This window comes from Hyaena hyaena, unplaced genomic scaffold (genome assembly GCF_003009895.1).
Source record: "Hyaena hyaena isolate Hyena2069 unplaced genomic scaffold, ASM300989v1 scaffold_1410, whole genome shotgun sequence".
NCBI lineage: Eukaryota > Metazoa > Chordata > Mammalia > Carnivora > Hyaenidae > Hyaena > Hyaena hyaena.
In genome coordinates this window covers 233,217-362,785 of record NW_024082044.1, presented here as the reverse complement: position 1 = coordinate 362,785, position 129,569 = coordinate 233,217, and the positions used below count along the sequence as shown (strand labels likewise).

The window sequence follows — 129,569 nt, the reverse complement described above, 5'->3', positions numbered from 1 at the left end:
GATGGATGTGGGGGGGAGGAGGGATGGGCATGGAGGAGGGCACTTGTGGAGATGAGCACTGGGTGTTATGTGGAAACTAATTTGACAATAAACTATTTGTAAAAAAAAAAAAAAAAAAGAAATGGTCACATATACATGCCACATGGTCTAAGAATAATTGAAAGATCTTTCAATACATCTCAATTGGCACTGGATATTTTTGCATAATCTTAAAAAAATATTCAATCATGGTTTGTTGGAGCAAACAAAAGCCTATCACCAATTCAAATATAATATACCTTCTATTTACCTTTTCCTTTGGAATGTTCTGTGATGTTCCTTCATGTTTTCCCTACCACATATGCTATATTACAACACACTGTGACGTGCCCTTCATGGACGTAGCTGACCACTGCAGGCAGTCCTACAGCTAAAATCTACTATAATATACTTTCAGAAATGGTGGTAGCCTCCAATTTCTAATATCTTCCTTAGACTTTGACATCCCTCCTTCATCCCATTTTCCAAGGATTTTCCTCTCATACAGTCTTCAAAAAGTTTTACATAGCCCAACAGTGAATCTGAGGTCCCTAGAATGCTCACACTCTTCAACACTTGACTGTGCTCTTTACTTCCTGAGCTGTGGTGTTTGCTGTTAAATATTTTGTCTCTTTACTTTTGACACCTGAGCTTTGTTTGCACTTTTCCCATTTTTAATCACTTTTCTTGCCTATGAGACAGCTCCACAATGAAACTTTCTAGCTTCACAGTTATTCCTCATTGTCACCTGACTTTCATTTTATAAGCAAATTCCCTCTTCTCTTCATTGTTCTAATAGGAATTCGAATATCTTCAAATTGTTACCTGCCAACTCTCCCCATCCTTTTGGGTAAAAAAAATAATTCAGTTGTTGCTGTGGCTGCAGTTTCAAAAGGTATTCACTTTACCTTTCACATCTATTGTTATTTACTGCAGCATGTTACCAGTATTGATTGCATTAATCAGCTTGCCTCATTTTATGTCCAAATTATAGACTCCATTGGAATGTTGTACTTCAATCCCATATTCTGGCCAATGTATAAATAGTAAGCTTCATATATTTTAAGAAACACATACATGAAGATAGCTGTCTATGAAGCAGGAAGCAGCCTCCACCAGACACCAATCTGTCATTGTCTTGAATTTGAATTTTCCAGCCTCCAGAACTGTGAGAAACAAATATTTGTTTTTGAAGCCACCTAGTCTATGATATTTTCATTATATCAGCCTGGATGGACTGAGACAAGTGAGGTGGGGGTAAGCCAAGCAAGAAGACTTAGAGGAGAGTAGAAGTCCAAAATACTGGTGGGAAAGGTAGAAAGCATGATTAATACAGAAAGGGGTGCAGGTGGTTGTTGAAATCAGATATGAGGCAGACTTTAGAGAAAAAGTGAGAACAAGCAGTCAGAATCAAAGTGGAGAGTGCCAGTAGTCCTGAACACTACCAGCTAGCCTTTGCAGCCTTTGTTCATGATTGACTCCATTTTTAAAGACTAGGTGAAAGTTGGTACATGCCCTTCTCCCCTGGCCTTTCCTAGGCAGTAGGTCTTCAGACCACCCTGGGTTTGCCAGATCACACACACTGACATGACTGATGAATTGCTGAGATGAATGGTGGGCTGAGGCCCATATCAGTATCTGGAATCAGGTAATTGTAAGGCATTCTTGCTCTCTGTGGTAGTGAAGTCCACACTTGTATATTCTGCTTCTCTACCTTAGTCTCTAAGGGCTACACTGAGAATGGGGGGTAGGGGAGGAAGCAGAGTTTCTGAGGGGCAAATGTTATAAGGAATGCTGAAAGCCAAGGTAGATTCACAGGCACAGGATAGTGGAACGCCATTACTTCTGTTGGTTTTAAATAATTCCAAAGAGTAGTCCTCCATGTTTTGTCTGGGACAGGTTCTGTATTGGTCCTGGGAATGTAAGGTTTTTTTCATTCAGATTGTTTTTCTGATGTCCAGAGCCTTTAAGAATTAGCAATGAATTACTTCTTGACACAGAAAATGATGTCTTACAGATCTTAAGTAACTGATAACTTTTCTAGGTACCTTCCAGAGGTTGTGGTAATAATTGAGGTGCAGGAAAAAAAATAGAGAGGGAAGCTGTAGGGTTTTTTATATGGAGGAAAGTTGTAAACCATTATACATAAATTTGAGAATGTTGAGATACATGGAATGTCAGGTTCTATGTAGAAGGAATCATAATACATTTCACTGGGCCATTAGGATAAGGAGCAGAGGACGGATAGTTCTGGACAAGCAGGATTTTGAACTGTGTCTTCTAGATTCATGACATAAATTGATACATGGAATTAAATGTCAGACTTTATATTAATTGTAGGGGCAGGAATTTTCCTAAAGAACAGAGTACAGCTAACTGTTAGGTGCTCTGTGTTCTGCCATCTTGGTAAGGGTAACAGCCTTCATTGTGGCCATGGCAGGGGAGCAGGTCCATTGTGAAATCCTTCATAATAGCAGTCTATTAGTACCTGTCGATTAAGATCTATTATCCCCTTGGACGAAGGGATGGAACAGATTTGGTAGGCAGCTAGCTTAGCAGTTTCCATCATAAATGGATGCAGTTTTCAAGTTGAGAGTTCAGAATTATAATGATGTCTTCCAGGTAATCTTCAAAGCATTGGTTCCAACTTATTCACCTTTAGCAGAGAATCAATCAAGGTCTGGACTATTAGAGTTACCTGGGAAGTCTGTCCTAACCATGTATGCAACAAATGCTATCATAGATCTACTCACAGACCCAATATTCTTCCTGTGAGAGTTGGTTAGGATGGGTATGTATATATAGACAAATTCCCCCAGGTTGACTGACATGTGTCTATGTTGAGAAGTACCACACACACACGCACACGCACGCACATGCACATGCACAAAGAAAATGGCCGCACCTACTCAGGAAAATACCTGTCCATGTATTTAGACAGATGATTTCCAGTTGTCAGTCTCTGAAACCTATATGAGGACAGTCTTCAAGAGATAGCTCATGGCTTGAGCTTATAGTATATGGGAGCCATCCACATTTAGTTCAAGCTCTAGTTCTAGAGCCAGTAAAAGCACTGAGGCCACATTAAGAGCAGTGTAAAATAAAGGTCAATGAGGAAGGCGCCACTGCTTTTCAGACCCCCATTAGTAGGCAGCTGTGCACAGTGTCCCCAGCATGGGAGAGATCGGATTGGGTAGCAAACTCCATCCACGTAACCAGGGTCAGTTAATAAGAAAAAGAACTTTGAGATGGAAAACCACTCACGCCCTTAGCTCAATGGTTCTCAACTATGGCTGCCCAGTAGAATCCTCCAGAGAGCTTGAAAGTTTGTCAGTTCCCAGGCCTTCTGCCAGAACAACTCAATCAGAATCTCAGGAAGGGGAGATGCACTCTAGTTTCTAGATTCTAGAGAATCTCTAGTTTTGCTCCTTCTCCTTGGGTGCTTCTAAGGTACAGTGAGCATGTATAGCCTCTGCCTTAGCTCCTAACCTCAAAAGCAGAAACAGACACCACTCCGCCTCCTTAATTTACCTCTTTGGGCTCTGTGCCCATCAGCAATGCCATCTGCTGCCCCTCATGCCCATGTCCATGTCTTCTCATCCAGGCCTATTTCCCAGGTGCAGGTGGCAAAAGGGAGCAGCAGTGACTATCCAGATGGATGATGGAAAGCCCAGCCTCCCAGGAGGCTTGTGGCGCCAGCTGAGGAACCAGGCAGGGGGGGCTACCTGTGGTAATAGGACCTAAAGAGGAGTGAATTCACCTGGAAGAGACCAGGGCTGAGTGAGAAAGCTAAACCAGCAGCAGTGTAGGAAAGGAGGGTCAGGAAGTTTTGAGAACCTGAGAGGCACCCTAGAGGTGGAGATAGAGTCAGGAATTTAGAATCTGGAAAAATGAGAGTGAGCAGTAAAGCAAACATGTCTGGATCAAACATGGGAGCAAATGGGATGAGACTGGCCAGGGTTCCATGCAGTTTTCCTTAATACCATCTGCCATGTGTGGTTTACATTACAGGTGAGTCAGTTTAATTCAGAGAACTGGACATGGGGTAGTTACATACTGAACTACAGGCAATGCTACAAATGTACCCACGGGTTCCTCTAGCCCATCCATATTTACCTAAGCTTTCCGAAATGGTCTGAATACACCCCACTCTCCAGCAAGTTGCCTTCCACAGGACATCTTCCTTAGCCTTTTTCTTATCAGTCTACTGTAAATGTTATTTCATTTACTGGACTGTGAACCCCTGACAAACAACAATTTCATTTTGTTCATACAGTGTGCTTGACACACTGTAGGTGCTCAATAAATGTATATGAATGAGTACTGTAAAAACAAACCAAATGTCCAGTGTGCTAGGAACAAAGAACAGAAGCAGCCTGGAGAGTCACGGAAGGCTCTGACACAGAGGAAACAGGTGATTAAGGTCCTAATGAAGTGCTATCCTGGTAGAGTCAGAGAGAAAAGTAGAAGGAATAGCAGCATATCTAAGGATACAGAAGTGTAAGAAAGCTCAGCTAATTCAAGTGGCTTGTCATTACCAGTGTTACTGCTCCTCTTTCTCTCTTATTCTAAAGAACCTAAAGCTAGCAAGGCTTTTGGTATTTGACTCTACCCTATGTTGGCAAACTCTTATCAATTAGCATTAAAAAGAAAAAGAAAACCAAAGTGGAGGCATCACAATCCCAGACTTTAGCCTCTACTACAAAGCTGTCATCATCAAGACAGTATGGTATTGGCACAAAAACAGACACATAGACCAGTGGAATAGAATAGGGAACCCGGGGGGGGGGGGGGATGGGCATAGAGGAGGGCACTTTGGGGATGAGCACTGAGTGTTATGTAGAAACTAATTTGACAATAAACTATTTGTAAAAAAAAAAAAAAAAAATTTTTTAAAATAAAAAATAAATTTCTCCTCAAAAAAAAAAAAAAAAAAAAAGAATAGGGAACCCAGAATTGGACCCACAAATGTATGCTAATTAATCTTTGACAAAGCAGGAAAGAGTATCCAATGGAAAAAAAGTCTCTTTAACAAATGGTGCTGGGAGAACTGGACAGCAACATGCAGAAGAATGAAACTAGACCACTTTCTCACACCATACACAAAATTATACTCAAAATGGATGAAAGACCTAAATGTGAGATAGGAAACCATCAAAATCCTAGAAGAGAAAGCAGGTAACAACTTCTTTGACCTCAGCCGCAGCAATTTCTTGCTTGACACATCTCCAAAGGCAAAGGAATTAAAAGCAAAAATGAACTATTGGGACTTCATCAAGATAAAAAGCTTCTGCACAGCAAAGGAAACAATCAACAAAACTAAAAGGCAACCGACGGAATAGTAAACGATATTTGCAAATGACATATTGGATAAAGGGCTAGTATCCAAAATCTATAAAAAACTTACCAAACTCAACACATGAAAAACAAATAATCCGGTGAAGAAATGGGCAGAAGACATGAATAGACACTTTTCCAAAGAAGACATCCAGATGGCCAACAGACACATGAAAAGATGCTTAATATCACTCATCATCAGGAAAATACAAATCAAAACCACACTGACATACCACCTCACAACTGTCAGAGTGGCTAAAATTAACTCAGGTAACAACAGATGCTGGCGAGGATGTGGAGAAACGAGAACCCTCTTGCACTGTTGGTAGAACTGCAAACTGGTGCAGATGCTCTGGAAAACAGTGTGGAGGTTCCTCAAAAAAATTAAAAATAGAACTACCCTATGGCCCAGCAATAACACTATCGGGAATTTATCCAACAGATACAGGAATGCTGATGCATAGAGGCACATGTACCTCAATGTTTATAGTGGCAATTTCAATAATAGCCAAACCATGGAAGAGCCTAAATGTCCATCAAATGATAAATGGATACAGAAGATGTGATTTTTATATACAATGGAATACTACTTGGCAATGAGAAAGAATGAAATCATGCCATTTGCAGCAACATGGATGGAAATAGAAACTATTATGCTAAGTGAAATAAGTCAGTCAGAGAAAGACAGACATCATATGTTTTCACTCATATGTAGAACTTGAGAAGACCATGGAGGAAGGGAAGGGGAAAAAATAGTTGCAAACAGAGAGGAAGGGAAGCAAACCATAAGAGACTCTCAAATACAGAGAACAAACTGAGGGGAGATGGGAGGGGGCGGTGAGGGAGAGGGGAAAATGGGTGGTGGGCATTGAGGAGGGCACTTGTTAGGATGAGCACTGGGTGTTGTATGTAAGCAATAAGCCATATGAATCTACCCCCAAAACCAAGAGCACACTGTACACACTGTATGTGGCCAGTTTGACAATAAATCATATTAAAAAAATATCCTTCCCCAGAGGTGATCCAAGAAATTAAAATATTCTCGTTATTTACCCCTAAAACACATCTCATGACTGCATATTTTTACTGATATGATTTCCTGAGTCATATCTATACCCTGCTTATCTTTGGTTGCTCCCAATGCCAGCTAAAATCCTTCCTTGTTCTTAAATGAAAAATACTTTTCCTCCACTATTCAAAAGTAGGATGTTACTATAAAACCTATCCTAAGCCCGAAATGTTATAAAGAGAAGCAATCACCATTTTGTAAAAATGAAAATCCTCTTCTAATTTCCTTGAGTTGGCAAAAAAAAAAATCTTCCATAAAAGCAAAGTGGCATAACATGAACTTCAGAGTGGCAGGAAAAACCTGTCCAGGCCTGCAGATAACAGCATTCTTCCATTTCTTTCATGCCAAGTCCTAAACATATCTGTGAATGGGGCTGTTATATATCACAATCTCCACATCTACTCAATTTTCTCTTTGTCCAATACTTTCTAGGAGTTAGTGCTTCGGCAAGCTTAACAGAAGAATAGAAGGTTCAAGAAATTCTGATCCAATTTTCCTTGATTCACTCATTCATGCGTCAAATGTAAACAGAGCATCAACAGTGAACAAACACAGCCCTTGTGAGTTTACAGTTCCTTAAAGCCTAAATGTTTGGCAAATGCTTCAAGGTCAGACTTTTAAATACCTTATTAACACAGCTCTGAACATGTCTACAAATTCACCCAGTTTCACATGGGTCACTGCTCTTTCCCAATACATATTTTGCAAACACTGTCTGTATCACTGGCAATAGGGGTTTGAAAAGTTGCTCTAGTATTTGGAAGATAAATCCTCATACTGAAAGTATAAAAAAGATTCCTTTATTATTTGGAAGTCCCCAAACTACATCTACATGGTCATTTCCTTTATCATATGAACAAATTCCTAAACATCCTTAGTAGCAGTGGCAGCAGTGGCAAGAATTAAAAATAGTGTACCTGCTGTTTCATTGGGGGTTTGCAGTTTAACTGTTTTGTGCCCACCTATTTTTATGCTTTCATTGTACAATCGAGTGTGAGTTGTGTGCTCACTTACTCATTCATGCAAAAAGCATTTATCTGGAGATTATTTTGTACCCTCATGTGGTTAAGTTATACCTTGGATCTGTTCATTCATTTATTCATCATTCAACAGGCATTTATTAAAAAACCAACTCTGTTTCATTGCTCAATCTAGATGTGCTGGGAAGAACAGAAACAATAGCATTGTTGTTCCTCCCTTTGAAGAGCCAATAGTACATAGGGTTCATCACAGTTTGATTCATGAAGAAGGGCACCCTCTCTCCAGTTTCTCTCATTAGTGAAGCATGGAACAGCACAACAAATTTCCTGCAACTGGACCTTTCCTCTCTGTTCTTCCCTTCATAAAAAAATGCACATTAAAAAAAAAATCTTCCCCTTGTGTCTTCCCATTGACTTTACAGAAAGCAAACATGGTCTTCTTTTTTCACCTCTCTCTCTTTTCCTCTCCTCCACCCTCACACCAGGGAACCACATTCATGCCATTCTGGCAGGTGCACAGTTAATCCACAAAAGCACTTTTTATATTGGGCCTAAATGCTACTATAACCATTTGGTGAATGAGGAAATAGATACTGAAGTTAAGATACTGCCCCCAAATCGCACAAATCCATGATGAAATCAAGTCTAAGATCTAGATCTTTTTATAACATCATGCTAACTCCAATAATCTCCCTTGAATCAATCAATATTATTTTCCAAGAGCATATATGGCTAATTTTTGTAGAATCAATCTTATTTCAGTTTCCTTTATTCCTGGGCTTATGCCTATTCTTTCACCTAAAATATTTTTTCGAGGTGCCTTGGTGGCTCAATTGGTTAAGAGTCTGACTCTTGATTTTAGCTCAGGTCATGATCTTTCAGTTTGTGGGACTGAGCCCCATGTTGGGCACCACACACAGAGCATTGGGATTCTCTCTTCTTTTTGCCTCTCCCCCCATTTGTGAGCTCACTTGCTCTCGCTTTCTCTCAAAATAAACATTTAAAAAATAATAAAATATTTTTTTCTTTTGTGTGTGTGTGGGGGGGGAATATGGCAGACTAGAAAGATCCTAAACTTACCTCCTGATACAATTAGGTAACATCCACATGAGTGTAAATAATCCAGAAAATGACGAAAAGTCCTGCAGAACAGATTCTCCATCGCTAAGTGTAGAGAAGAGACCATGTCAAAGAGGGTAGGAAGAGTGGAAGCAAGGTTGGGTGCTAAATGGGCCCTCTGGAGTGTCCACAGGAGGGAGGGATATGATGGGCATGGTGAGGGCAGAGGAACAGACCCCACACCCAAGTACCCCAGGTACCTGCATGCAAAAGACAAATCCCCATAACATTTAGCTTTGAAATTCAGAGTTTGAAAACTTCACAAGTTCTTACAATCAGCAATCAGTGGGGATTAACATCTGGAACTTTAAAAGTCAGTGGGCGCAGCTCCTGGAGAGCCAGGAGGGCAACAGGAAACTGAATCCTGCCTTTAAAAAGACAGCACAATGAACAGCCTCTCAGAGATATAGCATAGACGCAGCAGTTCAAAAAACACATGGGGTATACCAGAAGAAGATTATTTGCTATCCACAGTGCAAGGCAGGGATCTTTGGGAGATTTCTCAATGAACAAAAGAGCAGCCCCCCAGCTTAGATACACAGACACCTGCAGGAACCAATCAATGTCAACACTCCACCTAGCTTGCTAACAGCCTGCCCTGCCCCATGTGCTTCCCAGGATCTTACCTCTCCAACACAGCTGGCCTCTGCAAGAATTTTCCCAGCTGAAGGTTCCCTCCCACAGCAGACCCACATGGACCTTGCTGGCACCGTTTGCCATATATGAAAAACCCACAGCTAATATCATCCTCAATGGTGAAAAACGAATCTTTTCCTCTAGGACGAGGAACAAGAGAAAGATGTCCACTCTCACCATTGTTTATTCAACATAGTACCCGAAGTCCTAGCCTCAGCCAAAAGACAAGAAATAAAAAGCATCCAAATTGGTAAGAAAGAAATAAAACTTTCAGTGTATAGATGACATGATACTATATTAGAAAACCCTAAAGGCTATACCAAAAAACAACTAGAACTGATAAATAAATTCAGTAAGGTCACAGGATAAAAAAATCAATATACCAAACTTGTTGCATTTCTATACACTAAATATGAAATAGTAGAAAGAGAAATTAACAAAACAATCCCATTTACAATTGCACCAAAAATAATTAAATACCTAGAAATAAACTTACCAACAGGTAAAAGACTGTACTCTGAAAACTTGGAAACACGATGAAAGAAAGAGATGACACAAACAAATGGAAATATATTCCATGCTCATGGATTAGAAGAACAAATATTATTAGAATGTCTATACTACCCAAAGAAATCTACAGATTTAAAACAATCCCTATCAAAATATCAAAAGCATTTCTCTGAACTAAAAACAATCCTAAAATTTATATGAAACCACAAAAGACTCTAAATAGCCAAAGCAATCTTGAAAGAGAAGAACAAAGTTGGAGGTACCACAATCCCAGATTTCAAGATATACTACAAAGGTATAGTAATCTTTGTACAGGTACAAACTAGACATGTAGATCATTAGAACAGATTAGAGAATGCAGAAATAAATCCATGATTAAATGGCCAACTAATCTTCAATAAAGGAGGCAAGAACGTACAATGGGAAAAAGACAGTCTCTTTGACAAACAGTTCTAGGAAAACTTAACAGCTACATGCAAAACATGAAACTGGACCACTTTCTTACACCATACACAAAAATAAGTTCAAAAGGCACTAAAGACCTAGATATGAGACCTGAAACCATAAAAATCCTAAAGACAGCATAGGCAGTAATTCTCCTGACATCAGCCATAGCAACACTTCTCTATATATGTCTCCTGAGGCAAGGGAAACAAAAGCAAAAATAAACTATTGGTTACATCAAAATAAAAAGCTTCCATACAACAAAGGAAATGATCAACGAAACTTCTCCCTATGGAATGGGAGACGATATTTGCAAATGACATATCCAATAAAAGATTAGTATCCAAAATATACAAAGAACTGATACAACTCAACACTCAAAAAAACACAAAAAATCCAATTAAAATGGGCAGAAGACATGAACAGACATCTCTCCAAAGTAGACATACAAATGGCAGACACATGAAAAGATGCTCAACTTCATCATCAGGGAAATCCAAATCAAACCCACAATGAGATACCACTTCATACCTGCCAGAATGGCTAAAATCAAAACCTAAACAAAACAAACAAACAAACAAACAAAAAACAAGTGTTGACAAGCATATGGAAAAAATAGAACCCTCCTACACTGCTGGTAGGAATGCAAACTGATGCAGGCACTGTGGAAAACAGTATGGATGTTCCTCAAAAAATTAAAAATAGAACTACCCTATGATCAAGGAATCACACTATTGGGTATTTAGTCAAAAAATACAGAACCAGTAATTAGAAAAGATATATGCACCCCTATTTATTTCAGCATTATTTCTAATAGTCAAGTTATGGAAGCAGCCCAAGATCCATCAAAAGATGAATGGATAAAGAAGAGGTGTGTATGTGTATGTATGTATGCATGTATGTATGTATGTATATTCAGCTATAAAAAAAAAAAGAATGAAATCTTGCCATTTGAAACAACATGGATGGGATGGATCTAAAGGATATAATGTCAAGTGACATGAGTCAGTCAGAGAAAGACAAAAACCGTATGATTTCACTCATATGCAGAATTAAACAAAATAAACAAAGAAAAAAAGAGTCACCTGGGTGGCTCAGTCGGTTAAGCGTCCGACTTCAGCTCAGGTCATGATCTCACGGTTCGTGGGTTCGAGCCCCGTGTCGGGCTCTGTGCTGACAGCTAGCTCAGATCCTGGAGCCTGTTTCAGATTCTGTGTCTCCCTCTCTCTCTGATCCTCCCCTGCTCACACTATCTCTCTCTCTCTTAGAAATAAATAACAACATTAAAAATTTAAAACAAAAAAACAAACAAAAAAGAGACAAACCAAAATAACAGACTGTTTTTTAGAGAAAGAGAGAGTATGCAAGCATTAGAGAGAGAGAGAAAGAGGGAGAGGAAGAATCCCAAGCAGTCTATACACTCAGTGCAGAGCCCAAACTGGGGCTCAATTCCATGACCCTGGATTCATGACCAGAGCTCAATTCAAGAGTTGGACACTTAACCAGCTGGGCCACCCAGACACCCCTAGGCTCTTAACTATAGAAGACAAACATAGTTAGCAGAAGAGAGGTGGATAGGGGAATGGGTAAATAGGTGAAGGGGAATAAGTGCATCATGAAGAGCACTATAAAATTGCTGAATCACTATATTGCACACCTGAAACATAGAACACTGTATTGTAACCATACTAGAATTGGAAGGAAAGAAGGAGGGAAGGAAAGAATGGAGAGAGGGAGGGAGGAAGGAGATTGATTCAAAAAGAATGTTACATCTTTTTTTAAAAACTTCACAGTTAACAAATGGCATTAAGTTAAAGCCAAACTGGCAGGTTTTCCTAACTAGGTTGACTTGTCGCTGATTCCACTAAAAATAGCTTGTTTGCATACAAAAGCCAATTTTTATCTATGTATGTATTTATTTATTATTTGTTTTGAGTATACTAGACACACAGAGCTACATTAGCCTCAGGTGTACAACATAGTGATTTAAGTTTAAAATGCTGAGGTAGCAAGCTTGGTTCTAAGGATGTGAAACGGGTGGTTTAATAAGTGATCTAGCTTCCTTTGTTTATGAATGGAGGTCGAGATAAGAATCTACAGACACTCTGGCTCTCTCAATCCTTTAAATCCAGACACTGCTGAAATGCACATTACAGAGATAGAGAGCATTAGGAACATAAACATGGATTTCCTCCAGCAACGACTGGTGTCTGAAGGAACAAAAAGACCAACATTTTGGTTAATTAACCTTCATGCTTCCCTAGAACTAGGAGTCTTGTAAGCAAAGACTTTGAGCTACTCACAGCTCGAAGAAGTAAATTATCAGAGCATCTTAGCTGTCCAGATTGGGATTCTAAGATTCCCTGTTTATGGAACTGAGCTGGTGACCGCCTGAGCACTTACGTTAATGGACTAAGACACAGGCACTGTGCTTGGATCAAAGGCAGAAAATTTGGTGCAAGGATGTTCAGGAGAAAGAAAAGATATGGATGAGGAGCACAGTGGAGAGGATTCTGTGGCCTACACCTCTCCTCCTAGATTTAGGAACAAGTTCTGAGCCTCAGTGGGGAAGGTGGTAAGACCCTAAGCTGAAGACACTGTGTTCGTGAAAGACTTTGTGGAACTCTGAGAACAACAGTGCCACTCTGAGGCCTGAGGGCCCCAACTGTGTGCAGAGCTGGGGAAAGGGGCATTCTCCAGTTTTATCACTGAGGAATAGCAGCACCCTGCAGAGGCCGGAGCAGAGCTACACAGCAGTGGTGTCTGCCTGCCCACCTGTTTGAGAGGTAAGCAGTGTTTTCGTGCAAGGCTGACAGCCAAAGCAATGGCCAGCTTCCCTCATCTAACCAGTTAGCAGGCTTCCATAAGGAAGACTGAGAAATCCATGTGGAAAACTCTTAGAACTTCCAAAACACACAGTGAGAGAAACGTGGCTGAGAATGAAGTCGCCTAATAGCGTACGGCTTCACTCGTATGTGGAATTTAAGATACAAAACAGATGAGCATAAGGGAAGGGAAGCAAAAATAATATATAAAAACAGGGAGGGAGACAAAACAGAAGAGGCTCTTAAATACGGAGAACAAACTGAGGTTTTGTTGGAGGGGTTGTGGGTGGGGGGATGGGCTACATGGGCAAAGGGCATTAAGGAGGACACTTGTTGCGAGGAGCACCGGGCGTTATACATAGGGAATGAATCACTGAAATCTACTCCTGAAATCATTATTGCACTTTATGCTAACTAACTGGGATGTAAATTGGAAATTAATTAATGAGTTAATTTAAAAAATGAGTGAAGTGAGGACTTAGACACAGACACTGCCCAGCCTGCCACCCTTGTCCTCCACTCTCCATCCCACAAAGCTGCTGCTGCTGCTGGACTTGGCTCCCATGAGAATACTGCTGACATCAGATGTACTTGTCTAGGAAACAGAAGGAAAAGACTTTATGTATCTTCTAAGGAGAGTCATGGCGCACAACCAGGAGACTCAAGCCAAGACCCCTGTCATCAAATTCAAGGGCCAAGACTTCAACTTCTTGCAGGATCATTGCCTAAGCAGAGGTCTGCTGTTTGAGGACAAGACCTTCCCTGCAGAGACTTCTTCCATAGGTCTACAGCTGCTCTAGGGAAAAGATCTCTCCAGCCTGAGGTGGAAACGGCCAAAGTGTGAGAGAACTCCACAGGAAATCATGTGTACTTAGAAGCCTTTACAATGGATAAAGGACCCGAATGTGAGACAGGAAACCATCAAAACCCTAGAGGAGAAAGCAGGAAACAACCTCCTTGACCTCAGCTGCACCAATTNAACTGCAGCAATTTCTTACCAGACACATCCCCAAAGGCAAGGGAATCAAGAGCAAAAATGAACTATCGGGACCTCATCAAGATTAAAAGCTTCTGCACAGCAAAGGAAACATTCAGTAAAACTAATAGGCAACCGATGGAATGGGAAAAGATAGTTGCAAAGGACATATCAGATAAAGAGTTAATATCAAAATCTATAAGGAACTCACCAAACTCCACACCCGAGAAACAAACCATCCAGTGAAGAAATGGGCAGAAGACAGGAACAGACACTTCTCCAACGAGGACATCCATATGGCCAACAGACACACGAAACAATGCTCAAAGTCACTCATCATTGGGGAAATACAAATCCAAACCACACTGAGATACCACCTCATGCCGGTCAGAGTGGCTAAAATGAACAAATCAGAGGACTCTAGATGCTGGCAAGGATGTGGAGAAACAGGCACCCTCCTATAGTACTGGTGGGAATGTAAACTGATGTAGCCCCTCTGGAAAACAGTGTGGAGGTTCCTCAAAGAGTTAACAAGAGAACTCCCCTATGACCCAAGAATAGCACTGCTATGAGTTTACCCAAGGGATACAGGAGTGCTGATGCATAGAGGCACACGTACCCCAATGTTCATAGCAGTACTTTCAACAATAGCCAAATCATGGAAAGAACCTAAATGTCCATCAACTGACAAATGGATCAAGAAGGTGTGATTCATCTATACAATGGAATACTACATGGCAATGAGAAACAATGAAATCTGGCCCTGTGTAGCAACATGGATGGACCTTGAGGGTGTTATGCTGAGCGAAATAAGTCAGGCAGAAAAGGACAGATACCATATGTTTACACATATAGGAGGATTAGGAGGAACTTAACAGAGGACCATGGGAGAGAAGAAGGGGGAAAATTGTTGGGGAGAGGGAGGGAGGCAAACCCTGAGAGACTCATGAATGCTGAGAACAAACTGAAGGCTGACGGGGGTGGGGGGAGGGAGGGTGATGGGCATGGAGGAGGGCATTTGTGGGGATGTGCACTGGGTGTTATATGGAAACCAGCTTGACAATAAACTTTTTTTTTAAAAAAAGAAAAAAAAATAAAGAAATGAGTGAAGTGGTCTACATCAGCAGTGGGTGCTACAAGTGGGCAAGGTACAGTATTCAGTATTGATGTCCGTGCTCACAGCTTGGTGAGGGCATATTCTGTAATGCCACCTTCACTTGTGGCCAAAGAGGATAACAGTAAAAGAAAACCCTCTCAGAGGCAGAGCCAGAGGCCTCGGAAATGATCGCCTAGCGACAGAAGCGAGGGCTTCCCAAGGTAACGCACAGGTGTCAGGCTTACACACCCAGCAGCTGCCCCGAGTCCTCTTCCGCTTTCTGGTGATAGGAAGTAACATGCTCATCTCACCACTGTCTACTGCCTGTGGAGGGAGGGAGATGATTTGCCATAGAGGGGTACATAGATCTGTCTCTAGATCAAGAGAAGCCAGTTCCAGAAATGATATAGACACCGATGAGATTTGAGTTTCAGGTCGTCACTGAGCAATAACTCCTTGAGGTAAGTACCTTTATTATCTGCACCCAGATCCATTCATCCTGAAATGCTCTCTGTGCAGATGAGGTGTTTCTCCTTCTAGTCAAGGCTAATTTCTACACTTGTGCTCTGGTTCCCTTGGTCAGCATCCTTTCCTCTCCATCTCCAAAACACTCCTGCGCCATTGATTTATCTTTTCTCAACATCTTCAAACTCTCAGACCCTCTCTACTGGTCATTAGCTTTGTCTCCTTTTGTATCTGTTGTTTAGTTTGGCCCCTAAAAAGTAATGTTCCCTAAATTTCTTTCAACTCATTTCTCACCTTACTCTTTTCAGTCTGGCTAATGCTTTACATTTACTCTCCATACTTTGATCACAATATCCTTAGTTGGTCACTCCCACATTCTTCTTTGTTACTATACTTGGCTAACTTAGGCACTTGGTAACACAATATTTTATTTTTGCATTTATGATTTTATATTTTTAGTTTGAAAACAAAGGAGAAGGAGGGGGGAGAGGGGAAGGAGGAAGAGAAGGAAGAGGAGAAGAGGAGGAGGAGGAGGAAGAGGAAGAGGAGGAGGAGGAAGAGGAGGAGGAGGAAGAAGAAGAAGAAATAATAATAGCAACACAGAGAGGTGAAGAAGAAGAAAAATAATAATAATAATAATGGCACAGAGAGGCAAAGAAATAATAATAATAATAATAATAATAATAATGGCAGCACAGAGAGGCTTATTAACTTGCTAAGCATCACAAAGCTAATGAATGCTGGAGGCAGCATTTTATTTGGGCAGTTTGGCTCTAGAGTTGTTTAGTACTTACATCAACTGGAGATTATAGCACACGCTGCTATAAATATTCTACATATTACATAGCCTATGTTTACCAACAAATGAAATAACTCCACTTGATGAGTAAAAGTGCATTACCACGTTTGTTTAGAGGCCTACAAGATTTCTGAAAAACTTTATAGAGAGCTGGGAGGAGCACCGAGGAAATGGTGACACAGAGCATCCCCTGTCATGATTAAGACTAAAACCAAAGGAAGAAAGCCAGATGCCCTGGTTGGAGCAGGACTGGAAGCTGCACATTCAGTGGGCCTCGTTGCCATCTCAGGATTTGTACCTCAGCACATCTCTGCAAGGAAGGGTGAGCATAGCCCCAACTTCCGGCCTATCTCTGTCCTTCAGAAGTAAAGTTAAGAGAATGTTCCAAAGGGCATCCCTGTAGCAACCTGAGCAGAAGGTGCTGCATGGAGGCACAACGAAGGCACACAAAACACTCGCAAAGCTGCAGGACGCTTCCTCTGGGACATCAGGCAGCACTGCTCTTGATACCGGAGTCTCACAGCCCCTTAAGAGATAACAGAGGGATGTCTCTCAAAATGCCATATTACCTTGATGACACTAGACCAGCTTCAAGACCTCTTCCTGCTCGAATAACCTTAGGATGTCCAGTTTCCATAATGCAAGATCACAAGCTCTGATTCAGCCAGAGTGCAACCTTTCATTGGACACCTGCTGACTCAGATGCCTTTGTGGCTCTCCAAACAGAAACTGCAAACAACATTTTGCTTTTGGTCACCCACCTCTAGGACTGCAGGAAAGGAAAAGACTTTGCCAGGAACTTCTCTATAAAGAAGACCAAACGGAAACAGATCCCTCATCATGGCACCTGTCTTTCCCACGGAGACAGGTGGACACTTGAGGCAGGCTTCTAGGGGAGCAGGGAGTCCCTGGAAGCAGCCTTCTGCAGTTCTTTTCACAGGCAACCAAGTTCAGGAGCTTTTATGGCAAGCTGCCAGCTCAAGGCTCTAATTAATTAAACCGCTCTTCTTGCCAGGGATATTGGCCATTTGACATCTCAGTTGGAGGCTGGAGCTCCCGAAGGTTCTGCTTTGGAAGAGCAGCTCTGCTGTTATCAAGTTTGATCTCCCCAGTGGGAAAACCCAAGTGCCCAGAGTTGCAATAATCATGTTAAGTGCCAGTTTCCTTTGCCAAAAAACAGTACACTCTTTTCTTTATCCCTCCCTTGGGGACAACACCCACTGAGTCATTTACTGGGTTCTCTGCTTATCTTGCAATTCCACACCAGCAGCAGCATTTTTTTTTTTTTTCAACATATGTAGGCAGTTCCACAAGCCTGCATGTTCTGTGGTTTTAAAGATCATTAAATTTAGGCTAACCCCAGAAGCAAGACAGAGCACATGAACTCCTACAACAATATTTAAAATGTTAGCAACAATGGAGAGTTACCCCAATAATTTCAATGGGGTAAGCAAGTCTTTGAGAAGACCACCCTCCAGGCCCTGACTCAAAGCATAGTTCTGGCCACCAAGCAGAGAGAACCCAGAAATGCATTTAGATGTTGTCCTGATGAGAGAAGAATGGGAGGGAAAGACTGACCAAATTAGTGGCTCTCCCAGGGAAAGTTATCACAACCTCTTCTCTGCTATCAAAGCATTTTGTTTATACAGTCATTATAGAACTTATAATGTTGTGATTTATCCCAGTATTGCCCAACCTCTAAACTATGAGTTCATTCATAACAGGGATTCATTTGTCTTTTAACCTCCAAATAATCATGAAAGACTTTCATATATATTAATTAATAAATTAAGTGGGTCTAGGTGAACCCAAACTACCTTCTCAGTCAGGGCCTAAAAAGGATTTAAATAAACGTGATGTGTCCATGGGGAGTAGGGGAGATGGGCACAGCTTATAATATATATAACTTGTTACCTGATACATTAGGCCAAGAAAAGAAAAAAGGAAGTAAGGGGGATGGGAGCAGAGAAAGCTAAATAGAGAAATGAGGAAAATGAAAAAGAAAAATAAATAAAAAAGATAAAGAAATTTGGGAAAGTTATTGAGATGCACAGGCTAGAAATTATGGTTGCAAAAATGCCTGGTGTGCATCATATCTACAAAGAGGAGACAAATATAGGCTAGTGGTCAAAAGGAACTCATATATTGACATTTAGAAAAGGAAATAGATATATATTTATTTGAGGGACAGGGATATTTTATATTTTATTCTGTACCTCCAAGCAAGTGTTAAGGGATGTTTACCTACCTGTGAATGTTCTAGCAGCTGGCATAAGAGGACATACCAAGAGTGGGTTCCCTCCATTCTTTTCTTTTCCACCTTGAGCCTTCTGTTGGGGGCTTTTGGTGGAATGATACTCTGCCAAGTTTATGAATTTACAAACACTATTAAATGTCTACTATGGACTCAAAATTGTGAAAGACTCTGGAGATACAGAAAAATGTATTCACTGTACTATTAGGAAGGCTTTATGTTTCATTTACTAAGAAATGCTTTGCTCCTACAGAGTTGAAACCCATAATAACATTGAACTTGAGTGCATTCTCATTATTAAGAATTAGAATAACTAAGAATTAGAGACCCATACAAGGGTATTTCTCCAGAGCAACTAGTTTACATTTTTGCAAATGTGCATTTTAGCCCAAGTCTATTGATGTACCTTCCCTGATGTTGCTGCTATTTTAGAGCAAAAAGATAAAGAGACTCAAAATACCAAGGCTCCAATTACTCTCTGCAAGCACAGGGGTGGAATAATGAACATTTCATACTGAGACACTGTTTTAAGAATTTTACATGGATCTACCTATTCAATCCTTACAACAATTCTACAGGCTTATGCCATGATTTGTCTCATTTTACACATAAGACAAGTGAGGTGCAAAGAGGCTGAGTAACCGTGGGCAGAGTTATAGAGCTGATGGATGATAGATCTGGGATTCCAGTTACAGAAATTGGTCCCCAGAGCCTGTGTTCTTAACCCCTGCGCTGCGTTGCATCTCAGAAGAGCGGCACTGGAAAAATGCAACAATAAAAACCAAAGTCAGATAAGAAATCAAAAAAGAATGCATGGAACCCAGAATCACCTATCATATCCCAAATATTGCAAATGAGTGCTAACAACGGTATCTTTGCTAGGAGAGTAAAGCTGGGGAGAGGCAAGGAGGCAAGAAAGGTGGAAGCAGTAAAGTGCTTCCCCTCTGTTCAAGGAGATACAACTGTACTTTCCATAAATTAGTGGCTTGTGTTGGCATATTGAAAAAGGGATAGAACTGTGCAAATGTTCATATATCATCCTTTACCCTGCAGAGAGCACTGCATCAAGTCAGCAAAAACAGCACTCTTCCAAAAATGAACCTTCCAGCTTCCAAAAAAAAATCTACTGAAAAAGTAAACGGGTGCCTGGGTGGCTCAGTCAATTAAGCATCCGACTTCGGTTCAGGTAATGATCTCGCGGTTTGTGGGTTCAAGCCCCATGTCGGGCTCTGTGCTGACAGCTCGAAGCATAGAGCCTGCTTCGGATTCTGTGTCTCCCTCTCTCTCTGCCCTGCCCCTACTTGAACTCTGTCTCTCCTCCTCTCTCTCAAAAATAAACATTAAAAAAAATTTTTTTAAGTAAATAGCATTTAAATTGACTGGAAATGATACCCTTCACTGTGACTGCTCCAGAACATGGGATTCTGTCTTTTAGGAGGTGGAGAGGGGAGGACAGAGGAATTTCCTTGATGCTGACAGGGTTGATTTTGTCTTATGCCCTTTCTCAGGGGCATGGGAAGAAGCCACCATGACCTACCAGCCCAGAAATTCTGCCAGGAAGCTGAGACTCTGGTGGCCAGCTTTGTGGAGGTCAATGAACGCTGTCTAAACATTAAGTCTTGGTCTTTTTAAGAGGAAGCCAGATACAATGTAGTTTCAAAAGGCTGAGGAACCAACTGTGCGTAAATATCTTAACTACTGATATTACTATCTTGGGCAGTGTTGACCCAAAAGACCTATTTATCAACATTGATGAAAAACTTGAATTTTCCAACATATGTTATATATTCTTAATCATCTCTTCCTGAAGGATAATTACCTTGCCTATGTGAGAGAAGCATCACTTACGTCTATTAAAAATAAAAATATCACACAGTGGACTAAGAGACAATATGGGTACATGCTCTGCACATTCACACATCATTAGTAATACTGGATGGGCCCAAGTCAAAGTCAAGGGTCGTAGAATAGTTAGCACAGTCAGTACAACTGCAAATAATCCCACAAATTATTACCACCAATATATAGGTTTCCTTCAGGTTCCCACTTATTCTAAAAACATTTTCATATATGATAAGGATACATTTCCTAAATATACTATTTTTTAAAATAGTTGACATTGATATGGGTTAAGATATCAGAAGTCCAGAGAGAGAGAACAGAGGGAGAGAGAGAAATGGAGCCCTACCCCACCTACGGTACAATACACCATCAAAATGGTACTGAATTTTTAAAATAAACTCTCTAATCAGAGGATCCTATTTGGTTATTATAGACGAGGATTGTGGCTGGGATTCTAGATTACCATATACAGATAAAAGTTACACCAGGATAAAGCAGGTCATTTTGATACCAAACTGGAAAACCTCTACATTTCATTTCCAAGTAATTTGTGAATGGAAATTTCTAACCTTTGACTCTTCCTTGGGATTCATTTTATCCCTTCCTTACCCCATCCATCATCCTCACCTGTCCATCACCCCTAACCTATCTCTGACCTGTACACTGGGGTGGGAGTCAGGGTCAGAGCCAAAAGCCTCTGAGAAGGGGTGAAGATATGTGTTTTTCCCATTATTTGAAAGTATTGGAAGTTCAATAGTCCAGTGGCAGAATGTCCCTATACAAAATTAGCTGAGTCTACATATCTGGGTCCAAATACCTTGCACAGAGAGATTTAAAAGTATCAAGACACAAAGATATAAATATCAATGAACATAGAACAAGTAGCAGGAGACATAGAACATGCTTGAGGCTCATTCTCTACCCCCCATGTGTCATGCCCCCATGTGTCTACTTTAGTTAAATAGTGTGGGATGGAGAGGTTATAGAAGAAAGAAATCATAAGATATAAATCACACCTATCTTGTAAGAGTCTGCTTTGACTTAATGCGTGCCCTAGAATAAGTCTCTTCATATCTTGGTATATTCATTTTTCCTCTATAACATGTTTAACAATAACAACAGCCTTGCAATAGGAGGCACTCAATAAATAATCATGAATGAATGGATGGATTTATATATCTATCTATATCTATATCTATATCTATATCTATATCTATATCTCCCCTAAATGCTTTTATGTTTTCCAAATTAAAGAGTGAACTGGTCTTTGGCTGAAAATAAGAACAAGGATTCTTACAACTCGATTAGGTAGTATTTAGGAAGTAGGATATTTGCTATTTTTCACTAAACACTTCAATTCACATACTGCTGCCCAGCTATCCACTAACACCTTATTTTAGTGCTGAAATTGCCTCAAAAATAAATCCTGAATGTAAGTATTCTTTTCTCAACTCCTAGGAAAAGAGGGGGGGGAAACTGCTTTTTTTTTTTTTTTAACAAAACAGTCCCAGGATATTACATTAATTGACAATCATATATTCAGCAAATCCATTCATTCAATAAAACTTTATTAGTTCTTACTACCAATGGATTATTATTAGTCCTAACAGAATCAGCTATTGTTCCTCTCCTCTAAGATAGGATAGTTTAGAGGGAAGCTGAATCCATAGATAAGTATTTAGAATCCAATGGCCAAAGGAAGTAGCAAAACACTAAAGTGATGGTTCTGGCACTAGACTGCCCGGATTCACATCCTGGCTCTAGCACCCACTCCTGGAATATCCTCATGCAAGATCTTTAATGTCAATAGGCTTGAAATTCTTTATCTGTAAATGATAGTAATAAGTTTATCTAATTCAGAGGGCTGTTATAAAAATCAAATGAGAGAATCCATGTAAAGCACTTCTCATAGGGTCGAGAATATGGTAAACATGTGACAAGCTTTGTGGTTGTTGTTAGGTGTTATACTTTGGTGTAAGTACAAAATTTTATAAACTCCGAAGGTAAAACCACTCATCTTTCCTGTAAAACCAAGAAAGTCTTTGAAAAGGAAATGATACTGTGAGAGGTCTCTCCAAGATTGCCTAGGGAATATGTGAAGTAGAAATGAGGAATGTTTATAGGAATCTAGGAGCATTGGTATATAATGGCTTGGAGAAATCTATTTCCTGCATGCAGTAAAATGAGAAGATAGGGCTAAAGAAGCTGGAAAAAAATCAGAAAAACATGTGATGGCACATAAATCAAATCAATAAAAATAGAAAGCCATTAAAAATGAGGTAGTCACTAGTATAAGAACCGTTGCTGGGAGGTTAAGTAAAATAAGGACTGAAAAGCATCCCTTGGGTTTATCAATATCCTAGGTCCTTGTTGGTGTTATTGCCAACTGATGGGTGTAGAAGCCAGGTTGCAGTGGGTTTAAGAAGGAGATAAAAATGGTAGAATGGTCTTCTTTAAAAGAAATTGTTGCAAAAGTAGGGAAAGAGGTGAGGAATTAGTGGGGAGTTATTGGGTTGAGGAAGTTTCTCTTCAGATGGGATAGATTTGAGCAAGCATGGTTAAGTGCTAGGAAGGAGACAGTTGAATGACAAGGAGGTGCTAAAGCACAGCATTAACCTTAGATAGATGGAGGGATGCATCCTGCTTAAAATAGCAGGGAAAATAGCAGGGAATGCCTCTCCATTCCTACTCTGTCAGTCATTCTATATACGCATATTCCTCCTATATTCATATTTCTATCCTAAAATGCTTTCCTGAATTATAAATCAACATACCCAGATGGCTGCTGGTCATCTTTGCTGGAAGATCTCACAAACACCACAAACCTGACATATACCAATCTGAACTGACCAACTTCCTCTCTGACCCTATTACCTAAGAAAATGGCATTGTCATTTGGCCATTACCCATGTCAGAAATCAAGAAATCATCCTTAGCTATTTCCTCTACTATCTAAAGCTATTATATCCTGTTGATTTTGTCACTCAAATGCCTATTGATCCTCATATTCTGACCCTACCCACTATCAACTCTTGCCTAGATTATAACCTTATACTTAAACTTCATATCTGAAATCTTGCTCCTTCTGTCCTTCAGCAGCCAAATGATCTTAAAATAAAAATCACATCAGGGCACATGGGTAGCCCAGTTAGTTAAGCATCTGACCCTTGATTTTGGCTCAGTTCCTGATCTCACACTTTGTGAGATCGAGCCCTGCATCGGATCTATATTGAGAGCACAGAGCTTGCTTAGGATTCTCTCTTTCCCTCTTTTTTTGCCCCTCCCCTGCTCACTCTCTCTTTCTCTCATTCTCTCTCTCAAAAATAAATAAACATTTAAAAAATAAAGTAAAAATCATATCAATCACATACACCTACCCTCCCAAGTCCAAAGTCTTTTAAAAATTTCTTGTTACTCTTAAAATAAATCCAAACTGTGGGTTTACAAGGCGCTCCATGATCAGGTTTTTTTTTTTTTTTTTTTTTTTTTTGTCTCACTGTGTACCATTCTCAATTTCAAGTTGTAATGTTCAGATATTCTGAACATTTTATAGTTCTCCGCTTCTCACCTCCAGACTTTCACACTTGCTATTTCTCTGCTTGTACTTTGTCTTTATGTGGCCAAATCCCATTTATTCTTTGGGTATCTGCATGAAGGCCACTTCTTCAGGAAAGTTTTCCCTGACTCCTAGATTCAGTTAGGTTCTCTTCGTATAAGACCTTGTAACCTTCCAACTGAAAAAAAGAATCCTGTCATCCATCACAATTTTACCTGTCCAACAACTACCTATACGTTCTATAAGGGAAAAGATCACACGTGACTTGTTCAACATGATATTCGTTTAAGTCACTTAGCAGATGCTAGGTGAACACTTGGTAACCAACTGCCTGGATGAATTAAAGTGGAGTCGCAGAGACTGACTATGCTACTTTGTGCATGACACAGGACTGAGAGAGGTAGTACATAGGTTGGATAACAGAACTGGATTATTTAATTATCTGGATTGATCAGAATTGTAAAAATGAATAAAATAAACATAACAGCCTATATTCATACTCAAAGACTCAATTATATAAATATAAAAGAGAGTCATGTTTTAACAGTAGTTCATGTGAAAACATCTTAAGAGCATGTGCAAGGTCTTCACACTTCACAAGGCCCACAGAGGGACATGGCTGATAAATAGAAACTGATGCCATCTTACGCTGTGGTACTAGACTATTAGTGCTACACTGAAGAAAGCCTACAGCTCGTTCTTGCATTGTAGCCCATGTCTCATGATGCACCCGGCAAGTATGTAAATAAAGCTTCTGAATGAAGAGTGAAGTCTCAAAGAGTTTTTGCCAAACTGACCACAACTGAAGAACAATACATAATTTTTGACATTAGTAACAAAGAGTATGCAAAATAACAAAGGATAACCTGGTCTAGAAATAATAATAATAATAATAATAATGCCTAATAGAGCATTGATTACAAAGCACTTTACATATATTACTCATCTATCATATGAAGTAGGTATAATTATTATCCCCATTCTACAGATGATAAAAGTGAGGCACAGATAGCTTATGTAACTAACCCATGGCCACATAAGTAGTAAGTGGCAGAGCCAAGTTTTGAAACCAGATAGCTCCTAGAAGCCCATGATTTTGAAAATAAATTACAACAATATTCTTCTAGAAATAAAGAAGGAAAATCATTAGCCCATGGATGAGGAAGAGAAGATTCAGAAGAAGGCATGTTAACTGGCTTCATACTTTAAAACTTAGTCAGAAATCAAAAGGAGACAGATACTGGCTCAGTATAATGAAGAAACCTCTAATAGCCTGATTTGTCTCACAAGTGAATGGTCAGAGTCATTGGGTTCCCTGTCAACAGAGTACTGAGGTAGAGGCTAAGTCCACCTTTATATGATATCAATGGGAGTCCCACTCTGCGAGAAAAGTGAGACTAGAGAATCCCTGAAGTCCCTTCATTTTCTAGGATCTATAATGTTAAGAATATGACATGGACCTTACTCTCAACAGCCCAGACCAAGACAAACACAGCAGAAGTCAATCAAGATAGAGATTTAATAGGCAACAAATAATTCTCAAGATAATGAAATGGATGGCGTTCAGAATAGTGGATCCTCACATCGCCTGTAAAGATGAATATCCCAGATACTTATTTCCATATTGAGTAAATTCATAAGTGGAAACAGCACAGCAAAACAATGTCATGGTATAAAACCCTAAGAAATGCCAAGTTACTAATATATGAGGCACAGGTCAACTCGTTATGCACCTGGCTTTCCATATCAATAGATAGTGTCAAAGAATTTATTTGAGTTGTTCAGACTGTGAAATTGCTTCTTTCCCCTCAAGAAAGAGAAGATCTAGTTAAACCTGAGATTAAAGAGGCAGATAAAAGTGCCCCCTGGCCTGCAAAGGTCAGGAATTAGACACGCTGCTACTGCTATAGCAGGCAGTCTCCAGACATGATCCATTACAGGAACGTTCTCCATCAGATGCTAGCAAAGCTAATCCTTTTGCAAAGCATGACAGCTTCTCAAACTTGACTGTGGTGAATCCAAACCAGATTTTTATGCTATATGATCAGCTCTCAAAATACAAAATCATTTTTATACTGTGTTGAGTTTATGTTTATTACATTTAAATTTGGCAATGAAGATATAGATGCCTGCAATGCAGCTTGTCCTGGACTCCCTTGATGCTCATCTTGCAGAATAAAATGTCAAATAATAGCAAGATAGAAATATATCCAGTCAGGGCTGCATTATAACAAAATGCTGTCAAGTGATAACAAAGTTTTCCACATCCTTAAAGAGAACCATACAAATTGCCATCTCCAAAGAAAGAGAGCTACAACATGTCACCAGAACATTCTTATTGATCCCATAGCTTTTCCACTGAATGTCATCAACTCGAAAGGCTTTTTAGTTACTCTGACAGCAGGTTAGAAGTCTCAGAGGCCAACTTACCTTTTTACAGTCAGATAAGGACTTTTCGCTGGCCAATGTGCTGAAAATGGTGGTCTACAAAACAGGAAAGTGGGTGACACATTAGAATCATCAAACTGTAATGATACTGACCCTGCCCTATTCATCTGCAATCCATGGTGGGCCCCACTTCTTATGACCCCATTGGGTTCTCTGGATTTTAAAAAATGCCTGGCCTTCACTGCTCCACTGCCACTTTACCCAAGTCGGAACATTCGTTATGGGCCGACAACAGTAGGGTGAGATAAGACTCTTACTTACCTTTATTTCACAAGCCAGGTAGCCACAGCACAATTTGGTTAATTGTCAAAAAATCACATACCTTGGGAAAAGGTGAGGAATCAAAGCCAAGAAGTCTGACTCTAGAACCCACCTTACCAAGCACATATGGTACTCTCTCTATCTTAAAGAGATATGTGCAAAATTTCAAAGGCCAAATCTTTCAGAGGAAACCTATTATGAGCTTGAGGGATGAGCTTCTCCCCATTTAAGAGATTTGAGAATCTGCACAGCAGTACCAGCTCTTGCTATCTCGTCTCTACTTTCTTCAGCACGTTTGTTCTCCCCGTGATCTACTTTTTTAGCTATATGTGTTTTTATCTTTCTGGCCTCATGAGCCACTAAAAATGCATTTTAGCATAACCAGTTGGGATTTACATGCAAGCTTGCTCCTTTTGGACTACCCTGTGAAGATAGTACCACATAATGGTACTGAAATATGTTTCAGTAAACCTTTCTCCTTTTTCTTTAATTACAAAATATATATTCATAATGAATCCATCTCCTTTCAAACCTATTCTCTTGAGTTATTCAATAATAAAAATTTGTCTTCATCTTTTTACACTTTCTGTTTATCCAAATACACATTACATTATATATAATTACACAAATTACATATTATTTATCTGTATTATGTTACATGTACACATATAGAGATGTCTTTCTTTCTTGAGATCTTATCATCCTACTTAAGAATATAATAGTATCAACGGGGCACCTGGTTAGCTCAGTCGGTTGAATGACTGACTCTTGATTTCAGCTCAGGCCATGATCCCAGGATCGTGGAATTGAGCTCCATGTTGAGCTCCACACTGAGTATGGAGCCTGCTTAAGATTTTCTCCTTCTGCCCCTTTCTCACTCACATATTTCTCACTCTCATATTACAAATAAAAATAAATAAAAGAAGATAATATCATCACCTTTCCAGGTCAGTCCATATAGATTGGTTCATTCTTCTCAATAGCCTCATCACATTCCATAATAGAGATATGCCATATTTATGTATGCTTTCTTTTATGGATGTATATTTGGTAATTTCCAGGTTTTGGTTCTTTTATTGTTGTTTTTGTTTACTTTTGTTTGCTGTTACAAATTATGCTGCAGTAAACATTCATATAGATATACATGTGAATGTATATACATATGTATACACACGTATACATATTTACACGGATCATTTAATATTGGTTGAGGAGTCAAAGAAAAAAGAAATGTAAAACAAATAAGGACTTTGGTATGGCTTAAAGATCCAATATACATAAACTTTATCACATTCTTTTCTTACATAACATAAAAATATCTCCCACCTCACCTATGATTTCGCTTTGTTTTGGGACAAGCCCTAAAGATAATTAAGATCCGAGCCAGCATGTACTCTGGCCCAAATAATGTGCAGCATTAAAAGATAGAAAACACAGATGTGGATACATATACAAAAAAGCATCCATCTTTAATGAAAAAAATAAGTTCAAATTTCAGACTGGTGTGATCTTGATACATGGTTTCCTGGAAGTTTTTGTGTTTTTATTTTGTTTGTGAAGGAAGGTATACAAAGTCATCTAGAAAGTTTGAATTAAAAGTGGAAAAAGAAAAGAAGGGAAGAATTTTAGTGGTAGAAGAGGAAAAGCAAAAGTCAAAAAAGAAGGACAAGAAGAAAGTTCACAAAAACAGACACAACAGAATGATTAAGAAAAAGAGAAAAACTGGCTCCCATAAAAAGAAACAGCCATCTTTGCTCAAAGAGAATGAGGGCATGTGACTCATTCTTCTTACCATAATTAAACCCACTGACCTAATTTCCACCCTGACAAATAGCAGCCCATGTTAACAGGACTGGATATACCCTGGAAGCTCCATGCCATCTTGTCCTTTGTGCTAACAGATGTATTTTAGCTCCTCTTGTTTCTGTATTCCTTGTGGATGGGAAGATTCTTGCTTGCCATTCAAAGATTGAGCCAGTAAGGAGAGAGAGGAAAGCCAAAGAAACAGATATCTCTCAACATGCTACACTGAACCACTCCACCTGTAATCTTCCCATCAAATGCCTTCATAATGATCCTCCTTCATTTTTATGTATTTGTATACATGAGCACTGCGTTATGAGAGAGGGCCCAATATCCACTCTCAGATGCCTGATCCTGGAAAGTAAAGACCCAACAAGACTTGGTCATTGCTATAGCCCCATTACCTAGCCCAGTGCCTGCCACAAAACAAGGTATCCAATAAATATGCACCGGATGGATGCAGGTGAAATTGCAGTCCCCATCCCAAACACTATTTTGGAAGCACAGTGTTGGAAAAGCAGCCTCACGTATAAAAACATTACAAAGTTAAACCTAGGGAGAGAGGAGAAAAAGAGCTAAAAGACTCCCAAATAGTTGTAAAATACATGTTCTATTTTGTATATTTCTATTGTCTATTGTCCACTTGGTTTGGCTATTGATTTTTCAATGTCAGGCCTATGAAAATTTTGGGCTGGATAATCCTTTGTTGTGAAGGTGGCGGCACTCTGTGCTATGCAGCGTCCCTGGCCTCTACCCACCAGATTTCAGTAGCACATCCCCCCAACCTCAGTCATGACCAACCAAAAAATGTCTCTAGACATTTCCAGGTGTCCCCTGGAGGGGGCAAATTCACCGCTAGTTGAGAAGCAGTGGTCTAAACTCAAAGATAGCTAGTCATTGAAATGACCCTGACTCCTGGCTAGGGTAACTTTTTTCCAGGAAAGAGAAGTTTAATGGTCAAATTCTGGAGAAGTCAAATTCTAGCTACTGAAGATTTCATGTGGGGGCAACTTGAGACACTCTAAATGCATTTTTAAGTAAGTTTAAGATATACCACTGGGGAGAATAAATTAAGGAACAAGTCTAAGAATTCAGACATTAGTACATTAGCCCCAGGGGAAATGATCTTCGAAATTAAACAATGCCATTCAACCTTCAAGAATAGTCTCAGGTGACCTGAGAATCATGTTTGGAGGAGAAATGAGAGTCAGAGATGGGTGAGACTGGCTTTACTAAAAAAAAATAATACAAGTAGCTCTAAATGTTACATTTATAGAAAGGAACCACTTGAGCTAAAGAACAAATGTACAGTGAAATCTCAGTACCTGGAATGAGTATGGAAGACGTAGGGCACGGGTCAATGAGAGTCTGTATCCTTAATTTGGCCATTTTCTAAGGGGATTTTACTTATACGCTCGGTTGGTCTCATTTTGTTCCCGTCTAAAGACTTTAACTGGCATTCCAGTTTCCTAATTACAGCTATTGTAAATGACTTTGGGTGGGCTTTCTAAACCTTCCAATAACATGTTCACTTTAATTACTGGAAATGAAAGGCTCAAAACATGGTGACTTACCCACACAGTGACCTTCTTGACTACTGCATCAATATTTTTGTACTAAAGAGGAAACCCCTAATGAGTCTCCTCCACCAAAGTGTGCATGGTGCTGCATTTGTCACAGGAGCACAAGCACAATGATGCACAACGACTTTTTAGAGCACTGACTTCTAACCCCGTTGGCAAGGTGGCCAGCATGGGGTGAACAGTATTATACGCAGAAGTTGTAGCAATTTGCCAAATGAATCTAGAAAGATGAGGTCCTACTGTTATCCATTTATATACGGATACCTGAAATCTCACTTATTAGAGCTCTGTTTTTCCAGTCAGGCTTTGGATCATCATAGACAAACTCTCAAGGGATGAGAGGGTGTAAGAGTCAATGCAAAGAGGGAAATTGAAATTTTCACATATTATAATTGTTGGTCTGTTATACCTTAGAGGGAATGGGTTCATTAGATTCTTTCTTACAAGCAGATTTTTGACTATCGGGTTTTTATTTTAAGTTTTCTATAAATTTCAAAAGCAGATTTTGATAGGAGAGAAATGAAGACTTATGTAATGAGGACATTGGACCCTCGTTGTGTTGGGATAAGACCTAAAAACATGGTCACATCAGGCTCCCTAAAAAGCAGGCTGTGAGATGGAGATTAGCACACAGGAGGTTTATTTAGAGGATGCTTCCACTTGCGGAAGGAAAGTGAAGGGTGTGGGGCCAAGTGGAGGATGAAGTTAGGTCCTGGTACAAACTCAACAGAGGTTTCAGTCCACCAAACGGCGACTCCTGAAATGGGGTAGACTGGTCCCCAGCTTGGGCAGAGCTAAGAGCTGCCCTGGAAAGGAGGCATGACCCCGGACAAGATGACTATTTTCAGCCCAGCGCAATTTCCTGAGAGGGCTGACAGCTGAGAGTAGTCAGCCAGCTGCTCCCCTAGCAACAGGGACATCTGTACAGAGCTCTGTGGTGTCCACTATAATATACTTTACTTTGACACACTTTGCCAAGGGCAGATACTGGTTGTGACTGACTTACTCTAGTTGAACATGATCCCTTATTAGAATTTAGAAGTTTGCTGATCTTTTATAATAGAATCGCTAGACAGATAAACCAATGGGCCACTTGCTCAGGAGTCTAGGCACTTAATTCTAGTATCCCTTCTTAAAAGACCTCCTTGTGATCTTAAGATGGATGGCTAGCTATAAGGTCTTGAATTCTTCATCATGAAATAAGGAAACACATATTCATGTTTTTTTAGGTCTTAAGAACCCTGGCTAATTTAAAGAAAATGTGCCTGATAATATCAATAGAAATCAATAAGTATACTGCCTACTTCTTCCCTCCATCCTCTGAGGAAAGAACATTTGACTGAATAACATGGTCAGTTCTTGATTACCTACAGAGGTAGAGAGAGCTTTACAGGTGATCCACAAAAGCATGACATAACATTTTATAAAATGTCTCTACATCTGATTTTGAGACATATTAAATAATGGTCAATTTAGAAGACTGAGGGGGCTCAACATGTCTTCCTTAAATTAACATTAACGACCATTTATAGAAATATCACAAATGGGCAGAAAGGCAAAAGCAACCCAGAAGGAAGAGTGACTTGTGATGGAAAACTGGCACTGATGAGGTCTCGGTGCAAGAACCCAAATGGAGAATCAGCAATTGAAGGCTCATCCAGTCCAGGCTACAAAACCAGACTCGGGAAAGGCAGCTGCTCACCCCATTCTTACTGGTGGGAGTCTCCGGTTTGCAAAATGAGCACTGAAAAGAGACTCCATTATGTTCTAACACCCCTTTTTAGGAGAGAGTTTACCTCTGAGAGTTATTACAATGTTGTCTCAGTCCCACCAAAGTAGGTTTAGAAAGAGAGACAGAAACAGACACACTCTAACTCTCCTGAGCCAATTTCTGCCATGTAATGTCTATAACTAAGATTTATATTTTAAAAACAGCAAACATATGACGCCAACTTGATTAAACTAGAACAAAGTCAGATGCAAGAGGATGGCCTAAGTATCAGATTATAAAAATTAAGCAACTCAGAAACTGAACTTCTGAAATAGATGGTAATGTTACAAAATATTCCAAGCACCAGTTGTTCCTTTATGTGTGTTTCCCACTCAGCCAGACACTACAAAACAGGCCAGCTAGTTTTGATAAATGGTCAAAAACAGTTGAAAGCTAAGCGCCATTTAAAGGAATGATGCTTGCATAAAGCATCTCCATTTGAAACCTGCCATTTGTACCACACAGACACACTGGATGACTCCTTACTGATAGATGTCAGGACTAGACCTACTCGTATTGCTAACAATTTGGAAGTCATTTACACATGAATTGATGGGTCCCCAAAGTACATACTGCTTGGATGCTTTCTTAGGCATTATAGTCGGCCAATTTTAGGATTTTTAGACAAAGTATAATTTCCATTTGGTCTTCATGCTTTAGTAATCTAGTATTGATACATGTATACTGAAAATACTGGCATGCCCCCAGGAAAAGTGTGGCATTCATATTTTTTAAGTGCATAATTATAAAACACAACCAGCTAAAGGAAAAAAAATTATACCCCTGAATAAATGATAAAATTACAGTGTTTTCTTGTACTCCATGAATACTGAAAATTTCAATTAACCGAGTGAAAAGCCATTGAATGTGCCAGCAGGATTTATATCCCAGACTAATGACCATCATCTGCATCCTATTTAGCTAATGAAGGTTTGGAACACTTGTGGATAATTAAGGGAAAGCTGATGGGAGGAAATTCGAACCATGGAAAGATCAAATCTATTTATGTCTGCATTTAAAACTAAACATATCTAATAGTTCATTCAATCAAGGCATAATGTCTGTTCATTTGGGATAAGATAGATGCTCTTAAGTTAAATAGGCAGGTTAGCTCCCAAAACACAAAATTCATTCCTCATTCATTCATTCAATACTTATTAAACACCTTCCATGTGCCTCTGCTCTTGTGGATCAACACAATAGCACCATGATTTCCCTAATGTTTTCCTCACCACCTTCCCTCCTCCAGCTTAATTAAGTTTATAGCTCTGGTGTTCACTTCAACCAAGTAACTACTGACCACCTGTCTGTCACGAAAACCACAGCATAGCTGAAATCCAGGGACATGATGGGAAAATACAGGGTGTACAATAGGGTGCATAGCTTTTCTGAGACCTGGCAAAGCATCTCAGGGGTGGAGCCCAGACTCATTAATAGGTAAGTGTTCATGTGAGGAAAACTAAAGACTGTTTGAGGGAAGACAACACTTGATATTCAGAAGGGGCCAAAACAAGAATCAAGCTCAGTGCAGCTTTATTGAATTTCACGGAATAGTTTACAGCCATCTCATTCAACTGCTACTATCCCACCTTAAAGCCCTCACTGGGTCCCCGCCATAATCTGACAAGTTTGTGTTTAACAAAGGTGATGCTTCCAGAACCTCCAGTCATAGGATCTACGTCAATGCTGAAAATGGAACACCCAGCAGGCGTTGTAGGAAGTCAACTAATGGTGGTAACTCAATCTTAGGTGCACGCATTTGTATTTTTCAGATCCCTTCCATGTCTGAAAGGAAAGCCATAGTAAGAAAAAATCAGCAAATTCAGAGCCTACACATACCCATTTGGGCATAACTTTAAGCCAGTGGGTCTCAAGTGTTAGTGGCATGAGAATCACCTGGAGGTGTTGTTAAACAGGTTGTATCTCCCAGAGGTTCTGATGTAGAGGGTATGGGGCAGGGCCCAAGAATTTGCATTTCTAACACATTCTCAGGTTAGATTGATGCTCCTGTTCTGGGAACTATTCCTTGAGAATCAGTGGTCTTAGCTTTATCCACAGCAAGTTAGCAACAATGATAACTATGCCTTTTATAAGCTTAGAAAAAGGAAAAAGTGTCTTTGAATTTCCATAAGTATAATTTTAATTAATGACAATAGCAATGTCTTCTGACATTTACATAAAACTTCATATCTCTAAAGCCCCTTGACACACAGTTTCACTTCAACTTCCAAACAACACTATAAGGCAGTGTTATTAACCAAGAAACAGAAAGGTTAAGTGACTTGCCCAGTTTTCTTAACTAGTAAGTAGTCAAACCAAGACTCAGGTCACTGGCCTTCAGAAATATTTCTGGGGTATAACTGTGCTATGAGAACTGTACTCTGGAATCATCAGAGTACAGTAAGAAATTCATTTAAAAACTAACAAAGTGAGGTTGCTCCAGCCTGACAGTATCAATGTCAAAAGTTTTTTACTAACAAACACTAATTTCTTACTCAGCATCATTTATAAAAACTAATGAGACTTTGCATTCATATTGAATTATATAAGAGGTTTTCTTAAGCTCCCTTAAAAGGGCTAGGTGGAACAGAAACAGAAAAATGTATATATGAAGTCCAAAAATAAAGTTAAGGTTGACAGCAACTGCAAACTCTAGAAAAAGAACACCATTGGGAGAAGATGTATTACATTTTTAGTACCAGTTCCCCCTCCCTACAGGGAGTGGGTATTTGATATTTCCACCAGGTTAGTACCTTTGGGGTAGATCACCAGTAGGAAGCTCTGAATATTCAGAGAAGAGGCGGAATGTCATGGCTTACAAATAACATAGAGGTAAAATGATCTGAGGCTGTTGTCCACAAATAGCCCCCAGCAGAATCACCATGAAGAAGCCAAACTACCTTGGCTGCACCCTCACACCCCTGACCATGGCCAGGAGGATCCTTTGAGACCAACAAGATGGTATGCTCTGGGGCAAAGGGAGGAGAAGCTGTCAGAACACATTTCATGCACTTCATGACAATATTTGAACATGGCCAATTAGTGCCAGGAGGAGAGAGCAGAACAACAAAGAGCCTCAATGAAGACACAACAAAATACAACAAATGACACCCACTGAGTCGTGTCCAGCTTCATTTCTCAAGGCTGCAGACCAAGTCTCCCTAAAGCCATCAGCTTAATATAACAAGTCCAAATGACCCTACTCAGGGTCATTCCATTGTTCTTCCCAGAGCAGAATATCCTTTTTTTTTTTTTTTAATAGTTTATTGTCAAATTAGTTTCTACATAACACTCAGTGCTCATCCCCAAAGTGCCCTCCTTCATGCCCATCCCCCCCTCCCCCCCACATCCATCAGTCCTCAGTTTTTGTCAGCATTCAAGAGTCTCTCATGGTTTGCCTCTCTCCCTTTCCCCCACCATTTCCGCCCTTCTTCTCCCCCTTGGTCCTCCGTCAAGTTCCTCCTAATCCTCCTATACGTGCACACATATGATATTTGTCCTTCTCTGCCTGACTTATTTCGCTCAGCATAACACCCTCAAGGTCCATCCATGTTGCTACACATGGCCAGATTTCATTGTTTCTCATTGCCATGTAGTATTCCATGGTATAGATAAACCACATCTTCTTGATCCATTCATCTGCTGATGGACACTTAGGCTCTTTCCATGTTTTAGCTATTGTGGAGAGTGCTGCTATGAACATTGGGGTACATGTCAGAGCAGAATATCCTAATCTGACCTGGTACCTGCTGAAGGGAAGAGAGATAGAAGGAACTGAGGCAAATGAGAGGAGCAGAATATTTTGGTATATTTTAACTTTAAAAGAATAGTAAGGGAAGTCTACACTAAAATTCTATGTCTATTAGCATCTATAATTTTTGAGTCAGTAGCTATAATACTTTAAATATCAAGAGTACATCAATTATTTTGAAATATGATTACTCAATATTAGGGAATTTAGATGCTTAAGATCCCTCCAAATCTGGACTATAATATCTATCGCCCTTATACAAACCACTTATAAGACTTGATCCACACTGCTTATCAGAGGCCAAGTCTTCATCAAGTTTGTACCCTATGCTTTAGCACAGTGATGAGTGTAAGGATGAGGACACAGCAGGGACTTTATAAATGTTTGCTGAACGTATAGTGAATGAGGTAATGGAGGCAAGAGGGAGGAAAAAGGAAGAAGCAGGGAAGGAGGAACAAAGTGATTGAGGAAGGGAAAGAAGGAAGAGTAATGCTAATGGGGGGACAATACACTATAGTGAGATAAGTGTTATCAGATGAATTGTGTCCCCCCAAAAGAGATGCTGATGTCCTAACTCCTGGTATCTATGAATGTGAATTTATTTGGAAATAGGGTCTTTACAGATGATCCAGTTAAGATAAAGCCATTAGGGTGAGTCCTAATCCAATATTACTGCTATCCTTATTAAAAAAAAAAAAAAAAGGTGGGGGGGAGGATTTGGACACAGACACACACAAAAGGATGAAAGGATGATGAGGTGAAGACCTTCATGTGATGATGGAGGCAGAGATTGAATGGATGCAGATGCAAACAAAGGAACACCAAGGATTCCTGGCCACCACTGGAAGCTAGAGAGAGTCCTGACCACCACCAGAAGCTAGGGAGAGGCAAGGAAGGATTCTACCCAGTCTCAGGGAGATCATGCCCTGTTGCCACTTTGACTTTGAACTTCCACCCACCAGAACCGTGAGACAATGAAATTCTGTTGTTTTAAGCCACCCAGTTTATGCTTTTTATGGTAACTCTAGCAATCTAATACCATAGTATGTACTAGGATCTCTATTCACTAATCATCTGTTACCGTGGTTGACAAGCTTTTCCTATAGGGGGACTGATAGTAAATATTCTAGTTTTTGTGAGCCATTAGGTCTCTGTCACAACTCAACTGCATCACTGTAGCATGAAAGTCATAGGCAATACATAAATTAATGTGTGGCTGTATTCCAACACTTTATTTTACATACACTGAAATGTGAATTCTATATAATTTTCATATGTCACAAAATATTATTCTTCTTCTACTTTTTTTTCCAACTATTTAAAAATGTGAAAACCACTTTTAGCTTGCAGGCTATACAAAAAAAGGCAGTGGGCCAGATTCATCCTGTAAGCTATTGTTTGTCTGCCTCAGGATATGGACCTAGGAATCAAAAACACCTACTTTAGTCCTGATTCCACTAATTACTATTTTCATAACTGTGATTAAAACACTGGCTTCCATCTTCAAGAGAACATAATAGACTTTACCATACCCACATAGAAGGTTATTATGCAGATGAAATGAAAATCATATACTTTAAAATACTTTGTACACATATCAGCATTGATACTTGGATATATTTATTCTGTCTTACTCTTCAGAAATAAATATTAACACTGAGGTCAGGGTGATGATCAACTGACTGAGTCATGGGACCAGGGCAAGGTAGAAACAGACATAGGCCCCTTCAATCACCCACATCTTCAGATGTATCAGGGAAGTGGACAAGGAGATGCATACCACACACAAAGCTATGAGCAAATGGGCTTTCTAAGGTAAATAACAAGTCCAAGGCAAATGTTCATCATTTTTTTGGTCTTATCTGACCCTGCATTATTGCTAAATCAAGAATTTCTTCTTCTAGGAAATGTTCTGGACTAGAATGGTCTGATGATAAGAGGTTGTACTGTAACTCAGTTCCCTAGATCATCATACTAAACAAACCTTCATCTTCCCCTAAAGCTCCTCTAGCCATCTTGAGCCCATATCTACAGTGCCAACAGCTGACAAAGCCATAAATATTACCCTGCATGCAGAATCGTCTTCACACTCACCACCATAAGGAATTGGAACATTGTCACTGTGCTCTGCAGGGACTGGACTTGAGTTGACAGCTCCAGATTTTCAGATCTGCCACTAGGTAAAGCCAAAGAGAGCACCAAGGAACAAAGAAATTCACAGGAGGAGATACCATTTTGCTCACACTGCATAGGTCTGTGGACTTCCCTGGAACTGAGTTATGCCCTTCCCTGGAACTGAGCTGGGAGTGTATCCTTCCAAATTACTAGCATAACTCACCATGGTCATGAATCCTTAGAAAGTAGGGATTTTTAGTCCAAATTAATTATTCCAATTATCCTTCATCTCTAACATTGTGCATTTCCTTGATGTAGAGGGAAGTGCTGTCACTAAACTTATTCTCATTTCCTGACTCCCATACTCACATTTGAGGTAAACAGAAGAGAATCTACATCCTCAGCCAACTACTGGCTGCTACCAACATCTATACTCTCATCTTCCTTGTTGCATTCCTCCTCATTCCCACCTCCACCCTAGCACATACCACCTGCCTTCCTAAGAACAGAGAAGAAAGCCATGGGTATTATGTATCTCTTAGCAACTTGGCACCTTCTTCTAAAAGATACTCACATAAAAGTATAGTGAGGCCAAAAGTGTCCCTCTGAGGAGAAAGGCTAGCTTAATGGAAAGAGAATGGGCCCAAATCCCAGCTCTGTCCCCTTGTTATGTGGACTGGGGTTCACTACTTAAGTTCTCTAAGCTTCAATTCCTTGTCTGTAAAATTGGTGAACAAGACCATTTACCTCAGAGTATTTTGCAAGAATTTAAGAGGATGTGTGCTCCGTAAAAAGTACCTATTATTATTATTTCTGAGAACTCTGGCAGAAGCTCTTTCTCCAGCCATACTTACTCTAGAGACTTCACAATTACCCACAGGCTATATCTTTGCCACTAAGCCCATTACGGTGAATGCGGAAGCAAGGTAAAAGTTACAAATTTACTGGAAGCCTGGGCTCTAGAAGAGCAAGTAGCTGGGAGCAGAGAGGAGGGATTGGCCTTTTCCTCCATTGAATGATCTTCAGGTTACTATAAGTTGGCAAATCTTCATGATCTTGGTTAAACTAGATGGATAATGATTTATATTATGAAGTAAACTCATCTAAAGCCTAGTTATAGGTGCTTGATGATATGAGTCCTTCCTTCAAATTTCACAGGAAAGATGGGGATGAAACTGGTACCAGCCTTGAGTAGTGAAGTAGAAGGTGCTCAACCCTTGGAGGGGTTCTGACGAATGAAGTGGTGGGAATATATTCTATCATAAGGCTTTAACACAATGTCTTTCCTTCTCTTTTTCATAGTAATTCTGTGTACTAATATATACCTAAATATATCTTAAAAAAAAAAAAAAAAGGAAAGAAAGTCAATGATGTTAATTTGTAATCCAAGCTGGAAAAAATACTAACATATAAATTTGGAGGGTGAGGTAGGAGGGGAGTGAGAAGGTCAAGAAAGACAGACATTTTCATAATTACTGACGATTACAAATCATTTAAATGGGCACATGACAAGCATGGAGGTTGCAGGGCCCAATGCGAAGGGTTCCTGTTTAAAAGCCTGACGCTGTCATTAATAAATAAGTGGTGATGCACCATTATCTCAGACACTGTGACAGTTTAAAAAAAAAAATCAATGGCTCCACAGCTTTACTGTGCACCAGAAACAAAAATAAAAGATCTAGCTTGCCATAAGCACATCTCATAATGAGACCACTGCCAGATGTGGCCCTTGTCCTCATTCGAAATTGCTGCAACTTCATTTCTTCAGAGAGTTTGAGCTGCACCTGCACAAGCTCCCCCAAAGTGAAAGGCTAATAAGAGATGATTAAAGTGTTCCCTAGGGCTTGAGGAAATCCCATGCTGCTTATTCTTTTTTTTTTTCATTTATTTCCAACTGCCCTGGGCCCATTTATTCAACAAACATTACGGAGCACTTATGTTGCAGGCATTAAGCTGGGTTCTGCTGGGAGGACATTGATGAATGAGATGTGACATGTGCCTTGGGAGATGACGAGCAAATCTGTGAAGCTTCCATATTCTTCGGAAAAGTTCTACTGAGTTGTTTCGATCATAGTTTGCTTCTCTCCCATGTCTTCCATCCTTCCTGTGTGATCTCTTTTTACTTTGTACCACTTCTGTACTTTGTACATATTTCTACAATAACTTTTGCCACACTATATTGCATTTATTTGATTATACCCCTTACCCCAGAGCAGTCTTTGGAAGCAGAGGCCAAGCCATATTCATGTTCCTATTCTAAATGTCACAATGGCCGGTACCTAGATTTTAATTTATTGAATATGAACATAATCCATCTACTTCTATGGCTTCAACTACTAGTATATGATGATCATTCTAAATATGGATGTTCATCCCGGACCCCCCTCCCAAGCTTCAGATTCATTATTTTATTAAATATCTTTGCCTATTGAATATCTGCACTGAAAGGTCCCACAGGCATCTCCAACTGGTCCAAAACTGAACACATTGCAGTCTCCTATTAAAAAATTGTCTCATAAAGCTCTTTTTAATAGCCTAAGACTAGTTACAGTTAGACACCAATTCTGTATAAAGATATTTGAAGCCACAGTTACAATTGAGAGTACCTAGGCAAAGGTGTGATTATAAGAAATAAGGAACTGGGACAAACCACTAGGGAGCACTGATATTTATTAAGATGAAGAGAAAGAACCAGCTAAAAAAATTAACAAATAGCAGTCAGGAAATTAGAAATGCCAGAATGTTGTCATAATATAGCACTTCCTAGAAGAAAGCTAGGAGATAGCACTTCCTCAAAGAAACTCTCCCTGATCTTCCAAATCAGAACCATTCTATGTGCTCTCATAACTGTCTACTTGTCTGCACCCCTCATAGAATATTCACTCCCCAAAAGCAAGAACTATGTCAGTGACAGCATATGGTACTGTGCATAACACATAAGTGGTGCTTAATAAATATTTGTTGAGTTTCTTGTGTTTTGCCACATATATAACTCATCAATTTCACGAGGGAAGATTCAAGAATTTGAGATAAAATGAAAAGCCTCATAGCTATCACTTGGCCTTCCTTCCCAGAGCAATCACTATAAAGAGAGACAGATGGGTTTGAATAGGTGAAAATAGGTTTTATCCAATGTTACCCAGATAACATATAATAGTATCATTACTTCCTTTAAGAAATGGAAAGTTAAATATATCATTTCAAAATCGCTTCCGCAAATAGTTTTCTCTCTTTCTTTTGTTTATGGTTTATTTATTTTGTAAGAGAGTGCATGCAGGCACAAATGTGCGGGAGTGGGCAGTCAGTGCAGCGCCTAATGCGGGGCTCAAACTCATGAACCATGAGATCATAACCTGAGCTGAAGTCTGACACTTAGCCAACTGAGCCACTCAGGTGCCCCTTGTAAATAGTATTCTCTTTAAGCCTAAGGAACTTTAAGTAATTGCGATCAACTCATCTCTTAGCAATCTTGAATTTTTTACTCTTATATCCTATACATGCTATAATCTAAGGTCCTCTATTTGGGAAATCATTGCAAAACAGGACAAAAGGTTATTTATCATCTTAAGAGCCCACGTTGCTGATATAAAAGGAGTATTTTGATGATAAATCCTTAGACAGATTAATGGAACAGTACCTCCAACAGATTGCTAATGTTTTGTTTTTAGATTTAGAAATGAGGAGAACTTGAAATAAAGAGGATTAGAAATGGAAAACATAAGTACAGGCTGTAGACAACAAATGGCCTCAGGACATGAGGTGAGGAATTAGAAGAGAATGTTTTTCAGCCATTTCTCAGAGTTGTGGGAAATTGAATTGAAAATTTAGCTACCCTAGGCTTAAGCAAACACAATGATGACCAGTAAACTGCCTTCTGTTCTCTTGTCCTTTTTGACTATACCAGTGAGTGCCATTTGCATACAAGGGATTGTCACAGCAAAGATCTTTGAAAGGAATTTGCTCTGTTTCTCAGTCTTGCCCCTTGGGCACTTAAGGAAGATCCACTAGATTCTTCCCATCAACAACATACAGATTGGATCTCCATGATTTTACAGACTTGTAAAATCTGATTGAAACCATATCCTAAAGTACATAAACCAGCTTTCTGTAAGTTAGAAACTTTTTTCTTAATTCAAGGTATAATGAAAACTACTTCCTAGAGTGGTCTGCCAGAAGTTGAAGGGATCCAAATGCCCTCAGTGAGTTGTCTTGTGTCCCGTGCTGCAGAGACACTGTCCACTCTAGGAAGCCCATGGAACAACAGACAGACAATCCATATCTCAGGGACATCAAGTATCACTCCATCCTTCTGATCACAAAGATTGAGGCTAGAACTCAGAAAAACCATTTCTATATTGTTTAATTGGATACCTCAACATTTTTAAAGGGCTCTCAGAAGAGAACTGTATGTGGATCAAAGAGGGCTGGGTTGTATGGGCTGCTAAAGAGAAGCTGTGCACCACAAAATAGCAATGTAATTAATATGGTTAAAAAAGTATAAGATTTGTAGCCAAAATACATAAAAATACACTGCTTTGATTAGTAACCCATTGTAGCAGTATGACTCTGTACAAGTTACTGTACATTCTGGGCCTGTTTGACTATAAAATGTAAAGTTTTCTTGACTGTGTAATGAAAACAAAAAACCCCACGTCACAGCATGATGAGGATTAAATGTGTTCATATATGCACTTAGCTCATATACACCCTTAGCTCAATAAATAAATATTGTGCTCTCTACCACTCTGAGACCTTCTCTTAAAAAAATCAGACTAGAAGAGGAAGCTTATCTATCAAACAACTTTTGACATAGCACTAAATTCTAGCAAGTTAAAATGGGTATACCATAATAGCAGATATGGTATTTTATCACATAAGGCATCACTGATTATAAGACATCACTAAAAAAGAAAAAATGCTGCTAATTATATGTTCCCATTGATTATATAAAGCATTACAACATTTAACATTGAGAAATGTTAAAATAAGAAAATATTAATGTTAAAATATGCACATGTTTTCATAAAATCAATGAAATAGAGTAAAGTGCCTAGGTTCCAGATAAGCTTGGAGATATAACAAAAACAAGAACCAGGAAACAGAAAATTCCATATTTCCTTCTGTAGCTTACTATCTTTATCTGGAGGAGAAAGAAATCATGATCATATAGGCCGAAGTGTCAATCAATTGCTCAGTTGGGAGTTCCTTTAAATACCAGTTTACCCAGTTTACACCAGTAACTAGATATGCGAAACAGCCTTTGAGGGAAAAGGCAAATGGAGGAAGTAAAGGGCATTTTAGATGGTTTTACCATTACTTTTTAAAATCATAATTTCCATCTTAGTGTTTCCTTATGTTTGAATTTAAGTATTTCAAGTATATAGTTCTGAATCTATAAGGAGAGACTACATGGTAGCTCTGTGGCTTGTAGGCTGACACTAACTTAGAGCTCTCCTTACCACTGTTAAGTAACCTATAGCGACATTTAGCGGTGGTTCCCTCAAATTACAACTAGGTGTCCCAAAGGGGCAGGACAATTGCTGGCACGGAATGACTAAGCAAAATTCTTCTTTATCTCAGTGTGAGTGATAACTTCATAATCTTGCCTGACAGGTTATTAAGAGGTCTTCGGGAGGTCTGCTAGAAGTGGTGGCCGTTAATATCATTACAATCTTATTTTGTATACAGTTTGGTATTTTCTGCATGTCCTTTATTTCATTAATAGAATTACAGAGCTAAAAGATACCCTAGGGTTTATCTAATCCAATTCTCTCATTTGCAGATTATAAAGCTGTGATCAGATATGCCAGCCCAAGATCATCCAGCTAGGTAGAGGCAGATCCAGGCCTTAAATCAGGCCTCCCAATTCTGAATGCATTATTCTCTCAATTAAATCACTTTGCTGTCCATAAAGTACAATTGAAGTATTGGCTGTGCATGTCTTTCAACAGTTATTCACTGAGCACTTAATATGTGGTCAAGTGTATTAAAATGATATTTACAGTTGTCAGAAAGTGTGAGATGAGTTAGGGACTGAAACAACAACAACAACAACAACAACAACAACAACAAAGTCAATAGGTGCTCTTGGGTGGCTCAGTCAGTTAAGCATCCCACTCTCAGTTTTGGCTCAGGCCATGATCTCAGGGTTTTGTGAGTTGGAGGCCTGCATCAGCCTCTGCACTAACAGTGCAGAACCTGCTTGGTATTCTCGCTCTCTCTCCCTCCCTCCTTCCTTCCCTCCCTCCCTCTCTCCCCTCTCCTACTCACACTGTATCTGTATCTCTCAAAATAAATAAATAAACTTAAAAAAATTCAATGAAAATTAGTAATTAACACTTATATGGCTCTGACTACCCAAAGAAGTGGGTATAGTTTTTATTCCCATTTTACAGTTGAAGAGATTGAAACAGAGAGTTTCAGGCAATCACTCTAAATAAATAAATAAATAAATAAATAAATAAATAAATGTATGTTATATAGAAAAGTAAATGCAATCATAACATCCTACATGGTTTAGCTATAAATGATAGTAACATAGGCTCAATAATATAAACCACAACTTTAGAACATAACCACACTCAGAAGCCAAGGGGCGAGTGTGTGTTGAAGAATGGGCCAGGGAGACAAACATAGGGGATATAAGAAAACTAAATCATCAGTTCCTAGAGCAGACATCAATGGAAACTACCTAAACTGAAAAATCAAGACAACAATAACAATATAAAATACAGATATTTGTATGGAGGTAAATCCAGATCAAAAATGTTGAAATAGTTGCCTATGGAGAGTAGGCTCAAAGGTGAGAAGCGGTTGGATAGAGCACTGCTGTTTTTAATTATAAGGTTTATATAAATACGTGATTTATTTAAAATATGTGGTATTTTAAAATAGATGTGCATTTATACTATACTAAAAAATAAAGCAAATTTTAAAACAAAGACATAATAAAGGCAAATCACTAAAAATATTGCTTCCAAATGTGTATAAAAAGACATTTCACAAGTATCTCTAAATTTTTCACACAATGATTTTATGTCACTTGTAAAAGATACATAACAACAACCAGACAGTCTGCTCAAATAAAGGCCTTATTCCTGTAATTAAAAGATTGGCAAATAATTACACATTGATATGTTTTAAATTGAAATAAAGTATTTGTGGATCTTTATGGATTGTTTTTTATGATTCTCCTCTTTAACTGAGTTCTTAAATAAACCAACCAGTGTCCCAAACCTGCTGGTATAGAAATAGTCAGTGCCAAGATATGTCATGCAGATCCCCTCATCAGAACCGAGGCATTCACTCCCCAGCTGCTGGGGATGTTGCCAGCTGACAGCTCTCAGTCAAGTCACCCTAGATCTAGTTATCGCCTTCAGCAAAAACGTGTCATCTAGTCCAAGGTCACCTTTTCCAATAAAGGTCAACATGGTGGGATAAAGACTTGACCTTTATGATTCAAGACGGAGCAACCTTGAGCTCTCCAGGAGAGCAGCAGAAGCCCGTGTTGGACCTTCCCAGTCCTGCTTCCATTCTGCCTCCCTTCCACAGGTCTGGTCCTATGCCACACTTCCCAGTAAATTTCCTGTACACAAATCTCGACGTCACAGTGTGGCTACAGGGAATCTGACATAAGATAGCCAAAGGAGAGCCATCTTGCTGTTCTACTAGGTACACTACCATCATAATTTTGGTTTCAAAGACTTTTAAGAAAAAGTCTCCTATCAACACCCAAAAAACAAAGAATCCAATTAAAAAATGGGCAGAAGACATAAATAGACACTTCTCCAAAAGACATTTGACAAGATGCTGAACAGCACTAATCATCAGGGAAATGCAAATCAAAACTACAATAAGATATCACCTCATACATGTCAGAATGGCTAAAATCAAAAACACAAGAAACAACAAGTATTAACAAGGATATAGAGAAAAAGGAACCCTCACGCACTGTTGGTAGGAATGCAAACTGGTGCAGCCACTGTGGAAAACACTATGGAGGGTCATCGTACAATTAAAACTGAATTCCCATATGATCCAGTAATTCTGCTACTGGGTATTTACCCAAAGAATATAAAAACACTAATTCAAAAAGATATATGCAACCCTGCTTATTGTAGCATTATTTACAATAGCCAAGTTACGGGAGCAACCCAATTGTCCATCAACATATGAAGGGATGAAGACGGTATGGTATATAGACACACACATATATATACTCACACAATAGAATATTATTTAGCCAAAACAAAGAATCTTGCCATTTGCAGGGTGCCTGAGTGGCTCAGTTGGTTAAGCATCTGACTTCAGCTCAGGTCATGATCTCATGGTCCAGGAGTTTGAGTCCTGTGTCTGGCTCTGTACTAACAGCTCAGAGCCTGGAGCTGCTTCAGATTCTGTGTCTCCCTCTCTCTCTGCCCCTTCCCCACTCATGCTCTGTCTCTGTCTCTCTCAAAAATAAACAAACACTAAAAAACCTTTTTGTAAACCTTGCCATTTGCAACAACATGGATGAAGTTGGAGAATAAAATGCTAAGCAAAATAAGTTAGTCAGAAAAAGATAAATACCATATGATTTCACTCATCTGTGGAATTTAAGAAACAAAACAAATGAGTAAAGGGAAAAAAGAGAGGGAGACAAAGACAAATCAAGAGACAGACTCTTAACTACAGAGAAAAAACTAGTGGCTACCAGAGGGGAGGGGAAGGTGTGTGTGAAATAGGTGATGGGGATTAAAGAGTACACTAACTCTGGGCTGCCTAGATGGCTCAGTTGGTTAAGTATTGGACTCTTGATTTTAGCTCAGGTCATGATCTCACAGTTCATGGGATCAAGCCCTGGGTCAGGCTCTGTGCTGACAGCATGGAGCCTGCTAGGATTCTCTCTCTCTCTTTCTGACCCTCCCCCACCATTTTCTCTCTCTCTGTCTCTTTCTCTCTCTCTCTTTCTCTCAAAATAAATTTAAAAATTAAAGAAAAGAGTATAGTTATCATGATGAGCACTGAATAATATATAGAATAGTTGAATCACTCACTATATTGCACATCTGAAACTAAATATAACATTGTATGTTAACTATACTAAAATTAAAATGAAACTTAATAAAGAAAAGTCCCTTGGCTCTTTTATCTTTTTATTTAACTGAGAGTTTTAGATGGTGAATGCCATGTACATTGATATTATCTCATTGTAATGATAAAATTTATCTTTAAGATAATTTAGTATTTGTTACTGTATCCACTGTATGTATCCACTGTATGTATGCAAAGTACACTGAAAAGTGAGGAGAGAGAAAGCAGAGAATATATAATGAATAAGTGAATGAATAAGATACTTTTCCTTGATGAGTTTATAATTTGGTAGAGATATCAAAATATACAATAATTGCTGTACCAACTAGAATGTAACAAAGAAATAAACAGTGCTATGGAAGCTCAGAGAGAATGTGATTTTGTTGGTTTTGTGTTTGGTTGGTGGCAGAGGAGTGACAAGAGAGGAGACAAATGAGGAAATGTTGCAATTTTCTGTTTCACTTACTCAAGATCAGCTAGCCTCTCAATGCTGGGTTGGAGTAGGACAGATGAAAAAGTTAGAAAAGGAATTTCAGACAGATGTAACAGACAAGAGTAAAGGCTCAGAGCAGTGTTGGGATATAGCTACTAACCCAGTTTGACTGGAGCACTGGATGTACAAGAAGGATTAATGAAGTGTTAGAGGGGGGAACCTACCTGTAAACATACTTCTTGTTCTGTCACACCCTCCAATTTAGACACCCTAAGAGAAGAACAGTGGCTTTAACCACAACTGAGATCATCACACACCTTTGGAGATGTCAAAAAGAATGCTGGTGATTGCCCTTTGGGCTCCTGGCCAGCTAGGCAGCCATGAGGCCCTGACTTACTACAAAGGCATCTGTTTTTCCATTGATCCGCCACAGTCATTCCAGAGGGATTCTCAGTCAAACCTCTTCCAAAGAGTTACTTTTAATATACTAGCACATTGTAGTTTACCAAAAAAATCAAAACAAAACAAAACCTCTAGCCTCTTCAGGGAGAAAAATGTTCTAAACCTTGTCAACTAAATTTCTACAAAGTTATCTTTTAGTATTTCTAGATTTTGGTTTTTTGCCATCATGAGATGATTTGTTTTAATAGAGCATACTTTGATGCTTTGTTATGTATATTTCTAAGTGCTTAAGTCCAATTTAAAGATGCCCATAATTTAACTGCACAAAAGCAGTTTAAATCTCTGGGGATGCATATGCTTATTAAATGCCCTTCTTATTTTGTAATTCTACTTACTTTGGTCTAAATTCATAGACTGTCATAAATCCATGTTCCAGTTTTTGTTTATGAGGTAATGAGATGGGTTGTACCCTCTAAAATTTCTGATGATTAGTGGTCTAATCTCAGCAATTAATTTTTTTTAATTTCATACCATGTTTTTAGTAGTCACAGCCATATTTATTAAATGAAGATGTCATATTTATAACTTTGAACTTTGGTACACCTCACACTTCCATAAATATATCCAAAAAAACCTGTTTTTATCTTAAAATAGACTTTTGAACATAAACTGCCTAGGGACCATTTCAGGCCATTGTATGGCAATGCTTTTAGCTGACCACTGCTCAATTCCAGAAGTGATAGCATGTTTGCCTCTGTCATAGTATCTTTCATGTACAATTATTTGAATATTTCATTTCTATTTTTTTTGCCCCATTTTGAACCAAAATGCAACAGAAATCAATTCATTCATATGCTAAAATTAATGACAAGAAATAAAGATCTCATCAAAATCATGATACAAAAGACAAAGAAAGAATGCCCACTGCAACTACTGTTCAATGTTATATTAAAAGCTAATGCAATATGAAAAGAAATTAGAACAATAAATATTGGAAACAAAGACTAAAATGTCACTGCAGATCGCATGATTGTCTGCCTTGAAAAATCAAAGTAGGAAAGTCAATAGATTCCTTATATCCCAGAAATTACATTAATAAATTCCTAAGAATAAACTTAACAAGAAATATGTCCAACCTATATAAACTACTAAACTTCAATGAAATTCATAAAAGAAGAATCAATGGAGATAAATATCATGTTTTTTGATTTTAAAAAAGCAAATTTTAGCTTTATCAAATGTGACAAACCCCAACATCAGTCAGGAAATGACGAGACATAAGCTTGTCAATTGTGTGGTCAATAGGAACGAAAATCATTAAAGAATGTAACATGAAATAAGATAAATAGATCAATGAAGACAGTATCTAAAAGGGTAGGAGTAATTAGGATTTTAGAATATATTTCAGCTCTCTAGCACTAGCTCTCTACCCCACTTCATGGCATCTTAAAAGTTTAAAGTCCACTGATCATCTTTCATGTACATTTTCAAGAATGCAGTCTGAAAATAGGTAATCATACTAAATCAGAGCTAATTGTATTTCAGTATAGCAGTGTAGGCAGATAGATATTCAAATGAGGGCATAATTTACAAGAGTACACCTATGTCATAAAGCTTATGGCTAGTTATTTAAAAATAAAAGCTATTGTTATTTGAAATGTAGAGCAAAATTCATTATCTCTGCTAGAAAGAACAGAATTTATAACTGGAGAAAAAATTAAGAAAGACACATGAGAGTCATGTCTTCATAGTACCACACCATGAAAACCTCAAATAAACAAGACAAAAATGAAGAACTAGAGAGAGAAAGCCAAATGTGAATGAATGATTAAATAAATATGCACTCAAGAGAGACACTAACCTATTAAAACATGGAACAAATAGCAAAAAGATTGGACCAGGCTGAGCCAGGCGATGGAGCCATCCAGCTGCCAACATTCCACGCCAACACTGCAAACTTTACTCTCTTGTTGGAAATCTCCTCCATTTCACCAAGGAAGGATCGAGAATTTTTAATTAATTACTTAAGTAAAGGGAGCAACCTGTTGTTGTTCAAGTTTTCTATCTTTACAGAGAAGTTCACCATGGAGGCAAGAAACTTGTTATAAGATGGTAGACTTGGTCATTAATTTCACATTTTCACATCTAGTTACTCCTACCAGATTCTTTATTCCTAGTACTTAGGAAGAGGTTTCCAAATCCCACCATCAGAAGTATATGTATGTCCTAAACTGCCCAAAGATACAGTTTAACTTCTTAAACTTAACTGAAAACAAAGGGAACACCATACCAATTCTCTCTTTAGAAATAACTGATAATTTCACTTAGAAAGTATAATAGAAGAGCAGATCAGATGAGCTGAATTCAAGTGAAATTATTAATAGAGAAATATATTAAAAAGTTATTCAATTAGAACTATAGAAAAGTTAATTATGAAAAGAAAAAACAAGATAAGTAAAATAGGAACTTTACATGTTCTCCAAAAGATGCACCTTAGCCTTGGATTACTATCAACTCTCACTGTCAGACTCTAGGCCAGTTTGTTCACAGGGGCTGGCCAAGAAGGCCTTCTTTGCTGCCAAGCTTCTCTGGCCAAATATCAGCATGGGGACATCCCTGTGTTGGTAATCTCTAGCCAATTTACCAGCAGTCCAGAAACTCCACATTCAGTCAAAATTGCTCATGTCTGCTCTCAACAGAAAGCCACAAGTTTACCATCTCAGCTATGCACTGGCAGATCTTCAATATAAAGTTCTCCGATATATGGTAGTGACCATGACCTACATCTTCAGAGCCCTCATAAGTCCCTAGTCTAAGAAAAGGTTTGGGTTTATTCCACAGCTCAGCATATGTCTGTCTGACTGCACAGTGGGACAGAAATCTTGCCAAATTACCTGGCAATCTTCACCCTGGCTTTCAGAAGACTAAAAACCATAGAACCACTTTAAGCAAACTGCCAAGACAATAAATTGATGTGTCTCCAAACAACTTCTTAACTCAGGATGAAAATAGACCTGGATAATTTCCCAATCTCTAGTAATTAAATACAATATATTAATAATTTTAAAATATGTGGGAGGAGTAAAAGACTCTAAAATCTCAAAGGTTGGTGGTGTAGAAACTATCAACCCATATGTATGTAACATTTGTTCATCAAGGAGATTATAAGAGTGATTGAGATTATTTTTTGTTCTGTATGAATCCAGAAACAATCAAAATTTCAATTTCTCTCAATTTCTTTCCCACTCGCCACACAGTGTCCAAAACAATGACTACATAAATAAGTACTCAATGAACATCAATATGTGTTGAATGAACAAATAAACAAATGTTGATCTCTAGAAGGAGCCCAAGGCTCTCCTCCATTTTCCTACTTCCACTCCAAGAAGAGCATGTGATGGCAATGGTAGACAAGGATAGGATTGGGTCATAAAGGGTGAAATCTGAGGTATAACAAAGGTTAAAGGTCTGCCTTCTAGCTGATGTGGTAATTTAGAATCCTAACTTCTTTTAGGATTCTCTCTCCTGCCTTCCTCCCTTTGGATTCCCAAGGCTTGCCTCGCAGCAGGAATACTATTCTTCTCCTCTTTCGTTTACTTATCTTCCTTCATCACCTTCACATCCCCTCTTTAGAAAGGCAAAAAGCAGTGTTAAACCCAGGATAAATGAGTTCTGTAAAAGCTGCCTTAATTCTTTTGTGCTCACCCAGCCAGAGGTATATCCTCTTTCCTTACTTCCCCCGACCACCAGGATGGATGCAATAGTACAAACTAAAACTCAAGGAGGCTGGGGAAGTAGTAGACCATGTTTTCAGTCAGATCTACTTTGGGAAAAAGTGTCAAACATACTCCCATCCAGTAGACCTGGAGATTACAAGACGGTTTGTGACCTAAAACCTCAGGGAATAACAAGGAGAATGCATTTGTATGTATGTATATATGTATCTTTACAGCTCCTTAATTTCTGATAAATGGCTGGTTAAGGATTTAAAGTGGTTGAACATTGTCAAAATCACCTTGATATAATCAACACATACATTTATAGATCATCAAGAATTGTTTTCAGAAATAGGATTAAACCATAACTGCCCCAAAGACTTCAAAGTGGTAAATACCATATAACATATGGGGTATTACTATAAGATTGTGCTGAGTAAGTAGGGGAGAAGGTAAAACCAGGCCCTCTGAGAGGCCTGAGAACATAACAATAGCACATATAGTCTGTGAACAAGCCCAGTAGTATAAAGTTCCTTCACAATAAGGAACTTCACAATGAGGTACCCTAGTCAGCTATAGGACTGACCCAAGTGAACTTCATTAGGAGTATGAGCAGAAGCTAGGAGAACTCCTCAGAAGACCTCAGTCTTAACTATAATTAAGCCATGTTCACACCTGCCTTGGTCAATTACCTTCCCTACATTGGCACACTTAACATTCACCATTGACAGCTAACATCAAATATTTTCATTATATCACTGCTGGCAAGTTATTTTGCACTGAAATAAGTTTTATAGGTGCCAAATTACTTAACCTCACTCCCTCCTTTAGAGAGGTCTGTTTTAAAAAGCCAAAGCTTATTAGGAGTCTAAGAGTAACTACTTTCTACCAGGGACTAAGTTGTATGAGAAAACAGGCCAGGCAGCTAGAAAAGAAGACATTCAGACCTCTAATCCAGTTGCTTTATAACGCCTTTCATTATTTTATTTAAATAGAATTCTGTAAACAGCAAAGTCATTTTCCAATGTGATTATAAAAGTGAAAATTTATACTCTTTTACATACTCTTAATTTGACTTTTCTCATCCTAGAGTTTGTTATAACTCGGGACTGCCTGCTCTACTTCAAAAATCCTAAACTGTTCTATCATGCTCTATGACCATTATCATCTCTCCATTCATCATTATTATTCCAGTTCTCCAAACAACTTCTGCTCTTTCAGTTGTCCAAAACTCCCAAATCCATATTTCCATGCATAGACTATTATTTCAAATTCCTATAAAATCCTCTTAGATCTTTTCACCTGGATGATTTACAGACATACAGACTCAGCATGTCTAAATTAAATATCACTTTTCTCCATTAGCCCTGCCTTCTCCTTGAACCCTGTGCTTCACATAACCAAACTACTTATTTATTTCCTGCTTTGCACTGTATAAAGGAGGCTATGGGCATTTTTAAGGCATTTTTGAGACACTATTTTAAATTGTTTTAGCCCTTTTCATTGCAGGTATGGGGGGGTTGCTTTGCTGGAGTTCATTGTTGTTTTTGTATATTTGTTTTTTTTTTAAGTGACAAAGTGGAGAGATTAACTTAAAAGCAGCTCAGACATATAACTGTGGAGACACTTTTTAAAAAATTTTTTAATGTTTATTTATTTTTGAGGGGGTTGGGGGAGACAGAGTGTGAGCGGGGAAGGGGCAAAGAGAGAGGGAGACACAGAATCCAAAGCAGGCTCCAGGATCTGAGCTGTCGGCACGGAGCCTGATTCGGGGCTCAAACTCACAAACCGCGAGATCATGACCTGGGCCAAAGTTGGACGCTCAACTGACTGAGCCACCCAGGTGCCTGAGCCCTTCTTAACATTAAAAAATAAAGACTTTTCAGATTCCTCTTCCTATATCCCTTTCCGGTACCAAGTTGAAAAGGAATGAGCAGGACCTCAAATAATATTAATAAAATTTTTTTAAACTTTGACCTATGTTTTTTAAATGAATGAATTTATTTCATTTTCACGACATACTCTATTTAATAAATATAGCTTATTATCCAGATAGGTATATATTTAAATAGATACAATTTATTATCGCTAGTGAGGCAAAGGAGGATTAAATAATTGCCTAAGCTCACAGAACCAATGAGTGTCAGAGCTGAGGTTCACATCCAGGCAGCCAGAATCCAGTGCCCATGTTGTTAACTGCCATATTCTGCTGACTCATGCTGTTAAGATACAGTACATGTTTTCCCTAAATGGAACCCATTATTCTTCCACATGAATGAAGCCAATCACACTAGGTCTTTATGTAATATACTTCAGTTAGCAGATATATACCTGAATCCCTATGATGATAAGAAGACTAGTCACTCCAAAGCCAACTGATCACTGAAACTTCCATAGATAAAGAAAATACTATCAAACTGAGGATTTAATTTCCTGCAACAATAGTATTTTATCCAAGAAATGAAAGAACAAGTAAATGGAGTCAAGAAACATGGTTTAAATAATTCAGAGGAAAAAGTAAAGACTTAAAGATACTAGTGAGAAAGACGCAAAGATTGAAGATTAGCATTAAATTTGGCAAATTATATGCAAACTATGCAAGACTGCAGAAAGACAAGGAGAGAGAAGTTGTGGTTATTTTCTCTTTCTTTAAGCCTTATCTAAACACCTTCAAAAAACAGTGAGGGTACTGAATGTGAATTTAACAATAGTATGATTTTCTAGCTACTTTCAGAAAACTGAATTAACTACATACTCAAAAAAAAGGAAATATGATAGAAAATGCTATCATTTTGGTCATTCTAAAATGGTATTTAAGTACCTTCTAGGACTCTTGATTTCCAGATGTCTGCCTTCATACAGTATATCATATCATACAGTATATCCCTTTTGCACTGGTACTGAAAAGCTCAAGTATCACTTACATCAAAAGTCAAGGATGTTACATCGGAATTGGTATCATACAGGTGAAAGACTCAATCTGACCATGAACATATTCTAATCCAAATGCCGATAACTGAATTATCACAAACTCTGAAACACAAGATAAAATACTTCCAAGATTTGGTTCTCTGAGGTCATTTGCACTGGTTAATTCCTTCACTTAAGCAGCAACTATTTTGATACCATATTATTCTGAATTTGAATGGAGAATATTATAATGAAAAGCCTAACTCTTCAACACATTCTGGTGACACAAAACAGCTATTTTCCTGCATTTTCTGTTGAATCTCTATGCCTTGAGATAAATGAAAAAGAGTGCTTCAAACTAAGAATAGGAAAGTAGATGCATAGAAAATATAATGAGCAAAGAGAAAGCCAATTAAAAGGGCCCCTGGAAATTTCTGCCAGCTAGTGCTTTAGAAAGAAAATTCACTACAGGATAGCAGAGATACAAAGATAAATAAAACATGATTTCTGCCTTCAATCTTCTCAGATTTTTAAACTTTTATCTGGATATGAAGTTTCATATTTATCAAAGTGCAAACCATCCTAAGAGAAGTCTGGCAATTGTCCATTAATCAAACTCTCCTCTTCCTAGAAAATGTAGCATGCCTTGTCCTTTGTTGGCAGAAAAGGGCAAGGGACATCTAGTCTCCTTTGTCACTTAAGTTCCCTTACATGGCTGGTAAGGAAGGAAACTAAATCCACTGGGTGACACCCATAAGCTACTGGCACTGGAGGAGACTTCATAGAATCTATTCAACTGTCCTATGGGTTAGATGAGGAAGCAGAAGGAAACCAAGACCAAGAGAAATTAAATGACTTTCTCAAAGTCCCATAGTTATTTACTGACAGTGGAATGGGACTGATACCTATTTTTTACTTATGCCAAAAAATTTTCATCCAAGGATTTCAATTATTTATCCTTTACTAGACTCATATTATCATAAATAGTTGGCTGCTAACTACATGTTCCATTAAAATTTGCAAGTAACATCTACTCATAGATGGCTTCCAGAGAGATCTTACCAAACATAATGCTAATCATGTTATTCCCCTGCTTTAAAAATCCTCTTATCTCCAAAGAATAAAAGTCAACACAGGACAAATACAGGTTCTTTCATGCATAACCCCCCAGCCTAGACTTCCAGATCTCCTACCTTAGACGTTATATTTCAAAAACGTCAAATTGCTTGTATTCCCGAAATGATAAAGATTGTTTGACACTGCTATGCTTTGCATAGGCTCCTCCTGTACTTGACATGCTCCTCTCCCACTTCTCCCATGCTTTCAAGAGCTTCTACTCATCCCTTAAAACACATCTCTTTCCTAATGACTATCCATTCTACCTTTCAAGATGGAATTAATCACAGCCTCCCTTGTATTTCCAACATTCCTCTGTTGTTAAATCAATTACATTGCTTAGGAATTACCCTCTCTCCATCTCTCTCTCTTATGGACTGTGACACCTCAAGGGGACAGCCTGTAGCCGTTTACATCCCCAGCTCCAAGCACATAAGAAGTACTCAATTAATATTTCTTGAATAAATAAATGGGATGAGACTAAAACAGGTGTCATTATTTCCATCTCTTTTTGTCTGTAACAGAGAGATCTAGTTCAAAATACAAATGACAACAATCAAGCTAAAGATTAACATTTGCAATTATTATCCATTTTAAATTAGCAGACAAATATTTAAGTCCTGATTGTGGAAAAGGGGTTGCAGCAAAGACAATAATCTATATACAACATGCATTGATTTAAGCAGTTTGTTTTGTTTTGTTTTGTTTTTGAAAGAAAAGCTTTCTTGAAACAGGTGACCTTTATTACCACTTTGCTTTAATTGCAAATACTTTTAGTACCTGATGCCTATTAATTTGTCATCCCTGCCAGGAGCAAAGCCAAGAAACCACAACAAAAGAAAAATAGACCTTTAAATGCCAGCAATAAAGAACTGGCTCTGAGTAACAATTACCTCAGGTAATGCAGGAACACTAAGTAGCCAGTACAGTTCACTAAATAAATTTCATTCTTAATTATGGAAAATAAGAAGTGTAAAATAAAAGCTTCATCATTCATTGTACATTATAGGAATCCAAAGGGAAGTATAGATTACTTCATTTTATTTTATGCAACAGTCAGTTTCACAGAGGCAATCTCACCCAGCAGAAAGGGCCCTGTCTGCATATTCATAAAAATCTGTGCACAATCAAGGGGCAGAGGATCCAGATACAATCTGTCAACAACTCTCTCCAGCCATTCCGGAGGTCACTCCAATGATAGCAAGTCAATGGAGCTAAAGAAATATTTAGCTAGTGTTCATTAGGCTCCATGCTGACGGCATGAAGCCTGCCTGGGATTCTCTCTCCACCCCACCCCTGCCCCTCCCCCATTCACTCTCTCACTCACTCTCTCAAAATAAATAAATAAACTTTAAAAAATTAAATTATGGGCGCCTGGATGGTTCAGTCAGCTAAGCGTCCGACTTCAGCTCAGGTCATGATCTCACAGTTCATGGGTTCGAGCCCCGCATCGGGCTCTTTGCTGACAACTAGCTCAGAGCCTGGAGCCTGTCTTTGGATTCCGTGTCTCCCTCTTTCTCTGACCCTCCTCTGCTCATGCTGTCACTCTCTGTCTCTCTCAAAAATAAATAAAACATTAAAAATTTTTTTAATTAAATTAAAAACCAAAAGAAGGGGAATGTGATTAATTGACTCTCTTAAACTCTAAATTTCTCAGAAGGGATTCCAACATGGACTAGGAATGGTGTTTGGAAGGGGGATGTTGTTTGGAATCAGTAGAATTCCTTCTGCTCTTATAGAAATCAAAAAGGTCACTGAAATAGCCAATGTTATCGGCACATACTTATTCCTCAGAAATAGTCTGAGACTTCTACTTGATGACAGACCACTAGAAAATCAAGCATCCTTCTTTTATTAAGAACTGACACTGTTTGCTTTAGGCAGCATTATTTAATGGGATTCACTGTCTCTAAATGCAGAAAACCGGATTCCTACCTTACCTAAACAGCCAGATGGCATTTATCAAGTAACCCTGTGCCCCACTTACTCTTTGCGTGAAATAAAGTAATAATGACAACATTTTACAACAGTGTTGGAGAACTGCTGATTGGGTGCTTAGTATTTATAAAATATTCATAATATGATAAATGCTTAAAAGGAATTTTCAACTTCTTAAAGTGGTCACATTATTACTAAAAAAAATGATTTGCTGTGTTCTCAGACTAAATTTGGGGAAACTATGATACATGCAATGGATCTAGACTATGCAAAGCAATCTTAAAATGAAGAATAAGGTCAGAGGACTTATAGTACCTGACTTCAAGACTATAAAGCTATGGTAATCAAGACAATACCTTATTCGCAGGAAAATCAACCGACTGATCACTGGAACAGAATAGAGACAAGAAACAAAAATATTCCTTTAATTTTTGATAAAGACAATCTAAGGGGGGAAAAAAACATCAGAGCAAATCTTGCTATAATAACCGGATATCCATATGCCAAAAAATGAACTTTGACCTCTACTTCACACCAAATACAGAAACTAATTTGAAACAGATTGCATGCTTATCATAAAAGTTAAGTAAAGCTTTTCATCAAAAGGTAGGAAATATTTTCAACACTGGGAGCTTAAAACTGGTGGGGTCCCTGGGTGACTCAGTTGGTTAAGTGTCCAACTTCGGCTCAGGTCATGATCTCACAGTTTGTGGGTTTGAGCCCCGCCTCAGGCTCTGTGCTGATAGCTAGCTCAGAGCCTGGAGCCTGCTTCAGATTCTGTGTGTCTCTCTCTCCCTCTCTGACCCTCCCCTGCTCATGCTGTCTCTCTCAGAAATAAATGAAAACGTTAAGAAAAAAAAAATTCTTTAACTGGCCATGGTGGGAGTATTTATACCATAGAATTAGCAGTTTAGCACTTATTGTTATGGGTGATCCTCCCCTCCTCACCCTCTTCTTCCTCTTCTTTTTCTTCTTGTTCCTCTTCTCCCTCTTCCTTTCTTCCTTCTTCTCCCCCTCTTTCTCTTCCTCCCCCTCCTTTTTGTCATTTTTCTTCTTTTTTGGAGAACCAGTTGATAAAGCATACTTTGGGGATGATTTATGGCAGGTTCTTATACAACTAAGTCTAAAACTCCTCTCTGACCTAGTGATTCCACCAAAAAAAAAAAAAAAAAAAAAAGGTCTCTACAGGAATGTTCATAGCAGTTTTATTCATAATAGCTCAAACCTACAAACAGCCTTCTTCATGTCTCTTCTACACAGGAGAATGGACAAACTATGATACAGTCATACATAGACAAGCTCTCAACAAGACAGACAAATGAACACTAACATGAATGAATCTCAAAAACATTATGTTGAGGGGCGCCTGGGTGGCTCAGTCAGTTGAGTGTCCAACTTCGGCTCAGGTCATGATCTCACGGTTCGTGGGTTTGAGCCCCGCGTCAGGCTCTGTGCTGACAGCTCAGAGTCTAGAGCCTGCTTCAGATTCTGTATCTCCTTCTCCCTGTGGCCCTCCCCTGCTCACGCTGTGTCTCTCTCTCAGAAGTAAATAAAACATTTAAAAAAAAAAATTGTGTTGAGTGCAAGAAGCCTTAAACAAGAGTATATGCTGGGTGATTACCTTTATATAAAGTTACAGTACAGGCAAACTAATCTAGATTTGGAAAAAAAAAAAAAACCCACAGTAATTGCCTCTGGGGGTGGAGGTGCAGGCAGGAATTGACTAGGAAGGAGCATGAGAGTACTTTGTGGGTCATGGTATTGTTCTGTAATTTAATAGGAATTTGGTTTAAACAAACACAAACATTTGTCAAAACTCAGTGAATATATACTTAAGATTTGAGCATTTCACTCTATGTATATCACCTCAAAAGAAGAATATGTAAACAAATAATGAATTATATGAATTACTTGCTGAAATGTTTAGGGGAAGTCATGGCTGCAACTGACTTCAAAGTTCATCACAAGAATAAGATCGAGGGATGGATAGAGAGGTTAGACTGATAGAGAGATGGATATAAATATGATGAAGAACTATGATGAAATATTAATGGGAGAATCTAAAACTTCTTTAACTGTTTTATGCATTTGAAAATTATCATAATAAAAGATTAGAGAAAATCAGTAAAAGATAAAATTTACAGTTCTTATTTACTGAGTATTTGCCATGGCCAGGTGCTATGCTAAAAGCTTTATAGGTATTATCTAATCTAATCCTCACAACCATTCTGTAAGTTTGATGCCGTTATCACTTCCATTTTTTTAGAGTAAACTAAGGTGTAAAGAAATAAAGGTACTTGCCCAAGGTCACACGGCAACTAAATGAGGAAGGACCCCAGTTCAGGCCTTCTCTTAACTACACATTATAGAAATTTCCTCTCTGTGTAGAAGAAACAGAAGGAGAAAAACAGAACAAAAAAATCAGAAAGGAAAGCAATCCCAATTGGTAACAAACAAGAGATAGCAATATTTAGGCAGAGTCCCTTCTTCACCACTTTTTAAGATTAAACTGGGAGCAGGGCTGGCTACATAATTTGTGGAGCTTGGTGCAAGGTAAACAAAAAATAATTCTTGCTCAAACATTACTAAGAACTTCAAGGTGACAACAGGGCTCCGAAGCAAGTACAGGGCTCTTCTGGGACCCCATCCTGTGTGACCACACAGCCGCACACCCACGCCGTCGGCACTGAATCCAAGAACAAAAAGTGCTCAATGTGAGTAGGATGACTACGAATTCCTCAACTCATTCAACAGCCCTTTCTGTGATTACATTTTTCCCTGTCCCCCTCCTGGAGTGTTTTTATACCCAAAAAGCAGAAAAGGCAAGTTCAAACCTTGGTGGTCATCGTGTCTAGATACTGAAGCTGCTGTAAGGCTCCACAAAAGACTGTTTTGTGTTCTGGCCAAAATTGAGACACTTTAGTCATAAAAAGTACTGATCTTCCTCTTCAACTGGTCATCACAGACTCAGTGGGGCAATGCTGATGGATCATCCGATAGGAGTAAACAGGTTTCAAAGAGGCAGGCTTTGTCACCAGCAGGATGAATCCGTTATCCATCATTCACGTCCAACTCCAAAACCCACTGGGCAGTCAGAGAATGTCTCCTCCATTTATGTAGCTGCCTTTTACCCTCAGGATTTCTAACCAAAGAGCTCATTTGTACTTTAGAAAAGGGAGACTATGGCACCAAGTGACACTAGTTAAAAAAAATAAAGCTCCCATCCGTTTTCAGGCTGCGACGACTCAGCAGCGGCTTAGTGGTTTCCTGCCTGGGCTGTCGCCGTAATCAGTAATTCTCAGACAGACATAAAACACAGTAGTTTTGCTATGGATAATGGGCTGCTCATCCACTGAAAAGACTTCTATATTTTTCTGTGCACTGTTCAAAATGCTTCATTTCGACTGGAATCAAAATGACAAATCCTTTTACATCAGAGTTTTGCTGGCTGCCCCGGGAAGCTGAAAAAATACTGTCACTGGAGAATAACAGGAGGATTTTAAGAAGCCCCAGCTAAGGAAAGATCCGACTGGCCTTCCTTCTCATTCTGCACCAGACACTGCAAGGGTTATTCAAATTAAAATGATCACCCCACCCATTAAGCTCCGATAACTCTACATTCAAGAATGATTCCCCAAATTACTAAAGAGTCCCTATTTAAGAAAGGCCACCAGAAGACGCAGCATAACAAGGGGTTGTTTTGAGGATTTCCAGAAAGCCCTTAATTTTAAAAGAGAGAAATCACTTAAATTGGGAATGGGGGAAATATGCTGATTCCCTAGCAATTTCTAGGGCTGCTGCCTCATTAAAGGCTAAGCCAGCCACTTTGCAAAATGCAGGAAGCCACATGCTTCCGTGATGACTGAGAGGTTCAGCTGCGTTCCTTTTGCAGTGTGAAAATACTCTGCATTTTTAGCAAGAAGAGATTCACCTCTCCTTTGCAGCCTTTGCCTTCAACACACCTCTAAGTATGTCAAGAAATTCCACCTCACAGGCATGGCTGGGCTGACCTGTTTGGATCAAAGTGTCTCATATCTTAGTAGGAGCTAAGAACAAGGATAGGTAAAATCAGCATGGGTTTTTAATTGGGAGACTCCGCCAGCATTAGGGCAACTGCATCCAGTGAATCAAACAAATCACGAGAATGAAGACTTGGGTGGATTTCCTGTCAGGTGTGTTTACAGCACAGATCAGTGCTCACCAGCCGTGGAGTGGCATGTTAGGATGGCTGGAGACACATAGACGTGTTTATAACTTCAGCTACCTCCCAGCAAAGCCAACCTCTCCCCCCAAATAAAATGGAAGAATGGATAATTCCGCAGGACTGGGTTGCAGTGGCTAATGTGTCTGACTGCACATAAACCAGTGGTTCACAACTCTTGCTTTTGGTTAGAGACTCAGTGATATCTTCGGAAACACACAACCTTTTTTTTCTTAATTTACTGATATTACTATTGTCAATTAATCTGATCTGGAAGGCAATGAGAATAGCATCAGTTTAATAAGATGGAGAAATATCTATTTTTTACATAAATATGTTGACTTCAGAGCACCTGAGTGGCTCAGTCAGTTGAGCATCTGACACTTCATTCCGGCTCAGGTCATGATCCCACAGTTGATGAGATGGGGCCTCGCATCAGGCTCTGCACTGACAGCATGAAGAGGGATTCTCTCTCTCTCCCCTCTCTGCCCCTCCCGTCCTCTCTCTCTCCTCTCTCTCTCTCTCTCTCTCTCTCTCAAAATAAATAAAGACTTTTAAATAAACTGATCCAGAATCCATATTTCTAATATTTTAAACATATCACCATATGCATCTCAGTTATTCTCCGACGTGCTAAATGGGGATGAGCTTTGAGATCAGCTCAACCAGGTTTGAATCCTGCCTCCATCAGTTAGCAGTTAGTGGTGAGATTCAAAGCAAGCAAGTACTTAAAAGGCCACAAACCATGGTTTTCCTCTTTGGTACAATGGGAGGGAATTATACTGTCTCTTTGGCATGCTGTAAAGTTTAAATAGGATAATGTATGTAAGACACCCAGTGTAGGCCTCACACATAGAAGGTGTTAAACACACATGTGTGTCCCTTCTCACTCCCTCCTTCCCTTACCCTCACAAGTTGTGGAGCTGCACTTGAACTGCCTGCACTTGCATGCTAATGACAGCCTGAAGGTAGCTTGAGAGCAGTTTTAACAATCTCAAGTTATTCTACTTGTTAGTAGTTACACTGAATAATATATACAACTTGTTCATCATTCAGAGGCTTTTGCATTGGAAAAATCACATTAGCAGCTTTGCATAACAAAAGGTTTAAATACGAAAGAAAGGTGGATCACTCAGCTCAAAATACAGTATGTCATACTTTTGCCTTTCAAATAAGTCCCAATGAAGGGTCCAACTGCCTTTCACCAATATTTAATGCATATTTTTCTCTGATAGATATTAATAAATTTGCAAGATTCCTCTTGAGAAAGAGTGAAGTGCTCAGTCCCCAAGGCCAGACAGCCTGCATGGGAATCTAGGCTCCTCCTCTCTGTGAAGTGCATGAACTTGACAAAGTTTTGACTCCTTTCTGGCCTTGGTTTTCACGACTGTAAATGGAGACAACTGCAGCAGTGTTATCTTAACAAGTTGTTGTTGGGTTATGTAAGTTTATGACGTAAATCACAAACGGACTGACCCAGAGTACGAGTGCAAATGCTACTGTTTTCAATCTATCTAACACATCAGCTGGTATTCTGGAGACCAGAACATTGGGCTGTTCTCTTCAAACAGAATGTGGCCATCATCTTCCTCAGAAAGTCAATGTCTCCATCTGATGCTCTACAGATCACTAGGAGGATAGAAGTAGGGAGCAGGGAGCGGAAAGTGAAACTGAAGATACCACATCCCCATCTCTCTCTCTCTCTCTCTCTCTCTCTGTTTCTCTCTCTCTCTCTCTCTCTCTCTCACACACACACACACACACACACACACACACATTTAGACCAAATGCCTCCTCCTAGAGGCATCTGTCTTTGAAGACAGAGAGACTAAGTGACCAACTCAAATTCCCTATTTGTTTCAACTTAAAGAGAAAAAAATATGAAGTACTTAAAATGGCCCCTTTACTAATGATGATTTCGAAAACTAAGTAACCAAATTCTAAAAGATCTCTTCTGATTTCTAGGTCAAAGTCGGGTGACTGAGAGCTGTACTCTCAAACTTTAATTTTACATGGGACTCCACTGCATTAAACACAGATTCTGATTAAGCAGATTGGGTGGACCTTGAGAGTCGCATTTCTAACAAGCTTGGGTGATACAGTGCTGCTGATCAGCAAAGCAAATTTTGAGGAGCCTGGATTCAAAGGCCCACTCCAATATAAGTCTGTTAGTCACATCTGCAAGTTTCTTTCCTAAGAGAAAACAACCAATAACCCATAGGAAACTGGCCTGTACAAATCTTTGGCTAGAAGGATGGCTTACTTTGGGCTCTCAATATCTGTATGGTGTGTAGCTCACTTCGTGAGAAGAGACTGCTAATGGGGCTTTAGCTCTTGAACTTGTTCATCAGCCAGTACTGATAGTCCATTTTCTAAAATCATAGTCATAGTCCATAGTCTAAATGTCTAGTCCATTTTCTAAAATACTGACTCAGTGACTCTTTTGTGTGCAACACTGCTCCAGGAACTCAGGATATAAGGTGTATTCAAAACAAAGGCCTTACTCTCACAGAACTTATAGTCTAGTGAGGGAGGCAATAAATAAGGAACCAAGTAAATAAACAGCATGCCAGGGAGTGATGATGCCACAGAGAAAAATAATGCAGAGCAGAGAGATGGCTGCCATAGTAGGGTACCTATTTAACCCATGATGGTCAGAAAAGGCCTCAATAGTAAGTTGGCATTTGTACAGACACCTTAAGGAAATGAGTGATGGAACTATGTTGGGTATGTTGGGGAAGAGCGTAAAAGACAGAGAATGGCAAGTTCAAAAACTGAAGCTGACAATAAAAGAGTGAGGGTCCTGGGGATTAGAAGCAAGGGGCAGAGCAGTAGATGATGTAATGATTTGAGTTGTGCTGCAGTATTACTTTGAGTTAAAATCACAGCAAAGTGAAAATAGGAACAAAATAATACTATAATAATTTTTCTAATTTATGATGAAAATTAACTTGTAACAAGGCAAACACTTAGTACCAGTGGGCTTTAGTTAGAACCCAATGGTAGATCACCCTCTCTACTAGAAAAACAGATAAGGCAGTGCCCTCCCACAGTGGTTACAAGAGGAAAAGTAATAAGGTCTTTAACATGAGAATGATAATTCTAAACAGTTAGGTAATTACTGAGGTACTTTGGAGTATGGGAAAGTGAGTGCTTTTGTCATTTGGTCAATGGGGTATTACAAATTAGTTTGTCTATCAAAATTATCCCTTCTAATGGATGCACCTGACTAAATGCATATCCATCCAAACGTGCACCTGGAGGATCGTGAACAGAAAGCTTGCTACGCAGCCAGCGCTTCTGCCGTCAGTTCCAATAAGCACAGATGTGTCCCTGAGTGAACGTTCAGATATTCATATTGGTGAGATCACATATTCAAAAAGTATGTGGATCACTGTTCCTGGAATCCATGTTCTCCCAGAAGACTCAGATGAATACCAATGTGGATATACCACAAATCACAAATGTATGCCAAGCCTGCACGCACCATTTCTGCATTGTGCTATCCTCTTCAGGGAATATCCTGCACCAAAAGGTGGGGCTCAGGGAGAGAAGAAGGAGCCCAGAGACACTGGCAGAGCTAGATCAACGGGTGGCCATAGTTACAGCCAAGTTCTGCGTACTACTTCTGTTGTGTGGAACTTGACCTTGATGCCGGGAATGAACCCACCACTGATCAGGCATTATCTCATCTATATACAGATAGATGTTCAAGGGTCTCCCATCTTAAAAAAACAAACAAACAAAAAATCCTCCTTATGTGGCTTCCCATCACAATTAAAATAAAACCCAAATTCCTTTCCATAACCTCGGAAGCCTACCTGACATGAACTTGGATCTTCCCACCTTTTTCCTCAGGTAGCTCATTCCAGCCACACCAGCCTCAGGGTCTTCCAAGAGCAAATCAAGAACATTCCTTCCTGAGGACTTTGGCAAGAACTGTTCCAACAGTCAGCAAAGCTTCCAACAAACATCCACCGGGCTCGTTCCCTTGTTCCATGTTCAAATGTCACCTCTTCAGAGAGGCCGTACTTGCCTCGCCATCTCGGATAGAACCCACATGATTCCATCACCCCATCCCTCATTGTTCCTCATGTCACTGGCACAAGGTATTATCAGATATTTGTTTAGTGCCTGTTTCCCCCATCAAATGTGGCCAGCTGTTGGTTCTAGAGCATCCTTAGGATCTAGAAACATCAGACACACATTAGTTATCCAGGAAGTAACTGCTGAGTGAACAACTGAATGAATAAATGGATACATTTAATTCCTTCATATACACTACAGTAGCTACACTGGATTTCTGTGTATATTTTATCAAAATAGTGACGGCAGGTCTATGTTCATTCTCCAGGCATACACTCCATTATTGAGTGATACATTTTTCAAACTAAAAGAGTGAGAGGAAAGATGATACAGCTACCAGTGCACAAAACAATGCACTGGAGGAAAGAAAAAGAAATAGAGCAGAACCAGTTCCCCAGGAACAAAGCCAAGATAGATAGATAATCTGAATGATAGACTACATGAGCAATATAAGAGGGTCACCAAGAGGGACCAGACAAATGAATACCCTGGTTGCAATAATGTTTTCCAGGTTGCAGAAATAACAACTTAGCAAGAGGAAGTGCTCAATGGATGTTAGACAGAGAGGCTAATGATAGTGAGGCTAGGAATTACTAGGTCAATCTTCATAATCTGCATAGCCCAGAACAGAAATCCAAGTAATTTTTTTCACAAGGACGATTACAGTACAAATACAATTTTTATGATCACTGGCTAAATATTCTTAACATCATTGATTCTTCTCAGAGGACCCCATGTTCCAGTTCTAAGTGACGACTTATATTCATTCAATCATAAGCTATTACATGATCATAAACGTGAATGCTCACAGGAGGCCGGCAGCCACTGTAAAGGAGGAAGTCTGGCTGGGACTGCCTGGAGATGGCCTGCCACATGCCTCCTGATGGGACAGCAGCAAATCTGGTTCAGCCAAGGTGAGCACCTGTGTTGTTGGGAGACCTGGAATTTCCAGGAGGATTTCTTGATTTTTATTGCTGGCAGTGAATTCAAACATTTTATAAAAGCCATGCAAATTAAACACATTTGCAGGCTTCAGTGTATGATCTCTGATAAATTATTCAAACATTAAAAACAACTGGAAGAACAGATACAATGCATCTACTTTCCAGCCATCTGACCAAATTCCATAAAAATATTTGCTGTCGACACAAACTCAGGTCTTCGTTAGTTATAAGTGAGGGAAACTTTGAGGGGAATCCGAGAGTCTCACATGAAATAGCAGGTAAGGGATTTATAAATGAGACATTAAGGACAAGATGATTTCATCTTTATCCACAGACTCTTAAGGTCTCAATCACATTTGAATGACTAATAATTCAGTTATCAGCTATTCATTAAATAATCACAAGATTCTGAACAACATATGAAGCACTTGAAAAGCAAAATAAAGATGTGGCTGGCCTACTTACTATCTAATCTGTTAGCCTGACTAAGAAACAAGCCTACAACAGATAAAACATATAAGTATTTGTGGTTTCACTATTTTCAAGTAACCCCTAAAGGGCCATAGCACGTGGAGATCCATCAGCTCACTGACAATGAACATGGTGAGTGGACCCAGCAATGGCCTAGCATGGGTATCTTACTCCAGTTTACTGCATTATAATCATACACAAAAAAATTTTTACTAAACATCTAAAAGAGGTTCGTTTAATTTTTCAGTCGTACATTATTTAAATAATCAAATTTAAATATCACTCCATTAACGGCGTATTGGGAGATTCGTAAAAGTATTAGCATTTTACTCATGAATGTGAAGGTGTAACTCACCTGTTTACACCCAGTGAAAGTAGCCTTTATCTTCATGAAGATCCCCAGGGCTGGGAGGCTTCCTCACCCTCCCAATTCTCAGTTTCCACCTGGCTTCACCATCTCAATGTGAATGTTAGTCCTGGCCTCTGCTTCCTGCTCAGTCTAGTCCTTCACATCACCCCTGCAAAATGAAGCCATCTCCTTCTTGACTTCCTGGCTCAGCCTGCAGGCCTGATGGGACACTGCATCAGTTTGGGTCTTGTTGCAGACAACAGACACTACTATAGCTTGCTTAAGCAAAAAAATATTTCATTGCCAGGTATTAGGCACTTGGCAAATTCAGTAGAAGCAATAGAGAACTAGACTAAGTCAAGCTTCCAAGAACAGCTCCCATAATCACACAGCCTCTGTTGTGATCTAGAAAGCTCCTGTCACCTGTGCTGAAGCACAGCCCATCAGAGACCTGCTGATGCAACCAAGCCTCCTGCACCAGCATGGGAGAGCCCGAGAGCTGCAGAAGCCAATGTCATCAGGAAGGTGACGCCTCACCCCTTGCCTCTTGCTCCTTTTCTACATCAGGTCACTTACTAGTGATCCCAGAGGAGGAATCCAGATCATACTTGGGAGAGAATTTCCAAAGTTTTAACTTTCTGGTCTCTTCCGTAGTGGAGAACATAGTAGAGGGAGCTTGGAATAGAGGTCCAAAATAGCAGTCTGCGGTAAACACTACAGATTCACTGCCAGGGATTATATTTCTGTGGTTCTCATTATAATTACTGTTTGTTTTTGGGTTTTGGTGAGAACCTTTGTATCTCTGAAGAGACAATCAGGGTAATCACCAGTAGAAAAATACTAGTGTATGGCATTGCAAATATAATGGGCATTTATAGGTCAAATAAGAGAAGGTATAGGACCACTTGAAGACTATCCTAGTAGCTTTCCTTGATAAAGTGGGCAAGTGGAATGTTCTATTCCCTGAGATGGTATACAGAAAATCCTTATGTCTAAGGGTAAAAAAAAATTGGAGGTACAGGGGCCTGGGAAAGAAGGGGAACCTTGGGTTCATAAAATGGTGGATTCCTAACCCTAATGTAAGAAATGATGAACCATGCAAGCTACTACCTTGATGTCAGCACTCACCATCCTGCCCATAACAGGAAAGGCCATTCATTAATTCCCATGGCCTTTACATGAGATGGGGATCCTTGCTGATGTCCCAAGACCTGGAAAAATGTCTATCCCCTCACTAGGGCATAGCATGCAGGTGCACACTGAGCTGATACTCCCATTCAAGTGATGAAATTCACATAGCCATGCTTATTAAGGCCATGGTATCAACTCTACCTGGTTCCACTGCTGCCCTAAAATGTTTCCAATATATTTCCGATAAGATACTCTTTTGGAATGCTTTCCATCCATCTTAATAGTCTTTTTTTTTTTAAATGTTTATTTATATTTGAGAGAGAGAGAGAGAGCAGGGGAGGGGCAGAGAGAAACAGAGACAGAATCTGAAGCAGGCTTCAGGATCTGAGCTGTCAGCATAGAGCCTGATATGGAGCTCAAACTCACGAACCATGAGATCATGACTTGAGCCAAAGCTGGACCACTAACTGACTGAGCCACCCAGGTGCCCCTCCATCTTAAAACCCTGTTCCCACTTCTGCCCCATTCCTCTCTTCACAAAGTCTTTCTTATATGAACTACTTCCTTCAACTTCCCTCCCCTCCCCCATTTTCTCTACCTCAGTTTCCTATACCTTCCTAGCTAGTGCCAATTTCTCCTTCCCTTCTAGTTCTTCTAGAGCATGGGTCAAGGCATGTTTTTATAAGCAAACTTTTACTGGAACACAGCCACACTCATTCTTTTATCTATCAGGTACAGCTGCTTTCACACTGTGATGGCAGAGTTGAGTAACAGCATCTGGCCCACAAAGCCTAAAATATTTGCTATCTAGCCCTGTACAGAAAAGTTTGCTGACCTCTGTTCTGGAGGATCTATCCCCTTCTACCTTCTGAAAATTCCTCTTTTCAATATCTCCTTTTCTCTCTGTATCTTCAACCTCTCTGCATCCATGATTTCCTTCTCTTCAACCTGCAACATTTATATCATTCAATCACTTCAACAAACCCCAGTTGGACACCTTCTAAGTGTCATGTATGAGACACAATCCCAGCCTTCAAGCCATTTATGGTCTAGTAGGGAAAGCAAATATGTAAGCAGCCAAGTTTTCCTGAGTATTTCAGAAGCCAAGAAGAAAGCCCAAGCAACATCCATTTCTACCTGGGGATTTCAGGAGAGTCAAACATATCAGAGAGCTCCAGAAGAACATACAAATAGCAAATAGTTCATAAAGGTGGTGAATCATCTTCACAAATCTTTAGTGTTCTAAAAAAAAAAAAACAACACACACACAACTTCTCTTACCATCCTTTGTCCTCTATCTACCATCCCACACTCTCCCCTTCCTCCCCATCCCACACTTTCTTCTTCCCTAATGGCTGAAATCCCTGACCTGCAAGCTACTCTGGAATTCCATGCAGCCTGCTTCCACGGGCACCACTCAGCTGAAGCTGCTCCCTCCAGGGTTACCAGGGCCCTCAGCCAATCTGTTTACCACCTCACCTCAATTCTCTTACTCACCCTTTGTGCAGTATTTGACTGCTGTTCCCTCTTACCTCATCCTCCTGCTTAAAAGCCTGCATGGGTCCACCTAAGTTTCAAATCCCTCAAACTATCATATAAAGCTTTTGACAATCTCTATGTGCCTTTCTGCCCCCAGAATGCCTTTCAAATCCATAAGCATTCCCCATTGTGTTGTATCTCCTTGGCTTTTCATGCTCTGCCCTTTGCTACCTTCCCTTATCCTTTATCTCTACCATCCAAACTCTTCCAAACTCCTACTTACTCTTTACAACCCAGTTTAAATACCATTTCCACTGTGACGGTTTCCCAGCTTGATCTGATTGGCTCTTCCCTCCTCCATCCTCTCTACTCTCAGAGCGCTTGGTACATAGCTCCATGGAGGGTTCAGGGCTCTAACACTAGCCTACAGGCATGACTCTCTCATTTTACTATGTGCAGGAATCATGGCTCATACCTTTTTAAATCCCAAGTACCTGGACTAAATCCACATGAAGCTACCCTAAATAAATGATTAGAGTAGCAGCCAGGCTTGGCAGTTCCAACCATGAAAAAAAAAAAATCCAAATTCCTAAATATATCCAGACAAGTTATTTTTCAGGCACACATCTCTTAAAATTCAATAAACTTTCAGAATATGCAAATGACAATAAAGTTTCCCTTCAGCACAGTAGAGTGACAGTTATAAGACAATGACATAAAAGTACTCCCTAAGGAACCATCACAGGATAGCATCAGATATTCAGGCTTGTCACTAGGAAGGGCACCACCTCAGTCATATTTTTTCCCAGCTTTAATAACAAAGATGGTACAGTTATCAGCATATTTTCATCATCATCTCTGTCTTTAGAACCCTGGGCAGAAACATATTTATTCTGAATGAATGTTTAGCATGTGACATGGGTTTTAGGCAAATAGGTACGAGAGATGTGGATTTATGGTCCCGAGTGGTTCCACCTTTCCCAGGATAGCAATGGAGATGCTTTATCCTTGAGTTTTCCCCATGTGAGCATCAGCCCCAGCCTAGCTCTGGAATACAGAATGAGCCACTTGCTCAAGTTCCAGTCAGAATCTGTCCCAGATGTTGGGACCCATCAAAGATTTCTGAGTCAACAGGGACCCCAAGACAGGAGGAAGAAAACACTCACACACATTAATATTCTCAAAGTGCCCACAGGCACAGTGTGCTGTAGAGAAGTTAGGAAGAATACGTGTCACTCTGCATGCTTCCCGGGACAACTCCAGGTAAATTAAGGCCCAAGCAAAGTGCATTGTCAAATTCTGTGGGGCAGAAAACCATTCATCCTCTCCAAATAAAAAAATGCTCCACTTTCTGACTCCTGCATGTATTCAGCTAGTCAAGTGTCAGCACAGAGCCTGGAACTCATAGGCTTTGCAGCTTTCACCGTGACGGCCACGTTTCCAAGCCTGTAGTTGCAGGAGAGGCAACATTTGTAATTGTCTTGTTGGCTGAGGGTAAAACAAATACACATTTAGATCACAACAGATAAATGCTTCCTCTGAATTAATCACACATGGGAGGCCAGGGCACACACTTCTATCAGGGAAATTGAATCTCACGGTAGCAAACCCACCCATGAAGACAACAAAACCCTTTAAAATAGAGGAAAATTTTAGGATATTCACAGTAGCCCTGAAGTGGGAGCTCTGTTATGGAAGATGTCCATAAAAAGGTAGCAAATAGATAAGGCTGGGAATGCCTGAACGTGCATGGCAACCTCCGGGGCTGAGCTGTGCCAGGAACCCTTCTCACCCCAGCCAGTGAGCTCACGCTGATTGCAGATTCCATGCAATTCATTTTAAAATGTATTTTGCAGACCCACTGTGTGCTTGGCAAAGACCATAAAACGTACTTCCATAGCCTACTGGCGGGAGAAAAAAGTGACAAGCGGTCTGGGTGAAAGCCCTTCACTATAGAAGCCATAAATAAAGTTTTCCTCTTTTCTTCTAACACATGAACCTGCAAGGTACACTGTTGTCATGGTCAGAGCAGAACTTGATAAGTTTAGGCCATGTTTGGTGGCAAGCAGGGAGGGAAGGAGAAAAGAAATTTTACAAAAGGCACATTCTGCACGCAGAATTACTGTGTAACACCAATACTGGCCATTGATAGTGGAAAGTAAGTGGAGCAATCCACTATTAAACAAACTCACTGAGAGGTGGGTAAGTATAGCAAAGGAGTCCAGGAGAATGTACAGAGCCTTCTACTTGAAGCTAGAGTCATAGTGTTTAACACTGGGTTTTCCCAGAAGTAAACAGGAAGGAGGCCTTTTATACTGGCACCTTCAGGAAGTGCTGCCTAAGACCACCCACAAGCAAAAGCTCCTTCTCCTGTGGGTCCTCTCCCCTTCCTTTGCTCTCCTTCCTTTCCCTTCCCTTCCCTTCTCTTCTCTCATAGGTCCAGTTCCCAGAAAACAGATTCTGAGAAGGGGAGTCCTGTGCAGGAAACTTCTGGAAGTGGGCTGAGGACCACAGCTGTTCAGGGTGCAGGAACCAGGTAGAACTGAGCAGAAGGAGAAGCTGAACTCAGTTGCAACCAAAGCCTCTGCTAACCCCGCTGGGAAATGCAAAGCTGGGATGGCTCTTCAGAGACTCTGCAATGGGTCTTGGTAACACCACCTTGACTAGGAGGGGTTTAACCTTGGAGTAGGCACCTCCCTGCAACCAAGGGTAATCTCTGGGAGAGGACCCAGCTATGAGCCCTCAGCAGGGAATACACTCCTGGCAGAAGACCAAGGAGGCCCATCTGAGCTCTATTTCCCTTCTCTTATTCTCTTATTCTCTGTACATTTCCCTCTCCTTCCCTTCTCTTCTTTCCCCATGGCCCTGAGTTCTTACACTGTTTTGTTCTCTTTGGTCTATGGGATAAACTTGTAATAACCCCATTCCATGCAGCTCCACTAGGAAGGAGTGAAAATCTCCAAAAGAATCACTTTTCACACTGTCGATATCTAACTTCTCTTAGCACATCTGCAGTAAGTTCTCAAGGGAAAAAAATTCCCTTTTATCTAAAGTCCACAGTACCAAACAGACATCCTATGTTACCCTAGCCTTAGTGTGTGCCATGGCTCCAGTAGGAGTTACTAATCTAAAAGTCTCTACCTCTTCCTCTAACTTAAGACATGAAACTACATATTCTCTTTGGGTTGCCCCCCCCCCCATCAGTTTTGTATGTGCTATGGTCATGGTTAAAGAAAAATGTTAACACAGTAAGCATCTTAATTGAATTGAAGTATGAAAAATGACAATATTTTTTTACTGTTTGTTTATTTTGAAAGAGAGAGAGTGCACATGTGCAGGCATAAGAGGGACAGAGAGGGGCTCTGTCAGCACAGAGCCCAACACGGGGCTCGATCCCATGAACTGGGAGCTTATGACTTGAGCTGAAGTCAAAAGTCAGGCACCAAATGAGTCCCCCAGGTGCCCGAAAAAGTAACATTATGATAATAGCTCTTATACATTAAGTACTACTACTCACTACTTCAAATATATGTGTCATTCAATATTTACAACAATTATATAGGATAAATATATTATCCGCATTTAGAAGGAAGGAACTGAGACCTAGAGAGGCCATGAACTTGCCTGAGATCACAGCGCAGGTAGTGCTAAAGGTCAGATGTAATAGAGATGGCCAACTCTCCACTAAAATCCATATTTTTCTCATCCATGATGATGCGTATTGAGTCTCTTTGAGAAAGCTGCCCAGCCAGAGACCACATGTCCTGCCCCCTTGTTCCCAGGTAAGGTCATGTGGCTAGTTCTAGTTAAATGAATGTGAACACAATGATGTGTGTTGTTTGTGCCCTCCTTATGCCCCCTTCCCTGTCTGCCCACCAACTACAGAAGGCTCTGAAGCCCCAGTGGAAAGTAGAGAAATGAGCTAGAAAGAGCCCAGGCTCCTGAATCACCAAGTAGAGGAAAGCCACCCCTCAATCATAGATACCACATTAGATATAATGAGTGATGACTAAAGTTCTGTTGTACAAAACCACTGAAGTTTAGGGGCTTACTTACTGTAGCAGCTATCATTACCTTAATTAGTACACAGGATGAAAGCTAGACCTCCCTTTATATATGCATTTATTCATTCAACTAAATGAATGGTAAAGTTTAAGTCTCCCCGTGAGGTATATACTAGAGATTGGGGATATAAAGATGTACATGACATAGTCTCTTCCTTCCATGGGCTCACGGCATAGTGAAGAAGAGAGATGATTCACAACACTGGGGAAACACTGCGGGGGAATAACTGGCTCTACTTGCCTGATTTACAGAGGTTCTTCCCTACGTGGACACCGAGACACTTGCATGGTAGTATTTTCACTTATCTTTTCTAAATTTATTATGTTAAGACAAATTTTTCCCAAATGGATATTCTGATAAACATATCATATTCTTATGAAGAAAAAAACTCCCTGAAATCAATGGTGGAGAAGGAAGTGGCTAGAATTTAAAGTTAGACAACATACTCCATATACTCAACAAGTTACAACGATTACTAGTAACTCTCCTAAAAATAATTTTTCGAGTGCTGGCCACTTTTGTCTTCAAAAACTATTTTGTAAGATGGCTAGATTAAGAAATAAGTAGAGGTGCAAGAAAAAGTGTTTTTGTCTTTTCTGGTCTCACATTAAATTAACGCAGTCTTCTGAAAGAAAGAAAACGAAGTAGAGCAAAAAAGACCAAACAAATATCTGTACATTCACGCATTCCTCAGACTCTGAAGCTGGCTCAGGACATTCCCTTGCATATTCTAACTCTGTTTCCTTTGGTAGGAAAATCCTTTTCTTGCCCTTCTGGAACTCAACCATCTTTCCATGCTTACCCTTCCCCCCACATCCGCTGACATACTGACCTCTCCATTCCCTAAGTATTTCAGCCTATGCCATCTTTTTCCCTCTTTTGAGCACCTTCACATTTACTATTTAGTAGAAATTAAGAACTTAATTGTTCCCTAAGAATTTTGCTTACTCATCCTCCAATGTGACTGAAAATGTCTTAAAGACATAAAACAAGACCTGATTATTTTTTCCTCCATGTGTCTAGAAACATAGTAAGTGCTTATGTAATCAAAAGGGAAATGTCTAATGAGCAACTGACTGACTCTTCCTTGATGATCTCCTGGGACCTTGTGGCAGGAAGGACTTTAAAGCCTTGAAGAGCTATTGGCTTTAGCAAACTTTATGCAACATGCAACCCAACAGGACACTGAGGAAAGAGCCAGGATTACGAGCAAGTCAATCTTAGTTCCACATCTGTCTCAAGCCTGCGTGACCTTGGGCACAGCACTTACATAGACATCTCTGAGCCTCAGTCTCTTGATTTTAGAAAGGGAAAAATAACACCTTCCTCTTAGAATCAAAAAAGGTTACATAGAAGAAACCCCTTCGAAAACTACTATAAGGGATTTCCTTTTGTGTTAAATCAGTGGGTAACAGAACCTGGCCATTCTTGTCCCAAGGAAGTCTCATAAGTATCTTAATATTGGTTAAAGAGGGATTACATCTTAGAACAAAACAACCCTCCCTTCTAAATCCATGCTTCTCCCAAAAGCAATCGAAGAAATAAATGAAAGATGTGATGCAGTTAACTCTGTGCCCTTTGCTTTCACAACCTAATTCCGCAAACTGCTGAAAAGGCACTTCTCCTCTAATGGAACCAGGAGGGCAATGGCAGACTGTCTGGTCACAAGCCCAAGCTTGAGCAATATGGAGTGGTGTCTCCTGTCATCACGCCGCTCATTAATTGTCCCATATAAGGCAAGTCATAGGGGGAGAGAGGGCTCTTCCAGCATGCAGGAGGGAGGCTATCGAGTGAGAGGAGCCCAATACCGGGGAGAGGCGGTCTCTTGCTGCTCAGTCAACAAGCTCCAGGCCTTACCAGGGGCTCAGGTCTCCCACTGAGAGCTTTATTTTTCTGTCAGCCGTGACTCCCCTCCTCTCATTAATGTGTGTCCTGGGGTCTTCTTTTCAGAAGCTGAGGCAGCATCCTTCAAGACAACTCTCCTAATTGGTGGAGGGGCACTGGGAGGTATGCACTCAAACAGAAGCAAATGTTTACCCAGTTCCTTTCCTCACGCCCTCATCCCAGCAATATTCACAAGACCTTGGGGCACGGTTTCCTTGAATGTTGTCAATACAGGCTGCCTCCCTTGCCCACGCCAGAGGCCTCCTTTGTCTATACCCACTGCATCCCTTTTTAATATACTGTCTCCATGGCCTCTTGGCCACCACAGATGACATTAGTAGCAGAGGCTCCAGGGGTGGGCTCCCAGGGATTGAACAGTGGGTCTGTGTTCCCACTTGAATTCAGTCAAGTCATTTCATCCTCTGCTTCCCAACCTGTGAAATAGAGGTAATGGTGTTTTCCACATAGGGTTATTATAAGGATTCAATGGAAAGCATTTCCAAGCACAGTCCCCGCCACGCAGTGAATGCTCCATAGCAATATCACCAACTGCCTTCTCTGACCGCCTATTACCTAGTTCCTGTTTGTGTCACTCCCACAAAACCACTCCCTTGGGAAACGATTTCACATCCTTCTCCCAAACTAATCCAGCCATTAGACTCTTCTTCTGATTCTCTCCATTACTTTAAACATGATGCATCAGTTCAATGACGCCAAAATACTGAGCACTTTTCCCAAAGGTTAAGATTGTACTTGGGATTTCTGTATAAAAACGCAGGGCACTACAGACCGCCTGGAAAATTCACAATTTCCTTCCATTGTATTCAAATCTTGGTGTGATCTGAAAATATGAATTTGTATGAAAAGAAAGGAAGAAATCCTCACACTATCAATGATGGGAAAAAAATGCTGCAATGTGATTTTCAGCCATAATCAATCACTTTCATGGTCTCCCCATCCACTTTCACAAATTAAAGAAAAAAAATATTTTCGTAAGATCAGTGTTTCAGCTTTTAGCAAGAGGGAAATTTAAGAGAAAATAAAAAGTCTTTCCATTCAGCAACTTATTTAGCCACCCCCAATTATTTTCCATTATAATTAAAGTGATTACTGCTGGATTTCAGTTTCAAGTCCGACCTCTCTCATTTTAAAAATCACCCTAATGCTCAAGGAAGTAAAAATCAGAAACAGAAGTTGAATCTCTGATCAGACTGAGACAGTTTTAATTTTGAACTAAATAGAGAAGTAAATGGCTTGCCAGAGAGAAGGAAGAATACATCTAAGTGTTTACAAAGGAAGATAATGATGAGAAGCAAATTAAAAATACCTAGCAAATCCAGCAGGCTAGGAGCACAGAAGGTAGGATGAAGCTGTGCCCAACCACTCCTCTCCTACAGCTGCAGGAAGAAAGTGGTCCACACTCAGAGACCAGACGTAAAGGGGAAAGCGGAGGTGAGGCGTGCCAATGAAGACGGGGAGATTAAGTGAAAGTCTGCAGACTGAACAAGAGGCAACATCCAAAAGACTGAAGGAAACTTCTCTAGAAAAACTGAACCACCCCCAGACAAACACCACAGATTCTGACATCTGAAGGTCCCCAACGAAAAACTCATGTCATTGTAATGACCTGCAACAAAGCCCTTCAGTTGAAAAGTCCAAAGAACAGACACAGCTTCCAATCAGCTTTCTAAAGATGCACTCATACACATGAATGGACAGCCACAGCCTCCAGGCATTTGAGGAAAATCTGCAATACTAAGTGAACAACCAAACAAATAATGAGGGGGAAAAAAAACTCAGAAGAAACTGCTACAATGCAGGAAAAAAATCAAAACTACAAAGACACTCTATTAATTATTCTCAGGGGATCTGAAACTCTTCTCCCCAAATGCCCAAGGGATATGACATACTCATGGCAAAGAAGTTCAAAAGCGCCTTCCTCTCCTCCAAGGGTACATATTAGCATCTCTACTGGTGCAGGAAGAGACGACAGCCAATGCAATGAGAACATATTATAAAAATAAACCTAAAACAGAAAATTCTTCTAGATATTAAAAATATTGCTAAAATTTAAAAATATAAAAACAGTAAAAGAACAGCAAGACTAGCTCAAGGAATTCACCCAGAAAATAGGATAAAGGTCAAAAAGATGATAAATAGGACAAAAAAAAAAATTCAGAAGGTAGAGGTTTCATCTAGCCACTAGGAGTTCCAAAAAGAGAGAACAGAGAAATGACTGATGAAGAAATTCCCAAAGATACAATTCAAAGAAATTTTCCAGAACTAGAAGACATGTATCTCTTGCTTAAAAGACACAGCAAAATGAGTGAACAAGAAACCTATACTGAAGATAGCATTGTAAAATTTGAGAATACCAGAGATAAAGAGATCGTAAAGGTTTGTAGCAAGGAAAAATTGGTCACAGGAAAAGGATCTGAAATAAGAAAAGCATCCATCTTCTCAAAAGCAACATTATAAGCTACAAGTCAACATAATAAAATTTCAAAGTTTCAAAAGTAAATAATTTGCAACCAAGGATGCTAGATTAAGCCCAGCTATCAAGTGTCAAAGTTAAGTAAATATTTTCAAATATCAAAGTCTCAGAAAATTGACCTCCAATAGCCTTTCAAGAAGCCAAGGAAGATTAAGAAACAAACTAAGAAAGAAAAATGACATACATCCTGGTCCCAGGAGAGAGAAGCAAAGTAAATTAGGCATAGGACAGCAGCACTGAGACAGGTCCAGGGAGCGACCACTCTGGGGTGGAGCACAGTTAACTGACATATTTTAAAAAAAAAAAAAAGGACAGACTATGACAGCTTGTTTGATAGGTTTGACTCTAAAAAAAATCTTAATGGGGTGCCTGGATGGCTCAGTCGGTTGAATGTCCAACTTCAGCTCAGGTCATGATCTCACAGTTCGTGGGTTCGAGCCCCACGTTGGGCTCTGTGCTGACAGCCAGCTCAGAGCCTGGAGCCTGCTTCACACTCTGTGTCTCCCTCTCTCTCTGACCCTCCCCTGCTCGCTCTCACTCTCTCTCTCTCTCTCTCTCCCAGAAATAAATAAAAATTTTTTAAAAAAGGAAAAATCCTAAGAAAGACATTTTACAAAGTTGCTGGAGGGTATGGGAAGAATTGAGCCAAAGATCCAAAGACAGTGAAGCAGATAAAAATAATGAATGAGGCAATTAAAGGTTATAAAATAAATAGGTGAAGGGGATTAAGAGAACACTTATGTTGTTGAGCCCTGAGTAGTATAGAGAATTGCTGAATCATGATATTGCACACCTGAAACTAACATAATACCTCATGTTAATTATAGTTCACTTTAAAAAAGAAAAGAAAAAAGGTTATAAAGTAAAGCAAATGGAATCATAGCCTATTCAACTCAGTAAAAAATATTATTTACCTGGTAAAAATAATAAAAACTAGGAATATGAAGTTAACCAAAACTTGTGAAATCACTGTCTTGTAAAGACATAGAAGACTGGGTATGAGACTGAAAATTCTGGCTTCATAAAAGGCACACAAAGAGGTGCAAACCATTAACCACCTCTGGAGAACAGCATCGAGGGAGGGCACAGATGACTGCTATTTTTTATACGTAAGCCTTTCAGCATGATTTGACTTTTAAAACTACATGCGTGTATTTCTGTGATAAATTTTTAAAGCAAAAAAACAGGATAAAATTACAATGCAGTTAACCCTGTGCCTTTTCTTTTCACGACTTAAATATTTCTAAAATACAATGGGGAAATAAAAAATAAACTTTTCTATTCATGGAAGCAAGCAACGCAATTGTACTAAACTTACTGTATTTAAAAGATTTGGTTATAAAGTATTAAATCTTCCCCCTCATCTATCCTTCTGGCCCACAAATTACCAAAATACAAAGCTCTTTGTGATCTGTCTTTTTTCTTTTCACATCATTACTACTCACTCATACGTGTAGGTGTTTAAAAGTGACTTAGAACACTGGGAATGCCTTTATGACACAGGATCACAATAAACCCATAGGAAACTTTCTCCCTATTACTCCAGTTTCCATTGCTAAAACATGAAAGAGATGCAGACATTTGTCCTCAACTATCTAGCATATGAGCCTAAGACTCTTAGCAGTGATATTTATGATTTTTATCATGCTATCATTCATTAGGATTAATTATTAACTCTGAGGGTTGTCATGTCATAAATAAACAAATACCAAGATCTATAAATTTTCTAATGTCATGAAGAATATGAAACTGGAAAGGACGCTCCGCAGAATTTATCAGAAGGATAAGGCGAAAGCAACAGGTAAATCAGGAGTCATAAGCCTCTTTTCTCCCTAGCATGCCGAAGGGATAGGACATGTTCTATTGTGACTCCAGCTCACTAGTGACCTCACCTCTCCCACAGGGGAGCACTATTAACATTTATCCCAGTGGAAGAAGAGCCATGGGTAGTTTGAAAAGAGTCCCCTAGGTGATCTAGCAGGGCGCTGTGTCCTGCTACCCCACTCACAGGCATGCTTCCTCTTCTCTCTTTCTCCTCCCCACTTTGCTACTTTCATCCAATGAAAATAACTGGTTTAGGGATCAAATTAAAACATAGGTAGATGTCAGGGCGCCTGGGTGGCTTAGTCGGTTAAGCGTCCGACTTTCGCTTAGGTCATGATCTCGCGGTTCGTGGGTTCGAGCCCCGTGTCGGGCTCTGTGTTGACTGCCAGCTCAGAGCCTGGAGCCTCTTTCAGAATCTGTTTCTCCCTCTCTCTCTAACCCTCCCCTGTTCACGCTGTCTCTCTCTCTCTCCTAGAAATAAATTTAAAAAATAAAAAAATAAAAATAAATAAAAAGTAGGTAGATGTCACCATAAAGCAAATGAGCTCCAAGCAACAAGGAGATAGAGTATTTATAACTTGCTTCCAACATCACTCAGACCCCCTTTTCCAAGTTTGCTGATTTTCTAGGCCTAATGCTGAGACGGGAATAATTTCAGAAAGAGGGAACATGGCGTGTCAGAGACAACTTCTGACAAACTTCCCATCACTAGGGACGCCCATATTTCCCTTCCCCAGTCCCCATCCAAACAGGGACTCAGCACATTCTTACTCCATTTCTTCCTCACATTTCCCATTACCTGCTTCCAAAACATACTTGTTTGTGTGCCTTGGTTAATTGAAATAGTAATAATAGTCAATTGACTAGACTCTTATTAACACTCAATATTTTATGGAAAAAAAAAGTTCACACATGTCATTTGAGATTCTGTCCATAACATTTTGATATGTGAAGAATATAACCATATGGAGAAAGGGTTTCAGACTCTCAAAGATTCCTATTCTAGCCCAGGGTAAATCACACACGATTTCACACGACTATTCATTTGTTCACCTGGTAAACAAAAAGAGCAAGGGGACATTTAGTTAGGTCTGAGGGCTCCTTCCCTTCAGACTTCCCTGACCCCCTCATCTTCATTGCTTCAGAGTAGCTGTGACTTTACTAGACCATGTTGACTTCCACTGTAGGATTCCATTTGAAACACTTTTGAAAATGGCACGGAAGGCTCCTTCCAGTTCCAGCCTTCTGGTAATGCTGTAGCACAGGCTCTGAGAGCTTCACCACAACACTATCTTATCTACCCATTCACTTCCCAGTTTAATATTTCCACTATGCTGACTGCATGGCCAATACACACGTCTACATTGGAGATATCAGGTCCAAATTCCTTAGAATACAATACAGGACATTTCCATTTGATCCAGTTGAACCTTCCCTTTCTCCTCACATTCTACCCCTCTCTAACTATTCCCTTCCCATCCCAACAACACATACCCATTTCTTTAGTACCTAAAGCTCCCGTCATTCCCAAGTTGTGCCATGTTTCCTCATGATTCAGTGCCTTTGCTGTGCTCTTTTCTCTACCCAGCATTCCTTCTGTCTACCAATGTCTCTTTTGAAAACTCCTATTCATCTTATAATGATCAACACAAATATCACTCCTCTAAGAAGCCTTTCTAGACTTCTTTAGGCAAAATGACTCTCTTTTTTGTATTAACTATAATAAAAGACATCAATTACCAAATATAGTTCACTATATATCTATTTTCTGTACCAGGCAGGGAGTTTCCAAAGGGCAGAAAATTATTCATATTTGTGTCTCTAAAAGAGAACCTGGCACAGTTCTGGAAAATTTTCCTACTGTTTCCTGAGTGACTGTGTGAACATGATAGAAGATAAGACAGCATAGCTAGTGTTAGTGTACTTCCTGGGTATAGTCTCTAGCCTAGCATCACATGCAAGGAGGAACCTGGCAAAAGATCTGTGATAGTAACTGTACAAACACACCTGGTACTCTGACATTCTTTTGGGCTCACCTCTGATCTCAGTCATTGGTTGGGGTAGATATCGTATGAGTTAGATTCGCTTTGTGGTGACCACCTCTCTCCTAGGGAAGATGCAACAGTGGATACATGACCCTCAAATCCAAGGATCCTATTGTATATTGCAGTACTTAGAAGGGGCCTATCTGTTAGAATATGAGAATGGCCTCATATTGGCTCAAATATGGCATCAGCCCATGACTACAACTGACAGGGTTGGGATGACATTCTCCAGGATTCATTATATGCACTGAAACAATACTGTGTACCCAAAGGGGGTGCTGTATACTCCCAAAGCTGGAAAACAAAGATCTGAGCACCAAGAAGCACAGGCTGACTCTTGTCATCATTCCCAGTGACACAACTGTTTAACTGGGATTTCTTGTTCTCCACAACTTTAACCTTTGCTAGAATAGAGGTCCTGGTTCTTGGAAGCCAATACGTCAAAACACTGACCTTGAAGCTGTAAATCCACCTGGCCACTCAGGCTCTTGATGCCACTAGATCATAGGCAAAGAACAGAGTTTCTATACTGGCAAAGAAACTGGCATGATAATCCTAAGGAGACAGAGTTGCTGCTACACCATGGGTAAAAGGAGGAGTAAGTCTGGATATCTTGGGATGCATTGTGGGGGGAGGGGGGTGTCTTCATGCTTCTATACCCACTGGTCACAGAGAATAGCCAATTGCAGGAAGTCAGTCAACCCAGGCTTAGGCACACACCCTCCCCCACCCCCAGGGGCGAGGGTCTGAGTCACCCACTGAGCAAGCATCCTCAGAAGTGCTGGTTGCGGAAGTCAAGAATGGATAGTGGAGGAGAGAGATGATGGATATCCATTGCAGCCTCAAAATCAGCTGCAGCAAAAGGGACTGTAGCTGGTTGCATTGATAAATCTTTTCTTAGAGGCAAGAACAGCCTAGTCTATAAAGTGTCAGTGACAGAATAGAATTCATGAAAAGGATCTGAGCAACACCAAGAGCGTGGTATAGCAGATAGGACACTTTGGGCACTGGGGTGAAAAGTGCCACTCGTGCCTCACTCACTGCCTACTAGCAGCATGCCCCTAGTGCGCATGATGGAGCCGGCTCCACACCGCTGCAGGGGCCTCAGTGGCATACCTGTATATTGGATTGTCCTCCATTTCTGCCTCATGCCCCCCACTCCCTCACTCCTGCCTGCTGGGATCATCTCCAAAATAAACTATCTTCACCCAAGTCCTCGTTTCAGGCTATATTTTCAGAGGAATCTAAGGGAATACCCTGATCATGTTAAAAGTGGCATTTTCAAACTAGCTTTATAACCCTGCATTGTCTCCCCAGTAGACTAGCTATTTAGGAAAATATTCCAGGGGCGCCTGAGCAGCTCAGTCAGCTAAGGCTCCAACTCTGGCTCAGGTCATGATCTCACAGTTCATGAGTTCAATCCCTGCATCAGGCTCTGCGTTGACAGTGTAGAGCCTGCTTGAGATTTTTCTCTCTCTCTCCGTCTCTCAGATAAACATTTAAAAAATATATAATCCAGAGCACTTCATTTCTTCCAAAGTACATTTATGAGTAATAGGAAAAGTGACAGAGGAATTGTTATTCTTATTCTCTTTTTCATTTTTTAAACAACTAAGGGACCTGAGACTTGGAGAGATCATATGTCTTCCCACTGCCAAAGGGTTTACAAGTGGTGGAGACAGGGTGCTGTGTATTGATACCTATAGTAGCTGCTGTGGCTGTCCATACAGAGCTCCTTTGTAGGTCAGTTTACCCATCCCGCAGAGGCTGCAGTGTTGCTACTAGGAGCTCACAGCTACAACCTTTCTCCAGAGGATGCCCTTTGTGGAGGTTATGTACCTAGACCCCACACAGGGGCCACCACAGTGAATGACTGAATGAACCAAAGCTCAGCCACCCTGTCTCAACATGGGACTTCTCTGTGGTGTCATTCATGCTCCAGAGTTCCCCCGGCAATCAGGTCACGGCTAGAGGTGAGCTGAAACACATCTATGCTTATCCTCTCCCCGCTGCCCTGCCCTGTTCCTCACTTCTTAAAGAGCCCTTGCTCAATACATCACTTGCCCATTCTTGCCTCTAGCGACCCTCACCTAAGGCAAGATTTGTGTTTGATGATTGCTAGTCCAGTGGATTCCCCACTGCAGAACTCCACATGGTTAGAGAAGTGATAGCCCCTTACTTATCATGACATACTTGTTAATGCTGGATAGATACTTTCCCTGTCTTAGGAAAGGAAATGAATCATATAAATTCATTTCCCAGCCTATCTTGTAGTATGCTAATAAGAAGAGTGTCTGTCTCGCAGAAGGACAAAGATATTGTATTTTTAGGGACAAACTTTTAAATAATTCAATCACTATCTTATAGCAGTTTCATTTTATACTACATTATATCATTTGCTAATTATGAAATGTTACTAATCTAAGGTGGACAATAAAGAAACTCACAGGTCAATGTAATTAACTTGTCTCATTTTATAGCAGTATATAAAATAAACCATCAGCTCAGAAGGACCTGCCCAGAAAATGAGAAGACTATTATCTCCATTTTTCCACATTATTCTCTTCTTTAAGGTCTAAGATGAGGTAAATTTCAGGGACTTTAATTTTCTGAAAATTCTCACAAAGACAATGGTTCATTCTGTTGGCAATCATCCCTGAGAACTGGTAACCGTATAACTCAAGGTCTAATTAGAAATCAGAAACCACCTATATACTTGCAGCAGAGACCTTAATAACAGAGAATTGATGGCACAGGAATGGAAGAGAGGCTGAGAAACCCCAACAGAAAAGCCAGACAGCACAGAGACTTGAAATAGCAGAAAGCCACAACCAGCCCTAAAGCTGGAGGAATCACAAAAGGAGGCAGGACTTGGGGTTTCCTGGAGGAGTGGGGGTCCTGTCTTCTACCACCCTCTAACCCTCCAAAGCTCCCCATTGGTTGACCCTTGCCAAAGACCAACAGACAAGGAAGAGCCTGGGAATCAATCCAGCTTGGCAGGTTCGATCCCCTATCACAGGGAGGAAAGCGGACGATGAGCAAGGAAGGTACACACAGACAACAGTTCCAGGGCCAGCACATTGACATGCACACATCACAACAGAGCTCTTCCAAAACAATCAAAGGCCCCCATGTGAGAAGCAGCTCGTCAAGATCATCGCCTGGAATTCTAACACAGAGAACAAAACAAGAGGGAATATAGTCTTTGATTTTTTAGCTAATGAAATTATTCATCAAAACCCCAGGGAAAGCCTTCCAATTCAGTTTTGTAGCAGCCCTTACATATATTTCAGAAACCTTCTCACTAGCATCCTGTGCAACAGCTTTGGGAACAGACCAGGCAGCTTTACAAATGTAACTGGTTTGTTGCTGTTTTAGTCATCTAGCCTTCAAGTCCTTCTATAAAATGTAAATACTTGATGCCTGTCTTCTACTCGGGCTTAAGCTTAAGGGATTACTGAATTTAAAAATATGTTTATACATTTTAGGATGAGAATCATAGTATTCAAGCTAAGTATTATAATTAATGCTTGCAATAAGACTCATCACTAAAATAAAAGAAAATTTGATTCAAGCATAAAACCTTTGAAGCAAAAAATTAAATTTAACAAAGAAAATCTATTGTGCAAACTGAACAAGCACTCAATAATGTAATAAATCCAATGATTTTTTCAATTATTTTTTTCATGCTCTTTTTTTATTTCAAAGTAATATAATCAGAAACCGAAGTATAATCAGAAGCTATACTATGAGTGAGTGGGATTTGTGGAAAGCAGAAAACTTGGAAAATGCCAAAAATGTCATAATCCCACCAGCACATATACTGTTAGCATATTCCTATTCAAGTCACGAATCATTTATTGAGAGCCCCAAATGGGAGGCATTATCAAGAGCTGTGTGCTAGACAATGGATGATATCAATTTGATTACAAATCTAAATCAGGACCACAATTTTCACCTGTTCATAGCACAGAGGCGTGATGGGAAAGAGAAGTAGGAAAAAGAATGCATTTGTTACTCTTCCCACCATCTTCAGGGACTCAGGAGTCTGGGTCCATGGAAAGCTTGCACTACTCAAAATATCACAGAACATAAACCAATTTTCTGGATTCCCAATCATTTCCTATCCCCAGTTAGAATCACATTTCATAGATTCCATAAATAGCTCCTTAAGAGAAGGAAATCCCAAAGGAATGAGAACAAAAGTTCCATTAAAGAACATTTTTCTCACCTTCTTGCTTCAGTCTACAGACTCGTCCTTAAAAATGTTTAAATCTAGGGTGCTTGGGTCAGACTTTGGCTCACGCCATGATCTCACAATTCATGAGTTCCAGCCCCACATCAGGCTCTCTGCTGTGAGCACAGAATCCTCTTTGTATTTTCTGCTCCCCCTCTCTCTCTGCCCCCCCCACTAGCATTCTCTCTCAAAAAAATAAAATAAAATAAAAATAAACATTTTAAAAACTATTTAAATCTAGCAAAATTAAACTCTTGCTGCTGAACCTGTAAGACCCAACAGGGGCCCCTCAAACCTAGAATCTGTGTCACACAATTTAGCACCAAATAATTGTATACTGTTTCCATTTGATACTTTTATATTTGTTGTTCTCAGTTTCCATCAAGGTTGTAAACTAAGTAGCCAATGTAAGACCTCACATTTCCCTGCTATCCAACAGCCCAACTCACCCACCAAGCACCTAGCACATGCTCAGTAAGTACTTTTCATAAATATGGCACAGAAAGTGAGGAAGGAAGCCCTTGACCTTCCCAAAGCCAAAGCCAAAGCAAAGGCTTTGAAAGCCAAGAAACCGGTGCTGAAAAGTGTCCACAGTCACACAAAAAAAGAAGATCCACATGTCATCTACATTGTGAAGGCCCAAGACACTGCATCTCCAAAGGCAACTCAAATATCTTCAAAAGAGCACCCCCTGGTGAAACTTGACCATTATGCCAGTTCCCCGCCAACCCCCCCTCCCCCCGACTACTGAGTCAGCCATGAAGAAAATAAAAGACAAAAACACGCTTGTGTTCATTGTAGATGTCAAGGCCAACAAGCACCAGATCAAACAGGTTGTGAAGAAGCCCTACGATGTTGATGTGGCCAAGGTCAACACCCTAATCAGAACCAATGGAGAGAAGAAGGCATATGTTTGGTCAGCTCCTGACTATGATGCTTTGGATGTTGCCAACAAATTGGGATCATCTAAACTGAATCCAAGTGGCTAAATCTAAAGTTTTTCACCATTAAACAAAAAAGTACTATTCATATATTTAAGTCTGATTTCAAAATAAAACCCAAACTCTTAGATAAAAAATTGCAAATTACATTCTGGAACACATTTCACCAGATACTGACACAGCTTTCTCTCTCATTTCATTCAGCCTCATGCTCATATTAAAGCCCCTCAGAGAAGCCTTCTTTGACTATGTAATAGAGGACTTCCTCCTGCTTTCTATCACCTTATCCTGATTTCTTTCTCTTCTTAGTACTGTGACAACCTGATGTACTGTTGAATATATTCCCCACTAGAATGTGAGCTCCACAGTCTTTCTTAGGCCTTATATCCAGGGCCTATAACAGAACCTGGTTCACTCAGTAAATAAGTATGGAACTAAATTCATTTGTGAATGAATTAAATTTGTACCTATATACACACACGGACATGAATACATATAATTAGTTTAGCAAAGGTTTAACTACAATACAAACTTTTACTTTTTAATTTTTATTTAGACTTTATACAGGAAAGCCAAATAAATTTGACTCCATTAACTGACCAGTGCAAAAAGTCCACATACCAGAAATGTATAAAGTAAACCATTCATCCACTCTAAAGGGAAGCATCCTGAAGAGCTTGGGGCATAGTTTGGAATCTTCTATATATCTATACAAGCCTAATAAATGATAACTAATGAGTAAAATGTTGTAAAATTTTAATCCTTTTAAATAGAATCTGTTGAAATTTAATCTTTTGTAGATATAAAGGATTCTAAGAAAAAGAATCATTTTTTTAATCTTTAGATTTTAAATATTTACTCATGAAGTCTGTTTCCCTACCTGTAAAAGGGGACTAAAAAAATAACCCATGGGATTGATACATGATTAAATCACAAAATATATTCTAAAGTGTTTAGCATACTGTCTCCATGTTAAAATTTAAAAATAGGTGATAGTAAAAAGGTAAATAAGTTCAGGAAGCAATGAAAACCCAAGAGAAGGACATACCTATGACAGTGGAAGACAAAGAAGCTGCTTGGCAATGATGACATCAAGTTTTGAAGGATTGCCAGGCATCAGTCAAACCTAGGGACTGCAGGCTGAAGGTCATCATTAGGTTGAAGGAAGAGCATATTCCTGATACAAGAATTTTAACAGCTGGCAACCTGAGAGAGGGAACCATGTTTGCAGAGACACCTTGAAGGGCTACTCTGCAAAGGGAAGGTGAAATCACAAGGCAAGGAGACTCCAAACAAGGTGGAAGATGAACGACAGGTGAAGCAAAACTGCAAGTGGGCAGAGAAGAGAGAGAGCTGATGTGTGAGAAAACAGAAAACCTGGCAACACAGTGAAAACCCTGTTTATAATTAGTTCAGTCTACAATCGAGCTCCACATAGAACCACAAAATATTGTCGAGCTCCACAGAACCACAAAATGCTGTCATCTGGCTTTGATTATTCAATAAATTTCCCAGGAAGAAAGCTGTTGTTTACGTCTTATAAAGACAGGACATCAATAATTTGGAATTTTGCAAGAGTCAGTCACTAGATTAGTTTCCTTTTGCTGCTGTAAGAAATCACCACAAACTTAGTGGCTTAAAACAATACATATTTATTAGCTGATAATTTTAGGGATCAGAAGTCTGAAATGGGTCATCGAGCCTATGTACTTTCTGAAGGTTTTGGAGAGAATCTCTTTTTTACTTTTCTGACTTCCAGAGGCTACCCAAAGTCCCTGGCTCATGGCCCTGAACCACTCCCACCTCCTCTTCCATTGTCACATCTTCTCAGATTCTGACCCTCCTGTCTCTCTCATATAAGGGCCTCTGTGACCACATTGCCCACCAAGATAATACAGTAAAACCTCTCCATGTCAAGACCCTTAGCTTAATCACATCCACAAAATCCTTTATACCATGTAAGGTAACATATTCAGTTTCTAGAAACTGGGACATGAGCATCCTTGGAAAGGCTATTACTCTGTTTACCACAGTTACCATTTTGGAAAATGTCACTGACGATAACATTGTCTGTGGGTTTTGAGTGGCTAATGTCAAAGCCCTGTATCGACTGCATTATTCACCAGCCCATTCTCAATGACTCTAAAAAGAGGTAAACATATCTGACAGCTTTTTATGTGCCTGGTGCAGTCTTGCCCAAGAATTTACATTTGCTTTATTTATTAATTCACTTTCCTTTTATCTCCTTAGACAATTAGAGCATTTTGTTTAAAGTATGTGTAAATAGGTTATACTGTCCATACAAATAGTAAAGGAGTCATTACAAAATGTTAAATATTTACTGCCAAAGGGAGTTGTTGGATTTGGTAGGTCTGAGAGCCCCTGAGTTAGAGGGTTAAGCACTGTTTTTAGTGCACTGAGTGCTCCTGGAAAATCCACCAGCTGTAGCACAAGTCTGGCTGCAGCTGAAGGTAATATTCCATCAAAATTATGCCACTAAAGTAAGCAGATGTGCTTACAGCATACTGCGAATTTAACTGAAGCTCTTTCTTACCTCTCAGATACCGGACCCTTCTTGGCCAGCCCTTTTGGCTCCTGACCCTCTACCTTCAGTCCTGGGGGCATGGAGAATCTGACTGGAGAGTCAGTGAAGGATCACAGACCACGGGAGTCTTTACAGTTTCGTAATACATCACAGAAGGAAAAACACGGCTCCACTGATGAGCACCCTTACATTAAAGTATAATGACAGCGAGAGGAGGCAACATGGCCAGGAAAAAGGGTGAAAACAGAGAAAGGACAGGAAGACAGGACAACTGAGGCTGGGAAGAGAGACCCATGAAACTGGGAATTAGGGCCTGTCGGGCTGTTTCAGGTTATGGGAAACACTTGAGACTATGTATTAAGCTACGGATGTGTAGAGAATTATGGGGAAGAACACACAGTAAGGAAGCCGAAAACAGGCTGGAGTGACCTCAGACAAGCTCCCAGAGATGGAAGCAGCATTTTACTACTGTTCTAGCGCTGAATTACGTGGGTCTGCTTCAGTGGCGGGAAGCCCTGGCTCTCGATTCTGAGCTTGAACTTCATGCAGAAACACAGTCTCTGCCTCTTCACTCTTGCTGCTACAATAGTCCATTGTCCTGATCTCACGGTCTTTAGGTTTCTGACTCTCCCTGTGTGCATACATATTTCCTGATCTCTCTCTGCCCCCTACCTCCTCCCTTTCTCTTCTCTCCCCGCCTTCCCCCCCCCCCCCGCCCACTTCTCTCCTAACACTGGCTGGGAAACAAATCATCTAGCATAGGAAAACCAATAAGCTATATCTTCCCATCAAATTAATTCAGCTCCTCCAAGCCAGTCTATATGTGGCTGTTCTGAGGTCACAAACCTAGCCTTATCCAGTAGGAATGCCAGGATAGTAGAGTCACTTGAACATCACCAGAACTTGCTGATCTAACTGTGGGCTGAGCCATCCCATAGTACTGTGGACACAGCAGTTTCTGGACACAAGTTGCCTGGATCCTGGCTCTATCAGTTATTAACTCTAACCTGAGTAAGTCACTCAACATCTTTAAGCCTCAGTTTTCCCTGTAAAATGGGAAGAAGGATGGGAAATAATAGAATTTATCTCATAAAGTTGTTCTGTATATTAAACTTTTTTTTTAAAGCATGAAACGTACTTAGCTCCATACCTGGCATAGGGTAAGTATTCCTAAATGCTGGCCAAATTTTAGCCTGTTGGCCAACAAGACCATTTTATACATCATCAATTTTGTTGGCATTAATTTTATTTATAAAATATTAAATTTTTTAAATCATGTATGAAAGCACTTATGATTGCTAAGTTTTTTGGCGCCCCCTTAAGCTTTGTATCTTCCTCACTCATCACATCCTAAGTCCAGACCTGGTTATGGCAGTGATTCTGTTGTCCGGGAACCATCAGCTCAGGCAGAAGCCCCCAAGAATCCTATCATTTGCATATTAATGTCTAGATTTTCCTTGCTCCTCCTCCTTTTGTGACCCATCATCTTTCTCCCTCCTGTTTTATCCCTATATTGGTTTGTCTTGTGATCAGGTTTTTGATTCTTGAGAATATTTTTGTTCCAACATTCATGTTTTAAATAATGTTTGGACTTGGACTTTCATCATTATGTAGGAAGCTGGGATATTCATGTATCAGAATCCTATCTTTGGTTCCATTTTAAAGGATAATTATTCTTAGCTTAAACAGAATGCACAACTACTGTTCTGTTAAGTCAAGGATCTGATGTGAAATGCAAGACTTATGAAACTGAATTTTCTTTAACCAAAAAGTCTTAAATATCATAATACATAAGAAAATCCGTTTAAACCAAAAAAAAATAAAATTATTCTTTACTAAAGGCTAGCATGTTAGTAAAAAAAATTGAACTCTCATTAGTTGCTAAATAGAATACATTTGCAAGAAGACACATTGGGGTTGATCTTAAATAACATATCTATATAAGGACTTAAAATGCCTCAAACAGAAGTAGCACGATATCCAATAGAATAGAGGTTAAAAATACAAATATCTCTCAGGGTCATGGAAATAGTAAAAAGCACAAGTTGGACAGTATCGGGATGACAATGGGAAAAAGTGAGGAATGTGGTGAAGTGGTGCCTTGCCCTGTTCAGAAGAGAGTGGCTGCTCAGCTAGGGTTGATTATTGTCGTTGGAAATCATGCTAACTTTTCAGATATTCCAATATTTCAGGACAAGCCCCCAACCCAGGTATTTATGTAAAAACACTCACATTTAAAAATATTGGCTCAGTATTTTTAAAAATCACTCAAATGGAGTTCCAGTTCAAGATAGTGTTACAGAGTCTGGTCTAGATCACCCGGCAGAAGAACCAAGCGGCCCTCGGAGATCTTGGAGGGCAGGAGGTTCAATTTACACTGATGGGCTCAGAGGAGATCATTCTCCAGAGGTCTGAGCCCAGAGCATTACCAGAGGTAACAATTTATAGCCTGTTACTTCCACATTCCTCACTAATCATGGACAGGTGTTTTTTGTTTTTTTTAACATTTTTATTTATTATTGAGAGACAGAGAAAGAGCATGAGCATGGGAAGGGCAGAGAGAGGGGGAGACACAGAATACGAAGCAAGTTCCAGGCTCTGGGCTGTCAGCACAGAGCCTGATGTGGGGATCGAACTCACAAACCGCAAGATCATGACCTGAGCCGAAGTTGAACACTTAGACTGGGAGCCACCCAGGTGTTTTCTTATTAGTCCTGTTGGCCATCTGACAACAGATTTTCCTTATCATTCCCCCCTTTGGTGCCCCCTTTAAACAGATCTACTGTGTATTAGAGGGCACCATCTTCATTATGTACTGGTTCTTTTCCTTAGTTCCCTGACTTTGCTTGTGACTATTCCTGACTGGTTTACAAAGTCTCCAAAGAAGATGCAGGTTCCCTTTCTCTTGGCAGAGAAGAGGTCAAGCGTCCATCTGTTCTGGAGGGCATTTCCTTCCAGGGAATGGATTTGGCTCTGTAGAGACACTAGGGAGTCAGCCGCTTGTTGGTCCCACAGAAGAGCCTATGCCTCCTATGCCAGTCCCTATCCCCGTGGCTATTTCTGCCCCGATGAGTACAAGTAACAACACTGCTCGTTTAGCCTGAACCTTAAGGCTGAAGGTTAATCTAAGCACAATCTCTTTTTCTTAAAGTGTGAGGCACATACATCACTACAAACACTTCCCCAAAATGGCATTAGCAACCTTACAGGCAGGCAACCCAACAGATCGAAAGAGGTTACACCACATTTAAGCTTTTAAACTCCTTAGATTCTTCTACTGAAGGTGCCCTGCTCTTCCAAATGGGGCCCAGGTTAGAGGCAATCCATACCAACAGGACATCCTATTCATAAGAGGAGGGTGAATGCAAACAGGAACCTCTTGCTGTCTCCCCAGCTTTCTGGGGTAACCTATGCCAACCCGATGGCAAAGAGTAAGGACAGTCTATCTTATCAAAACAGTGATTCCTCAAACTTCTGTTGTGTGTAGACCAGCCAGCTTCCAGGGTGTGGCTGGAGCAGGGCTGAAGATCCTAAGAATCTAGCACTCTCCAAAAGGTCACTTTGAGTAGGTTCGTCGGACTTGGGTCAGTCTTCCAAGTTTGGGGCTCCTCAAGATTGGCCCTCTTGACTCTGGAATGGCGACGTCCGGCGGGAACGGCAGAGTGGAGCCGCCTGAGGCAAAGGAACGGGAGACTGACAAAATTCAGGCAGGGTGCACTCCTCCTCGCAATTCCTTGTTCTGTCACCGCTGCCGTTTTCCCAAACCAGCAGCAGCAACGGGCCAGCGTGGTTGGGTTTCCCAGCCAGAGAATCAAATGTTACAGAATCTGGTCTGGATCATCCGGCCGAAGAACCGAGCAGCACTTGGAGATCTTGGAAGGCAGCAGGTTTATTTTACACCAGTGAGCTCAGAGGAGATCATTCTCCAGAGGTTTGAGCTCAGAGCAGCAGCAGAGGGAATAATTTATAGCCTGTTACTTCCGTATTCCTCATTAATCAGGGACAGGTGTTTTCTTATTAGTCCTGTCGGCCATCTCACAACAGATTTTCCTTATCAATAGCAACATAGGAAGATTCTAAACTCACCTCCTCAATGGAACACAACATTCACACCTATTAATAGAACAATTCCTTCTGAAGAAGAACTGAGGGCTTGACTGAACAGCTACCGAACAACCCAAAGACAAAGAGAATGGCAAGAGGGACAGAGACATTATAACAAAGAGAACCCCACCCCTCCTACCATGGCAATGAGGAGAGATAGTAGTGAGAGACCAGGAATAGACCCCTCTGTCCTTAGGCACAGGAAAAAAAAAAAAAAGGAAAAAACCCAACAACCATGATTTGAAGGAGCAACAATCACATCAAAGAGACAACACAAACTCTGGTAAGTAATGGAGGAGCTGCAGGAAAGTTCTCCAGGTCAAAGGGACTGGAGAACAACATGGTTTATGTTCCTACCCTGCCTTAAAAGCCTAGACAAGAGCACGTCCTGACACCATAACAGGTGGGTCCAGTCCTCTCAGTGAGCTTACAGCTTCAGCGAACCTGGGGTCCACAAGCCTATACCAGCCCTAAACAATCCCAGGCACAGAGAAAAGCCATGGTTTAAAAGGGTCAAGGAACTGTTGGAACACACTCGTCCGTTCCACCTCAAAAGTCCAAACTAGAGCAGGATCTGGCCACCATAAGGGGCAGGTTACAGATGCCATAATTTCAGGGTCCTGAGGCCATAACTGGTGGGTCAGATTGCCACAGAAAGCTTGCAACTTCAGCAAGCCAAGTCCACAAGCCCACAGCAGATGCACTGTGGTGCTGGGGCACAGAAAACAAGCCATGGTTTTATGGGACTTTGTGGGTTCTTTTAGTTTCTACTTTTTAATTTTTTTTAATTTTAATTTTTTTTTTCTTTTTGGTTTTGTACTTTTCTTGTTCTCCTTTTTCTTTTACTATCTTTTTACTTTTTTTTTTTTCTTTACTCTTTCTATAAAAAGCCATGGTTCAAAACAGTAACTAGCCTATATGGCCACAGCTCCACCCAGCCAGCAAATGTCACCAAGCACACACAGTCTGCTTAGGTGACTATACATGAGACCATTCCTTCAACTTTAAGAGAAGAAACTGTTGGGGAGCCTGGGTGGCTCTGCCTGTTAAGCATCCAACTTCAGCTCAGGTCACGATCTCACGATTTATAAGTTTGAGCTCCGCATCAGGCTCTGTGCTGACAACTTAGAGCCTGGAGCCTGCTTCAGATTCTATGTCTCCCTCTCTCTCTGCCCCTCCCCTGCTTGTGCTCTGTCTGTGTCTCTCTCTCAAAAACAAATAAACAGTAAAAAATTTTTTGTAAAAGAGAGAAGAAACTGTTTCACTTAATCCATTGAAACAAACACGTAAAGTCAAGCAAAATAGGGAAACAGAGAAATATGCCCCAAAGGAAAGAACAAGAAAAAAACTCAGAAAAAGAACTAAATGAAACAGAGATAAGCAATATACCTGATAAAGAATTTAAAGTAATAATTTAAAGATACTTACTTGGCTAGACAAAAGAATGAAAGAACTCAGTGAGATCTTCAATAAAGAGATAGAAAATATTAAAAAGAACCAATGAGAGGTGAAAATGCAATAAATGAAATAAAAAACAACACTGGAGGGAATTAACAGTAGATTAGAGGATGCAGAAGAACATATCAATCATCTGGAAAACAGAGTAATGAAAGGCACACAAGCTGAATAGCAAAAAGAGAAAAAAAATTTTAAATGAGGATACATTAAGGGATCTCTTGGATAATATTAAGCAAACAAACATTCACATTATAGGGATTCCAGAAGAAGAAGAAGAAAGAGGGAGAAATGGAGGATAGGAAACTTATTTGAAGAAAGAATAACTGAAAACTTCCCAACCTAGGTGAAAAATAGACATCTAAGTCCAAGAAACACAGAGGCTTCCAAACAAGACTCCCAATCCAAGGAGATACACCATGGCACATAATAATTAAAATGTCAAAGGTTCAGAAAAAGAGAGAATCTTAGAAGCAACAAGAGACAAACATTTACCTAGATGGGAACACCCATAAGGCTAACAGCTGATTTCTTGGCAGAAACTTTGCAAGCCAGAAGGGAGTGGCATGATATGGTCAAAGTGCTGAACCAGAAAAACCTACAACCAAAATTACTTTATCCAGCAAGGTTATCATTCAGATTTAAAGTAGGATAAAGAGTTTCCCAGATAAACAAAAGATAAAGGAGTTTATCACTACTAAACCAGCATTACAAGAATGTTAAAGGGACTTCTTAAAGGGGAAAAGAAATGGCCATAATTTAACATAAGAAAAATATGAATAAAAAGATATAAAATATGACGATATATACATAAAATGTGGAGAAGGGAGTGAAAAGGGAAGAGAAAGGTAAAAAGAAAGAAAGAAGATTTGTTCCCTATTTCTGTTTTTTTAAGAATGTGTTTGCACTTAAACGATCATCAGTGTGCACCAGTATTTACTTAGGATGTTATATATGAACCTCACAGTAACTACAAACCCAAAACCTATGACAGATACACAAAAAATAAAGAGAAAAGGGGCACCTGGGTGACTCAGTCAGTTGGGCAGCTGACTTCAGCCCAGGTCATGATCCTGTGATTTGTGGGTTTGAGCCCCCTGTCAGGCTCTGTACTGACAGCTCAGAGCCTGGAGCCTGCTTCTGATTCTGTGTCTTCCTCTCTCTCTCTGCTCCTCCTCCACTCACACTCTGTCTCTCTCAAAAATAAATAAACATTACTAAAAGTTTTTTTAAACAAATAAATAAAGAGAAAGAAAGTCAAACAAAACAGTATAGATACTTGATCACAAAGAAAGAGATCAGGACAAGAAGAAAGGAATAAAGGACTAAAAAAAAACAGAAAACAAATTTTTTAAATAGCAATATGTACATACCTATCAACAATTACTTTGATTGTAAATGGCCTAACTACTCCAATCAAAAGACATACAGCAATAAAATGGATTAAAAAACAATATGCTGCCTACAAGAGACTAACCTGAGACCTAAGGGCACAGACAGAAAGGGATAGAAAAACATTAACCATGCAAACAGAAGGGAGGAAAAAAAAGCCAGGGTAGTAAAACTTATATCAGGCAAAATAGACTTTAAATGTTATAACAAGAGATAAAAATGAGCATCACATAATAATAAAGGTATCAATCCAACAAGAGGATATAACAGTTGTAATATCTATGCATCCACCACTGGGGCAACTAAATACATAAAGCAGATATTAACAGACATAAAGAGAGAAAATGATGGTAATAATCATACAGTAGGAGACTTTAACATTCCACTTACATCAATGGATAGATTATCCAGACAGAAAAGCAGTAAGGAAACAATGTATTTGAATGACCCATTTGACCAGATGAGCATAACAGATATTTAGAGAACATTCTATCCAAAACAACAGAATACACATTCTTTCCAAGAGTACATGGAAAATTCTCCAGAACAGATCACATAAAACAAGCCTCAATAAATTTAAGAAGACTAAATTATACTATGCCATTTTTTCTGAACACAATAGTATTAAACTATAAATAAATCACAAGAACAAAATTGGAAAACCTTGAATAGCCAAAGCAATCCTAAGAAAGAACAAAGCTGGGGATATCACAATTACAGATTTGAAGATATACTACAAACCTGCTGTAATCAAAACAGAATTGTACTGGCACAAAAATAGACACAGATCAATAGAACAAAATAGAGACCCCAGAAATAAACCCACATTTATATGGTCAATTAATCTATGACAAAGGAGGCAAGAATATACAATGGGGAAAAGACAGTATCTTCAGTAAATGGTGCTAGAAAACTGGGCATCTACCTGTAAAGGAATGAAACTGAAATACTTTTTAACACCATACACAAAAATAAACTGAAAATGGATAAAATGGACCTAAATGTGAACATGAAACCATACAAAACTCTAGAGGAAAACACAAGCAGTAATTTCTCTGACATGAGTCATAGCAACATTTTTCTAGAAATATCTCCTGTGGCAAGGGAAACCAAAGCAAAAATAAACTATTGGGACTATATTAAAAAAATAATGATAAGAAAAAAAGCTTTTGCACTGCAAAGAAAACTATCAGTAAAACACAAAGGCAATCTACTGCATGAGGGAAGATATTTGCAAATGATAAATGATATATCTGATAAGGGGTTAATATCCAAAATATATAAAGAACTTCTACAACCCAATACCAAAAGCCAAACAACCTGGTTTAAAAATGGGCAGAGGATGTGAACAGACATTTTTCCAAAGAGGACACACAGATGACCAACAAAAACATGAAAAGATGCTCAACATCACTAATTATCAGGGAAATCCAAGTCAAAACCACAATGAAATATCACCTCCACCTGTTAGAATAGCTAAAATCAAAATAACAAGAAATAACAAGTGTTAGGCTGTGGATAGAGGAAACCCTGATACACCATTCATGGGAATAGAAGCTGGTGCAGCCACTGTGAAAAATAGTATGAAGGTACCTCAAAAATTTAAAAATAGAAATACTATATCATCCAATAAATCCACTATTGGGTATTTGCCCACGGAAAACCAAAATACTAACTCAAAAAGATACATGCTCCCTTATGTTTATTGCAGCATTATTTACAGTAGCCGAGATATGGAAGCAACCTAAGTGTCCACCAATAGATGAATGGATAAGGAAGACATGGTGTACATATACAATAGAATATTACTATTGTATATAAAAAAGGATTAGACTGTACTATTTGCAACAACATGGATGGACCTAGAAATCCATGCTAAGTGAAATAAGTCAGACTGAGAATGACAAATACCATACAATTCCACTCATAAATGGAATCTTAAAAAATGAATAAACAAAAAGCAGAATCAGAACTATAAATACAGAGAATTTATGGTTACCAGAGGGGAGGCAGGTAGAGGGTTGGGCAAAATAGGTGAAAGAGAGAGGGAGATACAGGCTTCCAGTTATGGAATGGGTAAGTCATGGGAATAAAAAGCAGAGCATAAGGAATACAGTCAAAGATAATGTGATAGAAATGTAATGGGACAGGTGATAGCTATGTTTGTGGTGAGCATAGCATAATGTATAAACTTATCAAATCACTAAATCGTACACTTGAAACTAATATAATGTGTCAACTATGCTCAAATAAAAAATAAATCACTCAAATGGGCAAAACTGGGGCACCTGCACGGCTCAGTCGGTTAAGCGTCCGACTTTGGCTCACCTCATAATCTCACGGTTCATGCGTTCGAGCCCTGCGTTGGGCTCTGTGCTGACAGCTAGCTCAGAGCCTGGAGCCTGCTTCAGATTCTGTATCTCCCTCTCTCTCTGACCCTCCCCTGCTCATGCTCGCTCGCTCACTCTCTCTCTCTCTCTCAGAAATAAATAAATAAAACATTAAAAAAAATTTTTAAACAAATGGGCAAAACATACTAAGCTGTTAATGTCGAATCTCTGCATAGAGATTATCTATGAATGAAAGTAATGTATTTTCATTTTTTTCCTTCTGAAATCCTACCTAAAGCATTTCTGAAGCATGGAAGATTTTAATTCACGCAAAGTGAAATACCTTCTTTTACTTAAACTAAAATAAAAGGCCAATTAGAGAAAGCTATGGACACAAAATCAAAGTTTTGACTTCAGAACAGTCTGACAGAAGGGTATCTAGATCAATTCTGAGTTGAAGTGCCATGAATTTTTCAGAGCTTGTATTCCTTCAATTACAAGAAAAATTGCATTGTCTCTTTCAAAATAAATAAATAAATAAACATTTAACAAAGAGAGAAGAAATTGCATTGTATTTGGATTGCTTTATGGACCCTTGGTGACATTTCCGTATAACCTCACCTAGTCTCCTCCTACTACCAGGTTTAAGCTCACTAGCTTTCCTTGTAGACAGATTGTCATTCTGAAACACTGGATTGAATTCAGGCTAGAAAAGCCCATTAGAGAACCAGTTTGAAGAAATACCACAGGAGGATTGGGTAGTGACCATATATAATATTTAATAAGGAGAGCTGTACTCAGAGGCATTATTACTTTTCATTTACTCCAGATATATATGGTGGATACTTTGAGCAATCCAGCTCAGGTCTCACTCCCACAGAATTTATACAAATATATTTGCACTTCGATGAAAGGGATTCTTAAAACTGTTGGCCTACACCACCCTTGAAGCCAACTTGGAGATACTAGGCTTTAACTTAAGTAAGTCTGAGTAAGTGTTCTGTCTTTGGAATGTCTCAGGGTATTGGAAAACTAAGGGAGAGAAGACAGGAATGAAGGAGAACTTTGACCTGAGCCCCAGGACAATGAGATACAGAGGGACTACAGGCTCTGTCATTAGACTTAGGTTAGACTTAGGTTGCTCTCCACCAAAGCAAGGGAAAAGAAAAGAACTAAGATGAAAAGTGAAATGACTCAAATGACTTCAATACCCATTTAATAAATGCCATCACATGAAAAACCTATGACACTCTTCCAGAGCCTCAGCCTAGCTCCTATTTTCCAAATACCATTCAATATAACCCAAGTTCAGAAGGGGAAAAAAGCACTGGACAGACAGTCCCCTGGAGCTCATGGCAATAGAATTTGACCTACATTCCTGAAATGTAGTTTGCCCTTCCGGGTTTTTTAAGGAAACAATTCACAAATGAGATAACTGTAAAAGTTACTGTCAGTGTATCTGACACACAGCCATTGATCCTTTGAACAATACTTGTCTGAAACACTTCCCTCTTTCTAGAAAGGTAAAATAGCATTTTTTAAAGACCAGAACATAGAAATGCTAATTCAGGTGTCTTTTATTTTTATTTTCATTTTTCTGGAAAAAATAGTAGACTCTCCTAGAATTCCCCATTGTTGGGAGTCTGTAGAGATGATCTCCATCTCCTCTAAATTCATCTTGCTTGTTTTGTCATTTTTTATTTGGGCTGCATCCTCCAGAAAGCCACTTGGTATCTTTCATAGACCACGGAAAGATAACACAGATGAAAGATAATATGGACTCCATTTTGGGAATTCTGACTTCCTTCCCATCTCCTGTCAGGACCTTCAAGGAGAATTGCCACTATCAGAAAGCAGTGACTTTTAATTTCCCTTAAGCTAGATTCAGTGTTCAGATCCTCGCAGCTAGGTAAAAGGCCCAAACGTCTCTCTCTGATGCCGGTGGGAACACATGAGCAGACAGAATTTTAACTCTTGGGTGTTCATCTTCTGGTTTCTACTTAACATGCCCAAATCTAGCTGCTTCTTTAAAAATCTCTGTGAACTATTGTTACATAGTGCATCTCTCTTTCTTCTCTTTCTTGGAAGACTCTTTTTACAGTCTTCCAAGTGGGGCATAAATCCTTCTCAGAGACTCTAGAGGCTCCATGCATGAAATACATAGCCAACAACAGGAAGGACACTTGAGAAAATATACAAGTTGAAGCAGGTACTTAAAGACAATCGAGCAAAGGCTGTGAGTCATTTTGGGGAAGAAAAGCAAAAAGAAAAATTGATCCAGCAATAACACTCCTTGGTATTTACCCAAATGAACAGAAGACGCACGTTCGCATGAAAACCCACACATGAATGTTTATAGAAGCTTTTTTTCATAATTGCCAAACCTTGGAAGTGACCAAGATGTCCTTCAGTAGATAAGTGGATAAACGAACTGTGCTATGTCCAGACAATGGACTACTGTTCAGCACTAAAATGAAATAAGCTATCAAGCCGTGAAAAGACATGGAAGAACATTAAATGCTCATTATAAAGTGAAAGAAGCCACTCTGAAAAGGCTACATATGGTATGATTCCAACAGTATGATATTCTGGAAAGGGCAAAACAGTGGAGACTAAAAAGATCAGTGGCTGCCAGTGGCTGGGGATGGAAACTAGAACAGGTGCAACACAGAGGACTTTTAGGGCAGGGAAACTATTCTGTAGAACACTATAATGGCATAAACACATCATCCGCTGTGTACAAAGACTGTACAATACCAAGAGTGGACCCTAATGTACACTATGGACTTTGGGTGATAATGAAGCATCAGTGTGGGTTCATCTATCATAACAAATGTACCACGCCGTGCATGAGGGGCGGGGACTGAATGGAGGGCGCAGAAGGGCAAAAGAACACTGCTGATGGAGCATAAAGATAGAATTAGAAAATGAAAATTATACCACAGGAAATTTTCAAGAGCTTTTTTTAGTCTTTAGCAGAAAAACCTAAAAGCTACTTCTCCAGGGACCTGAGACTAACACTGGGCTCCATTACTGTCCATAACATGGTTTCCTTAAATATATTCAGGTTTACTCAGATGTAAACATTTAGAAATGTTTATAGATACTAGGTGCCATAGAGAAAGAGGTAGAGGAAAGCTACAAATACTAACAAAACACAATTTTTGCCTGGAGGAGAGTTATAGTTCTGTGGGAAAGAGGGACATTATGCTCCTAAATAAGGAGGCAGGTGGGGAGTGGGGTGGGAGGAAGAGATGATCATGGGCTGAGTGACAAAATGCCAACCTCGATGCTCCAAATTAGAGTCCTGACTCATCACCCACTGTATACATTTGTGACCCTAGGTCATCTAATCAGTTAATATTTCCTCCAGACTCCATCTTTCAGGTAAACGATGTAATTTTAGAAGCAAGGATAGGATCTACCAACCCAAAATTGTTCCCTGCTTGCTAATGCCAGAAATTCTACCCCTTCAACTCCATTTCATTAGCTCTGTCACCTATTAAAATGGAAATACTCTTAGGAGAGATTAGAATTTAAACCATATAATTCAAGTGTAACTTACTGTGAATTTATAAGATCTGAAAAGATGGTTTTAATAGAAGAAAGGATATATGTAGTAAAGTCAAGATCCCTGAATACCAGAGAAATGTTTGGGCAGCAGACAAAATATTTAAAACACTCTGTTAACCATAGGCTTTGGCAGTTCAATTTTCTTTCTGATTAAAACTGAATGAAGACGGTGCAACCACGGAATGTTTGCAAAGCAACCAGAACAGTGATTGTATGCTATTTCTACTACTAATATTGTTATTAATCTTGAAAAGATAATTGGGGAGTAGAAAGCACATTTTGTGGGAAGGAGACAAAAGAGCCTTCTATTTATTTCTGCCTTGCTCACTGACATTCCACACTGGGGTAACAGAATATTCACTTGCCAAATGAATGGCTACCATGCTAGTCTCCAGGTGAGCTTCCCCTTCAAGTTTTGACCAAAGGTCATATATAAAGCCCTTCCCTTATCAGGATATCAGGATATTTGGCACTTTAAGCAGACAGAAAGTAAATACAGACAGGAAAAAAAACATAACAACAACCTGATTGTTACGGGAGAGGTTCCTGATCCTATCTCAGCTGCTTCCAGGGCTCTGAGGCCTTGCCTCTTCTAGGTCTTGTCTCCCAATCTATCAATCATGCAGGACAGAAGGGCCCAGACAGCATCAGAGCACCAGGCCTGGAGCCCTTAACTCACATCCCTGCACACAAACATCATACGACTTCCCACCAGAGGCCCAAAAGCTTTCCAGTGCTGCTGCCCCCCGGCATCTCCCACTCAGTCCCTGAGTCTGCTCTGAGACTTGCCTCTTCCCCAGTTATTGAATGACTGTCCTTTAGAAAAGGCAGTTGCTCTCCCTAACACCGCTCTACCACCACACAAACTCTGTTGGGTACTAGTCAACTATGCAGTAGGTCCAGAAGGTATTTTACCCACATGATAGCACGATAGCAAGAAAGATATACACACACACACTCACACCTATCAAGAACAAGGAGTGAGAATAAGCATCTGAGTTGATGCATCACATGCCCCCCAGATTGGAAGAAACAGTCTCTAGGTTTGGGTCTGTTCATCTATTTCTATCACTCCTGGTTGCCACTCCTGGATAATGCTGGGTGCAATTAGGAACCCAATGAATAAATGCTGTATTAAAGAATGAATAAATAAATTCAGTGATTTCCCCCATCTCTTAAAGTCTGAACTGAAAGACTAATTCAGTACGCTGTTGCACCTCTAATAAATTCTGATTTTTAAGGACACGATCATCAATAAAGCCTCCACTGGTCAAGCTCCAGCATTAAATTCTCTCTGTTCTTTTTTTGACATAAACACTTAGATATGCCAACCTGGAGCAATAATCAACTAAATGACAAACCACTGGAGACAGGATCGCCCCAGGGCAAGAGCAATCCCTTCAAAACTACACATAGAGTCACTGAGGCAAAATGAGGTCCCTATACTCAAAATAAGAGAAATTGCCATGTTTAGCACGAGCTAATATTAGGAACCTACTATGTACTGGAAATACAATAAGCACATCATTTAGATTATTTAATCCCTAGAACAACCCCAGAAGTTGGGAATTATAATTCTCATTTTGTAGATTTTTTTTTCAAATATTTATTTATTTTTGATAAAGAGAGAGAGCATGAGGGGCACGTGGGTGGCTCAGTCAGTTAAGCATCAGGCTTCAGCTCAGGTCATGATCTTGTGGTTTGCTGGTTCAAGCCCTGCAACAGGCTCTGTGCTGATAGCTAGCTCAGAGCCTGGAGCCTGTCTTCGGATTCTGTGTCTCCCTTTCTTTCTGTCCCTCTCCTGCTCACGCTGTCTCTCTCTCTCTCAAAAATAAATCAAACATTAAAAAATTAAAAAGAGAGAGAGAAAGAGAGAAATTGAGAGTGCACAAGTAGGGGAGGGGCAGAGAGAGAATCCCAAGCAGGATTCTGCCCACACTGTCAGTGCAGAGCCCGACATGGGGCTCAGACTCAAGAACCATGAGATCGTGACCTGAGCTGAAGCTGGATGTTTAACCAACTGAGCCACCCAGGCGCCCCTCATCTTGTGGATTTTAAAAATAAGACTTGAAGTGTTTTTGCCCATGGTCACTTGTTCAAGAAGTTAAGAGCATAAACTTTGGAGCCACGCTGGCTCAGTTTAATTTCTGACCTGCCTTATTCTAGATGGGTGTGTTAGTACATTTGGGCGGCCATAACAAAATGCCACAGGCTGGGTAGCTTTTGAACAACAGAAATTTACTTCTCATGGTTCTGGAGGCTGGGAGCCTGACACAGGGTGCCCGCATGCTAAGGTGAGGGTTGCACACACACCTCACTGTGTGGAGGGGCTAAGGAAGCTCTGTGGGGTCTCTCCTATAAGAGCATCAATCCTACTCACGAGGGCAGAGCCCTCGAGACCCATGCACTTCCTGAAGGTCCCACATCCTAATATCATCACCTGTAGGGGTTCAGATTTGAACCTGGGGGGTACAACAAATATTCAGACCACAACACTGGGCAAACAGAGCTTAACACATCTCTGCCTCAGTGTCCTCACCTACAAAAGGGAACCAATAATGACACCAGTTGCTAAATTATCCCTAGGACCCCCTCATCTCCAAACCCATCTTTCTGTACCCTGGTTTGTGATCTAGGCCTGGGACTCTGAGAAACACACTCCTGCCAAGTCAGCTGGCTTCTTGTTAGTTCTGCCAGTGGGAATCACTGGAGGGGATGCAGAGGGAGAGAAGCGCGAAGGAACTTGCTCCCTCAGCTGTGCTTCCTCCGGGCCTCACCCCTGCAGCATTACCCTCTGTGCTCGCTGCAGAGCCACTGAATCCAGTCAGCCTGCACCTGCAGACTCTGCCTCACAGCATGCTGGCCAGCACCCTCTCCTCAGAGGTCTGACCTTCAATTCTGTGGGGCCTTTCCTCTAAGGATCTAAGAAGTTTTCATAATCTCTTCTCATTCCCTCAGCCCTGGGGGTGATAACCTGCTTCTTAGAATTGCTCCTCACCCCCATCCCTATAGGCTTCTTTGGTTTAATTTATTTAAACTTTTTATTTTAATGTTTTATTTATTTCTAGGAGAGAGAGAGAGAGACAGCGTGAGCAGGGGAGGGTCAGAGAGAGAGGGAGTCACAGACTCTGAAACAGGCTCCAGGCTCTGAGCTGGCAGTCAGCACAGAGCCCGACGTGGGGCTCGAACCCACAAACCGCGATATCATGACCTAAGTGAAAGTCGGACGCTCAACCGACTAAGCCACCCAGGTGCCCCTATTTAAACTTTTTTTTAATTAACTTTTTTTTTTTTTTTTTTTCTTTTGAGACAGAGACAGAGCACGAGCTGGGGAGGGGCAGAGACGGAGGGAGACACAGAATGTGAAGCAGGCTCCAGGCTCTGAGCTGTCAGCACAGAGCCCGATGTGGGGCTCGAACCCATGGGCGGCGAGATCATGACCTGAGCCGAAGTCAGACGCTTACCGACTGAGCCACCCAGACACGCCTATTTAAACTTTTTTAAATGTTTATTTACTTTTGAGAGAGAGAGAGGGAGCAAGCAGGGGTGGGGCAGAGAGAGAGGGAGACATAGAATCCAAAGTAGGCTCCAGGCTCTGTTCTGTCAGCACAGAGCCCGACGCAGGGCTGGAACCCACGAACTGTGAGATCATGCCTTGAACCAAAGTCAGAAGTTTAACTGACTGAGCCACTCAGGTGCCCCTTTTTTAATTTATTTAAATTCAAGTCAGTTAACATATCATGTAGTAATGGTTTCAAGAGTAGAACCCAGTGATTCATCCCCTACATATACTACCCAGTGCTCATCACAAGTGCCCTCCTTAATGTTCATCACCCATTTGCCCTATCCCCTCACCCATCTCCCCTTCCAGCAACCCTCAGTCTGTTCTCTGTATTTAAGAGTCTCTTATGGTTTGCCTCCCTCTCTGTTTTTCTTCTTATTTTTCTTTCCTTCCCCTAAGTTTTTTACTCCTTCTATTACCTGGTTAACAACTTTACAACCAGTGAACAGTTCTTCATATTAAATTTTCTCTGTTCAAATTATTGGTACAATTTTATTCTGCAAACAGACCCTGGGGATACAAGAATGCCTATGTCAGAGGGCTTTAGAGAGTATTAAATAAGATGATTGCTGTGAAGTGCTCCTAACTGTACCCGGAGCACAGTGTTTGCTCTATCAGTGTGAGCTGTTATTAGCTGGTAAGTGTTGAGCCTCGGCTGGAACCCATGTCTGCCTATCTTCTTCCCAAGCAACATGATGTTCTGCTAATAAAAACAGTTACGATGTACTTAGGCACTGAATTTAGTGCTTTCACAGATGTTACCTCTTTTAATCTCCTTAAGCACCTCTGAAATGCTTTGCATTCTTGAAGTGTTTTTTCTCTAACAATTGACATCAAGAAAGGTATTCTGAGTTAGTTCCTCTATTATCCTAAAAGGTTAGGCAATTACTCCAACAGGTTCAAACATCAACATTAGAATAATAATTTTTTAACATGGACTTCTCCAAATTCTAATAAATCTGTTGATATCATTGCCCTATGTATCACTAGGATTTAACATAATTTAAATATATGTAATGTGTGTGTCTATCTGAGGATTAAGATTTTGGAATTTCAAATTATCTATTGTTTTGATCTAAAGTATCAACGGAATAATAACAGGATTTAAAAATTAAGTGCCTATTTTGTGCTAGGCACTAGGATATAAGTGTTTTCGCATATGCTCTCATTTTATCCTTAAAATATACTACACTACTAGGTACAATCATCTTCTTTGTACAAATATGTCCAAGGTCACACATAGCTAGTAAAGTAACAGAAACAGGGATTGAAATCAATTCTTTCTAATTCACAACTCATGTTTTAGCCAATCCACCACAGGTCATAGGTGAGGGTCATTCTCCATAGCAGATCCTGAGAGAATAAAGTTAGGTGGACTCATGAACGGAGACAGAAACAAATTCCTTCACTTTGAAGGGCTTAAGAAATAAGAGAACAGAATCTGGCATATTATCTTCTGACCTTGCTTTCAGAATTGCTTGTAAGCCATAAGAAATTCTCAGCTTCTGTCACTGGGTTTTGAGAATATCTCTCATTCCATTTCATTTCAAGGATTTCTTCTCCCATTTCAGTTTTGCTATGGTAGAAGCAAAGTAAACAAAGATCCCCAAATACCTTGTTTTGGGGAGTATCCTTACTTTCCAAAAAGAAATCATTGTCCTTGGGGAAAAAAAATAAAAGCATCCACTAAAATAATTATTTTTTAAAGGAACAATGCAGAGGGGAAGAAGACATACCTTTTGCTTCGTGCTTGACTTGAGGCCGACTTGGGAGTGGCTTTTGGACTAGAGGAAAAATGAGAAAGAAATCTATGAAGAACACAGTAAAACAGCCGGGCTTATTACAAGTTTTAAGGTAAAATCCTCTTCCTTATCCTTCCTACAGACTACAAGTTGAAGAACGGAAGCAAAGCATAGGCACCCGTGTTGGATTTTACATACTGAACAGAAGGCTGTGGAAGTTCTGGAGCTGAGAATGTGAAGGTGTACGTACACTTTGTCAGTGCCTTGCTCACAGTGACCGACTCAGCATCTTTCCTAGAGGACACTACAGAAACCACAAAGTGCAGCACGTGAGGAAATAGCCCCGGCTGTAAGAAGGCAAAGGGGAAAAGGCGGGGGAATGAAAGAAAGAAAAGATGTAAAAGAAAGATGAGGAGCGGAAGGGCACAAATGCTCTATAAAATGGAAAAAGACTTTCACTTAGGTCATGATCTCGCGGTTCGTGGGTTCGAGCCCCGCGTCGGGCTCTGTGCTGACTGCCAGCTCAGAGCCTGGAGCCTGTTTCAGTCTGTGACTCCCTCTCTCTCTGACCCTCCCCTGCTCACGCTGTCTCTCTCTCTCTCTCTCTCTCTCCTGGAAATAAATAAAACATTAAAAAATAATAAATAAAAAAAATAAAATGGAAAAAGACAAAATAGGAGCAGAATGAGAAAAAAAAGTAGATTGGCAGATTTCCAAGTGCATTTCTAGAGGGCAGAGTTTACTGTCTGCTAATTTAAATACATTTTCATTACACTGAAACAAAACTCTCACAAACATTTTTTAGAGAAGGCTTATTGTTTTCCAGTTGGTTCATGATTATCTAACCTTATTTGGAATTAGGAAAGGTAAAACAAGCATTAATCTATGCACAAGAATACTTTTGTATGGAATACCAATAGAATTTTTCCCCTAATGAGAAAAAAGCAAAAGTCAACCTTATGTTTAGCATTCAGATAGTGAATATATTTACCTCTAAGCGTACCATGAATCAAAGTTAACTCTAAACCAATTACCACAATATAGCTAGAAAAATGTCTAATTTGGTAGTCCTCAAACTGCTGGATCTCAGGATCCTTCACATTCTTAGAAATTATTGAGGCTCCCAAAGAACCTTTGTCTATTGGGTTATATGCATAGGTATTCACTGTATTAGAAATTGGAACTGAAAAATTTTTTTAAATATGTATTTATCAATTCATTTTAAAGTAGCAATGAAAAACCCATTATGTGTTAAATAAATAAAATATATTTATGTATTCAAAGTCTATCCCTGATTACAGAAAAATTAGTCAGAAAATTGCATGTCTTTATATTTTTGCAAATCTCTAATGTTTGGTTTAAACAGAAGACAACTAGATCCTCATATTTGCCTCTGCATTTAATCTACTTTGATACGAATATATTTTTGGTTAAAGTAAATAAAGAAACTTCAGCCTCACTCAGATATGTAGTTCAAAAAGGAAAGAACATTTGTAATAATCTTTTCAGATAATTGTGAGTATTCTTCTCTGATAATACACAAAAACTTGACAATTACAGTTTCTTAAAGGTTGGTTACAATGAGAATCTGAAATCGTATAACGAACTGCTATGTAAAAAATTTGCTGGTCTGTCTTGCACTTTTTTAAATTTTTTTAATGTTTATTTATTTTTGATAGAGAGAGTGCAAATGGGGGAGGGGCAGAGAGAGAGGGAGACACAGAATCTGAAGCAGGCTCCAGGCTCTAAGCTGACAGCACAGAGTCCAACCTGGGCTTGAACCCACGAACCGCGAGATTATGACCTGAGCTGAAGGTGGATGCTTAACCGACTGAGCCACCCAGATGCCCCTATCTTGCACTTTGAATAGATATTTCACCCACACATAATTTTGTAGCATCATGCATTGTTCATTTGGAAAACAGTGATTCCATGAATTACATAGGTTTCCCAAATATTGACATATTTCCTTACATAATATGAAAAAAAATCACATTTGTTAATCACCAACCTCAGTAGAAAATCTTCAAATGTTGATATGCTATGAAGCTCACAGTAACAGATACACATTTTCCAAAATTCCAATTTTCACTTGAAAGCTTGAATTCTATCATGGGCAACAAACACTGTCAAGTCGCTTTTCATGAAGTGACAGGCTCACTTCATTCATTTTTGTGAACATGTCTGCCAGTCACACAAATCTGAATATAACCACAGTTCATCACTCATTCTTTGGAGTTAAAATGGTGTTTCATGGGGGGGGGGGGGTGGCTAGTTTGGCTCACAATTCAATCATACAAGTGCATTTCTTCAAAACAGCCACTGAAAGTTTGTATGCAGCAGAGTGCTTTTATCATACTAAAAAAAGGTATATTCAAAGGTTGAAATTTAGCAAACCTAATAATTTTTGCTATCACAACGAGGGCATTTTTAAGTGAAAGTGGCATTTTATTTCCTGCAATGCAAATGCACTGTGGTGAAATTATATAATGACTACTAGGACAGCTTGGTGCTACTGCCTTAATTCCTGCTGAAGCACCAGCTGTTCTGGCCACCACTGCTCTGGCACAATCAGTGCAGATGTCATCCAGTTTAAAAAGAAAAAAAAAAAAGGAAAGATCTTAATATGACTTATGAGGAGAGTTTGGCTTCTCAGATTTCCTTCAAGAACCACCATTCTTAGTCATCTAAGCAGTTGAGTCTATAGTAATTAGACTCTCCCACACTCAAAGAAATGGAGCTAAGAAAGAACAGAGCCAATGAAAAGCAAGTTGTCATTGTCCCTTCCTCCTTCCTCCTGTCTTAGAGGAGACAAAGAGACCAGTGAGGAATAAGCATCCCTTCAATGGACAGTAGCCAGAATGGGGAGGGAATTTGATCATAAATCTCCAGTGTTCATCTTGCACTTATTTACATAGTGTTTTGAAATCTATCTAGACTCTTATGGGCTGAATTGCTTCCCCCCAATTCATATGTTGAAGTCCTAAGTCTCAGTGCCTCAGAATGTGACTGTATTTGGAGATAGGGCCATTAAAGAGGTAAATTAGATAAAAAGAGGTTGAGTGGGTGGGCCCTAATCCAATATGATTGGTGTACTTTTAAGAATATGAGATTAAGACACAGACAACATGCATCAACAGAGGAAACCATGCAAAGACAAGGAAGATGGCCATCTACAAGCCAAGGAAAGAGATCTTACCAGAAACCAGCCCTTGCTAACACCCTGATCTTGAACTCCTAGCCTCCAGGACTGTGAGAAAATAAATTTGTGTTCTTTAAGCCACTCTGTTTATGGTATTTTATTACAGCAGCCCAATAAACTAATATTACATAGACCCTGACGAATCCACTTCAAAGAAGTCAAGAATCTAACATGTGGAGGTTGAGCAAAACCAAATCTGGAATAAAAAGAAGCCATTAACATCACATTCATTGTCAACCACATACATCCTGAGGCAGAATGTCTGCATCAGTGGTTCCCAAACTTCAGAGTTCATAAAGATCATTTGGGGGGCTGTTAACTGCAATTTGCCAAACCCCAACTCCAGAAAGTCTAAATCAGAAATTCTGGGTGGTCCCCAGGAATGTGCATGTTAATGAGCACCCCAGGGAATTCAAGAAGATATATGGTACACAAACTACAATTTGAGGAAGACTTGCCTGCCAAGGACAGCAGTAACTTGGGATGAGAAGTAAGAAAATACAGAAACTGGCACAAATTCCCTCTCACTTTCTCTTTGAAGAATCCAAATACATGAATCTCTTTTTCTTTTCCCTTTTAAACGCCTGGTGCTAAAATTCTTAACTTGGTTGAACCAGTGTGTGGGCAAGGATAATTGAAACAGGCTGAATGTTGGTAAATTACTCTCAAACAAGTCCAAAAGTAGCTTTGCAACAGTTCTTCAAAACCTTTCCAATTTAAAAACATAAGCAAACAAATCCTGAGTTTGTTTATATATTTAGAAATTTAGAAATTGGGTTTCTATATCATATGAAATGCAATTCACATCCATGGATTCAGACTTTGTACTCAACTCAGCCATGAGAATAAACCTGAGGTAAAGGACAAGACTTCCATTTATAAAGGGGATTAAAATATGTGATGGTTAATTTTATGTGTCAATTTGACAGGGTTAAGGGATGTCCAGATAGCTGGTAAAATATTATTTCTGGGTCTATCCGTGTGGGTGTTTCTGGAAGAGATTAGCATTTCATTCAGTTGACTGAGTAAAGAGATCCACCCTCACCAGTGGATCTTCCAATCCCTTGGGCACCCAATGGAGCACAAAGGAGAAGGAAGGACAAATTATCTCTCTCTTTTCTTCTGTTGGGATGTCCATCTTTTCCTGTCTTCAGACACAGACCTCTGGACTCCAGAACTTATACCACTGACGCCCCAGTTCTTAGGTCTTCAGACTCTAACTGAATTATATCACCAACTTTTTTGGTTTCCCAGCTTGCAGATAACAGACTGTGGGACTTTTTGACCTCCAAAAACTGCATGAGACAAGTCCTTTAATAAATCTCTGTCTCTCTCTCTGTGTCTCTGTCTGTCTGTCTCTCTCTCTCTCTCTCTATGTGTGTGTGTGTGTGTGTGTGTGTGTGTGTGTGTGTGTGTGTGTGTGTGTATCCTACTAATTCTATTTCTCTGGAGAACCTTGACTATACAAAAGCCAATCCAATTCCAGGGAAATAACATTTTCATTTGACATTAACTGAGTTCTTGGGTCTCTCCTGATAAATGTCTTATCTAGACAGAATGGAGGTTGGGACTTGTAAAAGTTCACCTGCATTGTACATATCATACTATACATTCAGTCCCCCATTTACAAACCTTCTAAAAATTTCTTTCATTAGTTAAGTATTAAGGATTTAGAGCTTATTTTCCCCATAGAAATAATTCTATAGGCTACAACACAAAGGCCTATTTAATGTTGGATGTAACTTAGATGCTATACAATTTCAATAAAAAATAGTATACTATTTTGTAACAGGTATACAAAGCAGAAAAATGATAAAGTCAATTAAGAAACCATTTTGTTTTTCCCATTAACAGTATCAGAAAAACTGAATGAATCAAAAAGCATATTTAATTTGAAGAGGACAGAGACTAAGGTAGAAATTCTGGAATTCTGAAGAGGCCTTGTTAGAAATTTCAAGATATGGGGGTGCCTGGCTGGCTCAGTCAGTTAAGTGTCTGACTTCAGCTCAGGTCATGATCTCATGGCTCCTGAGTTCGAGCCCTGCATTGGGCTCTGTGCTGACAGCTCAGAGCCTGGAGACTGCTTCAGATTCTGTGTCTCCCTCTCTCTCTGCCCCTTCCTTGCTCATGTTCTGTCTCCCTCTGTCCCTCAATAATAAATAAACATTAAATAAATAAATAAACAAACAAATAAATAAATAAATTTCAAGACACGTTATTTACTGCTAATATGTCTGATGCCTTCACCTTCCCCTCCCAAGCAGACAGTTTTGCTTTTCTTGATGCAAGTGCATCCTAGCATTACTCTGATCTTTACCGCTACAAATAAGGTCACTCAAGACTAAAAAGTGGTGAGCAACAGGAAAACAAAGTAGGGTGTCAAGCAGCCTCTGTAGCAGAGGACACTGAGCCCAGGCCAGCTGTCACTAGGGACTACTTACTGCCTATTTTCACCTGTACTCCAGCTTGAGAAATGCAGAAACAGGGGAAGATCATCAAAAGAGGGAGGTGGGGGGGATTGTTCTCCTCAAACACTTGAGGGAGAAATAGAAAAGAGAGAATAGAGCAAGGAAGAAAACTAAAGAAGAAACAAAATAGAAATAATAGCAGACATCAGCAAATCATGTTTGTGCACACTTACAATGTGTTCTGACCATACCATCCAACTTACATTGTTTTTTTTAAAAATATTTATTTATTTATTTCTAGGAGAGAGAGAGAGAGACAGCGTGAGCAGGTGAGGGTCAGAGAGAGAGGGAGTCACAGACTCTGAAACAGGCTCTAGGCTCTGAGCTGGCAGTCAGCACAGAGCCCGACGCGGGGCTCGAACCCACGAGCTGCGAGATCATGACCTAAGCGAAAGTCGGACGCTTAACCAACTAAGCCACCCAGGCGCCCCTCAACTTACATTGTTTTATGTGACGCTCGTAACATGGCTAAGAGATGAGTATAACTGTATTATGATCTCAATTTTACAGATCAGAAGACGGAGGCACTGAAAGCAAAATAATTTGCCCAAAGTCATACTGCTGGTAAGTGGTAGAATCAAGACTTGAACCTGTCTGCCTGATTCATGGTCTTAAACACTCTACCATTTATATGAGAAAATTGCCCTAGGAAGAATGAGCAGAGTTCAGAGTAATGAAAATCACAGAATACACAGAAACTGTATTGCATGCATAGCTGCTTCAAGAGGATGAAAGGATGTTATGGAAAAGAGATGGTGGATCAGAAATTTACCCAAGTCAAACCTGAGTTGGCATCAGTGGACAAAGACCCCAAGATTGTGTTTTGGAGCCAGCAAATGACCAGAAGGGAAGGAGGGAAGAGAAGCTTTGTGGTGAGGCAGGTTGGAGGAGGGTGATTATGTAACTGGCACCACAGATGCAAGACACAGTCACAAGTTAGGTGTGCCTAAATTGGGGACTGCCTGCACAGTATTTTATCGTAGACTACAAGACATCTAAATGAAAATAGCCTACCTAATAAGGCTAACCCTCCACACCCATATACACAGCTATACACACACACACACACACACACACACACGCACACACACAAGAGGCTACCACAGAAAAAATCTTTATAAAGGAAATCCAGGATTTTCTTCTACCATCCAATTACACCAGCCTATCCTGGAATTCTGACCTTCACTCGTGTAAGTCAGTGGTAATTAAAACAGTGTGTTCTATAAAGTTACTCCAAAGTTGAAAACAGCAAGAGGTGAATGTGACTATGTTTTCCAGACCTATTTATGAAAATGAGTATTCTGACATCTAAGTTCGCAGTTGTGACTGAGTACATTGTGTGCAGGACTTTAATGGAAAACAAAAGAGAATTTAAATGATCTCTCCCAGCAGACATGACCCATTTCCCTGCCCACACTGGAAAGGGGGCTCCTATGCAGGATTCCTCTGCTACATCTAGCAGAGTAAGCAAATGTTTCAGTTTGCCGTACCCACATTAAGAATTCAATTTAAACCCCAGGATAAAACTGACAAGGGAGCACTCTTAAATATGGACTCTGGTCTGAGTTCTCTTAATTGGAGCTGCAGGGTAATTTAATGGGATCACTCTGCAAATGGGGTGCTCAGCAACCCTATAACTCACGGGAGTGCCAGCCTGCTCTCTTAGCAGGCTGTACTCAGAAGTGTCACCCCATGTTCAGAGGCTGGAACAAAGGACACCTCTGAGTTGATCTGACACTAAGAAAGCCTACTTCATGTCCTTGTCTGTGCTTGCTTCGCAGAACAACACAAGACAGAGTGGCTGAAACAGAAAGTTTCCAGCAATAAGAACGTCTGCCGCTAACGATTTGTCCAGTGTTAATGGTGTAGACAAGACTGCACAGTCTTGAAAGAAGATAATACCCCGACCTTCAGGTTGTTTTACTATTTGATCATCTTTGGAAGAAATCACAAGGACGGTTTAATTCAAAAGGCCCAGGGCATTGAGAACTGTGGTTCTTTCAAAAGGTCAGGATACCACCTCCTTGGCCAAAGGTGAGGGGAAAGTATCTGACTCTGCAACGTAAATTTAAGGAGGCTTTCCTTTTAGAGAGCTATCTGTATAAGTGACTGAGCAAAATTCCTCTCTGGTCACTGAGCTGCTGCTCTGATTTTGTCCTCCTTCCACACCTTGGGGCACTTGACAGCTGTAGACCCAATCCCGTCTATTGGGAAACTGGACAATCTAATTTGGGAGCAATTGTGGGTCAGTATCAGTTGCTGTGGACATCTGCTGTTATAGTTTGCCCTTCTTATAATACTATAAGGCTGTATTAGTCAGGCTCCCAGCAGGAAACAGGGGGCACCCTGAAGAGGGTTTAACGAAAGGATGTTCTACAAAGGTGTAGACAGGATTAAGGGAAACCAGTAAAATGGGGACTCACTCCAGGCTAACAGTAGCAGCAAGTGATTATCACTACTGTCCCCACAGGGCCCACGGGAGGGTTTACACCAGCAGTGAGAGCTGCAGATGTCAGAGAAGGCTCTCTGCTGAAGCCCAGGACTGCCAGACTGCAGTCCAGCCAGCAAGGACCCAGACGACTTAGCCCCTTCCCCTCCCATCACCTGTTGCCACTGTCCATTGGCCAAACCCAGTGGAAACCAGAGGACAAGGGAGTGAGCATCTGTAGGGGCAGCCTCCCTGGGAGGAGCAGGAAAAAGCTGTCCAGAGTGGATCCTGAGGGACTGTGGGACATCTCCAGTACTAGCACTTCAGTCTTTTGTTAGGAGACATCACTTCCACATTCCTCTCCCTTTGTAATTAGTAAATACTTTGCGATGACCCGGCATACATATCATTCCTTATAGTCATCAACTTTCAATTTGTGTCAGTTTGAATTTATGCTTCCCAGGTTTTACTCAGAGAGCATTAACCTGTTACTGTCATTGTTTATTTTGAAGCACAAATTGTCCCATGTGTGGCCAGTGGGAGCCCTTTACACTGCTCCTGAGTCCTTTTGACATATGTCTCTCAGTCTTCAGCCCTCCCCTGCTTTCATGCACAAAATGTTCCAGGCTCAGATTGTGTCTTCCCTGCCCCAGCCCTTCACTCAACCATTTTCCCAGGAATCCCGGGCTTCTTTTAGTGAAGAATGGTATCTAGAAACATAGAGACATAGACACATACATAGATACACACACACCACTACTGCATATACACACACATTTACATTTACATTTATCTCTACATCTATCTATGTATCTACATCTACCTACTGATCATAGAGAAAGAGAGTAAAAACTAAAATTTCAATCCAATCTGACAGAGTTGCCTTTAATTTTCTCCCTTTCATATCTGTAACACCTTTCTCTCACAGTGAGAACCTGGCTCCCCTGTGACAGCCCTTCCCACTAGGCCTGGGCTCAGACACCTCTTCCCAAGCCATTCCACCCCACAGGGAGAGCCTCCTCACCTTTCTCCAGCTCTCACACCTTGTTCTGGGATATCTCCTTTCATGGGCACCCTCCTCACCCCATGTGGGCTCCATGCCAGGCCCTCCATTGTGGGCATTCTCTTCACCCTTCCTGATCTCCAACAACTTGCACTGACTGAACACTCCCCTCACTTCACACAGGCTTTGACCCAAAGCACTGAATGGCCCTCCTACTAGGATGCACTGCCAAGATCACCCCCTGCTGGAATGCTCTCCTTAACCAACACGGGCTTCATCACTCCCACGTGGGCACCCTCCTCACCCCAGCTGGCCTCGAACACCCTGCTCTGTGCCACCACAGCTTCCCACCCCTTCCCCCAGCAAAGACTCTCAGCTTGCTCGACCCCACTTAATGGATTTTTGGATGGAATAGTTCAGAAGAGAGAGGAAAAGAAGGGGGAAAAAAGGAAAACAAAGGAAGAACAGGAGGGTTAAGTTGATAGAATAGAAACCAAGTGGCATTAGTGGCTGTGTTACCACCATCATGAAGAACTGCCTAAGGATGATGACAATACAAGGGCAAAACAGGGTCAAGAGTTGCTAAGAGACAGATTTCCAACACCAAGGCTAGACCCACCATTAGAACATCTGGGTCGAGCCATGCCTGAAGTCAGGTAGACTACCAGATTTTCCACTTGTAAAGCAATACATTAAATTCTGTGCTCAAGCTAGGTTGAGTTGAGATCTCTGTCACTGGCAATTAGAAAAATCCTAACAAGTAGGGGCGCCTGGGTGGCTCAGTCGGTTAAACGTCCAGCTTCGGCTCAGGTCATGATTTCACGGTTCGTGGGTTCAAGCCCCGCGTCAGGCTCTGTGCTGACAGCTAGCTCAGAGCCTGGAGCCTGTTTCAGATTCTGTGTCTCCCTCTCTCTCTGACCCTTCCCTGCTCACGCTGTCTCTCTCTCTCAGAAATAAACATTAAAAAAACTTTTTTAAAGAAAAAAAAAGAAAAATCTTAATAAGTAAAGTTACTCTAGTTATAAATCCAATCCTTCTCTTGTGGTGCCATAATTCTAATAACTGACCAGGCTTTTATAATATACCTAATAATAAGTGCCTATCATGTATTCCAGCTAAAATGACTAGATTTTCACCTTAATAACCTGGCAACATACCCACCATACTGTGAGTGAGATCACGTTATTGTCTCCCTACCCTTCAAGCACCACCTGGCCGCCAGTATGGACTCCAAAAGTATTTGTTGACTCTGGCATGAGCCTACACCTTGCTCTTTACAGATCACACTACAAACTGAAGTCATGTCTCTTAATCTGAACCTAGTATCTGGAAGTCTATGCCCTTAGAAGTCTCACCGACATCCTAAAGTAAACCACCTGCTTGCATACTTGACCTGTTACACATTCTCCTGATAATCATGGTGAAAACTAACACTGGTGCACTCTTTTAAGTCCCATGGGCTTTATATATGGTATCTCATTTAATCCTCACAAGAAGCCAAAAGTATAGGTACTATAATTGTCACTCCCATATTAAAAAGAAAACCAAAGCTCAAAGAGGTTAACTGATTTGCCCAAAGGCACTCATCTAGTCAGTGTCTGTACCAGGATTTGAACTCAGCCTGTCTTCAAAGATGCCTACCTTTTCTTCTTTATATTATCTCTGATTTTTTTAAATTTTCAATTATAGTAAAATACACATAACATAAAATTTACCATACCACCCATTTTTAAGTGTTCAGTTCAATAATGTTAACTGCATTCACAGTGTTGTTCAACCAATCTCCAGAACTTTGTCATCCTGCAAATCTGAAACTCTGTACCCATTAAACAAGTCCCCATTCCCTATCTCCTCTAGGCCCTGGCAGCCACGATTCTACTTTCTGTCTCTGAATTTTACTCATCAAGGAACCTCATGTAAATGAAGTCCTACAGTATTTGTCTTTTCATTACCACCTTATTTCATTTACCATGATGTCCTTGAGGTTCATCTGTATTGTAGCATATATTGGGATTTCCTTCCTCCCTAAGGCTGAATAATAGTCCGTGGTATGTATACACCACATTTTGCTTATCCATTCATCCACTGAGAGATACTTGGGCTGCTTTCAAAAGCTGCCCTTCTCAACCACTACATTTAATCATCTCCCATATGCTTTGCTGTCTGCCTTCTACATTCAGACCCTCTTCTAGGAGTGTCCTGTGATCACTTGGATTCCCTGGTCTGCCCGTCTGCCTTGTTCTCTCTTCCCACAGCCAGCTGGTGCCTCTACTAGGCAGCCCCCTTAGCACCTGTTCAGCCCCGGGATGGGGGGGAGGGGGAGCTTTAGCTCCAGGTTCCAGTTTCTCCCTGTCTATTCTGGTTGCTGTGGCTCACTCCTCCACACCAGCCCTCTCATGAACCATGTCAGCTACAGAGAACAGGATTTCTAAGGAGTGGTACTCCCTGGCATACAAATTACTTGGGAGATGAATCCTTCCTATCTCTTTCGAACATCCCTTTTAGCATGCCGCTGACTGATGCTGGGAAGCTCCAATTACTATTAATAACTCTACAGTAGAGAGGGGAAGAAGGAGCTGTGCTCAAAATAAAACAATGATGAACCCAGTGCACGAATAAGGCCGAGACAAATGATTATAATGTATTCTGGATCCGTATGTCTCCAAAGCTAATTAAGGTGTAGAATTCTCATACTGAGCATTCTTTGAAAATGCAGCACCACAAGGAAAACACTAATAAAGACCAGATATTTTTTACATGATAAATTCCAAGGCGAAGGCTGTGTCTTACAAGGACTTTTCTTATAGCTCTCTGAAGGCACATAGTAGGCCCTTATTCATCCATTTGACACGTTTTCAAGTTTCCACTCTGAAACAGCCATAGGCTTAGTGGAGAGGATACAGTCGTGAATCAGACAAAGGCCTGCCTTCTGGGAGGAACTCAGACAAGTAAACAAGGCGCTACTATAGTGCAACGACTCTATTGATTCCTGTATTCAAGCAGTTATAAAGCCAACAAAAATCCAGAAGAAGGAGCTCCTTTGTCAGTATGCAGCCCTCTATTAGCTACCTTGTACCTCGAGAAAAACACATGATGCAGGAGAGGCAATCATTCTATTTGCCACCACAAAAGAAGAAGAGGATTGAGATTACTTAAAGAGTACTTAGAAATTCACCTTGTCCCCCCACCCCCACCCCGCCCTCAACCCACTCTCCATCCTACACCCTTGAGAGCACTTTATTTTTTCTCTGTGGTTCCAGGATCTCCTCTTCGTCTGCACCTTCAGCCCACTGAACAAGAACAGCACAGCCCTCAAGTGGCAGAAGTGGTGCCTGATGGCCCTGTGGGGTCTTTTCGTCTCCTCTCTTCAGGATTCAGAGGGCCGAGACACGAACGAGCACACAGAGAACTCTCCTAGTTTATCAGACTGAAGGGTCCACATATGGCCTCAAACAGCCATGCACCCCCAACTTCCACAAGCTGTAACTGAACCTACTATCCATGCACCCCCACATTCCACAAGCAGTTACTGAGCCTCCTATGTGACAGATCTGTTAGGGACATGGTGCTGGACAGAGTCAGTATAATTTTTACAGGCTTATATGTGTTGTGAAATCACCATTTAGCCCTTGCCTAAACCCCAAGCTTGTAAAGTATAACCCCTCTAGAGTTTGACAAATCTTGAAATTATTTTCTTCACGCTGAACGATGTTTTGATTTTTACGTGTTTCATTTGGTATTTATCTTATTAGATGGCTTAGGCTGATTTTTCCCTCCAAATTGCTAACTAGTCATTTCAACAATATTTACAGGATTAAAAAAATCTGACCTTTTCCACTGTTTTTATGTTATCTCTAAAATCATATAGTTTAAAAAAAATTTTTTTATGTGAAAGAGACATGGTTTTGTGAAATACTTCCCAATGCCTTTATTTTGGGATAATCCAGTGTCTTTTCCTACTGTCTCTGGGAAGGAAGGAGGGAAAGGTATATTTAAGGCTTTTTCCACCGCGAGCTCTAAGGGAGACTGAGAGCAGGGTGATACTGGTTATAGGCATTTTTTATATACGCATTAAATGAAACACACACACAGACGTCAAACTCATCTGTGGACGAGTACAAAAATATTTTAACCATTATATCATTTTGTGCTTTAAGATATGATAGAAATATGGGGCGCCTGGGTGGCTTAGTCAGTTAAGTGTCTGACTTTAGTTCAGGTCATGATCTCACAGTTTGTGGGTTCGAGCCCCACATCGGGCTCTGTGCTGACAGCTCAGAGCCTGAAGCCTGCTTCAGATTTTGTGTCTCCATCTCTCTCTGCCCCTCCCCCGCTTGCTCTTGCTCTCTCTCTCTCAAAAATAAATAAACATTAAAACAAGTTTTTAAAATAAAATAATATCTGATAGAAATAGCCTCTCAAATATACTTTTATTGAATCTCCTTTGTAAGTTTCATTTATTCTCTCAGATAAACTCTTCCATCCCAATCAGATTTTAATTGCTATTGTATTAAGTCTATAAATCACTGCAATTTGAGGAAATCTTTACATGATCTAGTCTCCCCATCTGGGAGATATTTACTTTTAATGAACTCAGACAATTGTGCTTCCAAAAGTCACTCTTCAATTCCAGAAGCTCTGAACATAGCCACCCTGACCTGCCTCCATGCACAGCAGCATCACAAACACACTTGACTGATTCCAGCAGCAAAATCAGAGTCTAAATGAACAAAGAAGATGTGGTGTGTGAGCATGTGCACATACAAACATACACACTGTAATACTATTTGGCCATAAAAAAGGAGATCCTGCCATTTGCAACAACAAGGATAGACCTTGAGGGTATTATGCTATGTGAAAGAAGTCCTACACAGAAAGACAAATACTCACTATTTGTCTCACTAAACATTCTCACTACTATATGTGGAACCTAAACAAAAGGAAACAAAACAAAATAAAAGCCCAAGCTCACAGATACAGAGAATAGATTAGTGGTTGCCCCAGTCTGGGGGGGAATGGGTGAAGGTGGTTCAAAAGTACAAACTTCCAGGGGCACCTGGGTGGCTCCATTTGTTAAGTGTATGACTCTGTTTGTTTGTTTGTTTGTTTGTTTGTTTTTGAGAGAGAGAGAAAGAGAGAGAGCATGCAAGCAGGGGAGAGTCAGAGAGAGAGAAGAGGGAGACAGAATCTGAAGCAGGCTCCAGGCTCTGAGCTGTCAGCACGTGGCCTGACTCAGGGTTCCAACTCACAGACTGCAAGATCATGACCTGAGCCGAAGTCAGACACTTAACAGACTGTGCCACCCAGGTGCCCCAAACATCTGGCTCTTGATTTCAGCTCAGTTCATACCCTCAATGTTCATGAGTTCAAGCCCCATGTCAGGCTCTGTGCTGTTGGCATAGAGCTTGCTCAGGATTCTCTCTCTTCCTCTCTCTCTGCCCCTCCCCTGTTCACATGCACATTCTCTCTCAAAATAAATAAACTTTAAAAAAAGAAAGAAAGAAAGAGTATAAACTCCCAACTATAAAATAAATAATTCATGGCAATGTAATATACAGCATAATGACTATAGTTAATAATACTGTATTGCAGATTTGAAGGTTACTTAGAGAGCAGAAGACACACAGTAGGCACTTACTCACTGAAAGTTTTCATCACAAGAAAAAAATTTGGTAACATGTATGGTGATACATGTTAGCTAGGCTTATTGCAGTGAGTATTTCAAAATATATATGAATATGTAATTATTATGCTTTACACCTGAAATAAATATAGTGTTATTTGTCAATTATATCTCAACAAAAATATATCTTAGTGCTGGGTACTCAATCAATCAAAAATATTGACCAATACTAGACCATCCTTTGCTGGAATCTAGGCAGTAAAAGAAACATTAAGCAAAATACTTAAAATATAAAATAAAAGCTACACTGAAAATAAAATTATGGAGTTTCACTAGAAAATAGTTCCCTTAGCCCTCTCAATCATTGGCCAACAACTACTAAGGTGATTCCTAAAGTTAGGAGCTAAAGATAGAGTTCTCACCTTCAAGAGTCTTCTATTTTAGTTGGGCAGGTGTTCAGTATGCTCAGAATGAAAAAACCATAGAAGATAGCACATATTATCACATATCAAATACGCAGTACCTATAGGAAGTGCTAACATAGTAAAGAGGGCTGAGACCATTGGTCAGAAGACACAAGTTTAAGACTTGGGGAGCCTGAATAGTAGAGTCCCACTTAGCCAGATAAAAAGCCCAATACAATATCAGACATACAGGTAGTCAGTAACTTCCAAATAAACAAGGATGGTCTTACCAAGCAAGGACAGTGCCACTGACCAGGGCAGAGGAGGAGCAATAAATGTAAACAGTTTCCCTGGGGAACAGCAAGTCAACCAAATTCTAGGTAAGGTTATAGACAATAGATGGAAGGGGTGGACAAAGTAGGGCAGTTTCAAATGTAAGGGCTCATGGATAATCTTACCTACACTTTCTACTAGGGGGTCACAACTTTCTGACTGTGTTATTGCTGTTGTTTGATTCAATTTCATAAGCATTTACAGAGTACCTATACACTTCAGGCATTGTGCACTCAGAATGTAAACGTGGGAAGATATTCCCTCTGAACTCAAAGATTTCCTAGTGCAATGGTCATACATACAAGTAAATTACTGCCTGTGTGGCATGTATTCTAACAGAAAGGCAAACTCCTAGAAAGGGAATACTAAGGGAGAAGGTGTGGGAAGTCTCCTGGGAGGTAGTGGTGCTTAGGCTGAGTCTGGAAGATAAACGGACATTGTTAACCACTGGAAGAAGGCTGGGAATCTCAGGAAGAGATATGAAAAAGTATAAGACTATGACTTTGTGACTGCACAGGGATGCTATGTCTGAAAGGTAGAGCTTGAAGGGCAGGGGGTGCCTACATGGGACCAGAGATACAGGTAGGGTTCTAGCTATTATTCAAAAGAGCCTCGACTTTGCCCCATAGGCAGTGTGGAGCCATTGGAGACTTTTACATAAGTAGGAATCACATAATTGGATTTGTTTTGGGGAAGAAAACTCTGGCAGGGTTAGAAACATCTATCTGGAGAGGAGTTAGAAGAGTTGGTAGGATTTTACTCATGTGCTTTTTTATTGCTAACATTAGTAGTTATGTGGTTTTTGAGCTACAGCAAGTACCCTAAACTCATTCTTTTCATAGCTCTGGATTGAAAAGAGTTAGGCACCTTGGACAAGTCATTTCTCCTCTGTCACCCCTAGTTTCTTCACTGCAAAATGGAGAAGCTGTACAAGATGATCTCTAAGCTCCCGATGGCAATAATTCTTCAGGCCCTCTCAGGCTCAAAGAAAGACTGACTATATAAAAAAATCAGTCAATAGTCTTCACCTTGATTCCCATGGAAAGTGAACTAATTTAAATGAATATGCTATCAAATTTATCACAGATTTGCTTTTAAGTTTTACCCAAGTTATAGGGAGGCTTAAAATTCCCAGAACATTCTGTCGATGCACTGCATGGGTTCGCATGGACTTTAAATTAAACTGCATTTATGAAAACTCTGTGATCTCTTTGGATTAAATACTGTATTTCAATCCTAAGAATTATGCCAGTGCACAGAGTGCACCCAGAGGAACATTCGCTCTCCAATCACTTATGCAATTTCCCAGTCGTAGCTCAGCCCAGTTTTATTAAAATCTGTATTAGAGCAACTCAGTTATGATTAAATATTCTTCCTACTTTTTCAAGGAGAAAAGAATGCAGCCAACTCTTGATAGTCTGTGTCAACTGGGGACATGGATCACAGGGATAAATTAAATCCATAAATAATCCACAACCTTCATTTAAGCCAAGAGCTCCAATCTCCTTCTTCAACAAATGTTTTCCAAGAGCTGCTAACAAAGTATTCAGATGGACTTAGCTGAGACTCCTGTGCAGGATCAGCTCTAGGTGAAGTTGGGAGGTGACCACCTACTACTCTGTATCCCAGAACCCCCACTGCCACCTTGCCCTCTACCCCACTCATCATAATTTTCCCAAACACCAAATTGCAGTTTTCATTTTACCTGACCATTCTGCAGCTCCTGACAGTGCTAAGCCCTCTGTTCTCCTGAATCTCTTCCCTTGGCCTCCACCTCTACTCTCCCCTTGTTCTCTTACTTCATCAATCATGCCATTTGGGGACATCTTGTATGTCTCACTGGCTTCCCAGTTCCTATTTCTGTGAGATGGAGTTCCAATCCTTGATTACCCATTATCTAATCTCCTTTTTCTTAGCCTTTCCTGAATGGATTTCTACTCCCCTTACAACAGTTAAAATAAAATAAAGGCTGCAGGAAAGGAAGTATAAAAATGCTGAAGACAAACTTTCCAGTTCCATAATTGAGCCTACAGCTAAATCTGTATATAAGAAAATGATGGCAAATCATTCCTTCTCCTTTTCCTGAATCCCACTCCATATCTGCCTGCTATGAACCCATAAGTCAGGCTGCGAATCCTAGAGCCGTGGATAAATTACATCCTTGAAATAAGTAAGCTTTTCTGGGGTACCTGGGAAAGCAACTATTATTTCTAAAATTTCTGTGGGACAGTGAATTCTAAGATGATTCACTCAACAAGTATTTACTGGTTACCTACTGTGTGCAAGACATGGGCAAGGAACTTGCTTATGAGTAATTGTCTCTGTTCAATGGACTTTACATGTGGGATGGGGAGTGAGAAATACATAAGCAAACAGATAAACAAATAAAATAATTACAAATTTGTATTATGTATTATAATGGAAATAAGAAACTGAGAAAGAAAATGACAAGAGAAACCTGTGAGGCAAGGACCCTATGAAGAAGTGACAGTTGAGCCAAGACCTACAGGCTGGAAGATGGGGAGCTATGTGAATACTGGGCACTCAGAGATGCAGCAGAGCCCTAAGGCAGAGAGTACACAGTGTGTTCAACAAGCAGATCAGTGCTGGCTAAAGAACAGAAACCGAGTGGCTGAAGAAGGAGGCAGAAGGCATATTATACAAGACTTTGTAACCCATTATGTGGATTTTGGATTTTGCTCCAAGTACAATGGGAAGGTATTGATGAATTATAATCAGGGAGCAAAAACAGTCTGATAATTTTTTTTAATCATTCCTGTCTCAGGGTGGATAATAGATAGGAGGATACACAAGTCAAAGAAAAGAGGCCAGTTAGCATACTATGCAGTAGTTCAGGTAAACAAAAGAATGTCTCATACTAATAAAATAGCAATAGGGCCACCTGGGTGGGTTGGTTGCTTAAGCATCCAAGAGATCAGGTCATGATCTCACAGTTCATGGGTTTGAGCCCTGCATCAGGCTCTGCACTGACGGCAAGGAGCCTGAAGCCTGCTTCAGATTCTGTCTCCCTCTCTCTCTCTCTCTCTGTCCCTCCCCCACTTGTGTTCTCTCTCTCCAAAATAAATAAATAAATAAACATTTAAAAAACAAAAGAAAAAGAAAATGTCCATGGTGGATAAAGCAGATGGACTGAAGATATTTCAGAATCAGTAGGACTTGCTTGTACGTATGTGTCAACAGAACTTGCTTGTAAAATGAGTGTGTAGTGTATCAGGAGCAATTCAGAGTTCCAGCCTGAACACTTGTGGAAATTGGGGAAACTCGAGATGGGGGGACAGGTTCAGAGAAGAAACTGTAGAGTTCCATTTAGGATACAGACTTTTGAAATGTTTGTGAGGCATCTCAGAGGAGAAGTCAAGCAGGCAGATTGTCTTTTGAATGTAATGTTTGGTAAATCAATAAGTACTTACCTTAATGCTTAGTTATTTCACATATTTTTCTATAAAAGATATTTCCACCTTCATGTTCCTTTTTGTTTTTCATGTCTTCTTTTGTGACACTTACTCAACAAAGGGGGTTCAAAAATGTGGGGACTAATTCCATTTCTCATTCCACAGGCATATATTATACCAGTCTAAAGGATGATTGTAATAAAAAGAAATAAGGCCCTGGATAGCCTCTATATTATTTATAAATGAATAAAATATAAGAAATACAAAGTTCCAGACACAATGCTGAGCTTGTCTATAGAGAACCCTCTGCAGAGATTTCACAAACATAGATTATATATATGCAGGGCACCATTATTTGTCTACGACACAGGTTGTCAATACTGAATGCTGACTTGAAATTATAAAAGCATATAACAGATCTATGACTATCTTAGGGCAGCCTTCTTATCCAAGGAAGGGATCCTTATAGTATAGTCACTGAAACCTGACTTCCCATTCTTGACAACAGTTTGTGGAATCAGCCATATAGAAACACCAAGATGAAGAGAGGTGGTCACCAACAGCATTATACAAAACCAGCACAAGTATGCTTAAGAGGCTGTGCCTGTGAATAGAAATTTTGTAAATAAAATCCAGCTTTCCTCTTGACTCATATTTTGCCTTATCTTTGGGTCTGAATGATCTCCAATTGAGAGTGGCTCCTAACTCTTCACATCTATGTTCCTTTCTCCCTAGTCATTTTGAATTAATTAATGCCATATAAATGCATACTTTAATGCCTAGGGAATAACTCTACGTAAAAAATTATACTGTGAATTTTTTCTTTAAATTACAAGATTCTTTGGAATGTAGATATTGATCTGCTGATTTTCCTGTTTAATTAGTTTGAGAATATAAAATGAATCTCAAATGATAAAACCTATGTTTCCTTAAAACGACAAATGACATGAAATACTATGGCCAGTAGTGCTCCCATTGCTTTGGTTTCCACCCCCCACCCCCAACTCTCAAAACGATAGAAATACACAGGACTGTAGACTCCCAAAGTATCTAGTAACAACAACCCCATGTTCTTGAGGGGTCTTTTCCTAAGTCAGAGTCATCCCTACATACTTCAGAAGAAGGGATCAGAGACCCCCAAAGTAAAATAAATTCCTGCTGGCCTGAAATACAAACCCTGCTCTGCTACCTACTCTTATAAAACTTAAATTTGGATTTCTCAAACCATAAGCCTCAATATCAGGAGACCTTGACTCCCACCTACCTGCAGTTTCTTAGGACCAATAAATGTCTCACTTCCTATAAATTCTGCTTGTTGATCTATTCCAAAGGCCTAAAAGATGATTCTACTTTTCCTGGATTAAAAATACTTTGACTTGGCTTTGGGGTCACAACTGTCCTTCATTCTTCTCCATTTAGATATCAACTCTTCAAAGGACTCCCAGAGGAATTTTAGCCACTAAATGGAAATTCCCCAGGTATATATTTAAAATCTCCCCTTTCCCAGAAGACCCACCTGGTACTTCTCCAACACCACTGCAAACAAGCTAGGAGTTTAGAGATCCTGTTAAACATGCCAAGTTACTTTTTAGGGTTTATTTATTTTGAGAGAGAGAGAGAGAGAGAGAGAGAAAGAGTGAGAATGAGTGGAGGAGGGACATAAAGAAAGAGGGAGGGAGAGAGAGAATCTCAAACAGGTTTCACATTCTCAGCGCAGAGTCCAATGCAGGGCTTGATCTCAAGAACCATGAGATCATGAAGTGAGGTGAAATCAAGAGTCATACACTTAACCAACTGAGCCACTCAGGCAGGCGTCCCAACCATGCCAAACTATTGACATTCACTTTCAGGTCTCATAGAGGCTTCTCCCACAATTACTTGGATGCTTAAATTGTTATTTTATTAAAATGCCTTGCTGAGTCAGAGAAATCTGTCTTCAAACATGAGTTTTACCATATTTCTGTTTGTATATTCTTGACCATGCTACCTAAGTGTTCCAAGCTCAGCTTCTAAGTTTTCAGCCTTGATTTCTTCATCTGTAAAATGAGAGCACTATTAATATCCACTTCATAGGGTTGGTATAAGGGCTAAATGAGAAAATGCCATAATCACTTAGCACATTTCCTAGCATAGAGCAAGTAGGCAAGAAATGATAGCTGTCAAGGTGGTGGTGGTGACTGTTGGCTAAGAGGTAATCTTCATACGTCCTCATATTCCTTCAGCCAACTCTTAAGTCCACAAGGTTCTATAGCTATAACTCAGCCCAAGATACTTTCATCTAAGACCACATCAGAATATAATAAGATACTCTGATGCAGCTCAAAAACTGCTTTATGTGGGCTATGTCCTAAATGACAGAAATGCTGTCCCTAGGCCTTAGTTTCCTTTCTATGATTCAATGCTGCATTGTGAAAACATCTTATATCTTCCCATGCTCTTCATTTGGTCTCTCTTTTCCCTCCTGTAGGAGTGCTGGCAACACTAACTCCATCTTTGGCCCCCTACCTTGTTCATATCCATGAGATGACCTCCCTCAGGGCTATGTGTTCCAGGATCCTTAGAGGTTAGTGGATGCCCTAACCAGAATGAGGGAAGG

The 129,569-nt window shown here is 40.0% G+C and overlaps 1 long non-coding RNA gene across 1 annotated transcript; it reads right to left on the bottom strand.

Annotated features, from left to right (window-relative positions):
• Positions 1 to 8,492: 8,492 nt before the first annotated feature.
• Positions 8,493 to 108,143, bottom strand: LOC120225446. Its single transcript, XR_005526810.1, has 3 exons — positions 108,094 to 108,143; positions 26,357 to 26,410; positions 8,493 to 8,568 (listed from the first exon to the last, which is right to left on the bottom strand). It is a non-coding gene; the product is annotated as an uncharacterized LOC120225446 (long non-coding RNA).
• Positions 108,144 to 129,569: the final 21,426 nt, after the last annotated feature.